The sequence below is a fragment of the Peromyscus leucopus genome, chromosome 1 (genome assembly GCF_004664715.2).
Source record: "Peromyscus leucopus breed LL Stock chromosome 1, UCI_PerLeu_2.1, whole genome shotgun sequence".
Classification (NCBI taxonomy): Eukaryota; Metazoa; Chordata; class Mammalia; order Rodentia; family Cricetidae; genus Peromyscus; species Peromyscus leucopus.
In genome coordinates, this window is record NC_051063.1 from 119441349 (window position 1) to 119585527 (window position 144179).

The following is a 144179-nucleotide window of genomic DNA, read 5'->3' on the forward strand; positions in this document are numbered from 1 at the left end:
GTGAGTTTGAGGCAAGCCTGGTCTAAAAAACAAGTTCCAGGAAAGGCACAAAGCTATACACAGAAACCCTGTCTCAAAAACCAACAAAAAGCATAATGTAAGGTTAATAACTACAGTGTAGACTGCGACCACATAATCTTTTAAAACCCTCTAATCCTCGATCATTCTGTAAGCTTATTTTAACATTTTCATGGACAAAAAAGGGGTTTTTCTTGAAGTATTCCATAGGTATCATAGGGAATAGTCTACTTGAATATTAATAGAAGCTTGGATTAGAGACAAAGAAGAGACAAAAATAGTACTGATTAAGTCATAAAACTAGGTGTCACTGTTCATTTTTCTGGTTTTTTTATTTTTTTCTTATCAAATTTTTTGTTTATTTTACATACCAACCAATTTCCACTCTCTGCTCTTCTCCAGTTCCCTCAACACATGTTTTCTACACTCCCATCCACTCCTGTGAAATGATAAGGCTTCCCCTAATAGTCAACAAAGCATGGCATAACAAGTTGTGGCAGGACAGAGCTGTTCCCCTCTGCATCAAGGCTGAGCAAGGCATCCCACTTTAGGGATGTTCTAAAAGCCAGCTCATGTGTCAGGGACAGAGCCTAGTCCCACAGCTAGAGGCCTCAAAAACATACCAGGCTACACAAATGTCACCAACATACAGAGGGCCTAGATTAGTCCCAAGAAGGCTCCCTAGTTATCTGTCTAGAGTCTGTGAACTCACACAACTCAGGTAATACGTCTCTATGGGTCTCCCAATCATGATCTTGATTCCCACTAGCTTAAAAAATCCTTCCTCCCTCTCCAACTAGACTCCTGAAACTCAGCCCAGTGCTTGACTGTGGATTCTGTAACTGCTTCCACCAGTTACGGGATGAAGGTTCTATGATAACAATTGGGATAGTCACCACTCTGATTATAGGAGAAGGCTAGTTCAGGCACCCTCTCCACACTTGCTAGGAGTCATAGCTGTGGTTATCCTTGTGGAATTGTGAGAGTTTCCGTGGCACCAGGTTTCTCCCTAACCCCATAATGGCCGCCTCTATTAAAATATCTCTTTTGTTGCCCTCCCCCAACTTGACCATCCTGATCCCTCATGTTCCCATACTCCATGCCCTCCTATTTACCACTACACCCCCAGTTTACCCAGGAAGCCTAATTTATTTCCCCTACCCAGTGTGATCCATGCATCCCTCTTAGGGTCCTCCTCATAATCTACCTTCCCTAAGGCTGTGGGTTTTAGCCTGGTTATCCTTTGCTTTACATCTACAATCCACTTATGAGTGAGTATGTTTATCTTTGTGGTTATCAGTTATCTCACTCAGAATGTTTTTTTCTAGTTTTATTAATTTGCCTTCAAATTTTCTGATTTTTTTACCACAGTAATATTCCATTATGTAAATGTATTGCATTTATTTTATTCATTTTTGGTTGAGGAGCATTTAGGTTGATCCAGGTTATGGCTATAAGGAATGATGCTGATATAAACATAGTTGAGCAAGTGTACTTGTGGTATGATTGAGCAACCCTTGGGTATATGCCCAAGAGTGGTATCATTGGATCATGAGGTAGATTGATTCTCAGTTTTCAGAGAATCCGCCATACTGATTTCCAAAGTGGCTGTATAAGTTTACACTCCTGCCAACAGTAGAGGAGTGTTCCCCATGCTTCACATCCTCTCCAACATAAGTTGTCATCAGTGATTTTAATTTGAGCCATTCTGACAGGTATAAGATGGCACCTCTCAGAGTTGGTTTGATTTGCATTTCCCAGAAGCCTAAGGATGTTAAGCAATCCCTTAAATGTCTCTGGCCATTTGAAATTCTTCTGTTGAGAATTCTCTGTTTAGATATGTAGCCCACTTTTTAATTGGATAATTTGGTGTTTTGGTGTCAATTTTCTTGAATTCTTTATATATTTTGGAGATCAGGCCTCTGTCAGATGTGAGATTGATGAAGACATTTTTTCCATTCTATACGAAACTATTTTGTCTTATTGAACATGTCCTTTGCTTTACAGAAGATTTTCCATTTCAGAAGGTCCTATTTATTAATTGTTGATCTCAGTGACTGTACTACTGGTCTAATATTCAGGAAGTAGTGTCCTATGCCAATGTGTTCAAGATGACTTCCCACTTACACTTCCATCAGGTTCAGTGTAATTGGATTTATGTTGAGGTATTTGACCCAATTGGATTTGAGTTTTGTTCATAATGATAGATACAGCTCTATTTACATTCTTCTACAGGTTGACATCCAGTCATGCCAGTCCAATTTGTTGAAGTGGCTTTCTTTTTTCCATTGTAAAATTTTGGCTTCTTTGTCAAAACTTGGGGTCTTTGATTTTATTCCATTGATGCATATGTCTGCTTTAAAATCAATACTAAGCTATTTTTATTACTATAGCTCTATAGTAGAGCTTGAAGTCAGGGATTGTTATTCCTGCAGAGGTGGCTTTATTGTATAGGACTGTTTTAGCAGTCCTGGGTTTTTTGTTTTTCCACATGAAGTTGAGTATTGTTCTTTCCAGGACTGTGAAGAATTCTGTTGGGATTTTGATTGGGATTGCATTCAATCTGTAGATTGATTTTCATAAGATTTCCATTTGTTACTATGGTAATCCTACCTATTTAAGAACATGGGAGATCTTTCCATTTTCTGATATCATCAATTTTTTTTCAAAGATTTAAAGTTCTGGTTATACAAGTCTTTTTCCTGCTTGCTTAAAGTTACCTCAAAATATTTTGTTAATTGTGGCTATTATAAAGGATGTTAGCGGGACGGTGGTGGCACATGCCTTTAATCCCAGCACTCAGGAGGCAGAGCCAGGCGGATCTCTGTGAGTTCAAGGCCAGCATGGTCTACTGAGTGAGTTCCAGGAAAGGCACAAAGCTACACAGAGAATCCCTGTTTCGGGGGGAAAAATGTCGTTTCTCTGATTTCTTTCTCAGCCCATTTATCATTCGTATATAGGAGGGCCACTGAGTTTTACTTAATTTTGTATCCTGGCATATTATCTAAGGTGTTTATAAGCTGTAGGAGAATTTTTGGGGTCACTTATGTAGACTATTATATCATCTGCAAATACCCAAATTTGACTTCTTCCTTTCCAATTTATATCCTTTGATCACCTTTTGCTGTCTTATAGTTCTAGCTAGAACTTTGAGTACTATATTGAATCGATATGGAGAGTGGACAGCCTTGTCTTGTTCCTCATTTTTTGTGGAATCACTTTGAATTTCTCTCCATTTAATTTGATGTTGGCTGTCAGCTTGCTGTATATTGTTTTTTTATTATGTTTGGTACATTCCTTGTATCCCTGATTTCTCCAATACTTTTATCATGAAGGGATCTTGAATTTTGTCAAAGGCTTTATAAGCATCTAATGAGATGATTATATGGTTTTTCTTTTTGTTTCTTTATTTGGTGTATTTCATTGACAGATTTTTGCACATTAAACCTCACATGCATTTCTGAAACAAAGCCTATTTGGTGAATGAATTTTATGTGGTTTTGGATTCAGCTTTCCAGTATTTTATTGAGTATTTTTGCATCAGTGTTCATGAGGGAGATTGGTCTGTAACTCTCTTTTTTGTGTCTTTGTGTGGTATAGGTATCAAGGTAACTGTAGCCTTAAAAAGAGTTTGGCAATATTCCTTCTGTTTCTATTGTGTGAAACAATTTGAGGGGTATTGGTCTTAGCTCTCCTTTGAAATTCTGGTAGAATTCTGTGCTGAAACAATCTGGCCCTGAGCTTTTTTGTTTGGGAGACTATTGATGACTGTTTCTATTTTCTTAGGGGTGATAGTTCTATTTAAATTATTTATCTGATTTTGATTTAATTTTAGTATGTGTTACCTATTAAGAAAAATGTCCATTTCTTTTAGATTTTCCAATTTTTGTAGTATAAGTTTTTGAAGTATGAATGTAGCTGAAGTTTTTTTTTTTGGTCCCACCCAGCTCCCATGGCCCTGTGAACCTGCAGCTGCTCAGACCCAAGTAAATCTACAGAAGCTTATATTATTTTTAAACTATAGACATAGCAGGCTTCTTGCTAGCTAGCTCTTATCTCTTAAACTAACCCATTTCTATAAATCTATAGTCTGCCACATGGCTTGTGACTTGCAGTATCTTTACATCTTGCTTCTCCTGGCGGTGTCTAGCAGTGTCTCCTCTGCTCCATGCCTTTATTTCCCTTTAGTTAGAATGTCCTGCCTAATTTTATTCCCCCTCACCATTGCCCAAACCCATTGATTACTCAACCAATCAGAGCAACACATATTCACAGCATAGAGAACATTATTAGCCATCATATGACTTAATGATTCTCTGGATTTCTCCAGTGTCTCTTGTTATGACCCCTATTTCATTTCTAATTTTGTTAATTTGGATATTCTCTCTCTGCTTTTTGGTTAGTTTGGATAAGGGTTTGTCTACCTTGTTGACTTTCTCAAAGAAGCAACTCTTTGTTTCATTGATTCATTGTATTGAGCTCTTTGTTTCTATTTTGTTGATTTCAGCCCTCACTTTTATTGTTTCCTGTCATCTACACCTCCAAGATAAGGATGATTCTTTTTGTTCTAGGGCCTTTGGGTGTGCTGTTAAGTTGCTAGTGTGAGATTTCCCCAATTTCTTCATGTAGACACTTAGTGCTATGAACTTTCCTCTCACCACTGCTTTCATAGTGTCCCATAAGTTTGGGTATGTTGTGCATTGCTTTTCATTGAATTCTAGAAAGTCTTTAATGTCTTTCTTTATTTCCTCCTAGACTGAGTGGTGATTCAGTTGAGTGTTGTTCAGTTTCCATGAGTTTGTAGGCTTTCTGCTATTTGTGGTGTTGTTGAATGAAAACTTTAAGCCATTGTGATTTGATAAGATACTGTGCATTATTCCAATGTTTTGAATCTTTTGAGATTTGCATGGTGACTGAGTATGTGTTCAGTTTCAAAGAAGGTTCCCTGAGGTGCCAAGAAGGTATATTCTTTGTATTTGGGTGAGTGTTCTATATATGTCTGTTAAGTCCATTTGAGTCATAACATCTATTAGTTCCCTTATTTCTCTGTTAAGTTTCTGTCTGGGAGACCTGCCTATTGGTGTAAGTGGGTTGTTGAATTCTTCCACTATTAGAGTGTATGGTTTTATGTGATTTAAGCTATTATTATTATTATTATTATTATTATTATTATTATTATTGAGAAATTTTCTATTCATTTTACATACCAACCACAGATCCTCCCTCCTCCCTCTTCCCCTTCCCCAGCCTTCTCCCCATCCTATACCCCATTCCCACTTCCTCCAAGTCAAGGTCTTCCATGGGGAGTTAGCAGAGCCTGGTGCAAAGAGTTGAGGTAGGTGTAAGCCCCTCCTCCCTGCAACAAAGCTGCACAAGGTGTCACATCTTAAACATTGGGTTCCAAAAAGCCTGTTCATGTACCAGGAATGGATCTGGATACCCTTGGCTAGGGACCCCCAAACAGTTCAAGCTAAACAACTGTCACACCTATCTAGAGGGCCTCATCCAATCTCATGGGGACTCCACAGCTAGTGGTCCACAATTCATCGGTTTCCAAGGGTGGCTGGTCCTTTCTGTATGTTTACCCATCATGATCTCAATATCCCTTGCTTATAGAATCCATCCTCTCTCTCATCAATTGGACTGCTGGAGCTCAACCTGATGTCCAGACATGGATCTATATATCTGCTTCCATCAGTAACTGAATGAAGGCTCTATGATGATAGTTAGGGTATTCATTAACTGGGTTACTGGAGTAGACCATTTCAGCTACCATCTCCAATATTACTAGTAGTCTAAGGTAGGGGTCATCCTTGTAGTTTCCTGAGAACTTCCCTAGAACCCTGTTTCTTCTTATTCCCATTACATCTTCAATTATCATGGTATTGCTTTTTTTCTCTCTCCCAATCTGGCCCTGGACCAGCTTGAAACTCCCATTTCCTTATGTTCTCATCCCCCATTCCTTGCCCTCCATTACTCATCCTTACCCCCAGTTTGCTCTTATACATCTCATCTATTTCTCCTTCACTTGGCTATCTATGTCCCTCTTAGAATCCTCCTTGTTAGCAACTTCTCTGAACCTGTGGATTGTAGTCTGGTTATACTTAGCTTACATCTGGTATCCAGTTATGAGTGAGTACATACCATGCTTCTCCTTCTGAGTCTGAGTTACCTCATTCAGGATGATATTTTCTAGTTCCATCCATTTGCCTGCAAATTTCATGATATCATTGTTTTTTTACTGCTATGTAGGACTTCATTGTGTATATGTGCCACATTTTATCCAATCTTCAGTTTAGGGGCATCCAGGATTTTTTTCCATGTTCTATCTATTATCATTAATGTTACTATTAACATAATTGAGCATGTGACCTTGTGGTAAGATTGAACATTCTGTGGATATATGCCCAAGAGTGGTAGGGCTGGGTATTCAGTTAGATTGATTCCCAATTTTCTCAGAAACTGCCATACTGATTTCCAAAGTGGTTGTACAAGTTTGCATTCCCACTAACAGAGGAGGAGTGTTCCCCTTGCTCCACATCCTCTCCAATATAAGCTGTCTTTAGTTTTTGATCATAGCCATTCTGACAGGTGTAAGATAGTATCTCAGAGTCATTTTGATTTGCATATTCCTGATGAGAGATCCTGAACAATTTTTAAATGTCTTTCATCCATTTGAGATTCTTCTGTTGAGAACTATCTGTTTAACTCAGTAACCCATTTTGTAATTGGATTGTTCAGTATTTTCATGTCTTTTCTTGAATTTTTTCATATATTTTGGAGATCAGCCCTCCATCTGATATGGGGTTAGTGAAGAGCTTTTCTGTAGGCTGTTGTTTTGTATTATTCACCAAGTCCTTTGCCCTACAAATGCTTCTCAGTTTCAGTAGGTCCCATTTATTTATTTTCCCCCTTTTTATTTTGTTATTAAGAAATTTTTTCTGGGATTTAGCTCAGTGGTAGAGTGCTTGTCTAGCAAGCGCAAGGACCTGGGTTTGGTCCTCATCTCTGAAAAAAAGATTTTTTTTCATTTTACACACTAATCAGAGAATCTCCTCTTCACTCCTCCCATCCCTCCAGCCTCCTCCCCAGCCAACCCTCATTTCTGACCACAAGAAGGCAAGGAATTTCAGAGGGAGTCACATCCACTCTAGGCAAGTCTTCCCCTTGCCCCACCTCAAGGCTGCACAAGGTGTTCCATTACAGGTAGTGGTCTCCGAAAAGCCCCCTCATGCACCAGAGATGGATTCTGATTCTACAGTGAAGGAGTGCCCCAAGTAAATCAAGCTACCCAATTGCCTCACCATGCAGAGGGCCTATCTAGTCCCATGCAAGCTCCACAGCCATTGATTCAACTTTCATAAGTTTCATCTAGTTTGGTTTGGTCATCTCTGTAGGTTTCCCCATCAAGATACTGATGTACTTGGTCATAGAATCCCTCTTCTCTCTCTTACTGGACTCCTGGTGTTTGGCTGTGAGGAGTTCCTATTTATTAATTGTTGCTCATAGTGACTGTGCTATTGGTGTTATATTTACGAAGTGGTCTCCCATGCCAGTGCATTCTATACTACTTCCTACTTTCTCTTCTATAGGGTTCAAAGTAACTGGATTTATGTTGAGGTCTTTGATCTAATTGGACTTGAGTTTTGTTCATGGTGACAGACTATGGATCTATTTGCAATCTTCTGCATGCCAGTACCATTTGCTGAAGATGCCTTCTTTTTTCCATCATACAGTTTTGTATTCTTTGTCAAGCAGGTGTTCATAGGTGTGTGGATTATGTCAGAGTCTTCAATTCATTTCTATTGGTCTGCATGTCAGTTTTTATGCCAGTCCCAAGCCATTTTTGTTACTACACCTCTATAGAATAGCTTGAAGTCAGGGATCCTGATGCCTCCATCAAAGTCCCCAGAAGGGTGAAATGTTACCTAAAGACAGGGACATCTGGCTTCCTGAATAACCACCCTAGGCTTTTCTGTAATGTTGGGGCATCCAAATTTAGTCTATGGCCATAGTATATATGGCAGACATTTCTGATAGGCAATTAATTTTGAAGGACTGGCCTACCTTGTCTTGGCAAAGTTTGGCAGTCACTTTTTTTGCATCCAGATGGTACAGTTTGGACAATATGATGTCAGCAATTTAGACAAGAACAATTTCCTTGCCAATATGGCTAGCTTTTGCCATAAAGAAAGAAAACTCCATACAGAGGTTCTTCAATGACCATTATCCCTTTTTTTTTGAAGTAAATGAATGGTGACAGGAGCAGATATGTCTCACTGTCATGAAAAACCTTAGGTTATTAAACATACTAAATGTCATACTACGTAGGTCTTTGAAGTGTTTGAAGATTGCCTATCCATCTAAAATATATCTCTGTATGTTCTTGAAAATATAACTAAGATGACTATAGTATGAATTTTAACAGGTCTTATTAATCAAATCAAACCTGAGTCCAGTTATTGAGGTGAATGCTGGAAGATCAGAGAAACAGATAAAGCCTCCACTACCTCACCTTGCCAATTCCTCAGCTGTTTCCTTAGACTGGAAACCTCTGAATCCTCATCCAGAATGAATCTCAGCTGAACTGCTGCTCCAAAGCCTGAAAGCATAACCAGCCAAAAGCTTCTAGTTTCTGGTCTTCATGCCTTATATACCTTTCTGCCTCCAGCCAACACTCCCTGGAATTAAAGGCTCACTTTCTGGAATTAAAGGCGTGAGTCACCATGCTTGGCTGTATCTTTGAACACACAGAGATCCAGGTGGATCTCTGTCTCTGGAATGCCAGGATTAAAGGCCTGTGCTACCACTGACTATCCTCTATGTTTAATATTGTGGCTGTTCTGTTCTCTGACCTCAGATAAGTATTTTAGCGTGCACAGTATTTTGGGGAACACAATACCACCAAAAATGACTATAAGTTTCACAATTATAGAAGCCTATTTATCTGTATTTCTTAACTATATATTATATTTTAAATGACTTACATAAACATAACACTCCAAACAAAAGTATAAACATATGTATAGTAAATTAGTACTGTATAGTAAAAATAACTTTTAATTTTTATCAATAAACCAAAATCAATACCAATGTAAAATATTTTGAGATTAATAGTTGTTTCTTAGACTAAACTAGATTTATTTAAAATTTATTTTTTTTAAAATCTATCCTTTTATCCTATGTTTTCTATATTCTCCCTTTTCTTGTCAGACAAGATACCTGAATCTAATCTACTTTGTTCAATGTTCTTCTGATATTACCAATAACAACTTGTAACCAACGCCCCTGAGATGATAACCAACATTCATACCCAATATTTTGGGAATGTGGGCATCATTATCTAAGCTACTTCCTGTTTTCTGGGGCATTAATATCTTTGGGGCAACCTTGAGAAAATTGGGATAATAATGATACTGACTGTTATAGTCCATGAGGTCGAATACCTCAGTCAGCAGCCTTGAAGCTGTTTGGGACACAGAATTTTGAGGAAATTGTTGCAAAGATATTTTGAGATGCTGGATCACCTGGGCCATCCACTTTCATTGATATTTGGTCCCCTTGTTCTGAAAATACATAAACTTTCAAAGGTAACATACATTACAAATACGGAATAAGTGGTGTGTAAAAGACAGTTAAAAATGATTTTTTTGTGTTATGTTTGAGCTGGTAAAATATATGCTGCATGTCTTGCAGTTCTTCTAAGTTTATTTTTTATGTCTGTAGTCATAAGTTTAGGGATCTCCTCCAATCATACCTGATTATCTTCAACCAGGAATGACTCCACAGCTTTTCATTATTTCCCATGGAAATAAAAGCTTAACCTCTCTCCCAAAGCAACATACTTTTGACTTCCATTTTGAAGACAAGATATTTTTAAATCTGTAGGTTGGTTTAATCTAGCAGTTTCCATAATCCAGTGTGTTTTAGCAGCACTTGTTCCTTCATTAGAAATCAGAAAATTCTAAAGACCACACAATAACTTATAAGATCCTGACTCCCCATGTATTTTCTCTCTTTGCGTGAGTTTTTCTTTAATATTATTTTACTCTCATTTTTAAGGACTTTATTATTTTAAAATATGTATTTACATATATATTTAAAATATATATGAACAGAGACTGTCTATATCTTCTTTTTTCTCTCCCAAGTTGGTACCCATTGTTTGGATGTCATATGTAGGTGGATTTTTCTTTCCCACTCAACATTTCCCAGATAACTGACCCTGAGACCTAATATTAGTTACAAGTGCTTAGATGATATCTCAGGCTTGTTACTAGCTGACTCTTACATTTAAATTAACCTATATTTCTTATCTATCCTCTGCTAGGTGGCTGTACCTTCTATTAGTATGGCATGCTCATTTCTTGCTTCCTTTGTATCTCTCACTGGTGAATCCTCTATCTGCACCCTTCTTCTTCCCTGTGTCCTTAGTTTGGTTCTGCGACCCAATCTTATTCTGATGAACTAACTATTGGTGCCTGGGTCCAGCTTTGGCTTGGGTTCAGGTCCTGAGGCACAAGGAACAATGCTGGCAACCAAGGGGATTTCATTTAAGTTACCCTACTTAGCTCAAGCCATCTTTATTTATGGAGATTTTCTTACCAGAGTTATATAAACAGCTTCATTTTTGGCTTCTGTTTTTGACTTTAAGAAATACATCACAATTTAAGGAGTACATCATGATCATTGTGAAAGCCCCCATTGTTCTCCTTTCTGCTTCCCCAAATGCACTTTCCCAACACTTATATAATCTTAATCTAGACATAGAATTCAGCATTTTTGCAGACTTAGCCAATATCAAGCCAGACATATGCTGCTCTCACAACACTTATGTCATCTGGCAGCTACTTGTGGTTACAAAGCTAAAAAATAGTGTGACCGAGCAGCAGCATCCTTCTCATGCCAAAGATCCTCCATAGCAACAAAGACCCCTGGAGCCACAGGCCCCATGTGAATCATGGAGGAATAAGTGAGTGTCTTAGCTCCTGGCTGGACAGCCCTGCTCTCTAGGCCCTAGTGCCCAAGGCACATCCCATGCCCCTCCCACACCCTCCCCCCCACCAACCATCCCTCACAGCATCAGCAACCCCTGCAGCCACAGGTTTCATGTGAATGGATTGGAGGAAGAGGGACACCCTCCCCCCAGAGTCACAGACTCCACCTGATCTGTTTGGAGGAAGAGGTAGGTAGACAAGAGTATATGAGTACATTCAACATAATAAAGAGCATTATGGCACCACCAGAAATTAGTGGTCCTATAACAGCAAAACCTGAACATTCCAATGTAGATGAACCAGACTAAAACAATCTGAAAAATAACGTTATGAAGATGATAGAGACACTTAAAGAGGAAATGAAAAATTCCCTTAAAGAAATCAAGGAAACTGAGATGGGCCCAGCTGTGGCAGCTGACAAGGACATACAGGCCCGGTGGCGGAGACAAGCAGATGCAGGTAGGCCTGCAGTGGTGACCCACAGAGGAAGACGGGCCCGGCAGTGGCAGTCAACAGGGACATACAGGCCAGGAGGCAGCCGGCAGAGACATACAGGCCTGGCAGTGGCCCACAGAGGTAGACAGGCCCGGCAGCAGTGACAAGCAGAGGTAGGTAGGCCCGTGGCGGCAGCCGGCAGAGACATACAGGCCCGGTGGCCCACAGAGGCAGACAGGCCCGGGGGCAGCTGACAGGGACATACAGACCCGGCAACGGCCCGCAGAGGTAAACATGCCAGGCGGCAGAGATAAGCAGAGGCAGGTAGGTCCGTGGTGGTGGCTGGCAGAGGTAGACTGGCCTGGCAGAGGTAGTCAGGCCTGGAGTGGAGGCAGGCAGGCACAGCAGGTGGGGGCAGAAAAGTAGTAGCAATAAAGACCAGAAACAGAGCTATTACCCGCTGAAGAGCTAGTGAAAACAAACTCTTAATCAAAAACTTGAAATAGGGATGCTTCTAACTCCAACACCCAGGTAAGAAGCTATCTCCATGGGACAGAACCAGAACAAATCTGAACACTCCATCTGAGGACAACCCAGGGCCCAGCAGCAGATCCTACAAAACCCAACAACTTGGAGGTGTTGGTGAGACTACCCCGCTCAGCTGAAATCCATCCGGGAGAGGATTCAGATGCCTACAGTTTGAAGTCTGAAGAAACAAGATCATCTGAGGAGTTGACGAATGAACAAAATATGACCTGGGAACACAGAAGAAGGCACTGCCCAGCCACCAAACCATATCACCAGAATCATAAGTATATACCTCACCAACTGAGATCAGCTGCCCCTGAAGAAACAGCCCAATAGCACCAATTTAACCAAGAACTCCTACTAAACCAAGACTAAAAATTAGAACTAGAGAGACACTCTCAAACACAGACACCCCACCTGCACTGAGCAGAGGAAGAAATGAGTAGACACCAGCACAAAAATACAGGCAATAACATAAAGACCTATATGGTAACATCAGAACATAGTGATTCTACACCTACAAGACCTGAACATACCAAGACAGAAGAAACAGAATAAATCAACACTAAAAATGACTTTAAGAAGATGATAGAGGCCCTTAAAGAAGAAATGAAACATTCCCTTAAAGAAGAAATAAAAAGTTCCCTTAAAGAGGAAATTAAAAACTCCCTTAAAGAGGAAATAAAAACTTCCCTTAAAGAGGAAATGAAAATCTCCATTAAAGAGAAAATAAAAAACTCCCTTAAAGAAATGGAAGAAGAAAACGAACAAAAAATTGGAAGAAATCAAATCAAGCCAAGAAAAAGCAATTAAACAGATGAAAGAAACATTCCAAGATCTGAAAAATGAATTTGAGACAATAAAGAAAACACATGCTGAGGGAATGCTGGAAATAGAAATCCTGACTAGACAAACAGGAACTACAGAAACAAGCATAACCAACTGATTGCAAGAGATGGAACAGAGAATCTCTGACACTGAAGACACGATAGAGAAAATAGATTCGTCAGTCAAAGAAAACACTAAAGACAAAAAAAGTCGTAACACAAAATGTCCAGGAAATTTGGGACACCATGAAAAGACCAAACCTAAGAATAATAGGGATAGTAGAAGGAGAAGAATACCAACTCAAAGGCACAGAAAATATATTCAACAAAATCATAGAAGAAAACATTCCTAACCTAAAGAAATACCTATGAAGATACAAGAAGCTTACAGAACACAAAATAGGCTGGATCCAAAAAGAAGTCCCCTTACCACATAATAATCAAAACACTAAACACACAGAACAAAGAAAAAATATTAAGAGCTGCAAAGGAAAAAGACCAAGTAAAATATAATGGCAAACCCATCAGAATAACAGCAGACTTCTCAATAGAGACTATGAAAGCTAGAAGATCATGGACAAATCTTATGCAGACACTAAGAGACCACGGATGCCAACCCAGACTATTATACCCAGCAAAACTTTCAATCACCATAGGCGGAGTAAACAAAATATTTCAGGATAAAACCAGATTTAATCAATACCTGTCCACAAACCCAGCCCTACAGAAAGCACTAGAAGGGAAAAATCCAACCCAAAGAAGCTAAACACATCCATGAAAAATCAAGCAATAGATAATCCCACACCAACATACACCACAGAAGGACAACACAACACAACCACAAAAAAATAACAGGAATTAACAATCACTGGTCATTAATATCCATCAATATCAATGGTCTCAACTCACCTATAAAAAGACACAGGCTAACAGAATGGATAAGAAAACAGAAGCCATCCATCTGCTGAATACAAGAAACACACCTTAACTTCAAAGACAGACACTACCTCCGAGTAAAGAGCTGGGAAAAGGTTTTCCAAGCAAATCGACCTAAGAAACAAGCTGGTGTAGCTATCTTAATATCTAATAAAATAGAATTCAAACTAAAATCAATCAAAAGAGATCAAGATGGACATTACATATTTATCACGGGAGAAATCCACCAAGATGAAGTCTCGATTCTAAACATTTATGCTCCAAATACAAAAGCACCCACATTCATAAAAGAAACACTACTAAATTTTAAAATGCACATCAAGCCCCACACATTAGTAGTGGGAGATTTTAATACACCAGTCTCACCAAAAGACAGATCTACCAGACTGAAACTTAACAAAGAAATAAAGGACCTAACAGATGTTATGACTCAAATGGACTTAATAGATATCTACAGAAAATTCCATCCTAACACAAAAGAATATACCTTCTTCTCAGCACCCCATGGAACCTTCTCAAAAATTGACCACATGCTTGGGCACAAAACAAATCTCAACAGATACAAAAAAATTGGAATAACCTCCTGTATTTTATCAGACCACCATGCCTTAAAGCTAGACCTCAAGAACAACAAAAATTATAGAAAACCCACAAACTCATGGAAACTGAATAATGCCCACCTGAAACATCAATGGGTCAAGGAAGAAATAAAGAAAGAAATTAAGGATTTCCTAGAATTCAATGAAAATGAAAGTACAACATACCCAAACTTATGGGACACTATGAAAGCAGTGCTAAGAGGAAAATTCATAGCTCTAAATGCACACATAAAGAAGATGGAGCAATCCCATACCAATGAATTAACAGAACAACTGAAAGCTCTAGAACAAAAAGAAACAAATTCACCCAGGAGAAATAGACGCCCGGAAATAATCAAATTGAGGGCTGAAATCAACAAAATAGAAAACAAGAGAACAATACAAAAAATCAATGAAACAAAGAGTTGGTTCTTTGAAAAAATCAACAAGATAGACAAACCCCTAGCCAAATTAACCAAAAGGCAAAGAGAGAGCACCCAAATTAACAAAATCAGAAATGAAAAAGGAGACATAACAACAGACAATGAGGAAATCCAGAGAATCATAAGATCATATTCAAAAACCTGTACTCCACAACAATGGAAAACCAGGAAGAAATGGACACTTTTCTGGATAAATACCACATACCAAAATTAAATCAAGACCAGATAAACCATTTAAATAGAACAATAACCCCTAAAGAAATAGGAACAGGCATCAAAAGTCTCATAACCAAAAAAAGCCCAGGACCAGATGGATTCAGTGCAGAATTCTACCAGACTTTCAAAGAAGAACTAATACCAATACTCTTCAAAGTGTCCCACACAATAGAAACAGAAGGAACACTACCAAATTCTTTTTATGAGCTTATAATTACCCTGAAACCCAAACCACACAAAGATGCAACAAAGAAAGAGAACTACAGACCAATCTCCCTCATGAACATTGATGCAAAAGTACTCAACAAAATATTGGCAAACCGAATCCAAGAATACATCAAAACAATTATCCATCATGACCAAGTAGGATTCATCCCAGGGATGCAAGGATGGTTCAACATACAAAAATCAGTCAATGTAATACACCATATAAACAAACTCAAAGAAAAAAACCACATGATCATCTCCTTAGATGCTGAAAAAGCCTTTGACAAAATCCAACACCCCTTCATGATAAAGGTCTTAGAAAGATCAGGAATACAAGGAACATTTCTAAACATAATAAAAGCAATTTATAGCAAGCCATCAGCCAACATCAAATTAAACGGAGAGAAACTCAAAGTGATACCACTAAATTCAGGAACAAGACAAGGCTGTCCACTCTCCCCATATTTATTCAATATAGCACTAGAAGTTCTAGCTAGAGCAATAAGACAACAAAAGGAGATCAAAGGAATACAAATTGGCAAGGAAGAAGTCAAACTTTCACTATTTGCAGATGATATGATAGTATACATAAGTGACCGCAAAAATTCTACCAGGAAACACCTACAGCTGATAACACCTTCAGTAAAGTGGCAGGATACAAGATCAACTCAAAAAAATCAGTAGCCCTCCTATCCACAAATGATAAAAGGGCTAAGAAAGAAGTCAGAGAAACATCCCCTTTACAATAGCCACAAATAATATAAAATACCTTGAGATAACACTAACTAAACAAGTGAAGGACCTTTTTGATAAGAACTTTAAATCTCTAAAGAAAGAAATTGAAGAAGATATCAGAAAATGGAAGGATCTCCCATGCTCATGGATAGGTAGGATTAACATAGTAAAAATGGCAATTTTACCAAAAGCAATCTGCAGATTCAATGCAATCCCCATCAAAATCTCAACTCAATTCTTCACAAACTTGGAAAGAAAAATACTTAACTTCATATGGAAAAACAAAAGACCCAGGATAGCTAAAAGAATCCTATATGATAAAGCAAACTTTGGAGGCATCACCATCCCTGATCTCAAACTCTACTATAGAGCTATAGTAATAAAAACAACTTGGTACTGGTATAAAAACCAACATATGGACCAATGGAATCGAATTGAAGACCCTGACATTAATCCACGCACATATGAACACCTGGTTTTTGACAAAGGAGCCAAAACTATACAATGGAAAAAAGAAAGTATCTTCAACAAATGGTGCTGGCATAACTGGATGTCAATATGTAAAAGATTACAAATAGATCCATATCTGTCACCATGCACAAAACTCAAGTCCATGTGGATCAAAGACCTGAAAATAAATCCAGTTACACTAAACTTAATAGAAAAGAAAGTAGGAAGCACTCTTGAATGCATTGACACCGGAGACCATTTCCTAAATAAAACACCAACAGCACAGACCCTGAGCACCACAATTAATAAATGGGACCTCTCAAAATTGAGAAGCTTTTGCAGGGCAAAAGACACAGTCAATAGGACAAAAAGACAGCCAACACAATGGGAAAAGATCTTCACCAACCCCACATCTGACAGAGGATTGATCTCCACAGTATATAAAGAACTCAAGAAACTAGACATCAAAATACTGAACAGTCCAATTAAAAATGGGCTAAAGAGCTAAACAGAGAATTCACAAAACAAGAATCACAAATGGCTGAAAGACATTTAAAGAAATGCTCAACATCCTTAATCATCAGAGAAATGCAAATCAAAACGACTCTGAGATACCACTTTACACCTGTCAGAATGGCTATGATCAAAAACACCAATGGCAGCTAATGTTGGAGAGGATGTGGAGCAAAGGGAAAACTCCTCCACTGTTGGTGGGAATATAAACTTGTACAACCACTGTGGAAATCAGTATGGCGGTTTCTCAGAAAATTAGGAGTCAAACTACCTCAAGACCCAGCCATCCCACTCTTGGGCATATACCCAAGGAATGCTGATTCATACCATAAAGATACATGCTCAGCTATGTTCATAGCAGCACTATTTGTAATAGCCAGAACCTGGAAACAACCTAGATGCCCATCAACAGAAGAATGGATGAAAAAAATGTGGTACATATACACAATGGAGTACTACTCAGCAGAGAAAAACAATGAAAGCATGAAATTTGCAGGCAAATGGATGGAACTAGAAAAAAAATCATCCTGAGTGAGGTAACCCAAACCCAGAAAGACAGTCATGGTATGTACTCACTCATAAGTGGATTATAGATATAAAATAAAGAACAATCAGACCACACCCCATAGAACCATGGAGGCTATATATATAGCATGGAGATCCGTCCCTAGGATGACTGTGGCTTATAATAAATTTCGGTTTTACTCAATTATTGAAAAAAATAGCCAAATGAATGGAAACACATGAACTATGAACCAAAGGCTGAGGGCCCCCAGCTGGATCAGGCCCCCTGAATAGGTGAGACAGTTGATTGGCTTGATCAGTTTGGGAGGCAACTAGGCAGTGGGACCAAGTCCTGTGCTTGTTGCATGAGATGGCTGTTTGAAGCCTGGAGCTTATGCAGGGACACTTGGCTCAGTCTACCAGGTTGATCGCAGTCTTCAGGGGAGAATTTGCCCTGGAGGAGGTGGGAATGGGGGGTGGGACGGGGGTAAGGGGAGGGAGTGGGAGGGGGGAGAATAGGGGAACCCATGGCTGATATGTAGAACTGAATGGAATTGTAAAATAAAATAAAATTTAAAAAAATAAAAAAATTTAAAAAAAAGAAATCAAGGAAACTGTCATTTGTTCTTATTGACCATTTCCTTTGCTCCACAAAAAACTTCTCAATTTCAAGAGGTCCCATTTATTCATTGTCGCTCTCAGTGTCTGTGCTACTGGTGTTATACTTAGGAAGTGGCCGCCTATTCCCATGCATTCCAGATTACTTCCTACTTTCTTTTCTTTCAAGTTCATTGTAACTGGATTTATGTTGAGGTCTTTGATACACTTGGACTTGAGTTTTGTGCATGATGGCAGATATGGATCTATTTGCAATCTTATGCATTTTGACATCCAGTTATGCCAGCACCATTAGTTGAAGATGATTTCTTTTTTCCATGGTACAGTTTTGGCTTCTTCATCGAAAATCATATGTTCAGAGGTGTGTGGATTAATGTCAGGGTCTTCAATTCAATTCTATTGGTCCACATGTCAGTTTTTATGTGAGTACTAAGCTGTTTTTATTACTATAGCTCTATAATAGAGCTTGAGGTCAGGGATCATGATGACTCCAGAACTTGCTTTATTATACAGGATTCTTTTAGATATCCTAGGTTTTTTGTTTTTCCATACAAAGTTAAGTATTGTTCTTTCCAAGTCTCTGAAGAATTGTGTTGGGATTTTGATGGGGATTCCATTGAATCTGTAGATTGCTTTTGGTAAGACTGCCATTTTTACTATGTTGATTCTACCTATGCATGGGCATGGGAGAGCTTTCCATTTTCTGATATCTTCTTCAATTTCTTTCTTCAGAGGGTTAAAGTTCTTATCATACAGTTCTTTCACTTGCTTAGTTAGAGTTACCCCAAGGTATTTTATATCATTTGTGGCTATTGTAAAGGGTGAAGTTTCTCTGATTTCTTTCTTAGCCTGTTTATCATTTTCATATAGGAGGGCTATGGATTTTTTTTTTAGTTTATCTAGTATCCTGCCACATTACTGAAGGTGTTACCAGCTGTAGGAGTTCCCTGGTAGAATTTTTGGGGTCACTTTTGTATACTATCATACCATCTGCAAATAGTGAAAGTTTGAATTCTTCCTTTCCAATTTATATCCCCTTGATCTCTTCTTGTTGTCTTATTGTTGCTCTAGCAACAACTACAAGGATTATATTGAATAAATATGGAAAGAGCAGAAAGCTTTGTCTTGTTCCTGATTTTAGTGGAATCACTTTGAGTTTCTCTCCATTTAATTTAATGTTGGCTGATGGCTTGCTTTAAATTGCCTTCATTATATTTAGGTATGTTCCTTGTATTCCTGATCTCTCCTAGACATTTATCATGAAGGGATTTTTGGGTTTTGTTAAAGATAGTTTCAGCATCTAAGGAAATGTTCATATGTTTTTTTCTTTCAGTTTGTTTATATGGTATATTACACTACAACATTTCATATCTTGAACCATCCTTGCATCTCTGGCATGAAGCCTACTTGATCAAGGTGGGTAATTTTTTGATATGTTCTTGGATTAGGTTTGCCAATATTTTATTGAGTATTTTTGCATCAGTGTTCATGAGGGAGATTGGTATGTAATTCTCTTTCTTTGTTGCATCTTTACGTGGCTTGGGAATTAGAGTAACTGTTGCCTCATAAAAGGAGTTTGGTAACACTCCTTCTGTTTCTATCGTGTTGAACAATTTGAAGAATATTCGTATAAACTCTTGTTTGAAAGTCTGGTAGAATTCTGTGTTGAAACCATCTGGTCCTGGGCTTTTTTTGTTTGGGAGGCTTTTAATGTCTGTTTCAATTTCCTTAGTACTTACTGGTATATTTAAATTGTTTATCTGGTCTTGATTTAACTTTGGTACGTGGTACTTATCCAGAAAATTGTCCATTTCTTTCAGATTTTCCAATTTTATGGAGTACAGGTTTTTGAAGTATGACCTGATGATTCTCTGGATTTCTTCATTGTTGTTTTGTCTTTTCATTTCTGATTTTGTTAATTTCAAGGAACTCTCTCTGCTTTTTGGACAGTCTGGATAAGGGATTTTCTTTCTTATTTATTTTCTCAAAGAACCACCTCTTTGTTTCATTAATTCTTTGTATTTTTCTCTTTTTTCTATTGTATTGATTTCAGCTCTCAATTTGAATATTTCCTGGCATCTCTTCCCCCTGAGTATCTTTGGTTCTTGTTCTAGAGCTTTTAGGTGTGCTATTAAGTCACTAGTGTGATATTTCTCCAACTTCTTTTTGTGGGCATTTAGTGCTATGAATTTTCCTCTTAGCACTGCTTTCATAGTGGCCCATTAGTTTGGGTATGTAGTACACTCATTTTCGTTGAATTCTAGGAAGTCTTTAATTTCTTATTTCTTCTTTGACCCATTGATGGTTCAGTTGAGCATTATTCAGTTTCCATGAGATTGTAGGCTTTCTGTTATGTTTGTTGTTGTTGTTGTTGTTGTTGTTGTTGTTGTTGTTGTTAAAATCTAACTTTAAGCCATGGTGGTCTGATAGAATACAGGAGGTTATTCCTTTTTTTATGTCTGGTGATGTTTGCTTTATGACTGAGTATGTGGTTGATTTAAGAGAAGGCTCCATGGGGTGCTGAGAAGAAGTTATATTATTTTTTGTTAGGATGAAATGTTCTGTAGGTATACATTAAGTCTATTTGAGTCATAACATCTGTTAGATCCCTTATTTCTTTGTTAAGTTTCAGTCTGTCCAATGGTGAGTATGGAATGTTGAAGTCTCCCACTATTAATGTGTAGGCTTGGATGTGTGATTTACCCTTTAGGAATATTTCTTTTACATATGTGTGTGTCCTTGTATTTGGGGCATAAATGTTCAGAATTGAAACTTCATCTTGGTGGATCTTTCCTATGATGAGTATGTAATGTTTTCAGGATCTCTTTTGATAGATTTTAGCTTGAATTTTATTTTGTTAGAGATTAGGATAGCTACACCAGCTTGCTTCTTAAGTCTATTTAATTGGAAAGCCTTTTCCCAGCCTTTTACTCTGAGGTAGTATCTGTCTTTGAGGATGAGGTGTATTTCTTGTATGCAGCAGAAGTATGGATCCTGATTTTGTATCCATTCTGTTAGCCTGTGGCTTTTTATAGGTGAATTTTGAGTCCATTGATATTAAGGTATGTTAATAATCAGTGATTGTTAATTCCTATTTTCTTTTGGTGGTAGTTTGTGTTTTTTTCTCTTCTTTGGGTTTTACTGTTGTGGGATTATCTATTGCCTGTGTTTTTGTGGGTGTATCTGACTTACTTAGGTTGGAATTTTCCTTCTAGTGTTTTCTGTAGGGCTGGATTTGTGGATAGGTATTGTTTAAATCTGGTTTTGTCTTGGAATGTTGTTTACTCCATGTGTGGTAACTGAAAGTACTGCTGGGTATATTAGTCTAGGCTGGCATCCATGGTCTTTTAGTGTCTGCATTATAGCTGTCCAGAACCTTCTGGCTTTCAAAGTCTCCATTGAGAATTCGAGTATTACACTTAAATGTCTGCCTTTATAAGTCACTTTCCTTTGCTGCCCTCAATATTCTTTCTTTATTCTGTATGTTTAGTGGTTTAATTATTATGTGGTAAGGGTGCTTTTGGGGGTGTCTAGTCTATTTGGTGTTCTATAAGCTTTTTGTATCTTCATAGGTGTTTCCTACTTTAAGTTGGAAAAGTTTTCTTGTATAATTTTTTGAATATATGTTGTGCCTTTTAGTTGGCATTTTTCTCCTTCTTCTATCCCTATTATTCATAGGTTTGGCCTTTTAATAGTGTCACAGAATTCCTGGACATTTTGTGCTATGACATTTTTGGCATTCGAGTTTTCTTCAACTGATGAACTATTTCCTCTATTGTGTTCTCTACACCAGAGAATCTCTCTTCCATCTCTTGTATTCTGTTGGTTATGCTTACATCTGTGTTTCCTGTTCTTTTACTCAGATTTTCTATTTTTAGCATTCCCTCTGTTTGTGTCTTCTTCACTGTTTCTATTTCACTTTTCAAGTCTTGAACTGTTTCCCTCACCTGTTTAATTGCTTTTTCATGGTTTCCTTGGCTTTCTTTAAGGGATTTATTGATTACTTCCCATTTTTGTTTATCTTTTCCTCAATTTCTTTATGGGAATTTTAATTTCCTCTTTAAAGGCCTCCAGCATCTTTATGAAGTTATTTTTAAGGTCACTTTATTTTGCTTCTTCTACATTGTGATGTTCAGATCTTGTGGTTATAGATGGGCTAGGTTCTGGAGATGCCATATTGCTATTTATGTTGTTGTATATATTTTTGCACTGGCATCTACGAATCTCTTCCTCCAATAAGTGCTTTAGGTGTCTGTGTCTGAGCAAGCTGCTATTGGTCCAGTCTGTGCTTGCTGTGTCTATGTCTCAGGGGGCCACTCTGTGTCCAAACTTAGCTCTTGGTCTAATTTGAGCTGGCAGATCCTGTATCTCAGGGAGCTGCTCTTGGTCAAATCCAGGCTGGCTAGTTCTATGGCTTAGGCAGCTGCTCTTGATCTTATCAAGGCTCTTGATCCAGACAAGGCTGATGAATTCTGTGTCTCAGGAAGCCTATCTTGGTTTAAAGAGAACTGGCAGATTCTAGTCTAGGAAGTTACTCAGGGCACAGGCAGATGGGTATTTGGATAGGGCATGGGTCTTGTAGATTTCATAGTCCAATTATGGGTTTTGGTGGGGGAACCTGCCTGCAGGAGCTTTCCCTGATGCCTGGCAATGTGGGTAGAGATGGGTGGGGGATCCAAGGGACTGGTTGTGTACCAGGGCCTTGGTTCTTGAGGCCAGTTTCTTCCTCATATTGTAGGGGGACACCAATTTCAGAAACCCTAAATTTTATACTAATACTTAACAAATCAGCAAAGGCGGGTTATAAATTGGGAAATTTAAGTGGCTCAAAGCCCTTATGATTCTGTTCAAAAGTCAGAATTATATTCTATTCTCATGGTATTAATGGATTTTACAGAACCTCCTAAGATAATTACTGACTCTGAGGATGCAGAAAAAGTTGTTTTAAATGTTGAAACTGCTGAATTTTTTTCTGATGAGTCAGAATTAACTTCATTATTTATACATTTCATGAAATAATCAGAAATAGAAATCATCCCTTCTATAAATATATAACACATCAGATGCCATACGGGTCTGCCAGGCCCTCTAGCACAATGTAATGATGAAATTAAACAACTATTGATAGGAAATATGCTGGAGGCCTCACAGTTTCAAAATATACTATGTCAGTAGCAAAGGTTTGAAAAAACATTTTTCCATCACTTGGCAACAAGCTAAGGAAATTATGAGGAAATGTCCTACTTGTTCTTTATACAACCAAACTCCACTGCAGGAAGTAACCAAAAGGATACTCAAAGAAATGAAATAAGACAATAGATGTGTTTAATTTTGCAGAGGTTAGAAAGTTGAAATATGTATATTATACCATAAATAAATATTCAGAATTTAAGTGGGCAAATGCTTTGAGTTCTGAAAAGGCTGATTCTATAATCACATATTTGTTTGTACTAAGATTTACAATGCCCCAGCATATGTCTATAGTAAAATAAAAGTTTTTTTTGCTTATTACAATATCAGTCATATTTAAGGTATACCACATAATCAATTCTACAGGGCAAGCAGTTATAGAAAGATCAAATCAGAGGAGATTGGGCGCATTCAGGGTGGTATGGCCATAGACTATCAAGAGATTGCCTGGAGCTGCCACCAGGACAAGGAAGATGTAAGGTACCAGTAAGCAATGAGCCATGTGGCAAAGTACAGAGTAATAGAAATGGGCTAAATATAAGAGTAAGAGCTAGACAATGATAGACCTGAGCTAATGGCCAAGCAGTTTACACAATGTAAGAGTCTGTGTGTTTATTTTATAAGTGGGCTCCAGGACTGGTGGGACTTGGCGGGAGCTGGAGAGAAATTCTCCAACTACAAATGGCGCCCAATGGGTTGGCAAGAGTTTCCACCTAAACTTTAAAAAAAAAAAAAAAGATTCTAAAACGGAGCTAAAAACAGCTTCCTAGTTATCTCCCTTAAGTTGGCGGATTCCTAGTGTGAGCATTTGACCAGCAGTATGGCAGGAATGAGTCCTCTGCCAGCAGCTCATTATGCGGTGTGGTAGATTTAGTCTTTACTAATATAAAAAGAAAGAGGTTTCTGGGCTACAGGCTGCGTTGATGGAAGCATAGACCCACTATTTCTGAGAGTTGATGGCTCCCAGAGCTGGTGAAAAATGTACCACCACCATATTGGGAAGCTGAAGTGGACAGAGCCAACAGCCACAGCACTGTTTCAGTCTTAGAATGTTGCAGTTTAAAGCAATAGGTTCACAATAAGACTGCTTCAGATGAAATAGTTTATAATGTATGTAAAATTGTATGTAGGCTTGAAAGAGAGAGAGAAAGGAATATATAGAGTTATATAAACAAATAGATAGTTTTTAAAAATAAATTCTTTAAAAAGACAGTAAAATTAATATAAAAAACAAGCCATGTAGAGATGGCTATCACACTGAGAACCTGGATTATGTTCTCTTTGATATTCGTAACTGAAGAAAAGCATTTGATTGTAAAATCTGTTGAGTTATGCCAAAATGTAAAATTTAAAGTTACCTTGACTTTAAAATTTGGATATAAGGATATGTTGCTTTGGAAAAGAGGCTCTGCTTTTGTTTCCACAAAAAGCCAGAGGTTATGAATTTGTTCCAGATCATCAGGTTTGAGCAGCCAAGAACCCCTGAAAGGTCTCTGATGACACCATGGCCCAGATGATCTAACATCCAGAACAGTTTCAAGGCAACTGGCTCAGACAATACAGCCTCACAGACTACCTCATAAGCCTAAAATTTTCTTTGTGTCCCCATAAGATACAGCGCCCCCTCCAGCAGGAAATAGCAAGAGATGCTATGCCCAAATTCCCAAATATACCAAGCTGGCTTTGGAGATGGAATTGGCTCACTCCCCTCCAAACCCAGGCATATTGCTAAAAGAAAAGGTTAAGAGATTCTTGTGTCCCAAATAAGAAGAGCCCTCTGGTGTGGGACAGAGAAAAACCAATATTTTTATTTAAAACAGGTTGATTATAATGCAGTCTCTTTCTAAAAAAGAAAAGGGGATATGCTATAGATATATAGGATATAGAGATGATAGGATAAAAGGGCAGATTAATGAACCTACTTTTAAAGAGCAACAACTTGTTTAAAATGTTTTACATTGGTATAGATTTTAGTTTATTGATACAAGTTTAAACTTAATTTTGTTATACTTTATATATATTTCTATTCTAGTTTTAGGTATTATGTTTATGTAACTCATTTAGATTGCAGTGATAATTAAAAATACAAATTAATAATTAGCCTTCTGTGATAGTCAAACGTGGATCATGTTAGTTAATTTTTCTAGGTATATATAGATATATTTCAGATAGACAAGTAATCTTCAAACACTTCAAAGACCTACAGAACATGGGATTTAAAATATTTTTTAAAATTTAGACCTTCTGGACAGGAAGATATATCTGCTCCTGGCAGCACCAATTAAATTCAGAGAGAAGGATGGGCATTGAAGACACTCCATATGGAGTTTATCCTCACCTTGGCAAAAATAGCCATTTGGGCAAGAAACTGTTTTCGCCTGGACTGCTTGATCGACTGGACATACAGGACCCATAGAAAGGTGACCACTGAACTTTGCTTGACAAAATGGTCCTTCAGGTTCCTGATTCACAGAGAAAACTGCTAGACATTCTATAGGACACTATAAAATTTTATAGGACACTAAAAAAAATGACAGAGAGACTCTAGCCCTGTGGGCTGAATACAGATGCCCTAACTTTACAAAGGAACATGAGGTGATTGTACAGGCTGTCAGCTATCTCTATCTACCCTCTAAGACTCCCAAAAGTTGCTTACATCCTTCTCCCATTTCTCAGGTAATATTATATCCTTCTGAGGTCTTGATGTAGTTGAAGCTAGATAGTTACAATTTTCCTTAGTTATGATAAAAGATAAGTTAGATATAAAACCTTAAACTCACAAATATAAGATAGATAGGATATCTTCTTTAATATTGTAACTGTAATTCTTGCTCGATGATTGTTTTGTTATATGTAATTTTACTATGTGAAATTTAAAAACCTTCCTTATCTAAAGACCATTGGAAAAATGTCCCATGAAAAAGTATAAATTGGCCTACTAACATTTCACATTGCTAACAGGATAAAATTTCATAAATCTTCCCAGAAATTTGTTTCTGTTTTTTTTTCTTCAGACAAATAATGAAGATGGTAGCTTTGTAGGCCTGATTCAACAAAAAATTAGAGCCACCTACAGAGTTGGAGCATGGCTCTCTGCTTTTCTAAACCCAAGCATGCTTGTTAAAATAAAATCCAAAATCTCTAACTCATGTCAGAAGAACCACCTGATATAGGACAGAAGAAAAAGCAAAATTAGGGACTATTCTATTGGTACTAATCTCATAATACTTTGGGTTATTTTGACTCTTTGAAACTTTTATGAATGTAAGAATATTATCTCAAAATTTATATATATATGTGTATATATATATGTATATATATATATATATATATATAAAACACTTTTTGTCATGGTTTATTTTTATTTTTGAGGCAGTGTTTCTCTGTGTAACAGTACTAGTTATCCTGGAACTCACTTTGTAGATCAGGCTGGCCTCAAAATCATTGAGATCTGCCTGCCTCTGCCTGGGATTAAAGGTGTTATATTAATGGCTATATAGAGTGCTAACTAATTCTAGAAAGGCTTCATTTAGCTTCTTACACATGAATTTGTGTTTGAGTCTCTATCAGGTAACTAGATATTAATTTTTTGTGATCTGCATATATAGAAAATATTTACCCTCTTTAATATTTACTGTGTATGACATTTAAAATGTTTAAGTTTTCTGCATTGAAACATGACCATGCCTAACAGCAACATTTGTAGCCTACAAAAGGAGAATGGGGCCTCACAACAACGATTCAACCAGGACTATGATAATACCACTAACCTGACAAACACTACCCACTCATTGGGTTTGGACTACAAACTGCTGAAGAAAATTTCAAGGAGGCTAGCTGAGATGGTCCAGTCTCACAGACCACTATACCAAGGACTTGAGATAAGCCCTGCATTTGCCAGTTATGCAGAGACTAGACATCAAATGATACAGCTACCTCTCCCAGGACTCGACAACTAACCCAATTTTTGTTTTCAGGATCCCTTAAAGATGCCATTGCCCCCAGACAGCAGGAAATAATTTTAAAAACACAGTGCTCACTTTCCCAAGAGGTGGGGTGGTTTTTGGTCTTTCAATGGGATATGGATATTTGTCATTGTTTAGAGTGGTAGCTTAAAAATTGTTATTTGTAATGGTTAAAAAAGTATAACAAGCCGGGCGGTGGTGGCGCACGCCTTTAATCCCAGCACTCGGGAGGCAGAGCCAGGCGGATCTCTGTGAGTTCGAGGCCAGCCTGGGCTACCAAGTGAGCTCCAGGAAAGGCGCAAAACTACGCAGAGAAACCCTGTCTCGAAAAAACCAAAAAAAAAAAGAAGTATAACAAAGGAGATTAGATTCAGGGTTCTTATTTTGAAAAAATAGAAAGAACAGGGGATATAGAAATCATAAGACAAATGGGTAGATTATTGAATCTACTTCTAAAAAGCAACTACTAAGTTTAAATATTCAGCATTAATATAGATCTTTGTATATTAATATAAAGTTGAGATTATTTTTGTGTGAACATACTGTACATACATTCCTAATCTTGTTCAGGGTATTGTACCTATACAACTCAATTAACAATATAACACAAATTGCTAGTACTTGAAAGTTATTATTGCAAACTATTTAGGATAGTAAGAAAGTGCAGGTAAATAGTTAGGAATCCATTGCAATTAAACTTGTAGTCATGTTAGATATGTTTTCAAGGTCAAACAGATATATTTTAGGTAAACAAGTGGTCTTCAAACACTTCAGAGATCTACAGAGTATAACATTCAAGACATTTTAATAATATAGATTCTGTGCTCTATATGACCATGAGATATATCTGCTCCTGGAAGCACTAATCTACTTCAGAGAAGATAATGGGCATTGGAGAAACTCCAAATAGAGTTGACTTTCTTGGGGTCAAAAGTGAGCCATTGGGCAAGAAAGTGCCCTTGTGTCAACTGCCGATAGTATATTGTCCAAATTGAACAAACAGGATACAAAAGAAAGTGACTGCCAAACTTTGCCAAGACAAGGTAGGACAGCCCTTAAGACTATCCTGCTTCAGAGAAAAGTGTGTCAGATTTGCTAGGCCTATAGGTTGAAGATGGATGCCCCAACATTAGAGAGGAACCTTGGGTAACTTGACCGTCCAGGCAACCATTTCTGTCATTTCTCACATGTTTTGGAAGTTGCTTGCTTGCACTTCCAGCTCATTCAGGTAATATTATTTCCTTCTTGGGTCTCTGAAGGAATTGGTGACTTGATACTTATAGTTTTTCTTGTTGCCAGATTCAGAAAAGAAACTCACTAAAAGATGTAAAGTGTATAAAGTTGGGAGACATTAAAAGATGGTTATGATAATATAAATTAGAATTGAAAGTAATTTAGGTAAAAACTTTTGGACTCACCAAGTTAGGACAGATAATGTAGTATTTTTTCTGAGTGTGTCAATTGTTAGTAGACTAGACATTGATGATTTAATTATTGCCTGTATATATTATATAAAGTTATTGTACTTACTGTATATAGTTTTTCTTATATTAGTTATAACCATTTTATTTTAAACAAAAACATGAAATGTGGTGATATTTTGTTTGAGCTCCAACAAATAATGCTTGCCTGAAGATTAGAGGGTAGATCTAGGCATTAGTTAACCAGAGAGGTCTGGAGGACAGTATAAACAGGAAATAGGAAGTGATATGGCAAGTCAAAGAAAAGAATATAATACTGGCAGAGACAGGAGCTCAGCCCCTTTTCTGTCTGAGGAGTGATGGAGGTAAGAGGTCACTTTGGCTGCTCCTTTACTTCTCTGATCATTCAGCATTTACTCCAGTATTTGACTCTGAGTGTTTAAGACATTAGAATAAGACATATTAGAATTCATGCTACAACCCCATCTATCTTGTAGTGGCATGGGTAGGGGTGAGTTGCCCTCGCCTCTCTGCCCGCCCCCTGCCCATTAATGTCTGGTTCAGGGAAGTAAGCTGGCCTTGTAGTCATAAGAGTGGGAGAGCCAGCTGGGCAATGGTGGGGCACGCCTTTAATCCCAGCACACAGGAGGCAGTGGCAGGTGAATCTCTGTGAGTTCATGGCCAGCCTGGTCTACAAAGTGAGTTCTAGGACAGGTGCCAAAGCTACACAGAGAAACCCTGTCTCAAAAAACAACAAAAAAGAGTGGGAGAGGTAACCTTGTTAGTGCAAGTTTGGGGGTAAGCCAGGCCCAAAGTTGTGACCATGGGAGATCTCTCCCCATTTCTCATCTACCTTGTCATGACAGGGGTGGGGGAATGAAACATTTCACCCTCTCAATGGGTGTGGTAGGTGAGAGAGCTGACCCTGTGGTCATAAGGGTAGGAGAGCTCTCCTTGACTCCTACCAGCTCCAATACTCAGGAGAGAAGACCTGCACCTTGCCAGGGAGGCACAATATATCCAACAATGTTATCATAGGTGTGGGTAGCCAGCCCTGAAATTGTGAGCATAGAAGAGGTTTCATCTGTCTTGTGGTGGCATGGGCAGAGAAATGAAAGCCTCCTACCTACCCATCAATGCCTGAAACAGAAGGGAGAGCTGGTCCTGTGATCATAAGAGTGGGAGAACTTCCCCTGGACCACACCAGATGCAACACTCAGGAAAGCAGGCCCTACACCTTGCCAGGGAAGCACAATAGAGCCAACACTTTTAATACAAATATGGGGAACTATCCCCAAAATTGTGAGCATAAGAGATCTGTCCCCATTACCCATGTGTCTTGTGGTGGCATTGGTGGGCAAGAGTTGCCCTCCCCCCTTCACTCATTAATATCTGGGGTAAGTGGGAGAGGTGGCTCTGTGGTTGGAAGAGTAGGAGAATCAACCCTCTTAGTGCAAATGTGGATGAGACAGCCCAGAAATTGTAAACATTGGAGGCCTGTCCCCATTTCATATCTGACAGAACAACCCTACAGTGGCCCAGACCCAGACCCAAGGATATCTCTTAACCTGCCCTATTATCCACCCTATCTATGATCTGCTGGAACATATGAAGGGAACTGACCTGCAGACACAAAGATGCAGGATCTCCACAATACAGGGGAACAACAGTGTAGCCAGAAGTTTCTTGGGTCCCACCAGACCTCTGCAGTTGGGACAAAACTCTCACCCACAGTCCTACAGCCTGCTTATAAAATAAGCACTCAGAAACTTATTTCAATTATGAAATGGATGGCCTATGGCTCAATCTTTTTGATAGCTAGTTCTTATATCTTAAATTAACCCATTTCTATTCATCTATAAGTTGCCACGTGGCCTTGACTTACTGGTCTGTTGGTATGTTTTTTCTTTGGTGGTGGCTGTATCTCAACCCACCTTCTTCTTGACTCTCACTTTGGATTTCCCACCTGCCTCCCAACTACATTGCAATAGGCCAAATGGCTTTATTTATTAACCAATCAGAGCAACACATATTCATAGCATACAAAATGACATCACCTATCATTTCCCCATTTCTTTCTATTTAAAAGGAAGGTTTTTAGCTTTAACATAGTAAAATTACATAAAACAGTTATCAAGCAAGAATTATAGTTAAAATATCTAGTCTATATGTATTTGGCAAAATTAAAGAAAATATTTTATTTATCTTATATCTGTGTGTTTAAAGTTTCATATGTAGTTTATCTTTTATGACAACCAAGGAAAATTATAATTATAACCATATACTCTTCAACTACATCAAAGACCACAGAAGGATACAATATTACCTAAGTAAACAGGAAGACCATTGTAAGCAACTTTCAAAACTTTTCAAACTTTCAAAACTGACATGTGGACCAATGGAATTGAATTGAAGACCCTGACATTAACCCACACACCTATGAACATATAATTTTTGACAAATAAGCCAAAAGTGTACAATGGAAAAAAGAAAGCATCTTCAACAAATGGTGCTGGCATAACTGGATATCAAAATGTAGAAGGCTGCAAATTGATCCATATCTGTCACCATGCACAAAACTTAAGTCCAAGTGGATCAAGGACCTCAACATAAATCCAGCTACTCTGAACCTGCTAGAAGAGAAAGTAGGAAGTAGTCTTGAATACATTGGCATAGGAGATCACTTCCTAAATATAACACCAGTAGCACAGACACTGAGAGAAACAATCAATTATTGAGACCTCTTGAAACTGATCATGTAGTTTTTTTCTTTGAGTTTCTTTATATGGTGTATTATATTGATGGACTTTCATATGTTGAACCACCCTTGCATCCCTGGGATGAAGCCTACTTGATCATGGTGGATAATTGTTCTGATGTGTTCTTGGAGTCTGTTTACCAGTATTTTATTGAGTATTTTTGCATCAATGTTCATGAGGGAGATCGGTCTGTAGTTCTCTTTCTTTGTTGTATCATTGTTTGGTTTAGGAATCAGGGTAATTGTAGCCTCATAGAAGGAGTTTGGTAATGTTCCTTCAGTTTCTATTATGTGGAACAATTTAGAGAGTAGTGGTATTAATTCTTCTTTGAAGATCTGGTAGAATTCTGCGCTGAAACCATCTGGTTCTGGGCTTTTTTTGGTTGGGAGAATTTTAATGACTCTTTCTATTTCCTTAGGGTTATTGAACTATTTAAATAGTTTATCTGGTCTTGATTTAACTTAGGTATGTGGTACCTATCCAGAAAAATTGTCCATTTCTTTTAGATTTTCCAGTTATGTGTGGTAGAGATTTTTGAAATATGACCTTATAATTCTCTGGATTTCCTCAATGTCTGTTGTTATGTCCCCCTTTTCATTTCTGATTTTGTTGATTTGGATTCTATTTCTCTGTCTTTTGGTTAGTTTGGATAAGGGCTTGTCTATCTTGTTGATTTTCTCAAAGAACCAACTCTTTGTTTCATTAATTTTTTGTATTTTTCTCTTAGTTTCTATATTATTAGTTTCACCTCTCACTTTGATAATTTCCTGGCATCTATTCTTCCTGGGAGACTTTGCCTCTTCTTGTTCCAGAGCTTTCAGGTGTGCTGTTAAGTCACTAGTGTGGGATTTCTCCAACTTCTTTATGTGGGCATTTAGTGCTATGAATTTCCCTCTTAGCACTGCTTTCATAGTGTCCCATAAATTTGGGTATGTGGTGTCTTCATTTTCATTGATCTCTAGGAAGTCTTTAATTTCTTTATTTATTTCTTCCTTAACCCATTGGTGATTCAGTTGAGCATTATTCAGTTTCCATGAGATTGTAGGTTTTCTATAGTTTTTGTTGTTGTTGAAATCTAACTTTAAACCATGGTGGTATGATAGAACACAGGAGGTTATTCCAATTGTTTTGTATCTGTTGAGATTTGTTTTGTGGCCAAGTATGTGGTTGATTTTAGAGAAAGTTCCATGGTATGCTGAGAAGAAGGTATATTCATTTTTGTTAGGATGGAATGTTCTATAGATATCGATGTTCTGTTGATACCTTAGTGCTTAGCTCAAGCCTGCATGCTGTGAACCCACCATAGTGTAGCTCACAGCTTGCCTGAGCTACACGTTTAGGAAACGTTTTTAGCTCTGTTTTAGAATCTGTTTTTTAAAGCTTCCTCGTGTTTATATGAATCAATGCCCAACAGTGAGTGCCAAATGTAGCCAGAAGATTCTCTCGGGTCCCACTAGCCATCCACAGTCGGGACAAATCTCTTACCCACAGTCTCATAGCACCCTAATAAAATAATCACTCAGAAGCTTATATCAGTTATGAACTAGATGACCTATGGCTAAAGCTTCTTGCTAGCTAGCTCTTATATCTTAAATTAACCCATTTTTATTAATGCATAAGTTGCCACATGGCTGTGGCTTACCAGTCTGCCAGTATATTGTTCCTTGTGTGGTGACTGGTGTCTCTCCCCACTATGGTGATATTTTATTTGTACTGAAATGTAATTTTAATTTTATGTTAATAAATAAAGTTGCCCTGGGGTCAGAGCTATTAGAGCCATAGCAAGAGCGTGATGGTTAGAAGAGCTAGGTAGATTTCTGTGTGTTCAGGGATACAGCCAGTATTGGAGACATATGCCTTTAAGACCTGGAGGGCGGTACTTACAGGCAGTGATGAGGCAGTCATGTGGTTGGGTTTAGAACCAATGAGAAGGCAGAACAGAAAGACTATTTAAACACAGACAAACAGGAAGTAGCTCTCTCGGGGAAGTTAGGAGCACTGCAGGAGGTAAGATTTTATCTCTGAGCTCTGACCTCTCGACTTTCTCTCTTTTACATTGGCTCTGTGTTTTTTATTTTAAAAAGACGATTGGATACATCTACATCTGGCGCCCAACGTGACAAGAATCCATTAAAAACTGCTTGGGGCCGGCTCCCTAGCCGGAGCAGCCGGCTCCCTAGCCCCGGCCCAGGTCTGCTTGGGCTCAGGCCAGACTGTGAGCTGCTTGCTTAAGGCCAGTGCTACAAACGGCTCAGGCCTGCCCTGCTAAACAGGGCCCCTGCCTGTAGAGCCAAGCCTTGACTCGGCTCAAGAGGGAACAAGTGGCTGGCTTTAAGCTTTAGCCAGCTACCCTTCACTTTCGCTTTCACTTTTGCTTTTGCTTTCTCTCTTGCTTTCTCTCTGTCTCTCTGTTTCTCTCTCACTCTCTCTCTCTCTCTCTCTCTCTCTCTCTCTCTCTCTCTCTCTCTCTCTCTCTGGATTCACACCTAGGACACTAGGTGGCTCTTTTGAAATTCGCTCAGATTTCTACTGTTCTACGCAGATTTGGTAAGTCATAAAGGAAACTATTTAAAAGACAATTTTTTCCACATTTAAAAAAATGGGTTTTCTGTGTACATTGGAAGAAAATTGGGTTTTTGAAATTTTAGGCAGTCTGACAATGGAACAACTATATGAGAAGATTAATGTTGATCGAATTATGCAGTTTATCACCATGCTTATTCTCATTTTACTATTTAAAAAGATAGTCGATTTAAGTGCCAGGATAACAGCTTTAGAAAAACCTGTTAATTTTAACAGTGAAGTTGGTTCACGTCTGGATCATAAGGTTACAGAAAGAAAGCGTGTTTTCACAAAGTCACCCTTAATTTATCCTGTAACCGTACAGCAGATGCCTGATCAAATGGCTACACAAAATATCTGGGCTCTAATTGAACTGATGGATTTTAAAAGGTTTAAGGAGGCAATAGTATCTTATGGCATGCATTCCCCATATGTAAAGCAAATGTTAAACTCTTGGTCAACATATAATAGGATTATACCACAGGACTGGCGGGACCTTGCACAAGCTGTTCTGGAACCCAGCCAGAGACTTCAATTTCTAACGTGGTTTAAGGAGGAAGCTAGAAACGTAGAACAACGATGGAGGGATAAAGGAATACAAGTTTGTCAGGATCAGCTTATTGGAGAAGGCCAATATGCTTCAATACAAACACAATGTTTATATGATGTTCAAACCCTAATTTTATGTCGAATGGCAGCCTTGAATGCATGGGACAGAGTTGAGGAACCAGGAAAAAAACCTGAGTCATTCACAAAGGTTATGCAAGGCCCAAAAGAATCTTTCACAGATTTTTTAGAAAGACTGGCTTCAGCAGTAAACAGAATGGTCTCAGGATCAGAAGCTAGTAAGGCAATAATTGAAGCTTTGGCATTTGAGAATGCGAATGCAGCATGCAAAAGAATAATCAGGCCATTAAGGGCAAGATCTGCACCTTTGGAAGATTGGATTAGAGAAACAATTAATGTTGAGGTTGATGAGCATGATGATACGTGGGTAGGAGAAGTAATTTCAAAAGGTTTGAGGAGTGTTAGATGTTTTGGGTGTGGAAAGCAAGGACATTTGAAAAGGGACTGTAAACAGGTCATTCCTAGAAGCAATGTTTCTTCAAGGAACAATGGCAACAGAATGCCCCTTCCTTCTGGAGTATGCGGAAGGTGTGGTAAGGGAAAACACTGGACCAACGAATGTAGATCAACAAAGGACAAACAGGGTAATCCTTTGCCTCAGTTTTCGGGAAACTCCCGGAGGGGCCTCATGCAGGCCCCCATAGCAAAACCAGTTCAAACCTTTCCTGCAGCTGTAGAGGAAATGCCTGCTCTGGAGAGCGATTAAATAACCAAATGCCTATTGGAATAAATCATGCTGGTCAGGATGATGAAACAGAGAGAATAGAAAATTCAGGAGAAAACATAAAGAAAAATTTTTGGCAAACTTCTATTAATGAACAGAGACCAAAATTAACGATAAAAATAAATGGTGTTTTGTTGTCTGGTCGGGTAGACACAGGTGCGGACGTTACCATAATTGCACCAGAATTTTGGCATCCAGCTTGGCCTCTTCAGGAGGTAAACGTTCAATTGTTAGGAATTGGGACATTATCTCAGGTGAAACAGAGTGCCAGATGGCTGGAATGTATAGGTCCAGAAGGACAGAGAGGAAAATTAAAACCATATGTGGCTAACATAGCTATGAACCTGTGGGGTCGAGACTTGTTGCAACAATGGAATACTCAGATTAAAATCCCTCCAATCCCAGAAACAAATCATAAACTAGCACATGTTTCTGAAAGAAATATTAGAAGGCATTATTTTGAGTTGTCACCAGCCATCCATATTATACAAGAACAGGGCACAACAACTGATAATCTTCCAAAAATACCAACAGCTCTACCTTTAAAATGGTTAACAGACAAGCCTGTATGGGTTCAGCAATGGCCTTTAACAACAGAGAAACTCCAGGCTTTAGAAGAGCTGGTAGAAGAACAGTTAAATGTTCACCATATTGAACAGTCAACCAGCCCTTGGAATTCTCCTGTATTTGTTATTAAAAAGAAATCTGGTAAATGGAGAATGGTAACAGACCTTAGAGCAATTAACAAAGTAATTCAGCCAATGGGCTCTCTATAATCTGGAATTCCTTTGCCTACTCTGTTACCAAAAGGATGGCCTCTCATAGTTATTGATTTAAAAGACTGTTTCTTTTCAATACCCTTAAAAGAAAAAGACAAAGAAAGATTTGCTTTCACAGTGCCTACTTATAATAATTCTCAACCGGTTAAAAGATTTCAATGGAGGTTCCTCCCACAGGGAATATTAAATAGCCCAACTCTGTGCCAATATTTTGTACAACAGCAATTGGAAGTGATACGTAAAAAATTTCCTAAATCTATAATTTATCATTATATGGATGATATTTTATTAGCTGACTCAAATGCAGATACTTTAGAAAGAATGTTTGAAGAAGTAAAGAAAATTTTGCCTTGCTGGGGATTACAAATTGCTCCTAAAAAAATACAAAGAGGGGATTCTATTAATTATTTAGGATATAAAATAGAGCTACAAAAAATTAGACCCCAAAAGGTGCAAATTAGGAGAGATAGACTACAGACTCTTAATGACTTTCAAAGATTATTTGGAGATATTTCTCATCTACGAACTATTGTTGGGGTAAAAAATGATGAACTGACTAATTTGTTCAAAACCTTAGAAGGTGACAAGGACTTAAATAGTCCAAGAGAATTATCACCTGAAGCTGAGAAAGAATTGGCCTTGGTAGAAAAGAAAGTACATGAAGGGCATGTGGATCGTATTGATCCAAAGCTGGATTGCATTTTGGTTATTTTACCTTCTAGGCATTCCCTACTGGAATATTAATGCAGAGGGAAGATATTATATTGGAATGGATATTTTTACCAAATAAACCAAATAAAAAAATTAAAAACTTATGGGGAAAAAATCTCTGACTTGATTTGGAAAGGAAAATTGAGACTTCGTCAATTAGCAGGAATAGACCCAGCAGAAATTGTCGTACCTTTAACTAAGGAGGACATTGAAAAATTATGGACAGAAAGTGAACCTTGGCAAAGAGCTTGCAGTAATTTTTTGGGAGAAATTAACAGCAAATATCCCAAAAGCAACAGAATTGATTTTATAAAGAGAGCTGATTGGATCTTGCCTCAAATTGTACGGCAAAAACCCATATCTGGAGTTCGTACATTTTATACAGATGCCAACAAAGAAGGAAAGGCAGGTTACAAATCAGAAAATTTAAGTAAAGTGGTACAAAGTCCTTATAATTCAGTGCAAAAATCAGAATTGTATGCTATTATGCTGGTATTAATGGATTTTTCAGAACCTCTCAACATAGTAACTGACTCTCAGTATGCTGAAAGAGTGGTATTACATATTGAGACTGCAGAATTTATCCCTGATGCTTCAGAATTAACTTCACTATTTATTCAATTACAAGATACAATCAGGAAAAGGAGTCATCCTTTATATATAACTCACATCCGATCTCATACTGGTCTGCCAGGCCCTTTAGCACAAGGCAATGATGAGATTGATAAATTATTAATAGGAAATGTGCTGGAGGCCTCAGAATTTCATAAAAAACATCATGTCAATAGTAAAGGTTTAAAAAAGGATTTTTCCATAACCTGGCAACAAGCCAAAGAAATAGTAAAGAAATGTCCTACTTGTTCCTTCTATAATCAAATGCCATTACCAGCAGGATGTAACCCAAAGGGTACTCAGAGGAATGAAATCTGGCAGATGGACATGTTTCACTTTGCAGAATTTGAAAAATTGAAATATGTACACCACACCATCGATACTTTTTCAGGATTTCAATGGGCAACTGCTCTGAGTTCTGAAAAAGCTGATTCTGTAATCACTCATTTGCTAGAAGTTATGGCCATCATGGGTATACCTGCACAAATCAAAACTGACAATGCTCCATCATATGTCTCTGTTAAAATGAAACAGTTTTTTGATTATTACAAAATAAAGCATATTACAGATATACCACATAATCCTACAGGTCAAGCAGTTATAGAAAGATCAAACAGAACTCTAAAGGATATGCTAAATAAACAGAAAGGAGTAACAAAAACCCCCAGAAATAGACTGCACAATGCTCTATTAACTTTGAATTTTCTGAATGCCAATGAGAAAGGAACAACAGCTGCAGAGAGACATTGGATAATAGAAAAAACTACAGAATTAAATCAGCCTATATACTTTAAGGATGTGCTGACCTCAGAATGGAAACCAGGGTATGTATTACGTTGGGGACGAGGTTTTGCTTTTGTTTCTACAGGAGAAGATAAGCTATGGGTACCATCAAAATTGATAAAGGTTTGATTTGAACAAGAGAAACCTCTTAATTAGAGGAGATGATAGTTCATCAACCAGCATGAACATCCAATTTAAACTAACTTGTACCAGTAACACGTCTTTTCATTTAATCAGATAATAATTTGCCAAAAAGGAACATCCCCAAAATTAGTCTTGGGGAAAGGTTTTTGTTTTTGTCTTTTAGGAGAATGATGGTTAAGGAATTTGAAGAACACAAGACAAATGAGACAACTGAAGAAAAGGGACAAATCATCTATCCCAGGAAACAAAGTGAAATGGCGTATGGGTATATATAATCTAAAAAAATTTTATGTCTTCCTAAATGTTTGTTTCTGCTTTTCTCTAAAGATTTAACACTATTGGTCTTCTAATAGTCCCAGTTCAATTAAAATTTAAAGCTGACTTTGGAGTTGGAGAATGGCTCTCTCCTTCTTTAAACTCAAGCATGTTGTTAAAAGGAAAATGCAAACTCCCTGTATCATGCCAGAAAGAGCCATTTTCTGCTATGGGACAGGACAAAAGCCAAATTAATTACGGGACTATTCTATTACTAATCTCAACTCTTTGATTCTATTCTGATTCTTTAAACTTTTCTTAAAGTATAAATTTTATATCAAAATTTACAAGATTAATATATACATATACATTTTAAACTTTGTTAAGATATGAATGGTCATATAGAGTACTAACTACTTCTAGAAAAAAGGCTTCAATTAGCTTCATATATATGTCTTTGTGTTCGAGTATCTTATCAGTTTTCTGCAGGAAATCACGGCCAGGCCTAACATCAACTGAAGTCTCCAGGAAGAAGATGGGGCCCCACAACAACAACAACAACAATTCCACGTGGACAATAATAATATCACTAAGCTGACAAACATCATCTACAGATCAGCTTTGAACTACAAGGTGCTCACAGCAATTTTGAGATGACTAGCTGAGATGATCCAGTCTCAAAGACTACTTGAATAAGGACTTGAGATAAACCCTGAACTTTGGCTTTATACACAGACTGGATAATAATGAAGGATATAGTTACCTTTCCTAGAATTTGACAATTAACCTAAAATTTTTCTTTCAGGATAAAGATAACTTCGCCCATACCCAGCAGGAAACAATTTTAAGAATACGACGCCCACATTCCCAAAGAGGTGGTGTGGGGCGGGTAGTTTTTTGCTTCTTTTTAATGGGTTTGGGTCTGGGATAATTTTCATTGTTTAGGGGGGGTTGGTTATACGTTGTTGTCAAGGGTTAGGAAAAAGGCTAAGCAAAGGAGATTAGATTTAAGGTTCTTGTTTAAAAAAAAAAAAGAAAAGAAAAGAAAAAGACAATTACTAGTTTTAAATACTTTACATTATTACCAACTATTAGGACATAAAGAAATGAAAGATAGTAGTTAGACATTACAATAGAAATTACAGTCATATTAGATATGTTTTAAAAATTGAGCAGAGATATTTTAGACAGGTCATCTTCAAACCCTTCAGAGATCTACCGAATATGGCATTTAAAATGTTTTAATAACTTAGAAATTTTTCTTTTTTGAGACATGTCGGCTCCTGGCAGTACCAATCTACTTCAGAGAAAATATAGGCATTGAAGAAACTGCATATGGAGTTAATTTTCATTGTGGCAAAAGTTAGCCACTGGACAACAAAGTATCCTCGAATCAACAGGAAAAAATGGACAGACAGAACACGAAACAAAGGACTACCAATTCCTGCCAAAACAAGTGTGGTTATGGCTTTATCAAAAGGCATCTTCTGAGGTCAGGACAATATGGCACCATCCCTGAAGTGGCCTTCACAATCTGGAAAAGGTACAGTGTCCTTTTCTTCGAAGACAGCTGAACAGGCAGTGGGCCGATGGCTTCTGGTGTGCAATGGAACAACAACTGAAAGCTCATGCCTCTCAATAGTAGACTGGCATTTAATAGAGGGATGTGGAGAAAAAGGGGATGCTGAGATGAAGCCATATATACACAGCCAAGAAGAATGGACAGCTGAATTAAAAAACTGTCAACAATTTCCAGAATTTAAAATCCTGAATCATGACATGACACTAGTGGAATTCAGGTGTTTCTGGTACATGGACTGCTCTCACCCAATGTGAGGTTGAACTGTTGACCTTGTGTACAACCTACTTCACAAATGAGTCTGTCAGATACGCTAAGCCTATAGGCTGAAGATGATGCCCCAACACTGCAGAGAAACCTCAGGTGACTGTCCAGGCAGCTGGCTGTTTGTGTCACTCACAAAATTTTTGGAAGTTGCTTTTGTGCACTTCCTGTTTTTATTTTTGTTAGCTAATATTATTTCCTTCTTGAGTCTCTGAGGGAGTTGAAGATTAGTTAGTTATAGTTGAAGATTAATTAGGATAGAAAGTGAATTAGATACATTTTGGACTTACTAAAATAGGATAGATAAGGGAATTATTTTCTCTGATTTGTCAAATACAAATGGACTAGACATCGTTTAGGTATTTGTTACTTGTATATATTGTATATAGTTATTGTACTTTTGTATATAGTTTTTCTTTTGTTAGTTATAACCTTTTGCCTTTTTTTTCTTTTTATTAAAATAGAAAAGGGAAATATGGTGATATTTTATTTGTACTGAAATGTAATTTTAATTTTATGTTAATAAATAAAGTTGCCCTGGGGTCAGAGCTATTAGAGCCATAGCAAGAGCGTGATGATTAGAAGAGCTAGGTAGATTTCTGTGTGTTCAGGGATACAGCCAGTATTGGAGACATATGCCTTTAAGACCTGGAGGGCGGTACTTACAGGCAGTGATGAGGCAGTCATGTGGTTGGGTTTAGAACCAATGAGAAGGCAGAACAGAAAGACTATTTAAACACAGACAAACAGGAAGTAGCTCTCTCGGGGAAGTTAGGAGCACTGCAGGAGGTAAGATTTTATCTCTGAGCTCTGACCTCTCGGCTTTCTCTCTTTTACATTGGCTCTGTGTTTTTTATTTTAAAAAGACGATTGGATACATCTACACCCCACATTCTTCCTGTCTCTTTCTTTGGATTTCCTGCCTACCCCTAAGCTGACTTGCCATAGGACAATCAGCTTTATGTATCAAAAATCAGAGCAACACATATTCACATCATACAGAAAGACATCACCCATCATAACAAGCTATCTAGAAGGAACCCTAATGAGGGCTCAGCATTGATAGAGTAGTAGAAACCAGAAGCCTTGGACCAGACCAATGACTCTTTGCAATGAACACTTGCTAGTAAAGATATTTGGACAAAGGGGTTCACAGAATGACCCACTGTGTCATACTGCAGCTTTCATGATGAGATATTTTAAAGATTTTATTGTTTTTCCTTTTTTTCTCTTAAACTTTATTTGCAGGTTGTACAAGGGGGAAGACAGATGTAAAGGGATAGAAAATGAATGGAATAAAGATACATGATGTTAAAGATGCATAGAATAAATAAGCTAATAAATAAATAAGAAAAGGGGAGAGAAAAAAGACATATCCTGTGTATTCAGCTCGCTTCTTTAACCTGCCTTTTAAAGACAATGGGACATCACACCTTACATGCCTTGGAATACCCATGTAATCAGACTTTGCATTATAACCTTATGAATAACTTTCATTTTAAGCTATGTACTCTTCCAGGCCACTGAGCCAAAAGTAATTCATTTTATGGTTAGAAATTCAGGAATTAGAAAATAGGTCAAAAATAACCTTATAAAATTAATATCCACAAGTGTTGAAGACACAGACAGGCAGTGAATCATATTGGTTTGTTTGTTGCTGAGATCATTTGGGATCAGCTGAAGTTAATGATTTAATTTCTTGTAAAAACTCTGCAATTTCTGTAAAGAATCTTGCATTTCTTCCCTGAGTTAAACTTTCTGAGCTATTCAAAAAAGACAAAGCAAAGCCTATTATTGGAGGTATGGGCACACAGGCACTGAGAGACAGACAGAAAGACAGACAGACTGACTGATTAAAAAAAACAGCATTCAATCAAGTACAGATTTAGACTCACACAACAGAGAGATAGAAATGACAAAAGACTGAGGCAAAAAAGTAGAGATGTCTAATCTTGGTTGATTTGGGGGTAACATATAACAAAGAAAGTGTTTTTAATTTCCTTTCTTTAGTGCTACATATCCACATTATTGGTGACTCTGAGTTTATCATTCATGTATTAAAACCTTTGTAGAATAAGACTCAGTGTTCTGGGGTATATCATCTATAAGCAAACACAATTGCTTTGCATTAGTGGAATGTCCCCTATTAATGTAAGAAATAAGTTCATTTAAGACCTATCAATGTACTATCTTCTTGGCTACATAAATTCTGTAATGGTACAATGACACAAAATTGCTAATGGGGATAGTGGAATTAGCAGAGGTTATCAATAAATTATAGTTAACTCTCAGCTGGCATAATATTCAAATGGAAGCATTAAAATGGAAGAAATCAAAGCTGTGGATGTAGAAATAGCTGATCACAAAATATACATCTATGGGAACTGAGGTCTTGGTCATGTGATAGAATTATAATATGCAGTTTTCTTTCTACCTTGATATTCAGGTAATGATGAATAGTTCTGGATTCAGAGTAATGACTGAACTTCTAACACAGGCTGCTCCATGGGATTGTGTGCACTAGCAGGTACTCAAATGTGTTGTGAATTATACAGTCCATGTTCTATCGACAGCAAATATGTACTTATACTATCTCCAATCCTGAACATTATTGTTCATAGTGCCTATATGTCTGTAGTAAGCTCTATCTAGGAATAATTATTTCTTACACTTCCATTTCAAAACTTATTTGAAATATCTGATATAATCCAAGTCAACAATTCAAATGGTAATTAGAGAATCAGTTTGATGAACTAGGCTTTTAAGCATATTTGCCCAAGAGGAATCATGTTTGGGGCCTTAATGTCCATTGAAACAGATGGAACCATAAGGGATATGGAGGGAAAGATAATCATAAACAAAATTATTACCCCTTATTTGTCACCTGGATTTAGGAACTCAGATGCAGGGCCTCAGGACACAGAGTGCTTAAGAATTCTCCAGAGTTGAACAGTGGGCTGAAAAACATGACTGAGAGAAGTACATGCATTCTTTACTAGTAACTACAGTAATAAAAAGAGACCCCTAGATGTTTTCATGCATAATTGATACATGGGTTTCTGTCTGACTCTTCATGCTGCACTTCACTCGGACTCCTGTCTTGGAGACATGACAAAGATGCTCTCTTTGATCTTTGTCTTTTGGGCCCTGAAGCTTTCCCTCATTTTCTGCAGTTTGACTGACCCCAAGTGCTTCTGGAGAACAAAAGACAAGAGAAACCAGGAAGGAGATGAAGAGCTTGATTGTTTATTTTCTATTTACACAAAACATGGATATGCAAAGAATGATCATTTCACTGGGAATCTAGACAAAAAGTAAGTACATCTTTCATTCATTAATTTTAGTTGATCATGGGAGATGATGTATTCTAGGGGTACTGAGAAATAGAACATGATTCTGTGTGTTCTCAATCTGTTTTGCCCTCCCAACTCTAGGATATAATCCAAATTTATTTCATGTTCTACTGCTGGTTATCTCCCTATATCTAATGATTAATGAGATAGTTTGTATCTTGTTTTTTATCACTCATGAGTCAACATTTCCAGGCAGAAGCTGAATAAATGGTCCACACTGTCTACCATGCTCCTAGGAAGATTCCCTTAATATGACAATGCCCAACTCATCAAATCATGTGATGTCTCTCATAAACATGAACCAAACACAGCTTTGAGTTTATTTCACAGAGACTATAGTAAGATGGTGTTTATTGGCCTGCTAGTGCTTCATCCATCAGCATGAATACCCAGTTCCTGCAGTTGGAATGTGGTGTATCAGTCCTGAATTTAAGTTACATCTGTTGAAAAGATACACAGATTTTGTTTAAAAACTCTGTCATAATTTCATAATTGTTGTGTTTTATGACTCTTTCAGTTGAACTCAGGGATGAGAATGCTATTTCTGTTCACTATAAGAATTTTAGGCTTTCCTTTCCTTTACATTCTGTTTCATATGAATAGATACATTTTTACTGTACTAACAATTAAAGGAGTCAAAGTTCTAAGTTGGAAACTTATAAAGCATATAAAGCTTCTGCTTATTCTAGTACTACTTTGTGCATTTGTTAGAAGAGGAGATACTTCTGTGTGCAATTGTTTCCTGTTACTTTTTTCATGTGCTAGAATAAAAGGTGTTCCTGTGGTACCTGCTAACATTTGAGAGAGGAGTACTAAAGTTGCAAATTATGTCATGTTTCGTCTGATAGAAGGTCATTTCCTAACTACAACTGTTCATGTCTCTTTCTGCTGCATATATTTTATATGTTATATTCATTCCACATTTTCATCTCTTTTATTTTATTATAAATAAATTATTCTCTCATATAATACACTCTAACCACAGTTTTCCCTCGCTCAACTCCTCCCAGAACCTCTCCTCCAGCCCTCTTCCTAGATCCACTCCACTTTGTTTCCTCTTCAGAAAAGATGAGACTTCCAGGAGAGACAAGCCAAACAAGATACATTAAGACAAGCAAAAACCCTCATACTGAGGCTCCACAGAACTACCCATTTGAAGGAAAAGAGCAGACCAAAGAATCAGAGATACACCTGCTCCCACTGTTAGGATGTTCATAAATTCACCAAGCTAACATCCATAACATATACTCAGAGGACCTAGTGGGGATCCATGCAGGCACCATGCTTGTTGCTTCAGTTTCTCTGAAGCCAAGGTGAAACCTGGTTAGTTGATTCAGAAGTCCTTGTTTTCCTGGGGTCCTGTATCTCCTCTGGATCCTACAAATTTTCTGTTTCCTCTTCTGTAGAATTTCTTGAGTTCAGAATGGAGAAATGTGTTGGAAACCTCTGATTAAGATTCTCTCTCTCAGGCTGGAGAGATGACTCAGCCGTTAAAGGCTAGGCTCACAACCAAAAATATAAGATTCTCTCTCTCTCTCTCTCTCTCTCTCTCTCTCTCTCTCTCTCTCTCTCTCTCTTTCCCTCCCTCCCTCCCTTCCTCCCTTCCTCCCAGCATAACATCTGGCTGTAGATAAATATACCCACTCCCATCTGCTGATGGAGGAAATCTCTCTGATGTCAACTGGACAAGGCGCAAATGTATGAGTATAGCATGGTATCATGAAGAGATTTTTTTTCCCAGGAGTGTTAGGTCCTATAGTTCTCTGGGTTATGCAATCTCTAGTTTTTGGCCACCCAAGCTGTGTAGAACCTGGACTTGCTGTCATGGCCTGGGCCTCAAATTAAACCGAACTTTGGTTGGCCCTCCTACAAATTCTGTACCACCATTGTTCCATGTTCAATGAGCTGTGGGTACATTGTCCTGGGCAATGGGGACCCAATCTCAGTTTTCAGAGAGCAGTCTTCTATCAGGCATTATCCTGGGTTGTTTAGGGATCTCTACAGTTTCCCCTCAATGAACAATTCAAGCAAATGCAACCCAATTCCACAACTGGAAGTCTTGCCTGGCTAGAAAACATGGACATCTCTAACTTTATATTCTCCCTTATAGGGAGTTCTCACTAGGATGACCCTTAAAGATTCAAAGAAGTTTCCACTGCACTATTTCCAAAACAAATGAATATACTTGTCAATTCCACCGATCACTCCCAGAACTCTCTCCCTCCATCCCTTCACCCTGACCCTATTCTTCCCATACCTGTTAACCACTGGACCCACAAGATTTATCCTACTTTCACTATTTCCACTTCCCAAAGAAGATCATGGGTTCCCTCTAGATATGTCCTCTTTACCTAACGTCTCTGGATCATTGTAGGTTGATTAACACTTAATTAACAACTAATATCCACTTTTTTTTTTAGTTTTTTGAGACAGGGTTTCTCTGTGTAGCTTTGCGCCTTTCCTGGAGCTCACTTGGTAGCCCAGGCTGGACTCGAACTCACAGAAATCCGCCTGGCTCTGCCTCCCGAGTGCTGGGATTAAAGGCGTGCGCCACCAACGCCCAGCCACCAATATCCACTTATAAGTGAATCCATGCCGTATTTGTCTTTTTGGATCTGGGTTACCTCACTCAGGATAATTTTTTCTGGTTCAATTGAATGCCTGCAAATTTCATGAGGTCACTTTTTAACCACTGAGTAACACCCCATTGTGAAAACGTTTCTTAATCCTAACATATTTTCCTTACCCATTCTTATGTTAAGGAATATCTAGATTATTTACAGTTTCTAAATATTGTGAATAAAGCCACAATGAATGTAATTTGAGCAAGTGTCCTTTTGGTAGGATGGAGTATTCTTTCCAAATATGCCCAAGAGTGTTGAAAATGGGTCTTAAGGTAGATTGATTCCCAATTTTCTGAAGAAAAAAAAAAACATATTTATTTTCACAGTAGTTCTACAAGTTTGCACTACCACCACCAACATAGAAGTGTTCCCCTTGCTCCACATCCTTGCAAACATGAACTGGTGCCTGTGTATTTGTGCTTTGCCATACTGACAGATATAAGATAGAATCTCACAGAAGTTTTGACTTGCCTTTCTTAATGGTTATGGATATTGAATATTTCATAAAGTGTTTCTCAGCCTTTTGAAATTCTTCTAGAGGAGGGTTTGTATGAGCAAGAATTGTTGAGACCAAGACTGCAAAAAGCACAGGGACAAATAGCCAAACAAAGGGAAACACATGAACTATGAACCAATAGCTGAGGAGCTCCCATCTGGATCAGGCCCTCTGGATAAGTGAGACAGTTGATTAGCTTCATCTGTTTGAGAGACATCCAGACAGTAGGACTGGGACCTGTCCTCAGTGCATGAACTGGCTGTTTGGAACCTGGGGCTTATACAGGGACACTTTGCTCAGCCTGGGAGGAGGGGACTGGACCTGCCTGGACTGAATCTACCAGATTGAACTCAATCCCCAGGGGAGTCTTTGACCTGGAGGAGATGGGAATGGGGGAGGCGGGGGGGGGGGAAAGGAGGGGGGGAGAACAAGGGAATCCATGGCTGATATGAATAATTAAATTAAATTGTAAAATAAAAATAAATAAATAAATAAATAAATAAATAAATAAATAAACCTGAACAGCAAAAAAAAATGCTCTGTTTAGATCTGGTCCACATTTTTAATTGTAATATTTGTGTTTTTATTATCAATTTCCTTGAGTTCTTTATGTGTTTTGGATATTAGACCTCTATCAGATGTGGAATTGGTAAAAAAAAAAAATCTTTTCCCAATAGGTAGGCTGCCTCTTTGTCTAATTAATAATGTACTTTGCCTTTTTAAGATTTTCAGTTTCATGAGGTTCTATTTGTTAATTGTTGAACTTAGGGCCTGTGCTATTGGAGTTCTGTTTGTAAAGTTATCTCCCATGTCTATCTGGGTTTGTGTTGAAGTATTTCATCCACTAGGACTTGAGTTTTGTGCAGGGTGATAAATATGTATGTATTCACATGCTGCTACATACTGACTTCCAATTAGACCAGCACCATTTGCTAAAGATGCTGTCCTTTTTCTAGTATGTGTTTCTGCTTTTCTATCAAAAATCAGGTATCCATGTGTGTCTGAACATATGTCTGATCTTCAGTTAGATTCCATCAATCAGCATGTCCGTTTTTATGCCAATACCATGAGGTTTTAATTACTATAGCTCTGTAGTACAACTAGAAATCTGGGATGGTCATACTTCTACCAGTTCTTTTATTGTTCAGGATTGTTTTAGCTTTCCTGTTTTTTTTTTTTGTTTCTCCATATGAAGTTCAGAATTTTCTTTCAAAGTCTGAAAAGAATTGTGTTGAAATTTTGATGGATACTGTATTGACTCTCTGTATATTGCTTTTGGGATGATGGGCATTTTTGCTATGTTAAACCTATCAATCCATGAGCATGGGAGATCTTTCCATCTTCTGATATCTTCTGTAATATCTTTCTTGAAATACTTGAAGTTTTTATCATACAGGTCTTTCACTTGCTTCATTAGAATTGCTCTAGGGTATTTTATATTATTTAAATCCTCTGTAATATTGTTTCCTATATTTCTTTCTAAGTCCATTTTTATTTGCATATAGGAAGGCTATTGACTTTTTTTTAATTAATCTTGTATCAGACTGCTTTGCCAAAAATGTTTATCACTTGTAGGCGTTCCCTGGTGGAATTTTGAGAGTCTTTTATGTATATTATCATATTATCTGCAAATAAGTATATTTTAACTTCTTACTTTCCAATTTGTATCCCATTGATCTATGTCAGTTGTCTCATTGCTGTAGCTAAAACTTGAAGAATTATGTTGAATGGATATGGAGAGAATGGACAAACTTGTCATGTTTTAGTAGAATTGCTTTAAGAGTCTCTCTTTTTAATTTTATGTTTACTACAGTCTTACTCTAAATTTCATTTATTATGTTTATACTTATTATGTTAGTATATCCCCTCTATCCCTAATCGCGCTAGAATTTTTATCCTGAAGAGGTGCTGTAAATTGATAAAGGCTATTTTGGCATCTAATAAGATTGTCATGTGTTATTATTTCCTTTCCATTTAGTTATATAGTGGATTATATTTACTGATTTTTCTACTTTGAACCAGCTCTGCATCTCTGAGATGAAACCTCCTTAATCATGGTGGATGGGCTTTTTGATATGTTCTCAGATTCAGTTTGCAAGCTTTTATTGAATATCTTTGTGTCATGTTTATGAGAAGAATTGGACTTTCTTTGTTGAGTTCTTAGGTGGTTTGGGTATCAGGGTAACTGTGACTTTATGAAAGGATTTGGGTAATAAATCCCTCTGTTTATATTTTGTGGGATAGGTCTAGGAGTTTAGTCATTAACTTTTCTTTGAATGCCTATTAGAATTCTCCTTTAAACCATACAGCCCTGTATTTTGGGGTTTTTTTTGTATTTTTTTGGTTTGGTTTTTGGTTGGTTATTCTGTTTGTTTTGTTTTGTTTTGTTTTAGAAGAATTTAATGGCAGCTTGTATTTCCTGCTGGGTGACAGGTCATTTAAATATTTTATCTGTTCTTGATTTAACTGTATTTAGGAAATTATCCACTTCTTTTAGATTTTATAATATTGTGGAGTACAAGTTTTTATAGTATGTCATTATGATTAATTGGACTTCTTCACTGTATCATCTTTTTTTAAAAAAAGATTTGTTTATTTATTATGTATACAGAGATACATGTATGCATGTATCCCTGCAGGCCAGAAGAGGGCACCAGATCTCATCACAGATGGTTGTGAGCCACCATGTGGTTGCTGGGAATTGAACTCAGGAACTCTGGGAGAGCAGTCAGTGCTCTTAACCACTGAGCTATCTCTCCAGCTCCCACTGTCTCTTCTTATGTCCCACTTTATGTTTCTGATTTTGTTAATTTGAATATTCTCTCTGCCTTTTAGTTAGTTTTGATAAGAGTTTGTCTCTCTTGTTGATTTTCTCAAGAATCAACTCTGTTACACTGAATCTTGTAGTGTTCTCTTTGTTTCTATTTTATTAACTTCAGCCCTCAGTTTATCTTGCCATCCACTCCTCTTGGGTGTGATTTCTTATGCTTTCCTAGAGTTCAGGTGTGTTGTTAAGTTGCCAGTATGAGATCTCTCTAATTTTCTTAGGCACCTAAGCTATGAGTGCTTAAGTGCTTATTAAGCCTCCTACTTCCACTTTCATTGTATACCATAAGTTGGGTATGTTGTATATTCATTGTTATTAAATTTTCAAAAGTCTTTAATTTTGTTCTTTATTTTTGTCTCTACTGTTTTTCCCTTTGGTATACAGTTGTTCAGGTTCCATGAGATTTTGAGCTTTCTGTTGTTTCTGTTGTTGTTGATATCAGCTCTAATCCATGGTGGTCTAATAGAATAGAGGGAGTTATTTCAATTTTCTTGTATATATTAAGACTTTTATTATGTTTGAGTATGTGATCAGTTTTGAAGAAAGCTCCCCAAAGTGCTGAGCAGTTACATTCTTTTGTGTTTGAGTAAAATGAACTGCTAAGTATCTGTTAGGTCTATTTGGTTTATAACGACAGTTAGTTTCAGCATTTTTCTGTTTAAATTTTGTCTGGATGACCTGTCCATTGATGAGAGTGGGGTACTGAAGTCTCTCACTCTTTTTTTGTAGGGATCAATGTGTGATTTATGCTGTAGTAGTGTTTCTTTTACAAACGTGGGTATCCTTGTGTTTAAGACATAGACGTTAATAATGAAAATGTCATTTTGGTGGCTTTTTCCTTTGATGAATATGTAGTGTCTTCTCTGTCACTTTTGATTAATTTTTCTTTGAAGTTAATTTTGGTATGTATAGATTGCTTCTCAGGTTAATTCATTGAGAATATCTTTTGTCAACATTTTACCCTGAAGTAATATGTATCCTTGATGTTGAGGTGTGTTTCTTTTATGCAGCTAAAGGACAAATCCTGTGTTTCAAATCCATTCTGTGTGTGTGTGTGTGTATATATATATATATATATATATATATATATATATATATATATATACATACATACATCTGTGTGTGTGTGTGTGTTTGTGAATTTTTTATGGGGAATTGAGAACATTGTCATTGACAGATATCAGGGACCAATGATAGTTAATTCTTGTTATTTCAGTGGTGGTGGTGGTGGTGGTGGTGGTTGTAGTTTTTGTGGTGGGGAGGTGTATATGTGTATGTGTGTGTGTTTCTTTCTTTTGGTTTTTCTGGTATGAGATTATTTCCTTTGTTTTTGTATGGAGTTAAGAACCTTGGTTTGGACTTTTCCTTCTATGATCTATATTTCTGGATTTGAAGACAGATATTATTTAAATTTAACTTTATTATGGAACATTTTCATTTCTCCATCAATGATGATTGAATATTTTTCTGGGTATTATAATCTGGGCTGGGATCAGTTTTTGCAGCCAGTGATACCAGCTCTCAGTTCTGCACCCAGGGTTACTTGGAGAATGGTTTGCAGGAGCAGGACCTAGGAAATTTTCTTATCATAATAAATTCACACACGAACTATTTTCATCATGCTTTTTTATTCTACTTTCTGCCAGGTTCAACTTTCCATAGCTTAGATACATATACTACAGCAAACTATGGCAATAAAAGAAGGTTACAAGACTATTTCTCAGGGTCACAAAGCATTTCTTTGAAATAGGATAAGAGACACAAGCAGTGTAAACTTGTCAGCTATGGTTAGTGACCAGCTGCAGCTGCAGTAGTGAAAGTTTGGCTTGTAACATCATCTCTTAAAGGGAAAGTTTACAGGGGTTAAAAATGGAAAAACCTGAACTATTGAAAATTCTAAGGAAGAAGTAAAGAAATCATGTACTATTCTACATTTCTTAAGTGTAGCTAATACTATAGGATAATATTTTATGATCAGCAAAATGCAAAAAGTGCCAATTTCTCCTGGCCCAGGGCACAGCCAACACTGGAAGCAGTTTCTAATTGGCCAATGTTCAAAGGAGAAATGCCTCTGAGTAACTGTGGCAACCTGTGTAAAGAAAGGGGGAAGCTAACTGTACTAATTCACATCAGCACTTCTCCAAAAGCCGACTGGCATAGAAAATCATCCCAGATCCAAAAATACTTTTTCTGTCCTATATGTAGTCTCAGAACACAAGAAGGGAACCTTATAGCTTTTTTTGTTCAAGACTGCGAGGCCAGGCATTTTCTCCCTGAAATTCTGGCAGTCTTTGGAGCTTCTCCCACAGTAACTAGTCTTAAAACTGATTCCCTCTAGACTAGTTTAAATGAACTCATTAATTGTCAACTATCTACATAAAATCTAGGACTTAAACATAAACAATTAGTAAACTGAGCCTAAAATCTTATACCATAAATTGAGGTTAAAGTATATTTAAAATGTTAATTGCTCAGGGAATTCTGCCAATGCCAGTCTGTGCATTATCAACTGGTCCAGGTGGGGGAAGGTCGGGGCAATTTAAGTCACTTATGTGCCTCAAAAGACTTTGATTCAGCAAAATCAAACATTCTATAATTACATCCTTGAGTGTAATCTGTGAAAGTCCAACTGGGTGATCTCTCCATAGAAATACTTCATCTGACCAATTTGCCCTGTCAGTGAGAACAGGCTTCTAAGTTTCTCACCATGATGTGGAACAAAAGCTAAAGTATGAGGGCTTGTTTATTCAGGTGAATTACACATAAATGTCTCACAACCTCATAAATTTTAGACCTCCTTTGTGAGTTTCTTTTCTGTACTCGATAGAAAGGCAAACCATACAATTGTAACTATCTCATCTTCAAAACCATCACAGACCTGATTAGATATAATATTAAGTGAGTAAACAGGAAGTGCAGAGCAGGCAACTTCCAACTCTTAGGAATGACAAAAATAGTTGGTTGCCTGGACAGTCACCCAGCTACCTCTGCAACATTGGGGCATCCATCTTCAGCCAAAAGACCTAGAATATCTGACAGACTTTTCTGTGTAGCAGGAATTTTGAAGAACTGTCCCACCTTGACTTGGCAAAGTATGGCAGTTTTATCCTTTTGTGTCCCACTTGTCCAGTTTGTGCAGGATACTTTTATACTTTTAGCAACCAAGGCAAGGTCAATTTCTTTCCCAAATGGCTAGCTTTGCCACAATGAAAGCAAATTCGATATGGAGATTCTTCAATGCCCATCATCCCTTTTTGAAGTAGATTTATTCTGCCGGCAGAAGATATGTTGACCCGTCCAGCAGGCCAGGTTATTCGCGGGTCTCGAGGAGGGACCACCTGGGAATCAATGGGGGCAAGAGGGAAAGGAGACCAAGCACGTGAAGAAAGACAGAGTCAGTCTGAGTTGCGTCAAGGTCTCGTTTATTGGCTGGGGCTTGAGGCTTAAAAGCAGGGCTCCAGGCAGGGAGGGGGAGCAGGGGCTTCAGACAATGAGGGGGAGCAGGGGTTTCAGGCAGGGAGGGGGAACAGGGGAAGAGAGGGGAGGAGAATGGAAAATTCTTGAGGTCGCTTTGGTCCCCAGCCTTGCAGGTGGCCGATAAGCACCCATCCAGGAAGTTTATCTAAAGCACGTCTCATGGTTTTGGCTAGAGCATCTTGTCTTTTTCAAGGCCTGCTGGAGCAAGAGAAAACTTATACAAAGTGCAAGACACAGTTTGCCCAGTTGCCCAAGGTTGGTCTCCAACAAACCCCCCTCTTTCTTAAAATAAAATGGACGAAATCCATATAGTCAGTGTTTGGGGGTGGTCCGAGAGGGCCCCTGTCTTTGGCTATACAGGGGGACTCCCACGTGGCCCTGTACTATTCCCGTCATTGAGTACCCTCTAGCAAGACCGTGGGGACGTTAGGGCCTAGGACACTGAATCTGAGTCCTTGATGGGGCTCCTGGCTGGCCTCCTCAAAATCTATCCTGTGATAATGAATTGAGACGTGTTGTGGTAAAGCCGAATCAATCTGATTTTTGATAAACCGAGTCAACCGCTGAAAGGCCCAGGGACCAAAGGTAAAGAGAAGGAGAAAAACAATCAAGGGGGCTAGAATGGTAGGTAGCAAGGTGGAGAGCTGGGGGACCCTTGCAGTCAACTTTCAAACCACCCGTGCTGATCTTCAAACTCCCTTTTTCTTTGAGCCAGCCTTTCCCTTAATTTTTCCATCGATTCCCTGACAATACCAGTATGGTCTGCATAAAAGCAGCATTCTTCCTTCAAGGCGGCACATAGGCCCCCTTCCTTCAGGAACAACAGATCCAGGCCCCTTCTATTTTGCAGCACTACTTCTGACAGTGAGGTAAGTGATTTCTCAAGGGCAGAAATAGATCTTTCTATAGCCTCCAGATCGGTGGTCATGGCCATCTGTAACTGCATCAAGTGATTATTTTGTACAAGGGCGGTGGTTCCTGTACCAATTCCTGTTGCAATGCCTCCAACACCCAACAAGAAGGCTATAGTCAATGACACAGGTTCTCAAGTGTATCTACTCCTTTGCTCGAAGAATTCCATAATGGAGCTTTCTTCATGATAGGTGACACGAGGCCACAGCTGAACCAGTACACAGAATTCATGGGAACCATTAAATATCTGAGCAGACACGCAGGGGGTCAACCCGGTGTTGCAGGCCCAGTAGGACCCATTGGGTGCCTCAAGATAATATCCTCCTTTATAGGGTGTAGAGGTGCCGTTATAGAGATGCCTATGGGTCGGTGGGACTTTGCCTAAACAGGAGCCTTGTCCAGAAACCTCAGAGAATGTTAGTTTATGAGGCTTAGTCTGACACCTACTGCTTGGGGAAGTGAGGTTCCTGGCAGCAGACTGAAAGGCAATTCTCTCATAGTAAGGAGGGCTGGATGTTAGGCAAAGCCAGCAATTCAAGGTCTTATCTGGGTTTGTGGCATTTAGAGCCGTATATGCTCCCTGTACTAAACTGAACAACCTGTTGCCTGTATTTTGCGTGATAACAGGGGACATGCTATGCACGGGGAGGTGGGAGGTGGAAGTGCTACAAGGTGTGGGTCCCGGTGTGATTGCTTCTTTGGCTGGAACTGGGATTCTGCCCGAGAATTCAGGGAGGACCCGACTGGGTCCTATGAGTGTGGCGTGGGTATTTTCTATTTTTAATTGTATTTTGAATGTAACCCCACATCCCAGCCATCTAAATACCAGCAAAGGCCCCATGTCCCTCCCGCGGGCCAGCCTGTGAAGTCCTTGCCTTTTGGAGTGAATGAAATATTTAATGGCAAGGACTTGCCAAAATGTGGTTGTAGTTCCTTTTGGGTAGCATGGCATTGGCCCCTTTTTACATAGCCCTGGGAAACCATTATAAGGTCCCATGAGGAGGAAGGTTTCCAGTAAGCTGCCCCAGTAGTCTCGCAGGACCAGGCTTTGCAAAAAAATTCTTCATATCCCCCACATCTTGCCATGAGGGCATGACTTCTGCCGTCTTTAGGGCAAGCATAAAAGTCATATAAGGACAATAAACAGCAAGCGGCGATGGTGGCACACCCGGTTCCTCGAGTAGGGGGGGGTTCCAAAAGCGGGTTTAGGGGCTGGGCCAACAAGAGTATGTTCGGCCTCAGGTATATCCCAGGTGTCAAGTCCAGCTGCAAGCTGGCAAAAATCGGGGTAAGGGATGGCCACCATGAAAAGGGGGCATGATTGGCAGTCGTCTGCCAGACCGTTTCCCCAGTTTGTGAGATGACCTGCCAAGTGAGTTTCTTAACAGAACGGGGGATGGCTCGGGTCATAGGAATAGTGAGCAAGATCACAAAAATGGGCACGGGGCAAAGATGAATCCTCCGGATGGTGAGGGCACTCATGATCCCTTCTCCTCTGCTTGGGTCACGGAGTACCTGTAAAAGAAAAGATTCATGTCTCAGGGCTATTTCCTGGACCCAAGATTATTATTAACTGTTATGGGGCATTTTTGCAGAGTAGGGTTTAATTAATCTTGCTGGTAACCAGCGGGCTCCATTTTCCTTGGAGTCATAAATACATGCGGACCCTTTTTCCCCCAGATTAATACTGGGTCCGGGCCACCCCATTTCCCAGTGATGGGATCTTTCCAAAGGGCCTGGGCATATCCCGGGCTGGTCTCTGGGTGCCAGTGTCGTTCGGCTGCAGATTTTCCCAAGCCATCCAAAGTTAAGAAATTTAGCACAAAGAGGGCATGTGCAAGCAACATCTTTTGATTCCCCTTGATAGGGAACAAGGTTTCCTGTGAGCTGAGTTTATTAATGGTATTTTTTAGGGTTTGAGCCCGTTCCACAATGCCTTGTCCCTGTGGATTATAGGGTATTCCAGTGACATGCTTTATCCCCAATTGTAAGCAGAATTGTTTAAACCTATTGCTGGTGTACCCCGGGCCATTGTCAGTCTTTATGTATTTTGGCTGTCCCAGCACAGTGAAGACATGTAGCGTATGATTGATGACATCCTTAGTGGCCTCCCCACTGTGAGTGGAGGTGCTGATAAACCCGCTGAAAGTATCTATGGTGGCATGTACATATTTCAACTTGCCAAAGGAAGGGACATGGGTGACATCCATCTGCCAAATTTGTCCTGGGACAAGCCCTCTAGGATTTACCCCATGATGGAGCTCTGGTAAATATACCAGGCAGTTCTTACAGCTTTTGACAATTTCCCTAGCCTGTTTTCTAGTAAGTGAAAATCTTAGCCTCAAGGTTTGGGCATTGAGGTGGTGTAATCGGTGGGCTTCTCGGGCAGCCGTGACTTGGTCACGTTCTAGAAGCAAAATCAGGGGGGTTCATGTAGCAGCGTCTGCGAGTTCGTTCCCCAGTGCTAGGGGTCCGGGCAGGCTAGTGTGGGCACGAATGTGGCCAATAAAAAAGGGGAGCGATCTCTGGCGGATCAGTTTTTGTATTTTTGAGAACATTTCAAAGGTTGGAGTATGGGGCTGGATCACCGGCACCATTTCTAGAACTTCAAAGCTCCCACCACATATCGGCTGTCCTAATACAAGTTAAGGGGACATGCCTCAAATGCTTCAAACACTGCCAGGGCCGCATCAAGTTCCACCAGCTGGGCCGAGTTAAAGGGTGTTTTTATGACTCTTTTTTGCTGATTATACACATAGGCAGCCTGGCCGTTTTTTGACCCATCTATAAACACCGTGCAGGCATTGGAGATTGGCTTTAGCTTCGTATTTTTAAGAAAAAGAAAAGGGGTAAAGGAAAAATACTGTAACAGCTTATCACTAGGCATCTGGGTATCGAATTTTCCTGCATAGGAGCAAGCAAGTGTAGCCCATTCTGGGTGATGGGTGGACAGCCATTCCAGGTTTTCTTTATCATATGGGATAATGGTAACATCAGGCTCCCTCCCAAAATATCTAGTGGAGGTTCTTATCCCCAACATCACCAATTGGCACACTAACAGGGGATATAAAGGAAGGACTTTTCTTTTAGCAACCGGGAGGTGTACCCAAAGCAAGGGTACAGACTCTTGCCACAACAGGCCCGTAGGGGCAAACTCGGTGGAGAAGACCACTAAATGCAGGGGTAAGGCAGGAGAGAAAAACCCGATGTGTTGCCGGGTGATGGCTAATTCTACTTTATCAAGTACCCTTTCTGACTCCGAGGTGAGGTGTCGGGGAGAGAGGAGGTCGGGATCTCCTTTAAGGATATCCTCGAGAGGAAGTATGTCCCCTTTTGTCATTTTTAGGTAAGGCCGTAGCCATTGTATGTCCCCCAAAAGCTTTTGAAAATCATTGAGGCAGAGCAAGGTATCTCTTCTGACCTGAATCTTTTGAGTATAGAGAAGCTCAGGGTGAAGTTCAAACCACAGGAACAGAAAAGGAAATTGTGTTTGAATTTTTTCCGGGGCGATATGAAGCCCTCTATCTTGTAAGGCCCATACCAAGTTTTGTGCTACTAGGTGTGTCCTTTCCACTGTCTTAGCAGCGATCAGCAAATCATCCATGTAGTGGATAATATAGGCCTCAGGAAACTGTATTCTAATTGGGTCAATGGACTGGGCCACATATTTCTGACAAAGAGTGGGTGAATTGGCCATTCCTTGGGTCAGAACCTTCCACTGAAAGCATGGATTTGGTCCAATCTGATTAGTAATGGGAATAGAAAAGGCAAATCTTTTACAATCAGCAGTATGAAGGGGAATAGAAAAAAAGCAATCTCTAATATCGATAACTGTTTTGGCATATCCTCTGGGGATGGCTACAGGCGAGGGTAACCCTGGTTGCAGCGCTCCCATAGGCATCATGGTTTTGTTAACTTCTCTAAGGTCCTGTAACAGTCTCCATTTACCAGTCCTTTTTTAATGACAAAGATAGGAGTATTCCATGGGGAGGTAGAGGGTTTGAGGTGCCCTTGGTCTAACTGTTCCTGCACTAACTGAAGGGCAGCCTGGACCTTTTCTTGAGGCAAGGACCACTGGTCTATCCACACTGGGTCATCTGACTTCCATGTTATTTTGTCGGCGTGGCATGCAGGGAGAGCAGTGGTCTTTAGGAAAAAAGGTCCGTAGAACCCGTGCCTAGTCCTCTCTTATCCAATTTTGGCTTGGCCATAATAGGTTGCATGGGCCCTTGCTCGCATCTCCCCAGACCTTTATAAGTTGCTTTTACATATTTTAATAACTTGCATTTTACATATTTTCCTTCTTTTTAAAACATTTTTTATATTTCTATATCTAAAACCTATACCCTAAACCTTATAACTTACTTAAACTTTAAAGTTAGACTTTAAAGTTTTATTATTTTTTTTACCTCAAACTACTTTTTTAGATCTAAAATATCACATACTAAAACCCTCATGACATGCTTAAGCCTTTAAATTTTTACATCTTAAACTGCTTTCTCACACCAAAAATCATTTATTTAAACTTTTACCTTAACAAACAATAATTTGAAACCAATTTTCTTAAATGATGGCAAGTATTTGTAGCACATTGAACTCAAATGACCAAAACCCATGTAAATTTTTATTTTTCCTGTGGAAACAAAAGCATAATTTTCCTAGTATCTTGAACTGGTAATTTAACATTTCTTTTTTAAGCAATATTGGGACAGAGAAGGGTTAACAAGAAAAGTTGCTGGCTGGCAGAAGAGACCTTGAAGTTATCACAGTAAAGGAAGGGGGGGAGCATTGGATATAGAGTGTGTCCTTGGCTGCCAGTGTTCCTGAAAAAAAAGTTTTTGTTAACTCCTCTGACTAAAGTCAGATTCTCTGTTCAGTGTTCACACAGTTTTTGTCAATTGTAGGCAGTCCCCATCACCCTGTCCAGAGCTCTCATCTTAGCCCGCCTGTACCAAGAGCATGCACCCCAACCCTCATGAGAGCAGCCAGCTGGCTGCAGTCCTGAGAGCAAGAGAGCTAGGGAGGGAGGGAGGTGGCCCTCACTGTGCCTCTCTCTCCTTCTCCCCAGGAAAATAAGGGAGATGAGTAGCAGAAACAGATGACATTTACACAGACAATCCAAGTACTGGTACATCAGCACTGAGATGATGATGGCCTCATTCACAGCTAGCAAGCCCCTCGATTGTGGCTTGCACATCCTTTCAGTGGGCTAGGCAAAGGTCTAGTGGAGAAGAAGGGGACTATCCCATAGCGTCCGTCACAGTCAAGTCAACAATGAGAACAGTTAACACATTACACACAAGACCAAGGGCACACAAAAAAACTTTGCCCCAATGAGACAACCAACAAAGCTCCAAGAACAATGACCACAATAAAACATACAAAAAAAAACCCTACAAAATGGCTCTAACAATTTCCCGGGACAAAATACAAAGTGGCACTTTTTCCCACCATGGGGAAAGGTACCCAAAGATACTCCTCTCCTGAGCACTCCCTGGAGGAGACTCCTAAAACCAAATGGTCACCTCTGAGGTGGCCCCAAATGGCTCGGGACTAGGGGGTCCCTTGCCCAAATCAGAGAATGAGACGTCTCTCTTCCCCTCCCAGGATCACTGTCCGGACACGTCTGTCCCAGTGAGAGCCTGCAAAGTACAAATCAGTCGACCGGCACAAAACGTAACGAGACAAGACAGAGACAGAGACAAGACAGAGCGCTCTTACCGGTAGATGTCAATAAACCTCTGGACCGGTCAGGGAACCAAATGTTATGCCCAGATTGTGACCCCCCAAAGAGACCACCGAAGACATTGGATGTCCAGAATGCAACAGCAAGGTTTATTTTGCAGATACAAGTCTAGCTAGACAGGGGACTCATTCCTACACCCAACACAGTGAGGCAGGGAGGAGTTCCTCTTTCTTTGTATGGCTGGCTATTAAAAGGCAAAAACCACAAGCCCTTCAGGGGGGTTAGGGAGGTTTTAGATCCTTTTTTGAATCCTTTAAAACATCTCTGATTACTCCATAGAAACTAAAGAATGCATCGGGGGCGTTCTCTCCGTCCTTAAGCATGTTATTGATATCCTTTCCAACTTTATTCCACGTCAAGGGGTGGATGCCCGGGCCATTAATGAACAGCCAGGGACATTTTTCTTCCACGAAACAGAAAAACTTAATTAATCTTTTTTTTGTGTGTGACTCTTATTCCCCTCTCCCTGAAATCTTCATTTCCTTTATGAAGAGAGCCTCTTTAGAGAGTACTTTGCCCATGATTATGGGACGGCACTTACCTCAAGGTTGCCCGCGGTGCAGGAATGATGCTGTTGGGGCACCTCTACCAAAAGTGAGTCTGGCCAGACCTCGTTTTCTTGCTGCCGTCCGGTGAGCTGCCGTGCCTTGAGCCCCACGTTGGGCGCCACTTGACCCGTCCAGCAGGCCAGGTTATTCACGGGTCTCGAGGAGGGACCACCTGGGAATCAATGGAGGCGAGAGGGAAAGGAGACCAAGCGTGTGAAGAAAGACAGAGTCAGTCTGAGTTGCGTCAAGTCTCGTTTATTGGCTGGGGCTTGAGGCTTAAAAGCAGGGCTTCAGGCAGGGAGGGGGAGCAGGGGCTTCAGGCAGGGAGGGGGAACAGGGGAAGAGAGGGGAGGAGAATGGAAAATTCTTGAGGTCGCTTTGGTCCCCAGCCTTGCAGGTGGCCAATAAGCACCTGTCCAGGAAGTTTATCTAAAGCATATCTCATGGTTTTGGCTAGAGCATCTTGTCTTTTTCAAGGCCTGCTGGAGCAAGAGAAAACTTATACAAAGTTCAAGACACAGTTTGCCCAGTTGCCCAAGGTTGGTCTCCAACAATATGTCTCACTGTCAGGAAAATCCTTAGGTTATTAAACATCTTAAATGCCATATTCTGTAAGTCTTTGAAGTGTTTGAAGACAACCTGTCTATCTAAAATACATATCTGTATGACCTTGAGAGCATACATTACATGACTACAAGTTTAATTGTTATATATGACTAACTACTAACCTACACTTCTTAATTACCTTAAGAAGTTTGTAAAAATAAATTTCAATGACTAGAAATTTACATTATATTGGTAAAACAACTGTATTGGTATAGTACCTTAAATAATAGTAGAAATATATATACAGTATAATAAAAATAACCTTAAATTTATATCAATGTACAATAACATCATAGTAGAAACATATATAGAGTATATTCTAACAAAAATAACCTTAAATTTGTATCAATATACAAAAATCCATACCATGAGATTAATAGTTGATCTTTGGTTTAAAGGAGATTCAATAATCCAACCTTGTATTCTATCCTTTCCATATTCCCCCTTTTTCTTTTCAGAAGGAGATCCTTGAATATAACATTCTTTGTTCAGCTTTTTTCCTGACCATTACCAACAACTTGTAACCAACCCTCCCTAAATGATAACAAATATCCATATCCCACTGAATGATCAAAAAATACCCACCCTACCTCTTGGGAATGTGAGCATCATGTTCTCTAGATTATTTCTTGTTGTCTGGGGTGATGGAATCTTTTGTGGACTCTGAAAAAATTAAGATAATCAAGTCCTGGAAGAGCTAGCCATAACATTTGTTGTCCAGTCTCTGTGTAATGGGGAAGAGCAAGGCTTATCTGCAGACCTGGTTAGAATAGTCTGTGAACTGCACCATTTCAGCCAGCAGCCTTGAATGGATGCAGAACTCTGAGGAAACTGTAACAGAGTCACTCTGAGAGGCTGAATCACCTGGGCCATCTATTTTCATTGCTGTCTGGTCCCCTTTCTCTGAAAACACACAAATTCTCAAAGATGACCTATGTATCTGCATTAGCACAACTATGGAATGTGCAGTGTGTACAAGTGTGTACAAATGATTTTCTCTTTTATGTTTGAGCAGATAAAATACATGTCACCTTTCTTGTGGTTTTTTGAGATTTATTTCTTTATATCTGTAACAAGGATTTTCAGAGGGTCTTTCCTGTTCAAACCTGATCTCTATCAACCTGGGGGGATCCATGGCCTTACATTTTCTGTGGAAAAAAGCATAACCTCTAACTCAAAGCAGTATGTTTTCTGACTTCATTTTAAAGTTAAGGAATTCCTAAAGTATATAAGCAGGTTTAATTCAGCAGTCCCTCTTAAAATTCCATTTCTCTCAGCAGCTATGGTTATCAAAAAACTCAAAGTCAACAAGACACCATAGAGGATCCAGATGCTCAGTGTATTTTTCATCTTTATGTAGTTTATCCTTTTTGTATTATGTTATTCTCTCTTTAAAGGTATTATCTTATTATTTATAAACTATTTTTTCTATTAGTGTCTGCACTTATTTTCTTTTTTATTAAGCCTACACATTTTTAAACACACTGTAACCTGTGCAGAGTTTTTTTTTTCTGTCTGGATCTGTCTTTACCCTGCACCTGCAGCATTCTCTGACCATTTGAGACAAATCTTTACCTGCCAGCAGAACCACCACATGGTTCAGCTTAGCTCAGTGTGCTGCTGGTGCATGGCACTGGTAGCTGGCACCAGCCTGCAGGGAGCAGCTGGTAGTGCAGCCACTGCATGGCAAGTTTCTGCCCACCTGAGAGATTACAGGATAGAACGCCACATCTGGATTTTTGCCCAGAACTATTATTAGCTTTTTCAGGCTCTATGTTTGGATATCTGAGCCCCCAAGTTGGATGCCATATGTGGACAGATTTTTCTTTGGACCACCAACTCACCAAAAATAACACAGAGACTTATTTTTAATTAGGAAACTCTGTCTATAGCTTAGGTTTGTCCAACTAGCTCTTATAACTTAAATTAACCCATTTATATTAATCTACATTTTTACTTGTGGCTTTTTACCTCTTTTCCATATTAAAACTCTTGTTTCCTCAACAAATCCCTGGCATCTCTCCCATGCTTAGATTCACCTCCTCTTCTTTTCTCTCTACTTGGAAGTCCCAACTAACCTAGCCAAAAGCCTAGCTACTGACAGTTCAGCTCTTTATTAAACCAATCAGAAGGTGCCTTGGCAAAGACATTGTCACAGTGCACAAAAAGACTATTTCATAACAACAGACTTCAACACAGACCTTGGCTCTGTTAGGCACACAGACCCAAACACAGTCCTCAGCAGCAGCCCATGTCTAGTCACCATGGCTGAAGATGACAGCTAAGGCTACCAAAATCACAATGGCCTCAGCAGCAGCATGGCCCTGTAGTAAGAAGGTTTCTCCAGTCCCACCAGTCCTCTGCAGTCCCGTGAGGCATACTTATAGAATAATCACACATAAGCTTACATTAATTACAACTGATTGGCCAATAGCTCAGACTTATTACTAACTCTTACACTTAAACTAACCCATAATGATTATCTATGTTTAGCCACATTGCTTGGTACCTTTTCTCAGTTCTGCCTTGTCATCTTGCTTCTTCTATATCTGGCTGGTGACTCCTGACTTAGTACTTCCTCTTCCCAGAACTCTTCTCATCTGCTTGCCCCACCTATACTTCCTGTCTGGCTACTGGCCAATCAGATTCTATTTAACAATCAATGAGAATAACACATATTCATAGCACGCAGAACAACAATCCACAGGTCTTCCCATTTTCTGTCTAATCAAAAAGGAAGGTTTTAACTTTAATATAGTAAATTTACATATTTTAAAACACTTATCAAGCAAGAATTACAGTTATAATATCTAGCCTATTTGTATTTGGGAAATTAAAGAAAAATTCTATGTATTTGTGAGTCTAAAGATTTATGTGTAGTTTATTGTTTATCATAACAAAGGAAAATTATAACTGTCAAGTATTTAGCTACAACAAAGATGACAGAAGGATAAAATATTACCTAAGTAAATAGGAAATGCATTGTAAGTAACTTCCAAAATTCTGGAAATGACAGCTTCCTCCATGGAACTTTATCCAAAGTTCCACTGCAACATTGGGGCATCCATCTTCAGCTTATAGGCCTAGAGTCTCTCAGTTGCTTCTCTAAGTGACCTGTAGAATGTCTGGCAGTCTCCTCTGCAAAGCAGGAACCTGAAGGACCATCTTGCCTTGAAAATTTCAGTGGTCACTTTCCTATGGGCCCTGCAAGTTCAGTCGATACAACATATGGTCAAGCAGCCAGACAAGAAAATTTCTTGCTCACATAGCTATTTTTGCCAAGAAGATAAACTCCATATGGAGTGTCTTTGATGCCCATCCTCCACTCTGAAGCAAATAGGTGCTGCCAAGAGCAGATGTGTCTCATTGTCCAGGAAAGTCTAAGTTTTTAAAGCATTTTCAATGTCATATTCTGTAGGTCATTGAAGTATTTGGAGATTACCTACCTAATTGAAATATATCTAAGTATACCTATAAAACTTAACTGATATGACTATGAGTTTGATTATCATAGATGACTAATTATAAATCTGTATTTCTCAACTATACATTACAATATCAAATAAGTTGCATAAGCAAAATACCTTAAACAAGAGTAGAAATATATATATATATATATATATATATATATATATATATACAGTATAACAATATTAACTTTAAATTTCTATAAATAAACTAAAATCTATAGCAATGTAAAACATTTTATACTCATTGTTACTCTTTAAATACAGGTTCAATAACCTATCCTTTCATCCTATCATATCTATAATATCCCCATTTTTTCTTTAGAAAGAGACTGCTTTATAATCAACCCCCTTTAAATAAAAATAAACATTTGTAAATAATATTGGAGGAATTTCAGCATAACTTCTCATACTACTTCCTGCTGGTTGAGGGTGCTGACAATCTAATGGGGATCCTGAGAAAATTAAGAATATGGTCAAGCCCTAACTGGAGTACTCTGTGAGGCTGCAGAGTGTGTCCATTCTGTACCACATTTTTAATTAGATTATTTGTCTTCTGATGTGCAGTGGTCTTTTGTTTGTTTGGCTTTTTTTCTTTATATAGTTTAGATGTTAGTGCTCTTGGATGATTAGTTGCCCCCTCCCAAAAAAAAAAAAAACACCTTTACCCATGTTCTTGCTTTCACTCTGTCTGAATGATGGCATTCTTTCCATACAAAGCTTTTCAGTTTCATGAGATTCAAGTAGTTTATTGTTGTTTGGGGTTTCTGGGTTGCCAGTGTTGTGTTCAAAAACACTTTTGCTGTACCAATGAGTTCAAGACTATCCCCCTATTTTCTATTTCATCATATTTAGTGTATCTTGTCTTAAGTTGAGGTCTTTGATCTACTTGGAGTTAAGTTTTGTGAATGGTCATAGGTTTAGATAAATGTATGTTCTTTGTCATTCAGCTATCTAGTTTGACTGGCACAATTTTATGAAGATGCTGTCTATATATCCCAGTGTATACTTCTGACTTCTTTATCAAAAATCAGTTATCCATAGGTCTATGGGCTTATGTATGGGTCTTCAATTACATTCTATTGATCAAAATATCTGTTTTGTGCCAATACCATGCTGTTTTTATTACAACAGCTATGTAGTACAATGTAAGATCAGGGCTGGTGCCATCCTCGGAGTTATCACATAATTTGATTAAGCTATCTTGGGCTTTTCTTTCTTTCCATATAAAACTGAAAATTCATTCAAGAAGTGAAACAACTAATTTATAAACAATGCCCTATATCATTTGACATATTAAACATTCACATAACAGTAATAGCAGTGGGTTAATTGAAAAACTCACTTTTAACAGTGCATATATATCTCCAGTACAGAATGGCAAGGACTTACAATATATGTAAAAATTTCAGGCGTTTCTGGAAAAAAAAAAAAGGGAAGTTGTAGGAGATGAAGGAAGAAGACATGGCAGAAAAATAATTATTCAGGCATGAAAATTAGAGGGAACACATGGTTCAGGAATTCAATACCAGATTCACAGACACAAGTCATGTCTAGTTATCTGAATATGTACTATAGTCACAAAGCAGAGCAGAATATATAGAAAATGAAGTGAAAGCAAAAACATTCATACACAAAATACTGAAATGATATGTTATGGTTAAATAAGATTATCAAACTGTAAAAATTATATCAAAGCAGTTATAACCAGTTAAAATATGTTAAATGAAAGACAACCCTCAAGTGAATATATTAGAGAATTATGACATATCAAATCAAATCTGAACCTACTAGGACCCAGTGGCAGTTCTGCGATACCCACCTAAGTGTATAGGATGATATGCATCAGCACAACCTAAGAGTCCATGTGAAGTAAAAGGAACTCATTTCTCCCAGGAAAAAATTGTAGTTATCACCAACATTATGTCATTCAATATTTCAAAGCCTCAAATGGAAAATGAAAAGTAGAAAACTCTGTGGAAGCAAGGAGGAAAAGTAATAATTATTATGCTATTTGCATGATTTATGACTCCACTAGAATTTTCAGAGCTGTTGACACAGAAACAAGGACACATACTCTTCATACCCATAAAAATGTCATGATATTGGCCAGTACTGCCGCTATGTAAAAAAAAAAGTATAGCTATCTAGATAGCAGATAATACCAAATTATTTTCTACAGATTGTAAATATTAGAATTACAGTATAAATTATGAGGAGTCCAGTGTTGGCCAGGGCTTCTTTCCTGTTCCATGGGATGCATAAAGACTTTCACAGTGTTCACAGAAAACAGGGTAGAATTGTAGGAAACTTCAAAATTACAGAATCCCATTGATAGAAAATATACTCCCATGCCTTCAAAAAATGAAAATAAAAATGTAGCTAAAGTTTTCCTGCCTTGCCCACATTCAGGACAAATCTTTGTCACCCACCAGTCCCACAGCTGCTCAGACCCAACCAAGTAAGCACAGAGACTTATATTGCTTACAAACTGTATGGCCGTGGCAGGCTTCTTGCTAACTGTTCTTATAGCTTAAATTAATCCATTTCCATAAATCTATACCTTGCCACGTGGCTGGTGGCTTACCGGTGTCTTCACATGTTGCTGGTCATGGCGGCAGCTGGCAGTGTCTCTCTGCCTCAGCCTTCTGCTTCCCAGAATTCTCCTCTCTCCTTGTCCCACCTACTTCCTGCCTGGCCACTGGCCAATCAGTGTTTTATTTATTGACCAATCAGAACAATTTGACATACAGACCATCCCACAGCACTTCCCCTTTCCTTTTTTTAAAAAAGGAAGGTTTTTAACTTTTACACATCTGCAAAGCCAGCTTGGTATATTTGGGAATTTGGGCGTAGCTTCTCTTACTACTTCCTGCTGGAGGGGGGCGCTGTATCTATGGGGACACAAAGAAAATTTTAGGATCATGGAGCAGTCTGTGAGGCTGTATCGTGTGAGCCAGTTGCCTTGAAACAATTCTGGATGTTGGATCATCTGGGCCATGGTGTCATTTGAGACCTTTCAGGGGGTCTTGGCTGGTCAAACCTGATGTATCTTGATCTGGAACAAATCCACAGCCTCTGATTTTCTGTAGAAACAAAAGCAGAGCCTCTTTTCCAAAGCAACATTTCCTTATATCCAAATTTTGAAGTCAAGGTCCCTTTAAAATACACATTTTGGCATAACTCAACAGCTTTTGTAATCAAATGTTTTTCTTCAGTTATGAATATCAAAGAGAACATAAGCCAGATTCTCTGTGTGGTAGCCATCTTTATGTGGCTTATTTTTTATATTACCTTGAGCCTATTGCTTTAAACTGCAGCCTTCTAAGACTGAACAGGCTCTGTGGCTACTGGCTCCACCCACTTCAGCTTCCCAACATGGTGGTGGTACCTTTTCCGCCAGCTCTGGGAGCCATCAATTCTCAGAAATAGTGGGTCTATGCTTTTTATCAAAGCAACGTGTAGCCCAGATACCTCTTTTTGTTTTGTACTAGCAAAGACTAAATCCACCATGCAGCTTAATATGCCATTTGCAGAGGCCTCATTTCCGCCATACTGCAGGTCAAGCACACACGCCAGGAACCCGCCAGGAACTCAAACCTACAGCTGCTGCTCATTTGAGAGAGACAATTAGGAAGCTGTTTTTAGTTCCGTTTTAGAATCTTTTCTCAGGTTTTAGGTGGAAACTCTTGCCAACTCGTTGGGCGCCATTTGTAGCTAGAGTTTTCCTGCCTTGCCCACAGTCAGGACAAATCTTTGTCACCCACCAGTCCCACAGCCGCTCAGACCCAACCAAGTAAGCACAGAGACTTATATTGCTTACAAACTGTATGGCCGTGGCAGGCTTCTTGCTAACTGTTCTTATAGCTTAAATTAATCCATTTCCATAAATCTATACCTTGCCACGTGGCTGGTGGCTTACCGGTGTCTTCACATGTTGCTGGTCATGGCGGCAGCTGGCAGTGTCTCTCTGCCTCAGCCTTCTGCTTCCCAGAATTCTCCTCTCTCCTTGTCCCACCTACTTCCTGCCTGGCCACTGGCCAATCAGTGTTTTATTTATTGACCAATCAGAACAATTTGACATACAGACCATCCCACAGCATAAAAAAAATCCTTTGAGAATTTCATATTCTTCCCCATGACTCACATTCTAATGCGACACAATAATAGGAACTGTGTGAGTCATCATAAACCTAGGTCAAGAAAAAAGAATCCAATGATGAACCCACTATGAATGTGATTAAGATTATGGTTTTTGGAACCTAGTCTCTTATTAATAGTGTCCTCTGTTTTCAGGTTGACACCAAAGAACATCCACTTGATATTCTCTCTTTATTTTGCCATGGAAGAAATCAACAGGAACCTTCATATTTTACCAAATATTTCACTGCTAGTTGACATTAACTGTGATCTGTTTGCTAGTCATATAAAAACTGTTTTCTCCTCAAGAGGAACTGAACAATTTCCTAACTACTACTGCACAAAACAGAGAAGATACTTAATTGTACTTACTGGACCACTGTGGAGAAAATCTGCCATTTTTGTGCCACTCCTGTATGCCTTCAGAACTCCAGAGGTAAGACTGGGTGGATTACTTTAAATGAATTACTTTTTCCCTTTACGTTAGCTTTCTGGGTTCCAAGAGCAATTGAAAAGGCCAAGACTGGGTGTGTGTCTATGCTGATCCATAATGCATAAATACTCAAACATTTTCTGTAGGGAAACATAACTTTATCACAAATGGGCATGAGAGAACTGTGAAATATTTTACCTGACAACTTAATCTGTACTTGTTTAGATAATCACAAGAAATTAGATATGATTTTAATAATTAGATGAAGAATTCATACTTTCTAATTCTCCACACATTTGTTTAGGACACTTAGATATTAGACTGTTATGCATTCCATCATCTTCATATTGTTGCTTATGTTCTATGTCTTTCAGCTTTACTGTGGTCATTTTCAATCTCTCCTCAATGCCCATGAACAATTTCCTCACCTGTATCAAATGTCTCCCAAGGACACATCTCTAGCACTAGCTATGGTATCCCTAATGGTTCACCTGAAATGGAACTGGGTGGGAATGATCGTTTCAGATGATTACAATGGAATTCAATTTCTCTCTGAATGGAGAGGAGAGATGGAAAGAAACATTGTCTGTTTAGCATTTGTGACTATAATCTCAACAGATACAATAATATACTTTAAAATGTTAAATAAGTATTATACCCAAATCATGACATCATCAGCAAAAGCTGTGGTTGTTAATGGAAACAAAGAATCTCATCTAAAGTGGAACTTTATCCTATGGCAATCTCTAGACATTCGGAGAATCTGGGTCAGTGTGTCACAATTTGATATGATCACAGTAAGAGGAGATTTCTTGCTTAAATCCCCTCATGGGACTCTCATTTTCTCACATCAGCATTCTGAGGTATCTGGTTTTAAACAATTTCTGCAGAGAGTGCACCCTTCAAACTACAGTAATGAAATTTCTCTTGCAAAACTGTGGTGGACTTATTTTAAGTGTTCTTTACCATCATCTAATTGTAACAAACTGAAGTATTGTTCAACAGAAACCCTACTGAAATGGTTATTTAGGACACCATCTGGAATGGCCATGAGTGATACAAACTATAACATATATAATGCTGTGTTTGCTGTGGCGCATTCACTCCATGAGGTGCTTCTGCAACAAGTAGACACATGGTCCAATAATGCTGGGAAGGAACTGGAATTTGACCCCTGGAAGGTAGTGTGTCTTACACTGAGTAGCATTTATCTCATAGAGATGATGTTCTTAAAGGAAAGCATAAGATCTAAATGCATGTAAATAAGGAATCTTTTTCCTAAATGCATATGTGCCTGTACCCAAGCACTGCATGTGAGGTAGATCATGTTAGTGTCATCAATGATGATACAGTCAACACTGGCACCCAAGTCAGCATTTTACAATCCTAGTCAAGAAATTTTGCTCAGATGTTTCAACCACACACATATCTCATGTTTTAACATTTGAATAAATATATTTTCTCATGAAATTATTAAACGGTAATAAGAAAATGATTTGTCCTTTTGTGATCAAAAAGTTGCTGGTCAATGTAATGAAGAGACGAAAATAATATGAAGTAGTTTTGCTACTTTTTAACCCATTAGGATCTCAATTCCCTAGGTTATGATCAAATGACACTGTTAGTAGGAAGAAGTAGGGAATGTGTCACTACTCTTCAAGCATACATTTCAGGTGTGAACACGTTAAGGCATGAACTCCAGCAAGAAAATTGTATTTTTAAAGCAATATGATCTTTATACCTATATTGAATTTCTTCTTTTCCATTACTTATAATAGTTACATTTTATGAAAGGCTATTGAAAATTAGGATCATTACAAACATTGTATGTAATGTTGTCTGGCCTAATGTGTAGGCCCAGTTGAAACTAAAATGACCATTGTGTTTTAGATGTTCTCTTTCCTGAAGAACATACAATTTGTAAATCCTGCTGGAGACCTTGTAATCATGAACCAGAAACTAAAACTGGATGCAGAGTATGACATTTTCTACATCATGGATTTTTCACCAAATTTTGGACTTAAGGTGAAAATAGGAAAGTTTTCTGGACATTTTCCAAATTACCAACAATTGTATATGTCTGATGAAATAACAGAATGGGCTACAGGTCTTAGACAGGTAATTTGGTCTTAATTCTAATGCTTTACGTGTAGCATAAATGCCTAAAATTAAATGGTCTGCTTATGCTTCCACATGGGATAAAGCACTTTGACACTTATTGCCCACTTGCTTTCCACCCTCATAGATTGTCTCTCTCTCTCTCTCTCTCTCTCTCTCTCTCTCTCTCTCTCTCTCTCTCTCTCTCTCTCTCTCTCAATTAACAATATATAAGTCCCATACATTCATAAAATTTTGCTGGGGATATCTTTCTGTATGCTGTAAATTTGTTACTCTGATTGATTGATAAATAAAACACTGACTGGCCAGTAGCCAGGCAGAAAGCAAAGTCTAGATGGGATAAGCAGAGAGGAGACTTCTGGTAAAGGGAATGCTGAGTCAGGAGATGCTGACAGCCGCTGCCACCATGAGAAGTAAGATGTAAAGATACTGGTAAACTATGATCCACATGGCAAAGTATAGATTTATAGAAATGGGTTAATTTCAGATAAAAGAACTAGATAGCAAGGAGCCTGCCATGGCCATACAGTTTATATTTAATATAAGCCTCTGTGTGTTTACTTAGTGGATGCTAGTGAGAGAGATTTGTCCCAACTGCCAGCAGTCCAAGACACAGGAAAACTTAATCTATAATATTTATCTTAAAAAACAAGGAAATTTTGTTCTATCTTTTCTTCTAATGAAAAAGGGTTCTTCTCTCAAATAATATATGCTGATTATAGTTTACCTTTCCTCTGCTCTTTCCAGTTTCTCCCTCCTCTTCCTCCCCTGCAGATGCACTCCCTTTCTGTTTCTCAGTAGAAAGTAATAGGCTTCTTAGAGATAACAATCAATCATAGCAAAAGAATATAATAAAATGGAGGGAAAACTATCATATTGAAGTTGGACATGGCAAGCCAACAGACAGAAATGAATCCCATGAGTTGATGCAAGAGTCAGAGACCCACTTATTCTCACAGTCAGGGGTCTCACAAAATTCAAACCTAATACTTTAATCTAGACCTGTTGCAGACCCATGTAGGCTCTGTACTTGCTGCTTCAGTCTCTGTGAACTCATATCTGCCATTCTTAGTTGGTTCAGAAGACCTTGTTCTCCTGGTGTCCTCTGTCTCCTCTGGCTCTTACAATTCTACCTCCTCTTCTACAGGATTCCTTGAACTCAAATGGGAGGTATTTGATGGAGACCTCAAACTTAGATTCTCCACATATTATGTGGCTGTGGGTTTCTGAATCTGTTCCCATCTCCTGCTGGAGGAAGCTTCTCTGATGATGACTGGTTAAGGCACTGATCTATGAATATAGCAGAACACCATTAAAAATCATGTTATTGATTTTGGTTTTTATACCAACTGGTATTGATCTCTGAGCTATCGAGTCTCTGGTGCATGGTTACCCAAGCTGTTTTGGATATGGATATCTTCTCATGGAGTTGACTATAGGTCAACTGAGACATTGGTTGTATACTCCCATGAGTTCTGTCCCACCATGACCCTAGTATACTTTGTAGGCATGACGAATTTTAGGTCAAAGATTTTGTGGCTGGGTTGGTACCCACATTTATCTTTGGTAGCCTGAAAATTGTCTTCTGCAACAGAGTAGAATGTAGGAATGAGGGCTCAACGTAGGCATTGTAATGCATGTTCTCCTCCACAAGGAGGCCCCCACTGTCAGTTTGCAGAGAACAATGATTTGTCTTAGCAGCAGCCCTCATTGGAGATTTCCATGGGATCCCCTTAGCCAACAATTCAATTGAATGTAACCTAGTTCTACGGTTGAAAGTCTAACTTCACTACAAGAGATGGTTATTTGGAACTCTTTATCCTATATTACTAGAAGTCCTCATTAGGATCATCTTCATAGATTCCATGAGTTTTCCATTGCTCTGGTTCTCCACAACACTCCTCAAAAGACCCCCTAATTCGAGGTATCTATTCACTAACTCTCTCACTTCAACCTATCTCTTTCTACCTGATTCCCCCACTCTTGTCATCACCCAGTCCCAGTCTATAAATAAAATCTATTCTACTTCCCACTTACAGGGAGATCCCTGTGTCCTCTCATGCCACCTCATTAGCAGACTTCTCTGGATCTATAGATTAGAGCTAGGTTATCTTTTATTTAAAAGTTAATATTCCCTGATAAGTGAACACATGCCATATTTATCTTTCTGGGTCTTGGTTACCTAACTCAGAATGGGGTTTTTCTTTGTAGTTCCATCCATTTGCCTGCAAATTTCATAACATCATTTCTTTTAAAACCTAAGTAATATTCAATTGCATAAGTATACTATATTTCTTTATTCAGTATTCTGATGAGTTTGTTTCCAGTGTCTGATTATCATGAACAAATCTTCAATGAATGAAGTTGATCAAGTATCTTTGTGGTTGTATGGAGTGTCCTTCAGATGTATACAGAAAAACAGTATAGCTCGATCTAGATATATTTGTTGTCATATTTCTGAGAAACTGACATTTTGATTTCCATTCTGGATACAATTAGCACTCCCCCAGCAATGGAACTGATATCCCCTTATTCCACATCCTCACCAGGCAAGAGATATCATTTGTGTTATTAAACTTAGCCAATCTGACAGGTATAGGATGGAATCTCAGAGTAGATTTGTTTGGTATTTCCCTGATGGCTAAGGATGTGGAACATTTCTTCAAGTGTTAATCAGCTATTTAAGATTCTTCCCTGAAAATTCCCTGTGTAAGTCTGTTCCCATTTTTTAATTCTATTATTTGTTTTCTTATTAATTAATTATTTGAGTCTCTTCAATTCCTTCTATGTTTTAGATATTAGTCCTCTATGAAATGAGGAGTTGGTAAAGATCTTTTTTTATTCTGTAGACTACCTCTCTGTCTAATTGATGATGCCCTTGCCTTACATAAGCTTATTAGTTTTATGAGGTCCCATTTATTAATCGGCAGACTAAGTGCCTCCAATATTGGTGCTCTGTTCAGAAGGTCATCTCATGTGAGGTTTTTCTACTTCAAGCATCTTCTGTACAATTTTATTTGTAGATAGATATTGTTTAATTTTGACTGATTTATGGAATACATTATTTTCTCCGTTGATGATTGGTGAAAGTTTTCTGGATAGTATAGCAGTCTGGGCAGCATACGTGGTCTCTGTCTGGCATTTTCTGTCTTTCAGAGACTCCATTGATAAGTTGGGATAACTCTAAAAGTCCTGTCTTTACATGTTAATTGGTATTTTCTTTGCCAATTTTAATATTCTTTATTTTTCTGTATGCTTTGTGTTTTTACTGTTATGTGGCAAAAGCACTTTCTTTTCTGGTTCAATCTATTTGGTGTTCTCTATGCTTTTCACACCTTTATAGTCATCTGTTTCTTTACATTAGGAAATTTTTCTTCTATGATTGTATAGAAAATATTGTCTGGGCCCTTGAGCTGGGTTTCTTCTCCTTCCTCTTTCTCTACTATTCTTTTTTTTAACCTAGTAGAGAATGATTTATTATTTGCAACCAGCAAGAACACAGAAATTATTTCCAAAGCAATACTCTCCATAGAGAAGAAAGCATGAGGATTTATCCAGGGAGATTATACTTATTTGCATAGGCCTATTCCTAAGCATGCCCACTTTAAGAACATAGAAATTAAAGTGCTGGTGAGGAAAGTATATGTTAGTGGCTTATTAAAACAAAGAGAACACCCTTGAAAGGGCCTGCCTGTGTAACAGCTAGCAATTGGCCCTGAGTCTTTTATTCTCCATCCTTGAACAGGTTATTATTCTTATGGATAATAGGGATTGCATGGTAAGGAGAACCTACCTCTGGATGATGGGGATGCTGTGTGATAGGGATACCCAACCTATTGATGACAGGGATGCTGTGTGGTAGGGGATACTCTACCTCTGGATAATAAGGATGCTGTGTCATATGGATACCCTGCCTCTGGATGTTGGGGATGCTAGACTTATCCTGCCTCTGGTTGACAGGAATGCATGTGATAGGGATACCCTACCTCTGTATGATAGAAATGCTGTTTTTCGAGTCAGAGTACTACAATTTCCTAATGCTAAATCAAGGTAGGTGTCATAACTACCCAGGACAGCCTACTATCATACCCGAGAAGATTATGTTTATATGTATGTGATATAAACATATATATATGTAGTTAAGGCACATTTAAAATATGAGATAATTCATAAATTAACATTTGTAATTTATGAAAACAAAAACAAACTAAATACGACAGAGAATACAAACCAAAACACAATGAAGTAAATAGGTCAGCTAAAAGAATAAGATAGAGCATAGATTGCTATCTCTTATCTATAAATGTATGATATATTATTTTAAGTTTTGGTTAAAACAAAAAAACTACATACTTAGAAGGTTAAAGTTACATAAACAAATATATGAATTAGACTAGTAGGGCAGAAAGAATCATTTATAGCTTCAATTTCCTTATTACTTTACTTCTTATTTTAGAATAAGTATAGGTTCTGGTGCAAAGGAGTGGGTACTTTGAGACTGAGTCCTGTCATTGATTGCTGTCTCTTTACTCTGGTACAATGAATTCAAGGAGTCACACTTTGTACTTAAGAGAAGAGGTCATAGTTAATAAGATTAAATAAATGCTGTCTAAATAGGGGTAGGCTAATCCAGGTAGGACCCTGTTTTCCAAGATTTTAATATTCTTAATCTCCTGGTTTGTAGGAATGAATCTTACCTCTGTAGAAGAAGTTTCGGGTTTTCATATATGTGAATAGTCAACATCATCAGACCTAAATTGATTGTGTTTTATTGACAATTTAACTTTTACATGAGTATATTTAGAGCTGTCATCTTGTTTTGATTTGGTTTTCCTTGGAAGGGGTCTTTTATACAGCATTTTGAAGGGTCTGAGATTGAGTTCCCTTTAGGGCAGTGTCTATGTAGTTTAGGGCAATAGATAAAGTTTTAATCAGCTTTTGTGAGGTTTTGGTACAGCTTGGCCAAGGTAGACTTATGTGTATCACTGGTGTCTGCTTGTTACATGTAACATTCATTTTATTCCTAACATCTAGGAAATTGTACCTATTGCCTATGAAATAAAAGAAAATCCATTGTCATTTTGAATAGATATGAATAACATAAATCTGGACATTAAATTTTTTATAAGCTTAATGAACTGTAGGAAAATTAAACAATTGCCGAGACCATTTTTTTCATAACCAAATCTTTCCTTCCTGTATGTTACCTAATTCCCCTGAGATAAGAAATATACTGTAAAGGGAGATATCATACCCAAAAGAATAGGTTGGAGCCCTGGCAAAATAGAAGACATATTTTAAATTTAAAAACAGGGCACTTCTTTCAACTACCAGACTTTTACCTCTCTTTTTAACCCAAATAAAATTGATGTATTTAGCAGTCATGCAGAAGTTAGAGCTAGTAGCTGACCTTAAAAAGGGGTATTAAAAAGCTTCACCCTAGATAATTGAGAAAAAGAAAACTACATATAATGGAGACAACCTGGGTCCCTTCTCCCACAGGAAAGAGTCCTTTAGCTGGTTCACAGCTCTTGGGCTCTGTTTTGAGGTTTACTGTAAACTAGAATCACAAGGCTGCCACTGGTACAGTGGAGAGAATGATCTCTATCTGTTCTTGGATTGTACCAGCAGCATGAATCACTGAGAAGAAGGTACATCTGGAATTGGCACAGAAAGTTAATGTCTTCCCTTTTCTTAATTTGAATGTTTTACATTGTGTTATTATTTCAGCTTTTCTGACAAAATTCTGAAGCATAGAAAGCTTTGTCTTCAATAGAAAGAAACCACCATATAATCAACTCAACATGGGCCATTAATTACAAAATTACTCTTGCTAACAATCATGCATTTTAGCATTTAGCACTACTATTCTTAGACTTGATCTTCATAATGTTCCTGATATCATGTCAGGATTTTTTTCAGATTTGACAATTTCTTTCATATATGTACCAATTTCTTTTATCATGTCTTCAATGCCTTATGTTCTCCCACCCACCGCTTGTATTCTGCTAGTGAAGATTTCCCCTGTAGTTCATGTATAGTTCCTAAATTTTTCATTTTGAGAATTCCCTCAGTTGGTGTTATTTTTATTGATTCTATTTCCATTTTCAGGTCTTAAACAGTTTCATCTATTTCCTTACACTGTCGACTTGTGCTTTTCCATGTTTCTTTAATTCATTAATTTCCTACTTAGGGACCTCCATCAAATCCAAAATGGCTATTTGAAGGTATTTTTCTTGTACATTCAGGTATGTTTAGATATTCAGGGCCTGCTGAGGTAAGATAGCTGAGCTCTAATGAAGAAGTACTGTCCTGGCTGTTTTTGATTGATTTTTAGGCTGGCATCCTGGCATCTGGGTTTTGGCTGCTTAAAATTCTTGGTGCTGGTGTTTGGATTTGTCTTTGTTGGCTGGTGTTTTTTTCCTTGGTTTCTATTTCCTCTCTGGATGTTCAGAGCGTGATGTCTGTGTGTTATCTGTGTGTTACCTGGCCTGTTCAGCCACTTTGTTTACAGGGAATGCCTGTTCGTGTTTGAGGCTAGATAGTTGGGATTGGTTGAGGAAAAAGGAACGTTAGCGGAGAAGGTCTTTGTGATCCATTAAGGATCACATTAAGTATAAGACAGCAAAGGGAGAACACAACAGGTTTACAGCGACAGAGCTGGGAATGAGACTAAAATAATTGTACCTCAAGAGTATTAGGAAGAGGTTGTGAGTCTGTTTTCAACCTACTTATTGACTTAGGAAGGGTGGCACTTGAATTAGCAGGAGATTCCGACTACAGTTGGAGGCTGCAATTCGGTAATGAATTGGGAGAGGGAGTTTAGGAAGGGATAACTTGTTGGACACACAGGAGATGTAAGCAGGGGTGAGGGGAGGCTGCAGATGGCATTCTGCTGCAGCACTAATGAGGAGAATGCAGGATTGTATCTAGGGGAACAGAGAGACAGAAGAAGGCCTGCCATAGCCTACCTAGTTTTCTGGCAGGTATGGCATCTGTTTAAGCAGGGCATACCTGCAAGAGTTGGGTACTGTGATGTGGGGATGAGCGAGGACAGGGAGGTTAAGAAGCAATGGTCTATGACATCCATGGGAGATGTGGTAAGAGGAGGGAAGGCTGCAACTGGTGTTCTGGTGCACCACCAGGGAGAAAACTGTGGAACTGGGTCTGGAGGAAAAGAGAAGTATGAGAAGGTACTGAAATTATGCTTTATAATATGATGCATGTGTATAAAGGGAGACTTTTCGGTGGATCCATACTGTGAATCACTGCTGTTTTTGTCATATATGTTGAGATTTTTATTTCAAAAATGTATCTGATTTTCCACAGACTTCACCCTCCATATGCAGCAGGCCTTGCAGTCCAGGATTCAGAAAATCCCCTCAGCGGGGAAATGCTGTCTGCTGTTTTGATTGTGACCCCTGTCCAGAAAATGAAATTTCAAACATAACAAGTAAGAATATAATTTACCAAAACAATCAACAGATTGTTTATTTTATGGCATATTTATATAGTTCTCAAAGGTCTTTTTTGGGGAAAGAAAAAGATAAATGTCGTTATAAACTTTAAAAAGTTAAGAACACGGCTATTTAAAATAATATACTGCCTTGTTCATGAACGACACTATAATTCCATCATCCAGAACAAATAAATTAGCATTTTCTCTTAGATTGTTCTTTAGGGTACAAATTTTTCCTCTACATCTAACCTATATTTCAGAATTAAGCATATTGTAATAAATTTATCTACTTTTCAATATACTAAAGGTATGAATACTATGCACCTGCCGTAGTTAGTTTCTAATGCTGTAAAAAGATATCATGACCATGGCAACTCTGATAAAGGAAAAATTTAATTGGGGTGTGTTGCTTTAGTTTTCCTGCCTTGCCCACAGTCAGGACAAATCTCTGTCACCCGCCAGTCCCACAGCCGCTCAGACCCAACCAAGTAAACACAGAGACTTATATTGCTTACAAACTGTATGGCTGTGGCAGGCTTCTTACTAACTGTTCTTACAGCTTAAATTAATCCATTTCCATACATCTATACCTTGCCACGTGGCTTGTGGCTTACCAGCATCTTCACATGCTGCTTGTCCTGGCAGTGGCTGGCAGTGACTCCTGCCTTCCTGTTCTTTTATTTCTCCTCTCTGTTAGTCCCGCCTATACTTCCTGCCTAGCCACAACCAATCAGGTTTTATTTATTGACCAATCAGAGCAACTTGACATACAGACCATCCCCCATTACAGCCAAGTGCAGACCATCTCAGACACCTGCACTCAGGCCCATGGTCCTTATCATCCTCTATTCAGACCTGCTGGGTAACGCCACAAGGAACCCAAGAAGGGCTCCCACAGGACATACATTAACATCCCACAGCAGGGGTGGCTTACAGTTCAGAATTTTAGTCCAATATCAACTTGGTGGGAAATAGTGACATGCAGGTATACATGGTGCTGGAGAAAGAGCTGGAAATTTTACATCTTGATCCAAAGGCAAAAGGAAATGAACATGTATCATACTGGGCCTGATAATAGAGACGTCAGAGTTCACCCCAACAGCGGCACACTTCCTCCAACAAGGACACACCTTGTCCAACAATGCCACAACTCCTAATAATGCTACTCCCTATAAGATTATGGGGCCCAATTACATTCAAACTACCACACTCCACTTTCATGCCTTCATAAGCTTCTAACAGCATCATAATGCAAAATGCATTTAGTTCAACTTCAAAAACCCCCACAATCTATCACAGTCTCAACTATGTTTAAAAGTACAAACTACAAAGTCTCTTCTGAGATTCATGCTATCTCTTAACTATAATCCCCTATAAAATCAAAATCAAAAATAAATCACATACTTCCAACATACAATAGCACAGGGTAGATATTACAATTCTAAAACATAGGGAAGGTAGCATAGTGAAATACTTGACCAACACAAAACTAAAAACAGCTGTGGAAGGTAGAAACTGTATCTCCATGCCTGATATCAAAACACTCTTCATAGCCCAAACTCCTTTCAGCTTTGCTGACAGAAACACATTTCTCTGTCTTGTGCTGGTTCTAGGACCTGTTAGTAGCTCTCCCCAAAAGGTCTGGCATCTCTGACACCTTGAGGTTTCCAAAGCAATCCAGGCTTCACCTTCACAGGTTCACACAATGGGCTCTCTGGGCCTCCATTCAGGGATACACCTGACACATGCCTGGCCTCAGCAACAGTCTTTAATCATTGAGGAAGTGTCCATAATCCTTTTCTTCAATCCTTAAAACCAGAATCATGTGGCCAGAGCTTCCCAGTTCTACAACTTGCTGGGGCTGGAGCATGGTCTCCTTGCTCAATTACATCGTCACCAACTTTCTGTTTTCACTGGTATCCTTCACTGCCTGAGCTAAGCTATCCTGAAACTGAATCTGTAGACCAGGCTGACTTCAAATTCAGATAAGGGCCATCATTTTCCTATTGAGTGCTGGGATTAAAGGTGTACACCACCACACCAGGCTCTATGCTTTTCTTTAATTCCTTTTCACAAATTGGAAACTTATCTGGGTAGGATCTTGTCATGAGGTGACCAATCCCTTCATTCCATGTTTTAATCAGTTTAACTCCTTAACACAGGACTTAGCTCCATTCCAATTTCTACTATTCCTTTTCTCATCAAATTATACATTTGTATTTTATCTTGCTCACTTGTTCCTTTTCATTATAAATCTTCAATAGAGGTAACACTAATAACCACACATGGCAGTTTTGTGGGAATTTTTGTGCTGTTTTCTCAATATTGGAATGTTTTGAGATTTGCTCTGCCAATAGAATTAATCCAAAACTCCTCACTTTAGCCTCAGGCAGAATCTTCAGACAAGGGAAGAAAGCAGCTGCATTCTTCACCAAAATATTACAAGAATGATGTCCAGGCCCTGTATTAGTATTCTTCTTATCTGAAACCCTTTGAGCCGGACTGCCACAGTTCAAAATGACACTCATTGCCACTGTCTCCAATGCTGTCTATTAAGCAGCACTTAAAACATTCTACTGCTTTTCTAATCTACAGTCCCAAGATCTATATTCTTTCAAACAAAAGTACAATCAGGCCTATCACATCATTACCTCAGTCCCTGAGACCAACTTCTCTCTTACTTAGGGTTTCTGTTGATTTGAAGAGACACTATGACCAAGGAAAATCCTATGAAGGAAAACATTTAATTGGAATGACTTACAATAAAGAGGTTTAGTCCATTATCATCATGGTGGGACATGGTAGCATGCAGGTAGAAATGGTGCTGAATAAGGACATGATACTGGAGAAGGAGCTAAGAATTATACGCTTTGATCTAAAGGCAACAGGAAGTGAACTGGATGTCACACTGAGCCTGATCAAAGGAGACCTCAAAGCCCAGCCCCTAGTGACAAACTTCCTCCAAAAATACCATGCTGCTCCAACAACAAAGCCACACTTCCCAGAAGTACCACTCTCTATATGATTAGAGAGAATAATAACATTCAAACTACCAAAGCATCCATATTTTCCAAGTGTTCCCCAATGGCTCTAACTAGAAGTGGACACTAAATAATGTTGTATCATGTTTTAGAAACATGTGTTTTTGTATTGTGTGCTATGGTAGATTAATACAGTCATCGGTAGTTTTCATTTACAATAGTATTCTAGGTAACAGGTGAGTTAGGAGGCCATCACATTAAACTCTGAAATAAATATTTAATTCTCATGATCATAACAAATATGAGTAGAGAGTTTTTAATTCAATATACGATGGTATCTATATTGAATTTCATAGAAATACTTGAAATGATGTTATTCTTATATATAGGGTAACTGAGGGATGGAATTAATTGTGGTTGGAGTGATGAGCTACAGCTAAATAATTAAAGTTTTATTTAAAAATAAGACCAAAATGTATATGGTTTCATATGATTTTAACACAAGGATTGTGAAGATGAGGGACAATTTTAAAAATTACACTGAATATTAAACATATTTGATATCAGAACCCAGTGAAAAATTCAAGAAGATAAACCACTTTGTTTATTGACTTTTGTGTTGGTCCAATACAAGGATACTAAAGAGAGTTAGATTAAATTCCCCTTGATCCTATGTGTATTTCTTAAAGCTTTAAAACACAACATTTTATAACATAATAATTTTGAAATGGATATAAAAAGTTGAAGTTTTTGAATACTTCGTTTTACTAGTTTAGATAACATTGTTCAGAACAATCAGAGAGAATATAAAAACTGAAAAAGAATGTCCACCTTTCAATGAAGAGACTCAGTACTGGGTGACACCATCACTGCTCAGTATGACCTGTTGGCTCAGGGCAACTGAAAGAAAACTGAATGCACTGCAGTGTAAATTACAAACTTATGGGTGAAAGGATGTCCTCAGGCCCATCCAGTGCCGTCTTTCAAAATTATGTCCTTTATATATGGAACATTATCTTCACCATGATGTTTCTCAATAAAAACTAAACAGTCATGACACTTGGGCAGTCAAATCTTACAGAACTTAGTAAAACTGGCAAAAAAAATATACCCTTCCAAAATTCATACATTGAAACATAAGCCAAAGATGATGATTTTGACATGAAGAAAATTTAGGTGGTAATTTGTTCATGTTGTCTCTGCCTTCTTTGATATTATCAATGCTTTTCTTTGCTTCTTTTATTTTTGAGATTATAATGCAATTACATAGTATTCCTTTTCCTATCCTTCCTCCAAAAACTCCCACACATGCCTCCCACCGCACTTTAAAATTAATGGCCTATTTTCTTATTAATTGATATCACATAAGAATATTTTATGTATATGCATATATTCCTTGGTACAACCTCTTCAGTATGTGTGATATAGCTCTGATGTTTTCAGGGCTGACTATTTTGTGTTATCAAAGATAATCTGTTGGTGTGCATTTCTCTGGAGCAGATAATCTATTCCACTTTCAATATTCCTTAAGTGTCTGTAGTTCTCTGCATACAGTTGTTGTCTGATGGTCTTTCTCCAACTATCATTGTCATATCTATTGTTTTTGTTCATGTTCAGCTCAAGTTTAAGCAGGCATATTGGTGAGACATTGTGGATGTTGCTTGTGGTGTTCCTAGGAAACACAGTCTCACATCAAACTCTGTGAAGTGGCTCTTGTAAGCTTTCCAACCAGCTTTCATGCAATTTTCCATTAGCCTTAGTCACAGAATAGTGTTGCAGATGAATCTATTGGACTAGACTCCAAAACTTTACATTTTATTTTATTTTATTTTATTTTACATTACTATTCAGTTCTACATAACAGCCACAGATTCCCTTGTTCTCCCCCTTCCTGCCCCCTGCCCTTCCCCCCAGCCCACCCACCATTCCCACCTCCTCCAGATCAAGGTCTCCCCCGAGGAATGGGATCGACCTGATAGACTCAGTCCAGGCAGGTCCAGTCCCCTCCTCCCAGATTGAGCCAAGCGTCCCTGCTTAAGTCCCAGGTTTCAAACAGCTAACTCATGAAATGAGCCCAGGACCTGGTACCACTGCCTAGATGCCTCCCAAACAAATCAAGCCAATCAACTGTCTCACCTATTCAGAGGGCCTGATCCAGTTGGGGGGCCCTCAGCCTTTGGTTCATAGCTCATGAGTTTCCATTCGTTTGGCTATTTGTCCCTGTGCTTTATCCAACCTTGGTTTCAACAATTCTCGATCATATAAATCCTCCTCTTTCTCACTAAATAGACTCCCGGCACTCCACCCAGGGCCTAGCCATGGATCTCTGCATCCAGATTCCCCAGTCCTTGGATGGGGTTTCTGGCACAACTATTAGGGTGTTTGGCCATCCCATCACCAGAGTAGGTCAGTTTGGGCTGTCTCTCGGCCATTGCCAGCAGTCTTTTGTGGAGATATATTTGTGGATTTCTGTGGGCCTCTTTAGCATATTGTTTCTTCCTTTTCTCATGTGGTCTTCATTTACCATGGTCTCCTATTCCTTGTTCTCCCTCTCTGTTCTTGATCCAGGTGGGATCTTCTGCTCTCTTTCCCTTGACCCTCGCCCTTCATTGCTCCCACTCATGTCCAGGTTGTTCATGTAGATCTCAGCTATTTCTCCATCATTGGGCGATCCTCGTGTCCTTCTTGGGGTCCTGTTTTCCAGGTAGCCTCATTGGTGATGTGAGTAGCAGACCAGTCATCCATGTTCCACATCTAGTATCCTCATATGAGTGAGTACATATCAAGCTTGTCTTTCTGAGTCTGGGTTACCTCACTCTGGAAAATTTTTTCTAGATCCATCCATTTGGCTGCAAACCTCATGATGTCATTGTTTTTCTCTGCTGAGTACTATTCCATTGTGTATATTATGCCACAATTTATTTATCCATTCTTCAGTTGAAGGGCATCTAGGTTGTTTCCAGGTTTTGGCTATTACAAACAATGCTGATATGGACATAGCTGAGCAAGTGCTCTTGTGGTATGATTGAGCATTTCTTGGGTATATGCCCAAGAGTGGTATAGCTGGATCTTGGGGGAGATTGGCTCCCAATTTTCTAAGAAAGCACCATATTGATTTCCAAAGTGGTTGTACAAGCTTGCATTCCCACCAGCAGTGGAGGAGAGTTCCCCTAGTTCCACATCCTCTCCAGCATAAAGTGTCTTCAGTGTTTTTGATCATAGTCATTCTGACAGGCGTAAGGTGGTATCTCAGAGTTGTTTTGATTTACCTTTCCTTGATGATTAGGGATGTTGAACAACTCCTTAAATGTCTTTCAGCCATTTGAATTTCCTCTGTTGAGAATTCTCTGTTTAGTTCTATAGCCCATTTCTTAATTGGACTGTTGGTCATTTTGATGTCAAATTTCTTGAGTTCCTTATATATTCTGGATATCAGTCCTCTGTCAGATGTGGGGTTGGTGAAGATCTTTTCCCATTCTGTAGGCTGTTGCTTTGCCTTGTTGACCGTATCCTTTGCTCTACAAAAGCTTCTCAGTTTCAAGAGGTCTCATTGATTGATTGTTTTTCTCTCAGTGTCTGTGCTACTGGTGTTATATTTAGGAAGTGATCTCCTATGCCAATGCATTCAAAACTACTTCCTACTTTCTCTTCTAGCAGGTTCAGAGTAGCTGGATTTATGTTGAAGTCCTTGATCCACTTGGACTTAAGTTTTGTGCATGGTGACAGCTATGGATCTATTTTCAGCCTTCTGCACATTGATATCCAGTTATGCGAGCACCATTTGTTGAAGATGCTTTCTTTTTTCCATTGTACATTTTTGGCTTCTTTGTCAAAAATTATATGTTCATAGGTGTGTGGGTTAATGTCAGGGTCTTCAATTCAATTCCATTGGTCCACATGTTGGTTTTTATGCCAATACCAAGCTGTTTTTAATTACTGTAGCTCTATAGTAGAGCTTGAAGTCAGGGATCCTGATGCCTCCAGAGTTTGTTTTATTGTACAGGATTCTTTTGGCTATCCTGGGTTTTTTGTTTTTCCATATGAAGTTGAGTATTATTCTTTCCAAGTCTGTGAAGAATTGTGTTGGTATTTTGATGGGGATTGCATTGAATCTGTATATTGCTTTTGGTAAGATTGCCATTTTTACTATGTTGGTCCTCCCTATCCATGAACATGGGAGATCTTTCCATTTTCTGACATCTTCTTCAATTTCTTTTTTTAAGGGACTTAAAGTTCTTGTCATATAGGTCCTCTACTTACTTGGTTAGTGTTACCCCAAGGTATTTTATGTCATTTGTGGCTATTGTAAAGGGTGATGTATCTCTGATTTCCTTCTCAGTTTCTTTGTCCATTGTATATAGGAGGGCTACTGATTTTTTTGAGTTGATCTTGTATCCTGCTATGTTGCTGAAGGTGTTTATAAGCTGTATCAGTTCCTGGGTGGAATCTTTGGGGTCACTCAAGTATACTATCATGTCATCTGCAAATAGGGAAAGCTTGACTTCTTCCTTTCCAATTTGTATCCTCTTAATATCCTTGTGTTGTCTTATTGCTCTGACTAGAACTTCAAGTACTATATTGAATAAGTATGGGGAGAGTGGACCACCCTGCCTCTTTCCTGATTTTAGTGGAATTGCTTTGAGTTTCTCTCCATTTAATTTGATGTTGGCTGTTGGCTTGCTGTAAAATGCCTTTATTATGTTTAGGTATGTTCCCTGTATTCCTGATTGCTCCAAGACTTTTATCATGAAGGGGTGTAGGATTTTATCAAATGCATTTTCTGCATCTAGTGAAATGATCATGTGGTTTTTTTCTTTGAGTTTGTTTATATGGCGTATTACATTGACGGACTTTCATATGTTGAACCACCCTTGCATCCCTGGGATGAAGCCTACTTGATCATGGTGGATAATTGTTCTGCTGTATTCTTGGCATCTGTTTGCCAGTATTTTTTTTTTTTTTTTTTTTTTTGGTTTTTCGAGACAGGGTTTCTCTGTGTAGCTTTGCGCCTTTCCTGGAACTCACTTGGTAGCCCAGGCTGACCTCGAACTCACAGAGATCCGCCTGGCTCTGCCTCCCGAGTGCTGGAATTAAAGGCGTGCGCCACCACCGCCCGGCTTGTTTGCCAGTATTTTATTGAGTATTTTTGCATCAATGTTCATGAGGGAGATTGGTCTGTAGTTCTCTTTCTTTGTTGTATCCTTGTTTGGTTTAAGAATCAGGGTAATTGTAGGAAAACCTAAAAGAAATGGACAATTTTCTGGATAGGTACCACATACCTAAGTTAAATCAAGACCAGATAAACTATTTAAATAGTCCGATAATCCCTAAGGAAATAGAAACAGTCATTAAAAGTCTCCCAACCAAAAAAAGCCCAGGACCAGATGGTTTCAGCGCAAAATTCTACCAGATATTCAAAGAAGCATTAATACCATTGCTCTCTAAATTGTTCCACATAACAGAATCAGAAGGAACATTACCAAACTCCTTCTATGAAAACTTTACATTTTCATTGGTTGTGTTTTTCCCTAATGGTCTCTGTCTGTGCCAAGATAATTTTCCATGATGAGGAGTAAGGACTATACTTATTTATGTGTATAAGAACAAATATTAGAATGACATAAAGATTATATTGCTTAAAGTATATGTTGTACGTTCTTTAAAAAACATAAAGTAGATTGAGTTTGTATGTCCAAGGAGCTCTATGAGGCCATTAATGTGGAATCAGATTTGTGGTTGATGGACCATAAAATGCATGGAAGCAGCTCATCCTAAGTTCTTGTTACACATATTGCACAAAATAATGATAAAAAGTGTGCTTCCATTAATGATCCCATCCATGGTATGTTGTAGCAGATATATAAATATTATGTGACAGTACATTATTTTTTTTGAAAAATACTAGGAAATTCACGAGTATGTAAGATTAAATATAAAAAAGTGCTTTCATAAAAATGATAAGTTTTGAAAATTGTGATTAAACCCTATGAATCAACCATATTTAGATTTCCATTGACCACAAGATGTAAGGCTAATTTATCTATGACTTTCCAATGAATTATTATTTTGCATATCTTGTACAAAAAAATTAAAACTGATAACAATGCCTTTCCTATACTAGACATGGATGAATGTGTGAAGTGTCCACCTGATCAGTATGCCAACACATATCAAACCCACTGCCTCAAAAAAGTTGTAACCTTTCTGGCTTATGAAGATCCTTTGGGAATATCTCTGGTCTGCTTAGCTCTGTGCTTCTCTGCTCTCACAGCTGTTGTATTCTGTGTCTTCTTGAAGCACCAAGACACTCCCATTGTCAAGGCCAATAACAGAGCTCTCAGCTATGTCCTACTCATCTCCCTCATCTTTTGCTTTCTCTGTCCCTTGCTCTACATTGGCCATCCACATACAATCACCTGTATAATGCAGCAGACCACATTTGCAATTGTCTTCACTGTAGCCACCTCTACTGTCTTGGCAAAGACTATTACTGTAGTACTGGCATTCAAAGTCACTGTTCCAGATAAAAGAATGAGGTCACTGCTGGTTTCAGGGGCACCTAACTTCATCATCCCCGTGTGCACCATGATCCAAATGCTTCTCTGTGGAATCTGGATAGGAACTTCTCCTCCATTTGTTGATGCTGATGTACACATGGAACATGGCCACATCATCATTGTTTGCAACAAAGGTTCAGTGATTTCCTTCTACTGTGTCCTGGGATACTTGGGCTCCCTTGCTCTAGCAAGTTTCACTATAGCTTTCCTGGCCAGGAATCTGCCTGACACATTCAATGAAACTAAGTTCCTGACATTCAGCATGCTGGTGTTCTGCAGTGTTTGGGTCACCTTTCTAGCTGTCTACCAAAGCACCAAAGGCAAGGCTCTGGTGGCCGTGGAGGTCTTCTCTATCTTAGCCTCAAGTGCAGGGCTGTTTCTTTGCATCTTTGCCCCCAAATGCTACATTATTTTGTTAAGACCAAAGATAAATTCTTTTCACAAGTTCAGAATCACAAATGCTAAAGCTGAATATATTCATTAAATTTAACTACATTATTTACAACTGCAAACAAATATAAAAGATTACAAAGATGCTTTCTACTCATTAAATATTGTGTCAAAATATAGTTTCTCCATGTAAAATGAATAAAATAAGATGCATAATAAAGTTTTTAACAAATGACCTGGACCTCAATTCTGTGGATCAAACCTTGTAATCAGCCACATTCTGTTGTCATATTTGAGGGACCATGGGCCTTTCATTAAATTCTGTGATAAAATGTTGGGGCATTATATGAAATCTTGAGGTCAGATAGCCTAGATGGTCTATTTAGTGATCTGAATAGGGAGAGCCTTCTACTTTGATACTAATAGAACAGATTAGACATAGAGAAGAAACAAAAGTTGCACTGATTATATTACAAAATTAAATATTTCTATTCATTTTTCTAAACATCATGTAAGGTTAATAACTACAGTGTAGACTGAAACCACATAATCTTTTAGAACCCTCTAGTCCTCAATCATTCTGTTAGCTTATTTTTAACATTTTCATGGAGAAGAAAGGGGTTTGTCTTGAAGTGTTCCATAGGTATCATAGGGAATAGACTACTTGAATATTAATAGAAGCCTGAATTAGAGACAAAGAAGAAGCAAAAATAGTACTGATTAAGTCATAAAACTAGGTACTACTGTTCATTTTTCTGTTTTTTTTTTTCATTTTTTCTTATTAGGTTTTTGGTTTATTTTACATACCAACCTGTTTCCACTCTCTGCTTTTCTCCAGTTCCCTCAACACATGTTTTCTATACTCCCATCTACTCCTAAGAAATGATAAGGCTTCCCCTAATAGTCAACAAAGCATGGCATAACAAGTTGTGGCAGGACAGAGCTGCTTCCCTCTGCATCAAGGCTGAGCATGGCATCCCACCATAGATAATAGGTTCCAAGAAGCCAGCTCATGTGCTGGGGACAGAACCTAGTCCCACTGCTAGGGGCCCCAAAAACATATAAGGCTACACAAATGCCACCCACATACAGAGGGCCTAGGTGGGTCCCATGAAGGATTCCTAGTTATCTGTCTAGAGTCTGTGAGCTCCCACAACTCAGGTAATATGTCTCTATGGGTTTTCCCATCGTGATCTTGACCCCTGCTTTCTTAAAAGTTCCCTCCTTCCTCTCCAACTGGACTCCTGAAACTCAGCCCAGTGCTTGGCTGTGGATTTCTGAAACTGCTTCCATCAGTTACGGGATGAAGGTTCTATGATGACAATTGGGATAGTCACCTATCTGATTATAGGAGAAGGCTAGTTAAGGCACCCTCTCCCCACTTGCTAAGAATCAGAGATGGGGTCATTCTTGTGGAACTGTGGGAGTTTCCCTGGCACCAGGTTTCTCCCTAACCCCATAATGGCCGCCTCTATTAAGATATCTCTTTTGTTGCCCTCCCCAACTTGACCATCCTGATCCCTAATGTTCCCATACCCCAAACTTTTTACCACCCCACCCCCAGTTTACCCAGGAAGCCTACCCAGTGTGATCCAGGCATCCCTCTTAGGGTCCTCCTTGTAACCTAGATTCCCTAAGACTGTGGGTTGTAACCTGGTTATCCTTTGCTTTACATCTACTATCCACTTATGAGTGAGTATATTTATCTTTGGGAGTATCAGTTACCTAACTCAGAATGATTTTTTTCTAGTTTTATTCATTTGCCTTCAAATTTCCTGTTTTTTTTTTACCACAGTAATATTCCATTATGTAAATATATTGCATTTACTTTATTCATTCTTTGGTTGAGGGGCATTTAGGTTGATCCAGGTTATGGCTATTAAGAATGATGCTGATGTAAACATAGTTGAGCAAGTGTCCTTGTGGTATGATTGACCAACCCTTGGGTATATGCCCAAGAGTGGTATCATTGGGTCATTGATTCTCAGTTTCCTGAGACACCGCCATACTGATTTCCAAAGTAGTTGTATAAGTTTGCACTCACACCAAAAGTGGAGGAGTGTTCCCCATGCTTCACATACTCTCCAACATAAGCTGTCATCAGTGATTTTGATTTGAGCCTTTCTAACAGGTGTAAGATGGCATCTCTCAAAGTTGTTTTGATTTGCATTTCCCAGAAGGCTAAGGGTGTTAAGCAATTCCTTAAATGTCTTTTGGCCATTTGAAATTCTTCTGTAGAGAATTCTGTTTAGATATGTAGCCCATTTTTCTATAATTTTTTATTTTATAATTTAATTTAATTTTACATATCAGCCACAGATTCCCTTGTCCTCCACCTCCTGCCCCGCCCCTGCCTTCCCCCTAGCTCACCACCCATTCCCATCTTCTCCAGGGCAAAGACTCCCCTGGGGATTGAGTTCAACCTGGTAGATTCAGTCCAGGCAGGTCCAGTCCCCTCCTCCTAGGCTGAGCAAAGTGTCCCTGCATAAGCTCCAGGTTCCACACAGCCAGCTCATGGACTGAGGACAGATCCCAGTCCCACTGCCTGGATGCCTCCCAAACAGTTCAAGCTAATCAACTGTCTCACTTATCCAGAGGGCCTGATCCAGTTGGGAGCTCCTCGGCTATTGGTTCATAGTTTATGTGTTTGCATTCATTTGGCTCTTTGTCCCTATGCTTTTTCCAATCTTGTTCTCAAAAATTCTCACTCATACAAACCCTACTCTTTCTTGCCAATTGGAGTCCTGGAGCTCCACCTGGGGCCTGGCCATAGATCTCTGCATCCGGTTCCTTCAGTCACTGGATGAGATTTATAGCACGACAATTAGGGTGTTTGGCCATCCTATCACCAGAGTAGGTCAGTTCGGGCTTTCTCTCAACCATTGTCAGTAGTCTATTATGGAGCTATCTTTGTGGATTTCTGTGGACCTCTCGAGGAGAACAAGAAATAAGAGACCATGATAAACAAAGACCACATGAGAATAGGAAGAAGCAAAGTGTAGCCCATTTTTTAATTGGATAATTTGGTGTTTTGGTGTCTAGTTTCTTGAATTCTTTATATATTTTAAAGATTAGCCCTCTGTCAGATGTGGGATTGATGAAGACATTTTTTTTCCATTCTATAGGACACTATTTTGTCTTATTGAACATGCCCTTTGCCTTACAGAAGATTTTCCATTTCAGAAGGTCCTATTTATTAATTGTTGATCTCAGTGACTGTACTACTGGTCTAATATTCAGGAAGTAGTGTCCTATGCCAATGTGTTCAAGATGACTTCCCACTTACACTTCCATCAGGTTCAGTGTAATTGGATTTATGTTGAGGTATTTGACCCAATTGGATTTGAGTTTTGTTCATAATGATAGATACAGATCTATTTACATTCTTCTACAGGTTGACATCCAGTCATGCCAGTCCAATTTGTTGAAGTGGCTTTCTTTTTTCCATTGTAAAATTTTGGCTTCTTTGTCAAAACTTGGGGTCTTTGGTTTTATTCCATTGATGCATATGTCTGCTTTAAAATCAATACCAAGCTATTTTTATTACTATAACTCTATAGTAGAGCTTGAAGTCAGGGATTGTGATTCCTGCAGAGGTGGCTTTATTATATAGGACTGTTTTAGCTATCCTGGTTTTTTTGTTTTCCCATATAAAGTTGAGTATTGTTCTTTCCAGGTCTGTGAAGAATTGTGTTGGGATTTTTGATTTTGCATTCAATCTGTAGATTGATTTTTATAAGATTTCCATTTTTTACTATGGTAATCCTACCTATTCAAGAACATGGGAGATCTTTCCATTTTCTGATATCTTCAATTTTTCTTCAAAGATTTAAAGTTCTGGTCATACAAGTCTTTTACTTGCTTGCTTAGAATTACTTCACAATATTTTATGTTATTTGTGGCTATTATAAAGGATGTTGGCAGAACAGTAGTGGTGCACACCTTTAATCCCAGCACTAAGGAGACAGAGCCAAGTTCAAGGCCAGCCTGGTCTACAGAGTGAGTTCCAGGAAAGGCGCAAAGCTACACAGAGAAACCCTGTCTCGAAAAACAAAGAACAAAAAAAGTCATTTCTCTGATTTCTTTCTCAGCCCATTTATCATTTGTATATATGAGAGCTACTTATTTTTTTTAGTTAATCTTGTATCCTGTCACATTATTATCTAAGGTGTTTATAAGCTGTAGGATTTCTCCGGGAGAATTTTTGGGGTCATTTATGTAGACTATTATATCATCTGCAAACACCAAAAGTTTGACTTCTTCCTTTCCAATTTGTAGCCCTTGATCTCCTTTTGCTGTCTTATTGCTCCAACTAGAACTTTGAGTACTATATTTAATAGATGTTGTGAGTGGACAGCCTTGTCTTGTCCTTCATTTTTGTGGAATCGCTTTGAATTTCTATCCATTTAACTTGACGTTGGCTGCCAGCTTGCTGTATATTGTTTTTTATTATGTTTGGTATGTTCCTTGTATCCCTGATTTCTCTGAGACTTTTATCATAAAGGGGTGTTGGATTTTGTCAATGGCTTTATTAGCATCTAATGAGATGATTATATGGTTTTTCTTTTCGTTTCTTTATTTGGTGTATTACATTGACAGATTTTTGTACATTAAACCACACATGCATTTCTGAAACAAAGCCTATTTGGTAAATGAATTTTATGTGGTTTTGGATTCAGTTTTCCAGAATTTTATTGGGTATTTTTGCATCAGTGTTCATGAGGAAGATTGGTCTGTAATTCTCTTTCTTTGTTGTGTCTTTGTGTGGTATAGGTATCAGGGTAACTGTAGCCTCAAAAAGTGTTTGGCAAAATTCCCTATGTTTCTATTGTGTGAAACAATTTGAGGAGTATTGGTATTAGCTCTTCTTTGAAATTCTGGTAGAATTCTGTGCTGAAACAATCTGGCCCTGAGCTTTTTTGTTTGGGAGACTATTGATGACTATTTCTATTTTCTTAGGGATTAGAGTTCTATTTAAATTATTTATCTGATTTTGATTTCATTTAATATGTGTTACCTATCCAGAAAATTGCCCATTTCTTTTAGATTTTCCAATTTTTTGTAATATAAGTTTTTGAAGTATGAATATAGCTGAAGTTTTTCTGGTCCCACCCAGCTCCCATGGCCCTGTGGACCTGCAGCTGCTCAGACCCAAGTAAATCCATAGAACTTACATTATTTTTAAACTATGGTCATGGCAGGCTTCTTGCTAGCTAGCTCTTATCTCTTAAATTAACCCATTTCTATACATCTATACTCTGCCACGTGGCTTGTGACTTGCAGTATCTTTACATCTTGCTTCTCCTGGCAATGGCTAGCAGTGTCTCCTCTGCTCTATGCCTTTATCTGTCTTTAGTTAGAATGTCCTGCCTAACCTTACTCTGCCTCACCATTGGCCAAACAGATTTATTACTCAACCAATCAGAGCAACACGTATTCACAGCATACAGAACTTTATCATCGATCATATGACTTAATAAATCTCTGGATTTCTCCAGTGTCTGTTATTATGACCCCCTTTTCATTTCTGATTTTGTTAATTTGGATATTCTCTCTCTGCTTTTTGGTTAGTTTGGATACGGGTTTGTCTACCTTGTTGACTTTCTCAAAGAAACAATTCTTTGTTTCATTGATTCATTGTATTGAGCTCTTTGTTTCTATTTTGTTGATTTCAGCCCTCACTTTGATTATTTCCTGTCATCTACACCTCCAGGATAAGGATGATTCTTTTTGTTCTAGGGCCTTCAGGTATGCTGTTAAGTTGCTAGTGTGAGATTTCCCCCAATTTCTTCATGTAGACACTTAGTGCTATGAACTTTCCTCTTACCACTGCTTTCATAGTGTCCCATAAGTTTGGGTATGTTGTGCATTCCTTTTCATTGGATTCTAGAAAGTCTTTAATGTCTTTCTTTATTTCTTCCTTGACCCAGTGGTGATTCAGTTGAGTGTTGTTCAGTTTCCATGAGTTTGTAGGCTTTCTGCTATTTGTGTTGTTGTTGAATGAAAACTTTAAGCCATGGTGATTTGATAGGATACTGGGCATTATTCCAATTTCTTGCATCTTTTGAGATTTGCATGATGGCTAAGTATGTGTTCAGTTTCAGATAAGGTTCCCTGAGGTGCAGAGAAGGTATATTCTTTGTGTTTGAGTGAATGTTCTATATATGTCTGTTAAGTCCATTTGAGTAATAACATCTATTAGTTCCCTTATTTCTCTGTTAAGTTTCTGTCTAGGAGACCTGTCTATTGGTGTGTGGGGGCTGTTGAAGTCTCCCACTATTAGAGTGTGTGGTTTTAATATGATTTAAGCTATTATCATTATTATTAAAAATTTTTCTATTCATTTTACACGAACTGTAGATCCTCCCTCCTCCCTCTTTCCGTCCCCATCTTTCCCCCCAACCTACACCCCATTCCCACCTCCTCCAATACAAGGTCTCCCAAGGGGAGTTAGCAGAGCCTGGTGCAAACAGTTGAGGCAGGTCTAAGCCCCTCCCTCCTGCACCAAGCCTGCACAAGGTGTCACATCTTAGGCACTGGACTCCAAAAAGCCTGCTCGTGCACCAGGGATGGATCGTGATCCCCCTGCTTTGGGGCCCTCCAAACAGTTCAAGCTAAACAACTGTCATGCCTATCTAGAGGGCCTCGTCCAGTCTCATGGGGGCTCCACAGCTAGTGGTCCACAATGCATGGGTTTCCACTAGTGTGGCTGGTCCTCTCTGTATGTTTTCCCATCATGATCTCAATGTCCCTTGCTTATAGAATCCATCCTCTCTCTCATTGATTGGACTGCTGGAGCTCAGCCTGGTGCCCAGCCATGGATCTACATATCTGCTTCCATCAGTAACTGAATGAAGGCTCTATGATGACAATTAAGGTATTCATTAATCCGGTTACTGGAATAGACCAGTTCAGCCACCATCTCCAATATTACTAGTAGTCTAAGGTGGGGTCATCCTTGTGGATTCCTGAGAACTTCCCTAGCACCCTGTTTCTTCTTCATTTATCATGGTATCACTTTTTTTTCTGCTCTCCCAATCTGGCCCTGGTCCAGCTCGAAACACCCATTTCCTTATGTTCTCATCCCCCATTCCTTACCCTCCATTACCCCTCCTTTCCCCCAGTTTGCTCTTGCACATCTCATCTATTTCTCCTTCACTGGGCTCTCTGTGTCCCTCTTAGAATCCTCCTTGTTAACGAGCGTCTCTGAAGCTGTGGATTGTAGTCTGGTTACACTTTGCTTTACATCTGGTATCGATTTATGAGTGAGTGCATACCATATTTGTCCCTCTTAGTCTGGGTTATCTCACTCAGGATGATATTTTCTAGTTCCATCCATTTGCCTGCAAATTTCATGATATCATTGTTCTTTACTGCTGTGCTGTACTCCATTGTGTATATGTGCCACATCTTCTTTATCCATTCTTCAGTTTAGGGGCATCTAGGTTTTTTCCATGCTCTAGCTATTATGATTAATGCTACTATTAATATAGTTGAGCATGTGTCCTTGTGGTAAGATTGAGGATTCCCAAGAGTGGTAGAGCTGTGTATTCGGGTAGATTGATTCCCAGTTTTCTCAGAAAATGCCATACTGATTTCCAAAGTGGTTGTACAAATTTAAAGAGGAGTGTTCCCTTGCTCCACATCCTCTCCAACATAAGGTGTCTTTAGTTTTTTATCATAGCCATTCTGACAGGTGTAAGACTGTATCTCAGAGTTGTTTTGATTTGTAAAATTTTTAATTAATGTAGAAATATATACTATATAATAAAATTAACTTTAAATTTGTAATAAATTAAAATCTATAGCGATGTAAAACATTTATCCTATATTTCTATATCATAACCCCCTTTATTCTTTTAGAAAGAGATTTTATTTATAACTAACCTATTTAAGTAAAAATAAACATTAATTTTTTTTCTTTTTTTTAATTTTATAATTTAATTTAATTTTACATATCAGCCACAGATTCCCTTGTCCTCCCCCATTCCCCCCCCCGCCTTCCCCCCAGCCCGCCCCCCATTCCCATCTGCTCCAGGGCAAAGGCTCCACTGGAAATTGAGTTTAACCTGGCAGATTCAGTCCAGGCAGGTCCAGTCCCCTCCTCCCAGACTAAGCCAAGTGTCCCTGTATAAGCCCCAGGTTCCAAACAGGCAGCTCATGCACTAAGGACAAGCTGGAAAAAAAGAGTAATTATTTAAGAACTTGATGGAAATACATTGGTTTTTCAGCCTGTAATCTCATGTTTCTTCAAGTATATTCTGAAGATAACTTTAGTTTCTTAATGCTCTCAGTCACTGTGGAAAAAATAAAGGAAATGTTACAAAAACAGAAAAAAAATAAATAAACATTACTAAACTATATTTTGGGAATTTGCGCAAAGCTTCTCATAGTACTTCCTGCTGAGAGGAGGCACTGGTAATCTTATGGGGATCTGAGAAAATATGAGTAATAGTCAAGTCCTAGGCAGACGGGCTATAACCTTTGTTGATAGGTACCATCTGTTAAGGTTCAGGAGGTCTGGCTTGATCAAATCTGATCCATCTTAACCTGGAACAAATCCATAGCTTCTTGCTTCCTGTGGAAACAAAAACAGAGCCTCCTTTCCAAAGCAACATATCCTTAGATCCATATTTTGAAGTCAAGATACCTTTAAAATATACGTATTGGTATAACTAAGCAGCCTTAACAATCAAATGTCTTTCTGCAGTAAAAAATTTCAAAGACTGTATAATGCAGACTCTGTGTGTGATTTTCATCTTTATGTGAATTATTTTTTATATTATTTTTATTTTCTCTTTAAAGACTTTATTTTTTAAAACTGTTTCTTTATATAACTGTCTGTATTCATTTTCCTCTCTCTTTCAAGCCTATGTACACGTTTACACACATTGTAAATAGTTTGGGGTTTATGTCATCTGAATCTGTCTTATTCTGAATGTATAATCCTTTTCTGGACAGGAGAGACTTTAAATTTCGAAACTGCATGGCCAGGATGAAAAGCAGCAGCTTTAGCTGCTGACTCTGCCCATTTCAGCTTTTCCACATGGTGGTAATTCACCTCCAGCTCTGGGCCTTGTGTACCATCAGCTCTCAGAAACAGTAGATCTATGCCTCCATTAAGCAGTTTTTAGCCCAGAAACATCTTTTTTTTTGTACTTGCAAAATCTAAATCCACTGTGCAGCATACTGGGCAGCTTGGAGACACTTCTGTGTACCTTGGTGAAATTCGACCTTGGTGCTTAGCTCAAGCCCACATGCTGTGAACCCACCATAGTGTAGCTCACAGCTTGCCTGAGCTACATATTTAGGAAACTGTTTTTAGCTTTGTTTTAGAATCTGTTTTTTAAAGCTTCCTCAGGTTTATGTGGATCAATGCCCAACAGTGAGTGCCAAATGTAGCCAGAAGATTCTCGGGTCCCACCAGCCATCCACAGTCGGGACAAATCTCTTACCCACAGTCTCTTGGAATGCTAATAAAATAATCACTCAGAAGCTTATATCAGTTATGAACTAGATGACCTATGGCTAAAGCTCCTTGCTAGGTAGCTCTTATCTTAAATTAACCCATTTTTATTAATGCATAAGTTGCCACATGGCCATGGCTTACCAGTCTGCCGGTATATTGTTCCTTGTGTGGTGGCTACTGTCTCTCCCCACATTCTTCCTGTCTCTCTCTTTGGATTTCCTGCCTACCCCTTAGCTGACTTGCCATAGGACAATCGGCTTAATGTATCAAAAATCAGAGCAACACATATTCACAACATACAGAAAGACATCACCCATCACAACAGGCTATCTAGAAGGAACCCTAATGAGGGCTCAGCATTGATAGAGTAGTAGAAACCAAGAGCCTTGGACCAGACCAATGACTCTTTGCAATGAACACTTGCTAGTAGAGATATTTGGACAAAGGAGTTCACAGCATGACCCACTGTGTCATACTGCAGCTTTCATGTCGAGATATTTTTAAGATTTTATTGTTTTTCCTTTTTTTCTCTTAAACTTTGTTTTATTTGGGGGTTGTGCAAGAGGGCAGGACAAATGCAAAGGAATTGGAAATGAATGGGATCAAGATACATGATGTTAAAGACACATAGAATAAATAAGTAAATAAATAAATAAGAAAAAAGGAAGAGAAAAAACTGATATCCTGTGTATTCAGCTCGCTTCTTTAACCTGCCTTTTAAAGACAATGGGACATCACACCTTACATGCCTTTGAATTCCCATGTAACCAGCTTTTACATTCTAAGCTTATGAATAACTTTCATTTTAAGCTATGTACTCTTCCAGGCCCCTGACCCAAAAGTATTCATTTTATGGTTAGAAATTCAGGAATCAGAAAATAGGTCAACAGTAACTTTATAAAATTAATATCCACAAGTGTTGAAGACACAGACAGGCATTGAATCATATTGGTTTGTTTGTTGCTGGGATCATTTGGATCAGTTAAAGTCAATGATTTAATTTCTTGTAAAAACACTACAAATTCTGTAAAGAATCTTGCATTTCTTCCCTGATGTTACACTTTTTGAGCTGTTCTGAAAAGACAAAGCAAAGCCTATTGTTGGAGGTATAGAAACACAGGCACTGAGAGACAGACAGACAGACTGATTTACAAAAACAGCATTCAATCAAGCACAGATTTAGGTTCACACATAAGACAGACAGAAATGACAGACTCAGGCAAAGAAGTAGAGTAATAAAGGTTGATTGGGGGGGGGTAACATATAACAAAGGAAAGTGCATTTAATTTCCTTTCTTTAGTGCTACATATTAACATTATTGGTGACTGAATTTATCGTTAATGTATTAAAACCTATGAGCACAAGACTCAGTGTTTTGGGTACATCATCTAGAAGCAATCGCAATTGATTTGCATTAGTGGAACTATCTCAAATAACCCATATTAATGTAAGAAATAAGTTCATTTAAGACCTATCAATGCACTACCTTCAAGGCTATATATATTCTGTAATGCTACAATAGCATACAATTTCATACTCGGAAATTGGAATTAGCAGAGGTTATCCATAAATTATACTTAACTATCAGCTGGTATACTATTCAAATGGAAACATTAAAATGGAAGAAATCAAAGCTGTAGATGTAGAAATAGCTGATCACAAAATACATATCTATGGGAACTGAGGTCTTGGTCATGTGATAGAACTCTAATATGCAGTTTTCTTTCTACCTTGATATTCAGGTAGTGATGAATAGTTTTAGATTCAAAATGATGATTGAACTTCTAACACAGACTGCTCCATGGGATTGTGTGCACTAGCAGATACTCAAATGTGTGTGAATTATACAGTCCATGTTCTATTGATACACAACAGCAAATATGTATTCATACTATTTCCAGTCATGAACATTATAGTTCATAGTGCCTATGTCTGTAATATCTCTATCTAGGAATAACTATTTCTTACGCTTCCATTTCAAACCTCATTTGAAATATCTGATATAATCCAAGTCAACAATTCAAATGGTAATTAGAGAATCAGTTTGATGAACTAGGCTTTTAAGCATATTTGCCCAAGAGGAATCATGTTTGGGGCCTTAATGTCCATTGAAACAGATGGAACCATAAGGGATATGGAGGGAAAGAGAATCATAAACAAAATTATTATGCCTTATTTGTCACCTGGATATAGGAACTCAGATGCAGGGCCTCAGGACACAGAGTGCTTAAGAATCCTCCAGAGCTGAACAGTGGGCTGAAAAACATGACTGAGAGAAGTACATGCATTCTTTACCAGTAACTACAGTAATAAAAAGAGATACCTAGATGTGTTCATGCATAAGTGATACATGGGTTTCTGTCTGACTCTTCATGCTGCACTTCACTCAGACTCCTATCTTGGAGACATAACAAAGATGCTCTCTTTGATCTTTGTCTTTTTGGTCCTGAAGCTTTCCCTCATTTTTTGCAGTTTGACTGACCCCAAGTGCTTCTGGAGAATAAAAGACAAGAGAAACCAGGAAGGAGATGAAGAGCTTGATTGTTTATTTTCTATTTACACAAAGCATGGATATGTAAAGAATGATCATTTCACTGGGAATCTAGACAAGAAGTAAGTACATCTTTCATTCATTAATTTTAGTTGATCATGGGAGATGATGTATTCTAGGTGTACTGAGAAATAGAACATGATTCTGTGTGTTCTCAATATGTTTTGCCCTCCCAGCTCTAGGATATAATCCAAATTTATTTCATCTTTTACTGCTGGTTATCTGCCTATAGCTAATGATTAATGAGATAGTTTGTATCTTGTTTTTTTTTTTTATCACTCTTGAGTCAACATTTCCAGGCAGAAGATGAATAAATGGCCCACACTTTCTACCATGCTCCTAGGAAGATTCCCTTAATATGACAATTCCCAACTCATCAAATCATGTGATGTCTCTCAGAAACATGAACCAAACACAGCTTTGAGTTTATTTCACAGAGACTATAGTAAGATGGTGTTTATCGGCCTGCTAGTGCTTCATCCATCAGCATAGATACCCAGTTCCTGCAGTTGGAATGTGGTGTATCCGCCCTGACTTTAAGTTACATCTGTTGAAAAGATTACAAATTTTGTTTTAAAACTCTGTCATAATTTCATAATTGTTGTGTTCTGTGACTCCTGCAGTTGAAATCAGGGATGAGAAATCTATTTCTGTTCACTAAAAAATTTATGCTTTCCTTTCCTTTACATTCTATTTCATAGGAATAGACACATTTTTGTTGTACTAACAATGTCAGGACATGTTTCAAAATTCTAAGTCAGAAACGTATGAAGCATCTACTTATCCTAGTACATAATGTATGCATTTGTTAGAAGAGGAGATGCCCCTGCAAGCAATCATTGCAATCATTTCCTATTTCCCTTTTCACATACTAGAATAAAATGTGTTCCTGTGGTACCTGCAAACATTTGAGAGAGGAGTACTAAAGTTACAATTTATGTCAAGTTTCCCCTGATGGAAGGTCATTTCCTGAATATAAATGGTCATATCTCTTTCTGCTGCATATATTTGATGTGTTAACTTTATTCCACATCTTTATCTCTTTTATTTTATTGAAAATAGATTATTCTCTCATATAATACATCCCAACCACAGTTTTCCCTCTCTCAACTCCTGAGGGAACCTCTCCTCCAACCATCTTGCTAGATCCTCCTTTGTTTCCTCTTCAGAAAAGATAAGACCTCCAAAAAAGATGAGCCAAACAAAACAAAACAAGATACAATGAGGCAAGTCAATTGTTGTATACAATTTTTGCTCTGTTAATCCTATCAATCCATGAGCATGGGAGATCTTCCCATCTTCTGATATCTTCCTCAAAATCTTTCTTGAAATACTTGAAGTTTTATCATACAGGTCTTTTACTTGCTTCATTACAGATACTCTAATATATTTTATATTATTGAGGCCTCTGTGAAAGATGTTGTTTCCTTGTTTTCTTTCTTACCCCATTAGTTATTTGCATGTAGGTTTGCTATTGAGTTTTTTTATTTAATCTTGTATCAACCTGCTTTGCTGAAAATTTTTATCAGTTGTAGGAGTTTCCTGGTGGAATTTTGAGTGCCTTTTATGTATATTATCATATTATCTACTAATAAGGATATTTTAACTTCTTACTTTCCAATTTGCATCCCATTGATCTATGTCAGTTGTCTCATTGCTATAGCTAAAACTTGAAGAATTATGTTGAATGGATATGGAGAGAATGGACAAATTTGTCATGTTTCAGTGGAAATGCTTTAAGATTATCTCTATTTTATTTGATGTTGTCTACAGTCTTACTCTAAATTCCCTTTATTATGTTTATAATTATTATGTTAGTATGTCCCATGTATCCCTAATCACTCCAGGATTTTTATCATGAAGGGGTGCTGTATTTTGATAAAGTCTAATTTGGCATGTCATATGTTATTTCTTTCTTTTCAGTTTAGTTATATGGTGGATTATATTTACTGATTTTCATATTTTGAACCATCTCTGCATCTCTGGGATGAAACCTACTTGACCCTGGTGGTTGGGCTTCTTGATATGTTCTCGAATTCAGTTTGCAAGCTTTAATTGAATATCTTTGCATCATGTTTATAAGGGGAATTGGTCTGTAATTCTCTTTCTTTGTTGAGTCCTTAGGTGGTGTGGGTTATAAGGGTAACTGTGGCCTTATAAAAGGATTTGGGCAATGATCTCTCTGTTTCTATTTTGTGAAATAAGTTTAGGAGTTTAGTCATTAACTTTTCTTTAAATACCTAGTAGAATTCTGCTTTAAACCATATAACCCTGTATGTTGATTTTTTGTATTGTTTTGTTTTCTAATTTAGTAGGATTTTTTATTTGTTTTGTTTTGTTTTAGAAGAATTTAATGACAGCTTGTATTTCCTGCAGGGTTATAGGTCCATTTAATTTTTTAGCTGATATTGATTAAACTGTGGTTAGGAAATTATCCCTATCTTTTAGATTTATAATATTATGGAGTACAAGTTTTTATAGTATATCATTATGATTTTCTGGTCTTCTTCACTGTCTCTTCTTATGTCCCACTTTATGTTTCTGATTTTGTTAATTTGAATATTCTCTCTGCCTTTTAGTTAGTTTTGATAAGAGTTTGTCTCTCTTGTTGATTTTCTCAAAGAATCAACTCTGTTAAATTGAGTCTTTGTATTGTTCTTTTTGTTTCTATTTTATTAATTTCAGTCCTCAGTTTATCTTGCCATCTGGTCCTCTTGGGTGTGATTTCTTATGCTTTCCTAAAGTTCAGGTGTGTTGTTAAGTTGCTAATATGAGATCTCTCTAATTTTCTTATTTAGGCCCATAAGCTATGAGTGCTTAAGTGCTTATTAAGCCTCCTACTTCCACTTTCATTGTATACCATAAGTTAGGTATGTTGTATATTCATTTTTATTAAATTTTCAAAAGTATTTAATTTCATTATTTTTGTCTCTATCATTTTTCCCTTTGGTATACAATTGTTCAGGTTCCATGAGATTTTAAGCTTTCTGTTGTTTCTGTTGTTGTTGATATCAGCTCCAATCTATGGTGGTTGAAGGGATACAGGGACTTATTTCAGTTTTCTTGTATCTCTTAAGACTTTTATTATGTTTGAGTATGTGATCAGTTTTGGAGAAAGTTCCCTGAAGTGTGGAGAAGAAGGTACGTTCTTTTGTGTTTGAGTAAAATGAACTGTTAAGTATCTGTTAGGTCTATTTGGTTTATAACAACAGTTAGTTTCAGCATTTTTCTGTGTAGATTTTGTCTGGATGACTTGTCCATTGATGAGAGTGGGATATTAAAGTCTCTCACTATTGTTTTGTAAGGATCAACATGTGACTTACTTTACGATGTAGTGGTGTTTCTTTTACAAATGGGGAAGCCTTGTGTTTAGAACATAGACATTAACAATGAAAGTGTCATCCTGGCAGCTTTTTCCTTTGATGAATATGTAGAGTCTTCTCCATCACTTTTGATTAATTTTTCCTTTGAAGTCTATTTTGGTAGAGATAAAAATGGCTACATATCTGATTGCTTCTCAGGTTCATTCATTGAGAATATCTTTTTCCAACATTTTACCCTGAGAAAATATGTATCCTTGATGTTGGGGTGTGTTTTTTGTATGCAGCTAAAGGATAAATCCTGTTTTCACATCCATTCTGTTAATCTCTCTCTCTCTCTCTCTCTCTCTCTCTCTCTCTCTCTCTCTCTCTCTCTCTCTCTCTCTCTGTGTGTGTGTGTGTGTGTGTGTGTGTGTGTGTGTGTGTGTGTGTGTAGCTTTTTATGAGGAATTAAGACCATTTTCATTGAGAGATATTAATGACCAATGAGTGTTAATTCTTGTTATTTTAGTGGTGGTGGTGGTGGTGGTGGTGGTGGTCGTGGTGGTGGTGGTGGTGGTGGGTGTGTATTTCCCTTCTTTTGGTTTTGCTGGTGTGGGATTATTTACTTCCTTTGATTTTGTGTGGAGTTAAGCATCTTGGTATGGACTTTTCCTTCTATGACCTTCTGTATTTCTGGATTTGAAGGCAGATATTGTTTAAATTTGACTCTATCATGGAACATTTTCTTTTCTCCATCGATGGTGGTTGAATATTTTTCTGAGTATTATAATCTGGGCTAGGATCAGTTTTTGCAACCTGTGATACCAGCTCTCAGTTCTGCACCCAGGGTTACACGGAGAATGCTTTGCAGGAGCGGGACCTAGGAAAATTTTTTTACTTAATAAATTCACATACTAACTATTTGGGTCATGCTCTTTTATTCTACTTTTCCCCAGCTTCAACTTTCCATAGCTTATATACATATACTACAGCAAACTTTGGCAATCAAAAAGGTTACAAGGCTATTTCTCAGGGTTACAAAGCATTTCTTTGTAAATAGTTTAGAGACACAAATAGCATACACTTGTCAGCTTTGATTAGTGACCAGTTACAGCTGCAGTAGTAAAAGTTTGGCTTGTAACATCATCTCTTAAAGGGAGAGTTTATGGGGGTTACAAAGGAAAAAGGGGTTACAGGAAAAAAACCTGTAATAAAATATTGAGAATTCTAAAGAAGAAGTAAAGAAATTGTGTACTATTCTACATTTCTTAAGTGTAACTAATACTATAGGATAACATTTTATGATCAGCAAAATGCAAAAAATGCCAATTTCTCCTGGCCCAGGGCACAGCCAACACTGGAAGCAGTTTCTAATTAGCCAATATGCAAGGGCAAACTTTCTCTGAGTAACCATGGAAACCCGTGTAAAGAAAGGGGGAAGCCAACTGTACTGATTCACATCAGCACTTTCCCCAAAGGCTGGCTGGCATAGAAAACCATCTCAGATCCAAAAACACATTTTCTGTCCTATATGTAGCCTCAGAACACAAGGAGGGAACCTTGTAGTTTTAAGTTCAAGGCTTAGAGGCCAGGCCATCTCCCTGAAATTCTGGCAGTCTGTGGAACTTCTCCCACAGCAACTAGACTTAAGCTGATTCCCTTTAGACTAGTTTAAATTAACTCATTAATTGTCTGCTATCTACATAAAATCCAGGACTTAAACATAAACAATTTGTAAACTGAGCCTAAAATCTTGTACCATAAACTGAGGTAAAAGTATATTTAAAATGTTAATTGCTCACGGAATATAGCCACATGTCAGTCTGTGCATTATCAACTGGTCCAGGCAGGGGAAGCCCAGGGCGATTTAGGTCACTTATGTGCTCCAAAATACTTTGATTCAGCAAAATCAAACATTCTGTAAATCCATCCTTGAGTGTAATCTGTGGAAGTCCAACTTGCAATCTCTCCACAGAGACACTTCATTTGACCAATTTTTCCTATCAGTGAGCTAATGATAGAGAACAGGCTTCTAAGTTTCTCACTGAATTGTGGAACAAAAGCTGAACTATGAGGACTTATTTTATTCAACAGAAATATGCAGTGTAGGGAGAATTCATCCTTCTGTCAATACACAGGCATAATTGTGCCAAGACACTGAAGAACACACTGCCAAGGTTATAGGACAAGTACCATGCCTGTTTTAGAGGGGTACCATGGTATCACACAAGAGAATTACAGACAGAAGCAGTCAGCTGTTCATAGGTAATAATTCACATATCCTTTGCTCATGAGTTTCCTTCAAAAGATAGTTGTTTTCTAGTGTGTCAGCTTTATGAATATTAGTTTTCACCTACTGCATATCTTTGCAGATTCCATCAATCAGTGGTCTCTTAGAGTCTGCACCATATATGTACAACCCCTCCTAGATTTTAGGGTTTCCATTGACCCTAAAGTCGTGTGTAATTTTAATTTGTCTGCATTTATATGTTACTTGTTCTTTTTCCTTTGCAGCTTTTAATATTCTTTTGTTCTGTAGTTTTAGTATTTTTATTGCTATGTGGCAACATCAAATCTTTTGAAATGAGCTTAAACCAAATCATATATTATCTGGTTACTCCCATGATCTTTGTGCCGCTGTTACACTAGCATATCTCAGGCAGGTCACCATTATAGATCTAAGGGTTTGTAGTTGGCTTATTGTTTACCTTCCTCTTTTGGTAGCATATAGAATATCTTCAAGTACCATGAACAGTAGTCAGTCGATATGAATTCTTTAGGTAAGCAATAGCTTGACTTCATTTTCAATGAGCTGGGTAGATGTCATCTTCAGCCATAAGGCTTTACTATCAGTTTATAAAGAGAAGGCTTGGCAATAGCCTGGCTTGTTTAGGTGTTCCCATGGTGTCCCTCTGGTTAGCTGTTTCATAGGATTTAACCCATTCCTGGCACCAATGAAGCATCATTGGGTGATAAAAGATGTCTGGCAGTGTTGGGCTCTTCATTATTTGGCAATTTCATTTAGATTGCCTTCATACATGTATGTATTTTAGGATGGTTATGCTGTTTTATATTTCCATACAATGAACATGGTTGAGAAAGTGTCTCCATAGTAGGATTTAAAGTTATCAGGGTTTATGTCCAAGAGTAGTGTGCTGGATAGTTTTATGTCAACTTGACACAATCTAACTCAATCTGAGAGTGAGGTACCACAAGAAAGATGATGTTGCCATAGGACTGGTCTAAAGGCATACCTGTAGGGCATTTACTTAATTAATGATTGATGGGGAAAGCCCAAGGCATTGTGGATGGAACCATCCCTGGACTGGTAGTCACAGGGAATATTAGAAAACAGGCTAAGTGTGTCATAAGAAGCAATCCAGTAAGCACCACCACTCCATGCCTGCCTGTCAGTTTCTGCCTGTTTTAGTTCCTGCTCTGATTCTCTTCTATAGGAACATGAAAATATAAGGCAAACAACCCCTTTTCTCCCAACTTGCTTTTTTGTCATGGTTTTTCACCACAGCCATAAAAACCCTGATCAAGACATGTTGATGTTGATGTAGATCTATACCAAGTTTCCTGGCGAGCTTCCACACTGATTTTTTTTTTACTTTCATATATATATAATTTTATTTTATTTTATTTTTTAACATTTTTTTCCTTTTATTTTATTTTACAATACCATTCAGTTCTACATATCAGCCACGGGTTCCCCTGTTCTCCCCCCTCCCACCCTCTCCCTTCCCCCTAGCCCACCCCCCATTCCCACCTCCTCCAGATCAAGGTCTCCCCCGAGGGGACTGAGATCGACCTGGTAGACTCAGTCCAGGCAGGTCCAGTCCCCTCCTCCCAGATTGAGCCAAGCGTCCCTGCATAAATCCCAGGTTTCAAACAGCTAACTCAGGCAACGAGCCCAGGACCTGGTACCACTGCCTAGATGCCTCCCAAACAGATCAAGCCAATCAAATAGTGCTGTAAAAGTTTGAACTCCCATCAGCAATGGATGAGCATTACTATTACTCTGCATTCTTGTACCATAAGTTGTCATTAGTTTGGTTGGTGTTGGCCATTCTGACTAATAGATCAAATTTCAAAGTACTTTTGATTTGCATTTCTGTGATGAATAAGGATTTTTAATATTTCCTTATGTATTTCTCAGACTTTTGTATTATCACTATCAAGAATCCTTTTTAGACCTGTACTACATTTTTGGCATAATTTCTTTTTTTCTTTCTTCTCAATATTTATTATTCTTTCATCCATTGTATCCTGAGCACAGTTTCCCCTCCATCAACTCCTCTTATTTCCTCCTCTTCATGTCTTCTCTCCCACAATTCATTCCTCTTCAATTTCCATTCAGAAAGAAAAGACCTCCCATGGATATCTACCAAAGACAACATAACGAGTTACAATAAGACTAGGAACAAACCCTTATATCAGGGCTGAGCAAGACAATCCAATAGAAGGAAAGGGGTCCTAATGGCAGGCAAAGGAAGTCAGATATCCCCAGTCCACTGTTAGGACTCCCCCCAAAAAAAAGAAACAAGCTAACAACAATAATGTATTTGCAGATGACCAGCTATGGTGATTGAAAGTTTTGCTGGGTATAGTAGTAGTCTGGGTTGGCATCTGTAGTACTGTAGAATCTGCAGGACATTTTTCAAAGCCCTTCTAGCTTTGAAAGTCTCCCTTGAGAAGTGGGGTGCAATTCTAACAGATTTGCCTTTGTATGTTACTTACTTTTTTTTTCCTTACAGCTTTTGATTGATTCTTTGTTCTCTGTGTGTAGTGCTTTGATTATTATTTGGTGGTGGACTTTCTTTCCCTGCCCAATGTATTTGGTGTTCTACAACCTTCTTGCAACTTTATAGGTGTGTCCTTCTTTAGGTTAGGAAAATTTTCTTTTAATGTTTTGTTAAATATATTTTCTGGATCTTTAAGCTTGGATTCTTCCTGTTCTTTTCTTATTATTCTTAGTTTAGGTCTTTTTTCAATTTAACTTCTTTATTGCTACTTTGAGGGTTTCATGTTATATACCAGAATTCTGCTCAATTCTTGGTCCCCCATGCCCTCCCCTCACCCCTGCAATGCCCCCCCACAAAAGAAAATTTTTTAAAAATCCAAACAAAACAAGCATGAAAACAAAAAAAAAAACAAGTACAAACTAAACCAAAAAAAACCTCTTCACTTCGACTTCTCCTACTGTCCTGCCTATCCAACACCTCTTCATTCATCCTGGTGGCATTGGGAACCCCAGTATGTCATACAGTATACCCTTTTGTCCAATCAGCTTTACTAACAAATGTTCATTGCAATGAGTCACTGGTCTAGTTCAAGGCCTCTGGTTTCTGGTACACTATCTACACTAGATCCTCATGGAAATGCCTCTGTGATAACCCATGGCCACCTCCAAATCATGGAGATCCTGCAGGTATTGTCCCACAGGACCAGTCCCTTCATGAGTTCCAGCAGATCCTAGATGGAGTAGATATTTGGGTGGGCCGTCCCAAGACCCAGCTATGGGCCTGGGTGGTAGCCAGCTGGTTAGTTTGGCCACTGGTTCTAGCCATCTCAATTGAGGGGCCAGAGCCAGCTCCCCTATGCCTATGACCTGAGGTCATCTTTCCTGTGGTGAAGGGTGGAGCCAGCCCTCCCAAGTGCAGGGGCCAGCACTCCAGAACCAGCTCTCTTGCTGCAGTGTCCAGTGAGAGGTAAAGCCAGCTTTCCCTTTGCCAGTGTAGGGCAGAGCTAGTTCAGCATGGCCCTGATTTCATCTTGCATGTTTCCTATGGGCCCAAAGTGATATGGGCCACAGACATCAAAACAGACCCCAGCAATAATTAGAATATGGACCCAGACATGGCCCTCAGCAGTAGCTTAGATGCAGATGACATTCTGCCTCTGGGTTGAAGCACTGGCCACTCAGGTCAGGATGGTTCTTGTCCAGGATACCATCAAAGCCTCAGGTTGTAGCACTAACCCTAGGCTTCTATATTACCATAGGTAGCAAAATGGGACTCAGACTTTAGCACAGACCCCAGCCATGGTAGGATCACATACCCAGACATGGTCCTAAGCAACAGCCTGGTCTGGATGTCACCATTGCCTCAGGTGGCGGTACAGGTCACTCAGATCATCACTGGCCCCATTGGCAGTGTGGCACCAACATGCCTCCAGAATTGGGTTTCTGCACAACCATTGTTGGTAACTGGGACCTAGGACATAAACACATACCCTGGCTGCAGTAGTGCCCTAGACCCAGACATGGACCTCAGCTGCAGCTATGGACCAGACATCGCCATGACTCTGGGTAGCAGCATAGGCCACACAGATCTGCATGTTCTTGGTTGCATCATGCCCCTCAGACAGCAACCTGGACTCAGGCAGCAGACATGCCCCTGGGCATCCTCATGGTTCTCAGTAGCAACAGAAACCACATACATCAATCCAGACCCTGTCCACTATAGGACCACAGACCCAGAAATGGCCTTCAGCAGGAGACTGGACCCAGATGATACCATGGCTCCAGGTGGCAGATCTGTATGGCTTCTGCGGCAGCATGGCCCCCAGACTCCAACAAGGCCACAGGCTGTGACCCAGGCCTCCATGTGGACACTGGTAGCAATTTGGGCAATAGACTTTGACACAGACCCCAGCTGCAGTTTGACCACTGACCCAGACATGACCCCAGGCAGCCACTTAGCCCATTAGATATCCTGTCTCCAGGGAGAAGCCCCAGCCACTCAGAGCAGAACGATTCTGGCAGCAGCATAGACCCTAGTCACCAAGAAGTGGCCCAGCCCCAAGGCTCCATGTGGCCTTTGGTGGCAACATGGGCCACATGAAAGACTTACCTCACAATGCCCACTTCACTTGTATGTGGCAATTTTAGAGAAAATACTTCTAACATCTATCCTATTTAGTGAGTCCAAAGTTTTGTACCTAATTCACTTTTATCCTAACTTATACGCCCAAGCCAAAACTAATTTTTTAGGCCTTAAATCATTTTTTTACAAAAATTTAAGTGTTTATGTCTCTCAACCTTATAATTTTTTTTATTTCTTTTTAAGATTTATTTATTTATATGTATACAGTGTTCTGTCTGCACATATCCCTGCAAGCCAGAAGAGGGCACTAGATCTCAATATAGACAGTTGTGAGCCACCATGTGGTTGCTGGGAATTGAACTCAGGACCTTTGGAAGAACAAGCAGTGCTCTTTAACCTCTGAGCCATCTCTCCAGCCCCTCGACCTTATAAATTTTATACCTCCTTTGTGAGTTTCTTTTCTGTATTTGATAACGAGGTAAACAATAAAACTGCAACTATCTCATCTTCAACCCCATCACAGACCTGATTCAGATATAATATAAACTGAGTTAACAGGAAGTGCAGAGCAGGCAACTTCTAAAACTATAAGAAATGACTGAAATAGCCAGTTGCCTGGACAGTCATGCTAGCTACCTCTGCAATATTGGGGCATCCATCTTCATCCTAAAAGCCTAGAATATCTGAAAGACTTTTCTGTGAAGCAGGAAATTTGAAGAACTGTCCCACCTTGTCTTAGCAAAGCTTGGCAATTTTATCCCTTTGTGTCCTGCTTTTCCAGTTTGCACAGTTTACTTTTATACTTTTAGCAGTTGAGGACAGGGCGAATGGCTAGCTTTGCCACAATGAGAGCAAATTCCATATAGACATTCTTCCATGCCCATCATCCTTTTTTGAAGTAGATTCATTCTGCCAAGAGTAGACATGTCTCACTGTCATGAAAAGCCTTAGGCATTTAAACATCTTAAATGCCATATTCTGTAAGTCTCCGAAGTGTTTGAAGACCACCTGTCTATCTAAAATAAATATCTGTATGACCTTGAAGCATACCTTACATGAGTACATATACACTGATTGTTGTATATGACTAACCACTAACCTACATTTCTTAATTATCCTAAAAGGTTTGTAATAATAACTTTCAGTAACCAGAAATTTACATTGTATTGGTAAATCAACTGGATAAGTACAATGCCTTAAATAATAGTAAAAACATATATACAATATGGTAAAAATAATCTTAAATTTATATCAATACACAAAATATCATAAATAGGAGTAGAAATATATAGAGTATGTTCTAACAAAGAAAACCTTAAATTTGTGTCAATATACAAAAATCCATACCAATGTAAAATATTTGAGATTAATAGTTGCTTTTTAGTTTCAAGGAAATTCAATAATCTACCCTTTTATTCTATCCTTTCCACAGCCTCCTTTTTGCTTTTCAGAAAGAGATCCTTGAATATAGTCTCCTTTGTTCAGCTTTTTTCCTGACCACTACCAACAACAACTTGTAACCAACCTCCCTAAAATGACAAACATCCATATCCCACTGGATGATCAAAAACCACCCACCCTACCTCTTGGGAATGTGAGCATCATGTTCTCTAGACTGTTTTTTGTTGTCTGGGGGTGATGGGATCTTTTGTGGACTCTGAGAAAATTAGGATAATCAAGTTCTGGGAGAGCTAGCCATAACATTTCTTGTCTAGTCTCTGTGCACAAGGTTTTATGCAGACCTGGCTAAAATAGTCTGTGAGGCTTCACTGTTTCAGCCAGCAGCCTTGAATAGATGCAGAACTCTTAGGAAATTGCAACAGAGTCACTCTGAGAAACTGAATCATCTGGGCCATCTATTTTCATTGGTGTCTGGTCCCCTTGCTCTGAAAACACACAAACTATCAAAGGTACAGTATGTACAAGTGAGTTAAAATGATTTTCTGTTTTATGTTTGAGCAGGTAAAATACATGTTACCTTTCTTGTTTTTATAGATTTATTTCTTTATATCTGTAGCAGGGTTCAGAGGGTCTTTCCTGATCAAACCTGATCTCTATCAACCTTTAAGGATCCATAGCCTTATATTTTCTATGGAAAAAAGCATAACCTCTTTCCCAAAGCAGTATGTTTTTTACTTCATTTTAAAGTTAAGGCATTCCTAAAGTATCTAGGCTGGTATAATTCAGCAGTCCCTCTTACAATTCCATTTCTCTCCGCAGCTATGGTAATCAAAAAACTCAAAGTCAACAAGACACCATATAGGATCCAGATGCTCAGTGTATTTTTCATCTTTATGAAATATCCTTTTTATACTGTTATTCTCTCTTTAAAGGCATTATCTTATTATTGATAAACTATTTTTTCTATTATTGTCTGTACTCATTTTCTTTTTTTATTAAGCCTACACATTTTTAAACACACTGTAGCCTGTTCAGAATTTTTTTCTGTCTGGATCTGTCTTTACCGGGCACCTGCAGCATTCTCTGACCATTTGAGACAAATCTTTCACTGCCAGCAGAGCTACCACATGGTTCAGCTTAGTTCATGGTGCTGGTGCATGACCCTGGTAGCTGGCGCCAACCTGCAGGCAGCAGCTGGTAGTGCAGCCTCTGTATGCCAAGCATCTGCCCACCTGAGAGATTACAGGATAGAAAGCCACATCTGGCTTTTTGCCCAGAACTTTTCTTAGCTTTCTCAGGCCCTATGTTGGATATTTGAGCCCCCAAGTTGAATGCCATATGGAACAGATTTTTCTTTGGGCCACCAGCTCAAAATATGACACAGAGACTTATAATTAATTAGGAAATCTTGGTCTATAGCTTAGGTTTGTCCAACTAGCTCTTATAATTTAAATTAACCAGTTTATATTAATCTATGTTTTTCTTTGTGGCTTTTTTACCTTTTTTCCATATTGTTCCTCCTGTTTCCTCTCTGAATCCTCTAGCATCTCTCCCATGCCTGTATTCACCTCCTCTTCTTTTCTCTCTGCTTGGAAGTCCCAAACCAACCTAACCAATAGCCTAGCTATTAGCCATTCAACTCTTTATTAGACCAATCAGAAGGTGCCTTGGCAACAATATTTTCACAGTGTACAAAAAGACTATTCCACAACAACAGACTTCAACACAAACCTTGGCTGTATTAGGGCCACAGACACAGACATAATCCTCAGCAGTAGCCCATGTGTAGTGACTATGGCCCCAGATGGCAGCAAAGGCTACTGAAATCATGATGGCCTCCACCCCTAAAGAACAACATGGCCACGGGTGGTGGCCCTGCCCACTGAAATCATCATGGCCCCTGATGGCAACTGGAGCCATAGAGAGCAACACAGACCCTGGCTGTAGTAGGGTCATGGACCCAAACGTGAGCCCCAGATGAACCCCTGTACCAGACATCACCATAACACTGGGTAGTATAATATGTTCATCAGATTTGTATGGCCCCAGCTGCAGCATGGCCCTTGGGAACCAATATGATCCCAGGTGGCTGATCAAATCCTAGACAACCACATAGCCCTTGTTTGCAACAGGATCCATGGACATCAAATCAGACCTTGGCTGCTATAGGACCAGGGGCACAGACATGGCTCTTGTCAGAAGCTTTGCCCAGACATCATCATGTTCCCTGGTGGCAAGCAGAGCCCCCATCGCCATACTCCTCAGTGCCTTCATTTCTTCCTTTCTGTCTCTTTCCACAGCACATGAACCATTCAGCTCCCTTTCTCTCCCATTTCTCCACCACATATTTGCTGATCATAATGATACATACCTGCCTAGTGCCACTAGGTAAAGAGAAGACCAATGGATATCTCCCTACCTGCTGGGGCTGGCTAGCCCTCACATAAACAGAACTGCATGGGGGTCATGGATTTCTTCCTGCATCCAGGGCTTTGAGTGCCCCAACTTGTTAGCTCACACTTGAGCAGAACTACAGCTGAGTCCACATTTGTCTTCCCACGAGGAAGCCCTTAAGGGCCCTGGTTGGCTAGCCCCCACTTAAGCAGAACTCAGGTTTAGTCTTCTTAGTGTTCTACATATTTCCTGAATGGTTTGTTTCATGAATTTTTTCAATCTAACACTTTCTTTGACTGGTTTATCCATTTCTTCCATCATATCTTTAACTCTTGTTATTCTCTTTTTCATCTCTTGTGAAATGAAATGGTGATGCATCTATGTAAAGTTTCTGTTTGCTTACCTAGCTTTTCCATTTCCAGGATTCCCAAAGTTTGTGTTTTCTTTCTTGCTTCTGTTTCCATTTTCAGATCTTGAACCATTTGATTCATTTCCTTGAACTGTTTGTTTTTTCTTGTCTTGCTTTAGAGGACTTATTTATTTCCTGTTTAAGTACTCCTCTCATCTTCATAAAGTTGGTTTTTAGGTCATTTTCTTGTGCTTCAGCTGTGTTAAGAGTATTCAGAGCTTGCTGTAGTAGGATAGATGGGCTCTGTCAGTGATATATTACTTTGGATGTTGTTGGTTGTATTCTTACGCTGGTAAATAGGTATCTGGCTTTGGGGTGATTATAGGCCTAGGTGCCAATTTCTGACTTTGTCTTGGTTGGGTGGGTATTTTATTTCCTTGTTTCTGTTTCCTTCCCAGTCTTCTTGCCAGTGTGACTGGCCAGCAGGGTATCTCTGCCTGCACTGGGGGTTGAAACAAGGCAATAAAGAAGGGTATGGGTTGGGGAATGATGGGTGTAATCAAGAGAGTGAGGAGCATACACAGACAGGCACCCTACCTGGAGCTTTGGTGCCTGGCATGGCCTATGGTCAAACAGGGGACCTGAGACTGAATTGGGAGCTGGGATATGGTGAGGAGGAGGGAAGAGGGATAGGGGATAGGGTATTTGGACACTGAGAGAGTGTGGGTGATCCATGGAAAGATGGGCTATCTGGAGTTCTAGTCAAGAAGGCATGGCTTCTAGTCAGGAAGGTGCCTCTGTTGAAGTTGCAGGCCAGGATATGGTGACATGGAGGGGAGGAACAATTGAAAGTAGAGTGGGCAGGCACTGAGAGGTTGGGGGCAGTCCATGCATGGGTGGCCTACCTAGAGTTCTGGCAGGAAGAATGGCCTCTAGTCCAGAATGGTGTCTCCACACTTTACCACATTTTTAAATTAGGTTATTTGTCTTGTGATGTCCAGTCATCTTTTGTTTGTTTGTTTGTCTTCTTTGTATATTTTAGATGTTAGTGCTCTTGGAAGCTTAGTTGCCCGCCCCCCCCCAAAAAAAAAAAAACCTTCACCCATGTTCTTGCTTTCACTCTGTGAAAGATGGCACTCTTTCCATACAAAGCTTTTCAGTTTCATGAGATTCAACTAATTTATTGTTGTTTTGGGTTTCTGCCAGTGTTGTGTTCAAAAACACTTTTGCTGTGCCAATGAGTTCAAGACTGTTCCCCTATTTTCTATTTCATCATATTTAGGTATCTTGTCTTAAGCTAAGCCCTTTGATCTACTGAGAATTACATTTTGTGAAGGGTGGTAGGTATAGATAAATTTGTGTTCTTTATTCAGCTATCTAGTTTGGCTTGCACCATTTTATTAAGATGCTTTCTATTTTTCCCAGCATGTATTTCTGGCTCCTTTATCAAAAATCAGTTACCCATAGGTCTATGGGCTTATGTATGGGTCTTCAATTACATTCTATTAATCAAAATGTGTTTTTTGTACCAATATCATGCTGTTTTTATTACAACAGCTATGTATTACAATGTAAGATCAGGGATGCTGATGTTCCTAGGAATAATCAAATTATTTATGATTGTTTGAGCTATCCTGGGCTTTTCTTTCTTTCCATATGAAACTGACAATTCATTCCAGAAGTAACACAACTGCTGTGGGATGGTCTGTATGTGCTCTGATTGGTCAATAAATAAAACACTGATTGGCCAATGGCCAGACAGGAAGTATAGGCAGACTAACAAAGAGGAGAACTAAGAGAACAGGAAGGAGGAGGGAGACACTGCCAGCCACCGCCATGCCAAGCAGCATGTGAAGACACCGGTAAGCCACGAGCCACGTGGCAAGGTATAGATTTATAGAAATTGGTTAATTTTAGATGTAAGAACTACATAGCTAGAAGCCTGAGCCATTAGGCCCAACAGTTTAAATAATATAAGCATCTGTGTGTTTATTATAAGTGGGCTGTCGGACTGCTGGGGATTGGTGGGGTTTGGTGGGACCTGGAGAGAAAACCCTAGCTACACACAACTAATTTATAAACAATGCCCTATATTATTTGACATATTAAACATTCACAGAACAGTAATAGCAGTGGGTTAATTGAGAAACTGACTTTTAGCAATGCATGTACATCTCCAGTGCAGAATGGCAAGGACCTAGAAAATATGCTATAATTTTAAGCCTCTCTGAAAAAAGGGGATAATTGTAGGAGATAAAGGAAGAAGACATGGCAGAAAAAAGTTATTCAAGAAGAAAAGTAAAAGGATCATAGATGCTTAAGCAATTCAATACCAGATACACAGACACAAGCCATGTCCAGGTATTTGAATATGTACTGTAGTCACAAAGCAGGGCAGAAAATCAGAACACTAAGCAAAAGCAAAAATACTCATACACAAACTACTGAAATGATATGTTATGGTTAAATAAGATTATCAAACTGTATAAAATTATACCAAAGCAGTTATAACCAGTTAAAATTTGTTAAATGAAAGACAAAACCTCAAGTGAATATATTAGAGAATTATGACATTTCAGGACAAATCTGAACCTAGTAGTACCCAGGGCCAGTTCTGTGATACCCACCTAAGTGTATAGGATAATATGACTCAGTACAACCTAAGGGTCCTTGTGAAGTGAAAGGAACTCATTCCTCTCAGGAAGAAGTTGTAGCTATAACTAACTTTATACCTTGCATCATTCAATATTTCAAAGCCTCAAATAAAAAATGAAAAGTAGAAAACTTTGTGGAAGCAAGGAGGAAAAGTGATTATTGTTATGCTATTTGCATGATTCATGACTCCACTAGAATTTTCAGAGCTGTTGACACAGAAACAAGGACACATACTCTTCATACCCATAACAATGTCATGACATTGACCAGTACTGCCTCCATGTAAAAAAAAAGTATAGCTATCCAGATAACAGATAACACAAATTATTTTCTACATATTATAAGTATTAGAATTACCACATAAATGTATGAAGAGATCCAGTGTTGGCCAGGGCTTCTTTTCTGTTCCATGGAATGCATACAAACATTCACAGTGTTCTCAGAAAAGAGTGGAAATGTAGAAAATTTAAAAATGAAAGAATCCCATTGATAGACAATATACCCCCACCCCCTCAAAAAATAAAAATAAAAAAATGCTTTGAGAATCTTCATATTTTCTCCATGTTTCATATCCTAATGTGCCACAATAATAGGACCTATGAGAGTCATCATAACCCAGGGTCAAGAAAAAAAGAATCCAGTGACGAACCCAATATGAGTGTGATTAAGTTTATCATGTTTGGAACCTAGTCTCTTATTAATAGTGTCCTCTGTTTTCAGGTTGACACCAAAGAACATCCACTTGATATTCTCTCTTTATTTTGCCATGGAAGAAATCAACAGGAACCCTCATATTTTACCAAGCATTTCTCTGCTAGTTGACATTAACTGTGATCAGTTTGCTAGATATGTAAAAACTGTTTTGTCCTCAAGAAGAATTGAAACTTTTCCTAACTACTACTGTACAAAACAGAGAAGATACTTAATTGTACTTACAGGACCATTGTGGAGAAAATCTGCCATTCTTGTGCCACTCCTGTACGCCTTCAGAACTCCAGAGGTAAGAGTGGGTGGATTACTTTAAATGAATTAATTTTTCCCTTCAAGTTAACTTTCTGGCTACCAAGCACAATTGAAAGGCAGAGACTGGGTATGTGTCTATTCTGATCCATAAACCATAAACACTCAAACATTTTCTGTGGGGAAACATAACTTAATCACAAATGGGCATGAATGAACTGTGAAATGTTTTACCTGAAAACTTAGTTTATCAGTACTTGTTTAGATAATAACAAGAAATTAGATATGATTTTAATAATTAGATGAAGAATTCATACTTTCTAATTCTCCCCACATTTGCTTAGCACACTTAGATCTTGGACTGATTGTTATGCATTCCAACATCTTCATATTGTTGCTTATGTTCTATGTCTTTCAGCTTTACTATGGTCATTTTCAACCTCTCCTGAATATTCATGAACAAAATCCTCATCTCTACCAAATATCTCCCAAGGACACATCTCTAGCACTAGCTATGCTATCGCTAGTGGCTCACTTCAAATGGAACTGGGTGGGGATGATCATTTCAGATGACGACCATGGAATTCAATTTCTTTCTGAATGGAGAGGAGAGATGCAAAGAAACATTGTCTGTTTAGCATTTGTGACTATGATCTCAACAGATTCAATGTTATACTTTAAAATGTTAAATAAGTATTATAACCAGATCATGACATCATCAGCAAAAGTTGTGATCGTTAATGGAGACAAAGAATCTCATCTAAAGTGGAACTTTATCCTATGGCAATCTCTAGACATTCGGAGAATCTGGGTCAGTGTGTCACAATTTGATATGATCACAGTTAGAGGAGATTTCTTGCTTAAATCCCCTCATGGGACTCTCATTTTTTCACATCAGCATTCTGAGGTAACTGGTTTTAAACAATTTCTGCAGACAGTGCACCCTTCAAACTACAGTACTGAAATTTCTCTTGCAAAACTGTGGTGGACTTATTTTAAGTGTTCTTTACCATCATCTAATTGTAACAAACTGAAGTATTGTTCAACAGAAACCCTACTGAAATGGTTATTTAGGACACCATCTGGAATGGCCATGAGTGATACAACTTATAACTTATATAATGCTGTGTTTGCTGTGGCCCACTCACTCCATGAGGTGCTTCTGCAACAAGTAGACACATGGTCCAATAATGCTGGGAAGGAACTGGAATTTGACCCCTGGAAGGTAGTGTGTCTTACACTGAATAGCATGTGTCTCATAGAGATGATATTCTTAGAGGGAACCATAAGATCTAAACTCATGTAAATAAGGAATCTTTTTCCTAATTGCATATGTGCCTGTACCCAAGCACTGCATGTAAGGTAGATCATGTTAGTGTCATCAATGATGATGCACTAAACACTGGCACCCAAGTCAGCATTTTACAATCTAAGTCAAGAAATTTTGCTCAGATGTTTCAAACACACACACACACACACACACACACACACACACACACACACACACACACACATCTCATGTTTTTAATATTTGAATAAAAATCTTTTCTCACAAAATTATTAAATGGTAATAAGAAAATGACTTATCTTTCTGTGATCAAAAAGTTGCTGATCAATGTAATGAAGAGACACAAAATAATATCAAGTAGTTTTGCCACTTTTTGACCCACTAAGGATCTCAATTTACTAGGTTATGATCAAATAATACTGTTAGTAGAAAGAATTAGAGAGTGTGTCACTGCTATTCAAACATATATTTCAGGTGTGCATATGTTAAGGCATGAATTCCAGCAAGAAAATTGTATTTTTAAGCATATTGAATCTTTTTTATATGAACTTTATTATTATTATTATTATTATTATTATTATTATTATTATTATTATTATTTTATTTTATTTTACAATACTATTAAGTTCTACATAACAGACACAGATTCCCTTGTTCTCCCCCTTCCTACCCCCCTCCCTTCCCACAACCCCACCCCAAATTTCCATCTTATCCAGAGTAAGGCCTCCCCCAAGGACTGATATCGACCTGATAGACTCAGTCCAGGCAGGTTCAGTCCCCTTCTCCCAGACTGAGCCAAGCGTCCCTGCATAAGCCCCAGGTTTCAAACAGCTAACTCATGCAATGATCCCAGGACCTGGTACCACTGCCTAGATGCCTCCCAAACAGATCAAGCCAATCAACTGTCTCACCTATTCAGAGGGCCTGATCCAGTTAAGGGCCCCTCAGCCTTTGGTTCATAGTTCATGTGTTTCCATTCATTTGGCTATTTGTCCCTGTGATTTATCCAATCTTGGTTTCATCAATTCTCACTCATATAAACCCTCCTCTTTCTCACTAATTAGACTCCCGGAGCTCTACCCAGGGCCTAGCCGGGGATGTCTGCATCCGGATTCCCCAGTCCTTGGATGGGGTTTCTGGCACAACTATTAGGGTGTTTGGCCATCCCATCACCAGAGTAGGTCAGTCCCAGCTGTCTCTCGGCCATTGCCAGCAGTTTTTGTGGAGATATATTTGAGGATTTTTGTGGGCCGCTTTAGCATTTTGTTTCTTCCTTTTCTCATGTGGTCTTCATATACCATGGTCTCCTATTCCTTCTACTCCCTCTCTGTTCTTGATCCAGCTGGGATCTCCCACTCTCTTTCCCTCCACCCTCGCCCTTCATTGCTCCCACTCATGTCCAGGTTGTTCATGTAGATCTCAGCCATTTCTCCATCATTGGGTGATCCTCGTGTCTTTCTTGGAGTCCTGTTTTCCAGGTAGCCTCACTGGTGATGTGAGTAGCAGTCCAGTCATCCTTGTTCCACAACTAGTATCCTCCTAGGAGTGAGTACATACCATGCTTGTATTTCTGAGTCTGGGTTACCTCACTCAGCATGATTTTTTCTAGATCCATCCATTTGCCTGCAAACCTCATGATGACATGTTTTTCACTGCTGAGTAGCATTCCATTGTGCATATGTGCCACAATTTATTTATCCATTCTTCAGTTGAAGGGCATCTAGGTTGTTTCCAGGTTTTGGCTATTACAAACAATGCTGATATAAACATAGCTGAGCAAGTGCTCTTGTGATATGATTGAGCATTTCTTGGGTATATGCCCAAGAGTGGTATAGCTGGATCTTGGGGGAGATTGACTCCCAATTTTCTAAGAAAGCGCCATATTGATTTCCAAAGTGGTTGTACAAGCTTGCATTCCCACCAGCAGTGGAGAAGAGTTCCCCGAGTTCCACATCCTCTCCAGCATAAAGTGTCTTCAGTGTTTTTGATCTTAGTCATTCTGACAGGTATAAGGTGGTATCTCAGAGTAGCTTTGATTTGCATTTCCCTGATGACTAGGGATGTTGAGCAATTCCTTAAATGTCTTTCAGCCATTTGAGTTTCCTCTGTTGAGAATTCTCTGTTTAGTTCTATAGACCATTTCTTAATTGAACTGTTGGGCATTTTGATGTCTAATTTCTTGAGTCTTATATATTCTGGATATCAGTCCTCTGTCAGAAGTGGGCTTGGTGAAGATCTTTTCCCATTCTGTAGGCTGTCGCTTTGAATTGTTGACCGTATCCTTTGCTCTACAAAAGCTTCTCAGTTTCAAGAGTTCCATTGATTGATTGTTTCCCTCAGTGTCTGTGCTAATGGTGTTATATTTAGGAAGTGATCTCCTATGCCAATGCATTCAAGACTACTTCCTACTTTCTCTCCTAGTAGGTTCAGAGTAGCTGGATTTATGTTGAAGTCCTTGATCCACTTGGACTTAGGTTTTGTGCACAGTGACAGATATGGATCTATTTGCAGCCTTCTACACATTGATATCCAGTTAAGCCAGCACCATTTGTTGAAGATGCTTTCTTTTTTCCATTGTACATTTTTGGTTTCTTTGTCAAAAATTATATGTTCATAGGTGTGTGGGTTACTGTCAGGGTCTTCAATTCTATTCCATTGGTCCACATGTTGGTTTTTATGCCAATACTAAGCTGTTTTTATTACTGTAGCTCCATAGTAGAGCTTGAAGTCAGGGATCCTGATGCCTCCAGAGTTTGTTTTACTGTACAGGATTCTTTTGGCTATCCTGGGTTTTTTTTTCCATATGAAGTTGAGTATTATTCTTTCCAGGTCTGTGAAGAATTGTGTTGGTATTTTGATGGGGATTGCATTGAATCTGTAGATGGCTTTTGGTAAAATTGCCATTTTTACTAAGTTGGTCCTTCCTATCCATGAGCATGGGAGATCTTTCCATTTTCTGACATCTTCTCTAATTTCTTTTCTCAGGGACTTAAAGTTCTTGTCATATAGGTCCTTCACTTGCTTGGTTAGTGTTACCCCAAGGTATTTTATGTCATTTGTGGCTATTGTAAAGGGTGATGTATCTCTGATTTCCTTCTCAGTTTCTTTGTCCATTGTATATAGGAGGGCTGCTGATTTTTTTGAGTTGATCTTGTATCCTGCTATGTTGCTGAAGGTGTTTATAAGCTTTATCAGTTCCTTGGTGGAATCTTTGGGGTCACTCAAGTATACTATCATGTCATCTGCAAATAGGGAAAGCTTGACTTCTTCCTTTCCAATTTGTATCCCCTTAATCTCCTTATGTTGTCTTATTGCTCTGGCTAGAACTTCAAGTACTATATTGAATAAGTATGGGGAGAATGGACCACGTTGCCTCGGTCCTGATTTTAATGGAATTGCTTTGAGTTTCTCTCCATTTAATTTGATGTTGGCTGTTGGCTTGCTGTAAATTGCCTTTATTATGTTTAGGTATGTTCCCTGTATTCCTGATCACTCCAAGACTTTTATCATGAAGGGGTGTTGGATTTTGTCAAATGCCTTTTCTGCATCTAGTGAGATGATCATGTGTTTTTTTTCTTTGAGTTTGTTTATATGGTGTATTACATTGACAGACTTTTGTATGTTGAACCAACCTTGCATCCCTGGGATGAAGCCTACTTGATCATGGTGGATAAATTGTTCTCATGTGTTCTTGGAGTCTGTTTGCCAGTATTTTATTGAGTATTTTTACATCAATGTTCATGAGGGATATCGGTCTGTAGTTCTCTTTCCTTGTTGTATCCTTGTTTGGTTTAGGAATCAGGGTGATTGTAGCCTCATAGAAGGAGTTTGGTAATGTTCCTTAAGTTTCCATTATGTGGAACAATTTAGAGAGTATTGGTATTAACTCTTCTTTGAAGATCTGGTAGAATTCTGCACTGAAACCATCTGGTCCTGGGCTTTTTTTGGTTGGGAGACTTCTAATGACTGTTTCTATTTCCTTAGGGGTTATTGGACTATTTAAATAGTTTATCTGGTCTTGATTTAATTTAGGTATGTGGTACCTTTCCAGAAAATTGTCCATTTCTTTTAGGTTTTCCAGTTTTGTGGAGTAGAGGTTTTTGAAATATGACCTGATAATTCTCTGGGTTTCCTCAATGTCTGTTGTTATGTCCCCCTTTTCATTTCTGCTTTTCTTGATTTGGATTCTCTCTCTGTGTCTTTTGGTTAGTTTGGATAATGGCTTGTCTATCTTGTTGATTTTCTCAAAGAACCAACTCTTTGTTTCATTAATTTTTTGTATTATTCTCTTAGTTTCTATTTTATTAATTTCACCTCTCACTTTGATAATCCTGGCATCTATTCTTCCTGGGAGACTTTGCTTCTTCTTGTTCTAGAGCTTTCAGGTGTGCTGTTGAGTCACTAGTGTGAGATTTCTCCAGCTTCTTTATGTGGGCATTTAGTGCTATGAATTTCCCTCTTAGCACTGCTTTCATAGTGTCCCATAAGTTTGGGTATGTGGTGTCTTCATTTTTGTTGATCTCTAGGAAGCCTTTAATTTCTTTCTTTATTTCTTCCTTAACCCATTGGTGATTCAGTTGAGCATTATTCAGTTTCCATGAGATTGTAGGTTTTCTGTAGTTTTTGTTGTTGTTGAAATCTAACTTTAAACCATGGTGGTATGATAGAACACAGGAGGTTATTCCAATTGTTTTGTATCTGTTGAGATTTGTTTTGTGGCCAAGTATGTGGTCAATTTTAGAGAAAGCTCCATGTGGTGCTGAGAAGAAAGTATATTCTTTTTTGTTTTGATGAAATGTTCTGTAGACATGTATTAAGTCCAACGGGGTCATGACATCAGTTAAGTCCGTTATTTCTCTGTTAAGGTTTGATTTGGGAGATCTGTCCAGCGGTGAAATTGGGGTGTTGAGATCTCCCACTATTAATGTGTGGTGTTTTATATGTGGTTTAAGCTTTAGTAATGTTTCTTTTACATATATGGGTGCCCTTGTGTTTGGGGCATAAATGTTCAGAATTGAAACTTCATCTTGGTGGATCTTTCCTGTGATGAGTATGTAATATCCTTCTTATCTCTTTTGATTGATTTTAGTTTGAAGTCTATTTTGTTGGATATCAGGATGGCTACACCCGCTTGTTTCTTAAGACCATTTGATTGGAAAGTCTTTTCCCAGCTTTTTATTCTTAGGTAGTGTCTGTCTTTGAATTTGAGATGTGTTTCTTTTATGCAACAGAAAGATGGGCCCTGCTTTCGTATCCATTCTGTAAGCCTTTGTCTTTTTATAGGTGAATTAAGTCCATTGATACTAAGGGATATTAATGACCAATGATTGTTCATCCCTGTTATTTTTGGTGGTAACTTGTGTGTACTCTTCTTTGGGGATTACTGCTGTGGCTTTAGCTATTGCCTGTGTTTTCGAGTGTTTATCTGACTTCCTTTCGTTGGAATTTTCCTTCTAGTGCTTTCTGTAGGGCTGGATTTGTGGATAAGTATTGTTTAAATCTGGCTTTGTCTTCGAATGTCTTGTTCATTCCATCTATGATGATTGAAAGTTTTGCTGGGTATATTAGTCTGGGCTGACATCCATTGTCTCTTAGTGTCTGCATTACATCTGTCCAGGTTCTTCTGGCTTTCAAAGTCTCCATTGAGAAATCGGGTGTTATTCTGACGGGTTTGCTTTATAGGTCACTTGGCCTTTTTCCTTGGCTGCTCTTAATATTCTTTCTTTATTCTGTACATTTAGTTGTTTAATTATTATGTGTCAAGGGGACTTTTTGGGGGGTCTATTCTGTTTGGTGTTCTATAGGCTTCTTGTATCTTCATAGGCATTTCCTTCTTTAAGTTGGGAAAGTTTTCTTCTATGATTTTGTTGAATATATTTTCTGTGCCTCTGAGTTGGTATTCTTCACCTTCTTCTATCCCTATAATTCGTAGTTTTGGTCTTTTCATGGTGTCCCAAATTTCTTGGACATTTTGGTTCATGACTTTGTTGGCTTTAGTGTTTCCTTTGACTGATGAAACTATTTCTTCTACTGTATCTTCAATGCCAGAGAGCCTCTCTTCCATCTCTTGCATTCTGTTGGTTATACTTGCATCTGAAGTTCCTGATCTTTTACTCAGATTTTCTATTTCCAGCATTCCCTCTGTTTGTGTCTTCTTCATTTTTTCAATTTCCCTTTTCAGGTCTTGGACTGTTTCCTTTATTTATTTCATTGCTTTTTCATGATTTTCTTTCAGTGCTTTATTGTTTTCTTCCAGTACTTTATTGTTTTCTTCCAGGACTTTATTGTTTTCTTCCAGGACCTTATTGTTTTCTTCTAATTTGTTTGCCCTTTCCTCTAGTTGTTTATAGCGTTCTTCCCATTTTTTGTCTTTTCCTCTAGACAAGCCTCTACCTTTTTCATGATGTTATCCATAAGGCTATTTTCTTCTGCTTCTTCCAATTTTTGATGTTCAGGTCTAGATGTTGGAGGCGGGCTAGGTTCTAGTGATGCTGTATTGCTCTTCATTTTGTTGTATGTACTTCTGCCTTGATGACTACCCATCTCCTTGTGGTTCCTGCTTGGTCTTATCATCGCACTTGGTTCAGACAGAGCTGACAGATTCAGGAAGTCTCTCTCTCTTGTCCAAATGGGAGCTCTCTTGTCTAAATGGGAACTCCGGGGCAGGATGGAAGCTCTTATCTGGACGGGCAGTCTGGGGCAGGATGGGAGCTTTTGTCCAGACAAGAAGTCCGGGGTAGGATGGGCACTCTTGTCCAGAAGGGAAGTTCGGGGCAGGATGTGCGCTCTTGTCCAGAAGGGAAGTCCAGGCCAGGATGGGAGCCCTCTCTGGTCCAGATGGGAAGTCCAGGGCAGGATGGGAGCTGGGGGCCAGTCTCTAAGTCTCAGGAAGTGGCTGGGGTCTCAGGCAGATGGGCATGGGGGCAGGGCATGGAGATTGCAGGGGCTGCCGGGGGGCTTGGAGAAGGGGATCCTTCCCAGTGGGGCTAGAAGGGGACCTGCCTGGTGGCCAGAACCTGGAGCCAAGTTGGGCAGGTCTTCCCAGGAGTGGCTGGTGCCCAGGGATGGGGTCCAGGTTGAGCCTGGATACTCACCTCTAGTCCAGAAGGGAAGTTGGGGGCAGGATGGGAGCTGGGGGCCAGTCTCTAAGTCTCAGGAAGAGGCTGGGGTCTCAGGAAGATGGGCATGGGGACAGGGCATGGAGATTGCAAGGGCTGCCGTGGGCTTGGAGAAGGGGATCCTTCCCAGTGGGGCTAGAAGGGGACATGCCTGGTGGCCAGAACCTGGGCCAAGTTGGGCAGGTCTTCCCAGGGGTGGCTGGTGCCCAGGGATGGGGTCCAGGTTGATCCTGGATACTCACCTCTGGTCCAGAAGGGAAGTTGGGGGCAGGATGGGAGCTGGGGGCCAGTCTCTAAGTCTCAGGAAGAGGCTGGGGTCTCAGGAAGATGGGCATGGGGACAGGGCGTGGAGATTGCAAGGGCTGCCGTGGGCTTGGAGAAGGGGATCCTTCCCAGTGGGGCTAGAAGGGGACATGCCTGGTGGCCAGAACCTGGGGCCAAGTTGGGCAGGTCTTCCCAGGGGTGGCTGGTGCCCAGGGATGGGGTCCGGGTTGGGCCCGGATACTCACCTCTGGTCCAGAAGGGAAGTTGGGGGCAGGATGGGAGCTGGGGGCCAGTCTCTAAGTCTCAGGAAGAGGCTGAGGTCTCAGACAGATGGGCGTGAGGGCAGGGTGTGGTGATTGCAGGGGCTCTGATCGAGAAGGGAAGTCGGAGGCAGGAGCATATTGAATCTTTACATTTATGTTGAGCTTCTTCTTTTTTTATAACTGAATCCTTATGAAACAGTTACATTTTATGAAAGGCAATTGAAAATTAGGATCATTACAAACATTGTATGTAATGTTGTCTGGACTAACGTGTAGGCCCAGTTGAAACTAAAATAAAAAATGTGTTTTAGATGTTCTCTTTCCTGAAGAACATACAATTTGTAAATCCTGCTGGAGACCTTGTGCACATGAACCAGAAACTAAAACTGGATGCAGAGTATGACATTTTCTACATCATGGATTTTCCACCAAATTTTGGACTTAAGGTGAAAATAGGAAAGTTTTCTGGACGTTTTCCAAATTACCAACAATTGTATATGTCTGATGAAATAACAGAATGGGCTACAGGTCTTAGACAGGTAATTTGGTCTTAATTCTAATTCTTTACATGTAGCATAAATGCCTAAAATTAAATGGTCTGCTTATGCTTCCACATGGGATAAAGCACTTTGACACTCATTACCCACTTGCTTTCCACCCTCATAGATTCTCTCTCTCTCTCTCTCTCTCTCTCTCTCTCTCTCTCTCTCTCTCTCTCTCTCTCTCAATTGCCAATGTATAAATCTCATACATTCATAATATTTAAATTAAAAAACAATAAAATTTTGTTCTATTTTTTCTTCTATTGAAAAAGAGTTCTTCTCTCATATAATATATGCTGACTATAGTTTACCTTTCCTCTGCTCCTTCCAGGTTCTCCCTCCTCTTCCTCCCCTGCAGATGCACTCCCTTTCTGTTTCTCAGTAGAAAATAACAGCCTTCTTAGAGATAGTGACCAATCATAACAAAATAAAATATAATAAAATGAAGGAAAAACTATCATATTGAAGTTGGACATGGCAAGCCAACAGACAGAAATGAATCCCATGAGTTGGTGCAAGAGTCAGAGACCCACTGATTTTCACAGTCAGGGGTCTCACAAAATTCAAACCTAATATTTTAATCTAGACCTGTTGTAGACCCATGTAGGCTCTGTACTTGCTGCTTCAGTCTCTGTGAGCTCATATATGCCATTCTTAGTTGATTCAGATGAACTTGTTCTCCTGCTGTCCTCTGTCTCCTCTGGCTCTTACAACTTTTCCACCTCCTCTTCTACAGGATTCCTTGAACTCAAATAGGAGGTATTTGATGGACACCTCAAACTTAGACTCTCCACATAATATGTGTCTGTGGGTTTCTGAATCTGATCCCATCTCCTGCTGGAGGAAGCTTCTCTGATGACTGGTTAATGCACTGATCTGTGAATATAGCAGAGCATCATTAAGAATCATGTTATTGATTTTGGTTTTTAGACCAACTGGCATTGATCTCTGAGCTATCCAGTCTCTGGTTCATGGTTACCCAAGCTGTGTTGGGTATGAATTTCTTTCATGGAGTTGATTATTGGTCAACTGAGACATTGGTTGTACACTCCCATGAGTTCTGTGCCACCATTGCCCTAGCATATTTTGTCAGCAGGACACATTTTAGGTCAAAGGCTTTGTGGCTGGGTTGGCATCCACACTTGTCTCTTGGCAGCCTGAAAACTGTCTTCTGCACCAAACAGAGTAGAATGTAGGGATGAGGGCTCCATTTAGGTAGCAGCTTGACCTGTCCATTTTCAAGGCATTGTAATGCATGTTATCCTCCACAACTGTCAGTTTTCAGAGAGCAACATTTTGTCTTAGCAACAGCCTTCATTGGAGATTTCAATGGGATCACTTTAGGCAACAATTCAATTGAATGCAACCTAGTTCTACAATTAGAAGACTAGCTTCTCTACAAGAGGTAGTCATTGGGGACTCTTTATCTTCCATTACTTAGAGTCCTCATTAGAATCACCTTCATAGATTCCAGGAAATTTCCATTGCTCTAGGACTGCACACTGCTCCCCAAAAGGCCCCCATATTCCAAGTGTCTATTCAATAATTCTCTCCCTCTACCCTATCTCCTCCTACCTGATTCCTCCACACTTGTCCCCACCCAGGCCCTGTCTACAAATAAAATCTGTTCTACTTCTCTCTCCAAGGAAGATCCATGTGCCCTCTCATGACACCTTGTTACCTAACTTCTCAGGGTCTATAGATTCTAGCTTGATTATTATTTATTTAAACGTTGATGTTAGGTGGTAAGTGAATACATGCCATATTTATCTTTCTGGATCTCTGTTACCTCACTCAGAATGGTTTTTTGTAGTTCCATCCATTTGCCTGCAAATTTCATAACATCATTTCTTTTAAAACCTAAGTAATATTCAATTGCATAAGCATAATACATTTCTTTATCCATTATTCTGCTGAGGGACATATAGGTTGCTTCTAGTGTCTGATTATCATGAACAAATCTTCAATGAAGGGAATTGATCAAGTGTCCTTGTAGTAGTATGGAGTGTCCTTCAGTTATATGCTGAAAATAGTATATCTGGGTCTAGAGATACTTGTTGTCATATTTCTGAGAAACTGATATTTTGATTTCCATACTGGATGTACAATTAGCACCCCCCAGCAATGGAACTGATATCCCCTTATTCCACATCCACACCAGCAAGAGGTATCATTTGTGTTATTAAACATAGCCAATCTGACAGGTGTAGGATGGAATCTCAAGGTAGTTTTGTTTGGTATTTCCCTGATGGCTAAGGGTGTTCAACATTTCTTCAAGTGTTCCTCAACTATTTGTGATTCTTCCCTGATAATTTCTTTTGTATGTCTGTTCCCATTTTTTAATTGGATTATTTGGTTTTTTATTAATTGATTATTTGAGTCTCTTGTACTCCTTCTATATTTTAGATATTAGTCCTCCATCAAATGTGGAGTTGGTAAAGATATTTTTCATTCTGGAGACTGCCTCTCTGTCCAGTTGATGATGTCCTTTGCCTTACATAAGCTTTTCAGTTTCATGAGGTCCCATTTATTAATTGACAGTCTTAGTGTCTGTAATATCGGTGTTCTGTTCAGAAAGTCATCTCATGTGTCAATGTGTTCAGGGCCATTTCCCACTTTCCATTCTTAATGTTCATTTTATCTGGTTTTTTTGTTGAGGTCTTTGATTCACTTGAACTAAAGGTTTTGCAGAGTGATAAATATGGGTGTATTTGCATTCTGCTATATACAGACATCTAGTTTGACCAGCACCATTTGTTGAAGATGCTGTCTTTTTTCCAGTGTGTGTTTCTGGCTTCTCTACCAAAAATCAGGTGTCCATATGTATCTGAACTTATATCTGGTCTTCAATTAAATTCCATTGATCAATATGTCTGTTCCAATGCAAATACCATGTGGTTTTAATTATTATAGCTCTGTAGTACAACTTGAAATCAGGGATGACAATACTTCCAGCAGCTCTTTTACTGTTCAGGATTGGTTTTGCTCTTTTGAGTTTATTATATGTCCATATGAAGTTGGGAATTGTCCTTTCAATGTCTTTAAAGAATTGTGTTGGAATTTTTATGGGGACTGCAATAAATCTGTAGATTGCTCTTCTAGGATGACCATTTTTACTATGTTAACCCTACCAATCCATGAACATGAGAAATCTTTCCATCTTTTTATTTCTTCTTCAATTTCTTTCTCCAAAAACTGAAGCTTTTACCATAGAAATATTTTTCTTGCTTGCTTATACTTTACTCAAGATTTTATATTATTTGATGGAATTATGGAAAGTGATATTTCACTGACTTCTTTTTGTTTGCCATTTGTACATAGATGGGCTGTTGATGTTTTTAATTAACATTGTGTCTAGCCATTTTGCTGAAAATGTTTATCAGCTGTAGGAGTTCCCTGGTCAATGTTTTTAATGTCATTTAGGCATGCTATCTTATCCCCTGCAAATAATGATGCTTTGTATCACCTTGATCTATTTCAATTATCTGACTGTCATAGCTAAAACTTCAAGTATTTTTTTGTTTGTTTTTTGAGACAGGATTTCTCTGTGTAACTTTGCACCTTTCCTGGATCTTGCTCTGTAGACCAGTCTGGCCTCAAACTCACAAAGATCTGCCTGCCTCTGCCTCCCAAGTGCTGGGATTAAAGGCATGTGCCATCACTGCCCAGCCAAGTACTATTTTAATAGATATGGAGAAAGTGGACAACCTTGTCATTACTGATTTTAGAGAAAGAGTTTTCAATTCCTTTCCATTTATTTTTTTATGGCAATAGGCTTACTGTAAATTATCTTCAGTATCTTTCAATATCTTTTTTTTTTTTTTTTTGGTTTTTCGAGACAGGGTTTCTCTGTGTAGCTTTGTGTCTTTCCTGGAACTCACTTTGGAGACCAGGCTGGCCTAGAACTCACAGAGATCCGCCTGCCTCTGCCTCCCGAGTGCTGGGATTAAAGGCGTGCGCCACCACCGCCTGGCTCTTTAATATCTTTATGTGTGGTCCTTACATCCCTAATCACTTCAGGTCTTTTATCATTAATCAATATTGGATTTTGTCAGAGGTCTTTTGTGAGTCTAATGAGATAAACATATGGTTTTAATTCTTTCAGTTTATTCATATAGTGGAGTAGAGTTACTAATTTCCCTATGTTGAAACATCTGTACATCCCCTGGATGAAACCTACTTGGTGATGGTGCATGATCTTTTTTATATATTCTTAGATTTGGCTTGCATGTATTTTATTGAGTAATTTTCAATTTATTTTTATAAGAGAAATCGGTCTGTAATTCTCTTTCTATATTGAGTCTTTATTTGGTTTTGATATCAGGGTAATTGTGGACTCATGAATTGAGCAATGCTTCTTCTGTTCCAATTTTGTAGAATAATTTGGGGAAGATTAGAATTAACTCTAACAGTCTGTTAAAATTCTATGCTGAAACCATGTGGCCATGAGTTTTTTGGTTTGCTTGTTTTGTTTCGTTTTGTTTTGTTTGTTTTGTTTTGATTGATTGCTAGAGTTTTTTCATTTGGTTGATTGGTTTTTTGTTTTTTGGTTTTGGTTTATTTGTTTGTCTTGGATTTTTTTCTCTGTTTTTGACTAGAAGAATTTTAATAACTGCCATGATTTCACTGGGGGTTATAGGTTTGTTTAAATTATGGAACTGATCTTGATTTAACTTTAGTAAGCTGTATCTGTTGAGAGAATTGACCATTTCTTTTATATTTCCCATGTTGATGGAGTACAGGTTATTAAAGTATGTCCTGTGGAGTACAGGTTTTCAAGTTATGTACTTATAGTTTTCTGAATTTCCTCACTCTCTGTGGATATGGCCTTATTTCTGGTTTGTTTGTTTTTTGTTGTTGTTAATTTTATTATTCTCTCTCTGTCTATCTTATTGACTTTCTCAAAGACCAGCTCTTTGTTTAATTTACTCTTTGCATTGTTCTCTTTGTTTCTATTTTATAAATTTCACCCTTCAGTTTGAATATCTCTTGCCATCTACCACTCAGGTGTGAGTTTATTGATGACTTATAGAGCTTTCAGGTGTGCTGTTCAGCAGACAGTATGAGATCTCTCCAGGTTCTTTATGAAGGCACTCACTGCTAGGAACTTTTCCCTTCGCTGCACTTTCACAGTGTCACATGGGGTTTGCTGTGTATTCAATTTCATTGAATTCTAGGAAAATTCCAATTTCTTTCCTGATTCCTACCTTGACTCATTTTTCATTCAGTAGAGAGTTGTTCAGTTTTCATGAGTTTGTAGACTTTCTCTTTTTTTCTACTGTTGTGGTTGATATTCAGATTTAATACCTGGTGGTCTAATAGAATACATGGAATTATTTCAATTTTCTTCTATCTGTTAAGACTTGTATTGTGTCTGAATATGTGGACAATTTTGGAGAAAGTTCCATGAGGTTCAGAGTGTAGAAGGATTCTTTTGTGTTAGTGTGAACTGGTCACAAAATAACAATTAGGTCCATTTGGTTTATAATGTCTCTTAGCTCCAGTATTTCACTATTTAATTTTTGTCTGGGAGCCATCCATTAGAGATTGGAGTGTTGAAGTCTCCCACTATCCATCTGAGAGGACCAATGTATGTTTTAAGCTGTAGTGGTTTTTCATTTACAAACCTGGATGTCCTGCTGTTAGTGGCATAGATATTAAGAATTGAAATGTCCACTTGTTAGATTTTTTTCCTCTTTTGAGTATGTATTATATCTCTCTACTTCTTTTTATTAGTTTTTGTTTGAAGCTTATTTCACTAGATATTAATGAAATTAATTATTATCAACCTGCTTGAATGTTAGGTACATTTTTTGGATTTTCTTTGCCCAAGTCTTCATCCTGAGGTTATGTCTATCCTCAATGTTAGGGGGTATTTCTGGGATGGAACAGAAGCATGGATCTTGTTTAGACAGCCAATCTATTAGTCTGTGTATTTTTATTAGGGAATTGAGACCACTGATTTTGAGATATCAATTACCAATGATTGTTGATTCATGTTATTGTGCTGAGGGGAATGAGAACAGTGCTGGACAGAGAGAGAGAGAGAGAGAGAGAGAGAGAGAGAGAGAGAGAGAGAGATTCTTTTAACTTTTCTGGTGAGAAATACTTTTCTATGATTTGATTTGTGTTTTTAACCTCTTTAGTTAGGATTTTTTCCTTCTAGCATCTTTTGACAACTGGATTTGTTAATAGATATGTTTAAATTTGACTCCTTTATGGAATATATTATTTTCTCCATTGATGATGGATGAAAATTTTTTTGAATGGTATAGTAATCTGGGTGGCATATGTGGTCTCTTTATGTATTATTCTTAGGTTTGATATTCATAATGTTCCAATATAATACCAATATCCTGGGTGTTTAATGTCAGGATTTTTTTTGGATCTAACAATTTCTTTCACATATGCACCAATTTCTTTTATCATGTCTTCAATGCCTTATGTTCTCCCACCCACCTCTTGTATTCTGCTTGTGAAGATTTCCCCTGTAGTTCATATCTAGTTCCTAAATTTTTCATTTTGAGAATTCCCTCAGTTGGGGTTATTTTTATTGATTCTATTTCCATTTTCAGGTCTTAAACAGTTTCATCTATTTCCTTACAATGTCGGCTTGTACTTTTTCATATTTCTTTAAGGAATTCATTAATTTCCTATTTAGGGACCTCCATCACATCCAAAAAGTCTATTTGAAGATATTTTTCTTGTATGTTCAGGTATGTTTAGATATTCAGGGTATGCTGAAGTAAGATAGATAGCTGGGCTCTAATGAAGACGTACTGTCCTGGCTGTTTTTGATTGATTTTTAGGCTGGCATCCTGGCATCTGGGTTTTGGATGCTTAAAATTCTTGGTGCTGATGGTTGGATTTGTCTTCGTTGTCAGGTGTTTTTTTCCTTGGTTTCTGTTTCCTCTCTGGATGTTCAGAGTGTGATGTCTGTGTGTTATCTGTGTATTGCCTGGCCTGTTCAGCCACTTTGTTCACAGGGAATGCCTGCTGGTGTTTGAGGTTGGGTAATTGGGATGAGTTGAGGAAAGAAATGTTAGAGGAGAAGGTCTTTGTGGTCCATCGAGGACAGTATCAGACAGGAAAGGGAGAACACAGCAGGTTTACAGCTACAGAGCTGGGAATGAGACTAAAATAATTGTATCTCAACAGTACTAGAAAGAGGTTGAGTCTGTTACAAACTACTTGTTGACTGGGGAGGGGTGGCACTTGAATTAGCAGGAGATTCCTACTAGAGTTGAAGGCTGGAACTCAGTAGTGAATTGGGGGAGGAAGTTTAGGAAGGAATATATTGTTGGACCCACATGATATATAAGCAGGGGTGAGGGAAGGCTGCAGATGGCATTCTGTTGCAGCACTAATGAGAATACAGGATTGTATCTAGGGGAACAGAGAGACAGAAGAAGGCCTGCCATAGCCTACCTAGCTTTCTGGCAGGTGTGGTATCTGTTTAAGCAGGGCATACCTGCTAGAGTTGGGTACTGTGATATGGGGATGAGCGAGGACAGGGAGGTTAAGAAGCAATGGTCTATGGCATCTATGGGAGATGTGGGTAGGAGGAGGGAGGCTGCAACTGGTGTTCTGGTGCAGCACCAGGGAGAAAACTGTGGAACTGGGTCTGGAGGAAAAGAGAAGCATGAGAAGGTACTGAAATTATGCTTTATAATATGATGCATGTGTGTAAAGGGAAACTTTTCAGTGGATCCATACTGTGAATCACTGCTGCTTTTGTCATATATGTTGAGCTTTTTATTTCAAAAATGTATCTGATTTTCCACAGACTCCACCCTCGATATGCAGTAGGCCTTGCCGACCAGGATTCAGAAAATTCCCTCAGCGGGGAAATGCTGTCTGCTGTTTTGATTGTAACCCCTGTCCAGAAAATGAAATTTCGAATATGACAAGTAAGAATATAATTTACCAAAATAATTGACAGATTGTTTACATTCTACCAAATTTATATAGTTCTCAAAGATTCCTTTGGGGGAAAGGAAAAGATAAATGCCATTATAAACTTGAAAGAGTTAATAACCCTACTATTTGAAATAATATACTGTCTTGTTCATGAATGACACTATGGTCTCATCATTCCAGAACATGTGAATGTAGTATTTTCTCTTAGATGTTTCCTTGGGATACTAAATATTTCCTCTGCATCTAATCTATATTTTAGAATTCAACATATTATAATAAATTGTATCTACGTTTCAATTATATTAAAAATATGAATGTTATGCTTCTGTCTTAGTTACGGTTTGTAATGCTGTAAAGAGATACCATGACCGTGGCAACTCTTATAAAGGAAAACATTTAACTGCGGTGACTTACAGTTGAGGAGTTTAGTCCAATATGACCATGGTGAGACATAGTGGCATTAGGCAGACATGGTGCTGGAGAAAGATCTGGGAATTTTGCATCTTGATCCAAAGGCAACAGAAAATGAACTGGGTATCATACTGGACCTGACAAATGAGACCTTCAAAGCTCACCCCCCCACAGTGGCACATTTCCTCCAACAAGGACCCACCAATCCAACAAAGCCACACCTCCTAATAATGCTACTCCCTATGAGATTATGGGGCCCAATTAAATTCAAACTACCACATTCTACGCTCTGGCCTCCATAAGCTTCTAACAATATTATAATGCAAAATGCATTTAGTCCAACTTCAAAAATCCTCACGATCGATCACAGTCTCAACTATGTTTAAAAGTACAAAGTCTCTTCTGAGATTCATGCCATCTCTTAACTATAATCCCCTATAATAATCTGCATTAGCAGGCTGGGGGTTGAGGGGGTGGCAGAAGGCAAGGAATGGAGGGTGATAACATGGAAATGGGAGGGTCAAGATGGAGTGGGAGAATAGGGAAGGAGATACTGTGATAGATGAAGACACAATGAGAGTGGGAAGAGGCAGGGTGCTGGGGAAGCTCTCAGGAATCCACAGGGATGACCCCACCTTGGACTGCTGGCACTGATCGAGAGGTTGCCTGGACTGGTCTACTTTGATGACTGGTCTAGTGAATACCCTAACTGTCATCATAGAGCTTTTACCCAGTGACTATTGGAGGTAGATATAGGGATTCACAGCCAAGGGCCCAGCTAAGCTCCAGGAATCCAGTCGATGGGAGAGAGGAGGGATTCTATGGTTGGGGGACATCAAGATCATGATAGGAAGACATGCAGAGATGACCGGCCACAATGGTAGAGACCCCATAAACTGTGGACTAGTAGCTGTGGAACCCCATAGGACTGGACATGGCCCTCTGGATACGGGAGACAGTTGTTTAGGCCAAACTATTTGGGAGACACCCGGGCAAGGAGATTAGGATTGATCCCTGGTGCATGGGCAGGCTTTTGGGAGCCCAGTGCCTGAGGCATGGCACCTTGGGCAGCCTTGGTGCAGTGGTGAGGGGCTTGGACCTGCCTCCGCTGAGGGTGCTGGGCACTGCTGACTCTCTGTGGGAGACCTTGATTTGGAGGATGTGGGAATAGGGGGTGACTTGGGAGGGAGGTCTGAGAGGTGGGAGGAGGAAGAAGGTGGGATCTGTGGGTGGTATGAATGGTGAGTAGAAATTTTCTTATTTAAAAAAATGAAAAAAAATCAAAATAAAAAAATCACATACTTCCAACATACAATAGCACAGGATTTACATTACCATTCTAAAATATAGGGAAGGGAGCACAGTGAAATACTTGACCAACACAAAACCAAAAACCAGCTGGGGAAGTTCCAAATTCAGTATTTCCATGTCTAATGTCAAAACACTCTTCAGAACCCCAACTCCTTTCAGCTTTGTTGACAGCAACACACTTCTCTCTCTTGGGCTGGTTCCAGTACCTGTTAGCAGCCCTCCTCAGAAGGTTCTGGCATCTCTGACATCTTGGGGTTTCCAAAGCAATCCAGACTTCACCTTCAGAGGTTCATACAGTGGTATCTCTGTATGTCCCATTCAGGGACAACCCTGACACATGCCTGGCCTCAGCAACAGTCCTTAATCATTGAGGAAGTTTCCATAATCCCTTTCTTCAATCCTTAAAACCAGAATCACATTGCCAAAGCTGCCAAGTTCTGCTACTTGCTAGGGCTGGAGCATGATCCCCTTGTTCAGTTACATCTTCACCAGTTTTCTGTTTTCAGTGGTATCTTTCACAGCCTGAGCTTGGCTATCCTGAAACTGAATCTGTAGACCAGGCTGACCTAAAACTCAGATATGTATCAACCTTTTGTTAATGGAGTACATTTTGTATTTCACCTTGCTTAGCTGCTCCTTTTCATTACAAATCTTCAGTAGAGTGAACACTGATAACCACACGTGGCAGTTTTGTAGGACTTTTTGTACTATTTTCTCAATTTGGTATTTGTTGAGATTTCCTCTGCCAAAATAAGTAATCCAAAACTCTTCACTTTAGCCTCAGGCAGACTTTTCAGAAAAGGGCAAGAAGTCACAGACTTCACCAAAAAAGAATCGCAAAAAAATATCTCTAGGCCCTATATTAACATTCTTCTTCTCTGAAACCCTTTGAGGCAGGCTGCCACAGTTCATCAAATGACACTCATCACCACTGTCTTCCATGCTGTCCATTAAGCAGCACTTAAAGCATTCTACTGTTTTTCTAATCTACAGTCTATATTTCTTCAAAGATAAGTATGGTCAGGCCTATCACATCAATACCTCAGTCTCTGAAACCAACTTCTGTCTTACTTGGGGTTTCTATTGCTATGAAGAGGCACTATGACTATGGAAAATCCTGTAAAAGAAAACATTTAATTGGAGTGGCTTACAGTTCAGAGGTTTAGTCGATTATCATCATGGTTGGACACGGTGGCATTCAGGTAGACTTGGTGTTAGATAAGGATATGGTACTGGACAAGGAACTGAGAATTCTACATCTTGATCAAAAGGCAGCAGGAAGTGAACTGGATATCACACTGAGCCTGATCAAAGGAGACATACTTCCTCCAATTAGGCCATGCCTGTGGTGGTATTGTGTTCCCCAAAATATTGTGTACTCTAATAAATTTATCTGGGGTCAGAGAACAGACAGCCACTAAATACAAAGGCTAGAAAATGGTGGCACTCACACCTTTAATCCTAGCATTCCAGAGATAGAAATCCCTCTGGATCTCTGTGAGTTCAAGGCCACACTGGAAATAGCCAAGCATGGTGACACACGCCTTTAATCCCAGAAAGCCAGTCTTTAGTCCCAGGGAGTGGTGGTAGAAAGCAGAAAGATATATAAGGCGTGAGGACCAAAAACTATAAGCTTTTGGCTGGTTAAGATTTTGGCTGGTTAAGCATTCAGGCTTCTAGCAGCAGTTCAGCTGAGAGCCATTGGGATGAGGACACAGAAGCTTCCAGTCTGAGGAAACAGGACCAGCTGAGGAATTGGCAAGGTGAGATAGCTGTGGCTTGTTCTGTCTCTCTGATCTACCAGCATTGACCCCAATAACTCGCCTCAGGTTTGATTTTATTAATAAGAACTTTTAAGATTCATGATACACATGCCTGCTCCAAAAAACAAAACCACACTTCCCAAAAGTGCCACTCTTCATGATATTACAGAGACTAATCACACTCAAACTACCACAGCAACCATATTTTCCAAGTGTCCCTCAGTGTCTCTAACAAGAAGTGGACACTCGGTAGTGTTGTATCATGTTTTAGAAACTTGTGTTTTTGTATTGTGTGCTATGGTAGTTCAATACAATCATCAGTAGGTTTCATTTTAAGTAGTATTCTAGGTCACAGATGAGTTAGGAGGCCAACATATTAAACTCTGAATTAAATCTTTTATTCTAATATCATAAGAAATATGAATGGAGGGTTTTTTAATTCAATATGTGGTGGTATCTATATTGAATTTCATAGAAATACTGGAAATTATGTTACTACTAGTGTATGGGGTAACTGAAGGAGAGGATTAATTGTGGTTGGAGTGGTGAAAAACAGCTAAATAATTAACTCAAAGTTTTATTTAAGAATAAGACCAAAATGTATATGGTTTCATATAATTTGGACACAAAGATTGTAAAGATGAAGTACATATTTTAAAAATTACACTGAATATTAACATATTTGATTTCAGAAACCAATGAAAAATTCAAGAAGATAAACCACTTGAATAGAATAAGACAATGAAAAGAAATTAATAAAAGTATATCTATTCAAATGATTCTATATACTATACATCAAATTCAATTAAAAGTTTGTTTATTGACTTTTGTGTTGGTCCAATACAAGGATACTAAACAGAGTTAGATTAAATTCCCCTTGATCCTATGTGTATTTCTTAAAGCTTTAAAACACAACATTTTATAACACATAATAATTTTGAATTGGAAAGAAAAAGTTCAAGTATTTGAATACTTAGATTTACTAGTTTAAATAACATTGTTCATCAAAATCCAAGAGAGTGTAACAACTGAAAAAGAATGTCCACCTTTCAATGAAGAGACTCAGTACTGGGTGACACCATCACTGCTCAGTATGACCTGTTGGCTCAGGGCAACTGAAAGAAAACTGAATGCACTGCAGTGTAAATTACAAATTTATGGGTGGAAGGATGTCCTCAGCCCCATCCAGTGTCGTCTTTCAAAATATGTCCTTTATATATGGAACATTACCTTCACCATGATGTTTCTCAATAAAAACTAAACAGTCATGAGACTTGGGCAGTCGAATCTTACAGAAATTAGTAAAACTGGCAAAAAAAATATACCCTTCCAAAATTTATACCTTGAAACATGAGCCAAAGATGATGATTATGACATGAAGAAAATTTAGGTGGTAATTTGTTCATGTTGTCTCTGCTTTCTTTGATATTATCAATGCTTTTGTTTGTTTCTTTTATTTTTGAGATTATAATGCAATTACATAATATTCCTTTTCCTATCCTTCCTCAAAAACTCCCACACATGCCTTCTCCCTTTCTTTAAAACTCATGGCCTATTTTCTTATTAATTGATGTTACATAAAATATTTTATGTATATATATACATATATATACATATATATATATATATATATATATATATATATATATTTCTTTATGCAGCCTGTTCAGTATGTGTAATATAACTCTTATGTTTTCAGGGCTGACCATTTTGTTATTCAAAGATAATCAGTTGATGATATCTTTGTTTGGAGAAGACAACCTATTCCATTTTCAATATTTCTCAACTGTCTGTAATTCTCTGCATAGAGCCGTTATCTGATGGTCTTTCTCCTACCATCTTTGTCATGTCTATTGTTTTTGTGCTTATTCAGCTCATGTTTAAGCAGGCATATTGGTGAGACATTGTGGATGTTGCTTGTGATGCTCCTAGGAAACACAGACACACATCAAACTCTGTGAAATGGCTCTTGTAAGCTTTCTAACCAGTTTCATACAATTTCCCATGAGCCTTAAGTGACAGAGTAGTATTATAGATGTATCCATTGGACTAGACTCCATAACTCTAAATTTTCATTGGTTGTGTTTTTTTCTAATGGTCTCTGTCTGTTCCAAAATAAGTTTCCCTGATGAGGAGTAAGGACTATACTTATTTATGTGTATAAGGACAAATATTTAGGATGACATAGGTATTAAACTGCTTAAGTAAACTGTTTGTTGTAGGTTCTTTTCAAAGACATAAAGTGGGTTGAGTTTGTATGGCCAGGGAGCCACATGAGGCCATTAATGTGAGACCAAATTTGTGGCTGATAGACCATAAGATGCATGGAAGCAGCTCTCTCTAAGTTCCTGTTTTGCATACTACACAAAATCATGAATAACAAAAGTGTGCTTTCATGAATAATCCAATCCAATGTATGTTGTTACATAAACATAAATATTATGTGAGAGTGCATTATTGTTTTTTAAAAACACTAGGAAATTCATAAGTATGCAAGATAAATATGAACAAGGGCTTTCATAAAAATGATAAGCTTTGGAAATTGGGATTAAACCCTATGAATCAACCATATTTAGATTTCCATAAACCACAAGTGGTAAGGCTAATTTAGATATAACTTTCCAATGCATTAATATTTTGCATATATTGTACAAACAAATAAAGAAAATTAAAACTGATAATAATATCTTTCCTATACTAGACATGGATGAATGTGTGAAGTGTCCATATGATCAGTATGCCAACACTGATCAAACTCACTGCCTCAAAAAAGTTGTGACCTTTCTGGCTTATGAAGATCCTTTGGGGATATCTCTGGTCTGCTTGGCTCTGTGCTTCTCTGCTCTCACAGCTGTTGTATTCTGTGTCTTCTTGAAGCACCAAGACACTCCCGTTGTCAAGGCCAATAACAGAGCTCTCAGCTATGTCCTACTCATCTCCCTCATCTTTTGCTTTCTCTGTCCCTTGCTCTACATTGGCCATCCACATACAATCACCTGTATAATGCAGCAGACCACATTTGCAATTGTCTTCACTGTAGCCACCTCTACTGTCTTGGCAAAGACTATTACTGTAGTACTGGCGTTCAAAGTCACTGTTCCAGATAAAAGAATGAGGTCACTGCTGGTTTCAGGGGCACCTAACTTCATCATCCCCGTGTGCACCATGATTCAAATGTTTCTCTGTGGAATCTGGATAGGAACTTCTCCTCCATTTGTTGATGCTGATGTACACATGGAACATGGCCACATCATCATTGTTTGCAACAAAGGTTCAGTGATTTCCTTCTACTGTGTCCTGGGATACTTGGGCTCCCTTGCTCTGACAAGTTTCACTATAGCTTTCCTGGCCAGGAATTTGCCTGACACATTCAATGAAACTAAGTTCCTGACATTCAGCATGCTGGTGTTCTGCAGTGTTTGGGTCACCTTTCTAGCTGTCTACCAAAGCACCAAAGGCAAGGCTCTGGTGGCCGTGGAGGTCTTCTCTATCTTAGCCTCAAGTGCAGGGCTATTTCTTTGCATCTTTGCCCCCAAATGCTACATTATTTTGTTAAGACCAAAGATAAATTCTTTTCACAAGTTCAGAGTCACAAATGCTAAAGCTGAAATATTCATTAAATTTTTCTAGCTTATGTACAACTTCAAACAAATCCAAAAGATTACAAAGTTGCTTTCTACTTATTAAATGTTGTGTCAAAATATAAAGTTTCTCCATGTGAAATGAAGAAAATAAGATGCATAATAAAGTTTTAACACATCACCTTTACATCAGTTCTATAGATCAAATATTGTGATAAGTCACTTCCTGGTGTCATATTTGAAGGACTGTGGGCCTTTCCTTAAGTTCTGTGTGAAAATGTTGGGATATTTTGTGAAATCTTCAGGTCAGATAGCCTAGATGATCAATTAAGTGTTCTGAATAGGGAGATCCTTCTACTTCAATATTAATAGGAGCATAGATTAGACATAGAGAAGAAGCAAAAGTAGTACTGATTAAGTTAAAAAATTAAGTGTTTCTATTCATTTTTGTAAACATGGTATAAGGTTAAGAACTATAGTGTAGACTGGAACCACATAACCATTTACAACCCAGTCCTCAATCATTCTGTAAGCTTATTTTAACATTTTAATGGACAAGAAAGTGGTTTGTCTTGAAGTGTTCCATAGGTATCATAGGGAATAGTCTACTTGAATATTAATAGGAACTTGGATTCAAGACAAAGAAGAGGCAAGAATAGTACTGATTAAGTACTAAAACTAGGTGCTACTGTTCATTTTTCTGTTTTTTTCATTTTTTCTTATTAATTTTTTTGTTTATTTTACATACCAAACTGTTTCCCCTCCCTGCTTTTCTCCAGTTTTCTCCCCAACCTCTTTTCTACACTCCCCATCCTCTCCTCATAAATGATAAGGGATCCCATAATATTCAACAAAGTATAGCATACCAAGTTAAGGAGGACCAAGCTGTTCCCCTCTGCATCAAGGCTGAGAAGGGCATCCCACCATATGGAATAGGTTCCAAAAAACCAGTTCATGTGCCAGGGACAGAGCCTGGTCCCACTGCTAGGGGCCCCAAAAACATACCAGGCTACACAAATGTCACCCACATACAGAGGGCCTAGGTTGGTCCCATGAAGGCTCCCTAGCTGTCTATCTAGAGTCTGTGAGCTCCCACAGCTCAGGTCAACTGTCTCTGTGGGTTTTTCTATCATGATCTTGACCCCCACTTGCTTAAAAAAAATCCTTCCTCCTGAAACTCGGCCCAGTGCTTCACTGTGGATCTCTGTATTTGCTTCCATCAGTTACTGGATGAAGTTGCTATCATGACAATTAGAATAGTCACCAATCTGATTACAGGAAAAGGCTAGTTCA

At 38.6% G+C, this 144179-nt stretch overlaps 2 protein-coding genes across 2 annotated transcripts; both read left to right on the forward strand.

The window, feature by feature from the left end:
• Positions 1–43488: 43488 nt before the first annotated feature.
• LOC114696242 (vomeronasal type-2 receptor 116-like) lies at positions 43489–88608 on the forward strand. Its single transcript, XM_028873850.1, has 6 exons — positions 43489–43694; positions 68733–69012; positions 69384–70190; positions 70900–71127; positions 78457–78580; positions 87689–88608. The coding sequence occupies exons 1-6, from the start codon at positions 43489–43491 to the stop codon at positions 88606–88608; spliced, it is 2565 nt and encodes an 854-aa protein (XP_028729683.1).
• An 11788-nt stretch (positions 88609–100396) lies between these two features.
• LOC114696149 (vomeronasal type-2 receptor 116-like) lies at positions 100397–142935 on the forward strand. The gene is made up of 6 exons (XM_028873707.1): positions 100397–100596; positions 118186–118465; positions 118844–119650; positions 127670–127897; positions 135687–135810; positions 142007–142935. Exons 1-6 carry the CDS (start codon positions 100400–100402, stop codon positions 142933–142935), a joined length of 2565 nt encoding a protein of 854 aa, XP_028729540.1. The 5' UTR covers positions 100397–100399.
• The last annotated feature ends 1244 nt before the right edge of the window (positions 142936–144179 follow it).

Bases quoted from the DNA above. Each gene is read 5' to 3' on its own strand.
- LOC114696242 (XM_028873850.1), top strand. From the start codon at position 43,489: ATGACAAAGATGCTCTCTTTGATCTTTGTCTTTTGGGCCCTGAAGCTT. The intron at 70,191-70,899 runs GTAGTGTGTCTT...ATTGTGTTTTAG, and splicing joins TGGAATTTGACCCCTGGAAG to ATGTTCTCTTTCCTGAAGAA. The intron at 71,128-78,456 runs GTAATTTGGTCT...GATTTTCCACAG, and splicing joins GGGCTACAGGTCTTAGACAG to ACTTCACCCTCCATATGCAG.
- LOC114696149 (XM_028873707.1), top strand. From the start codon at position 100,400: ATGCTCTCTTTGATCTTTGTCTTTTTGGTCCTGAAGCTTTCCCTCATT. The intron at 100,597-118,185 runs GTAAGTACATCT...CTCTGTTTTCAG, and splicing joins ACTGGGAATCTAGACAAGAA to GTTGACACCAAAGAACATCC. The intron at 127,898-135,686 runs GTAATTTGGTCT...GATTTTCCACAG, and splicing joins GGGCTACAGGTCTTAGACAG to ACTCCACCCTCGATATGCAG.